At 51.8% G+C, this 138,121-nt stretch overlaps 2 protein-coding genes and 1 pseudogene across 4 annotated transcripts in view; 1 reads left to right on the top strand and 2 right to left on the bottom strand.

Annotated features, from left to right (window-relative positions):
• Window positions 1–16,690: 16,690 nt before the first annotated feature.
• LOC119955531 lies at window positions 16,691–17,562 on the bottom strand (annotated as a pseudogene).
• Window positions 17,563–27,317: 9,755 nt separating this feature from the next.
• fibcd1 (fibrinogen C domain containing 1) lies at window positions 27,318–80,762 on the bottom strand. Of its 3 annotated transcripts, none has more exons than XM_038782542.1 (7): window positions 79,997–80,762; window positions 61,823–62,296; window positions 57,919–58,081; window positions 48,146–48,282; window positions 40,931–41,027; window positions 32,995–33,174; window positions 27,318–27,766 (listed from the first exon to the last, which is right to left on the bottom strand). In XM_038782542.1, exons 1-7 carry the CDS (start codon window positions 80,060–80,062, stop codon window positions 27,495–27,497), a joined length of 1,389 nt encoding a protein of 462 aa, XP_038638470.1. In that variant the 5' UTR covers window positions 80,063–80,762; the 3' UTR covers window positions 27,318–27,494. The 3 variants fall into 3 exon arrangements, with proteins under 3 accessions (XP_038638470.1, XP_038638472.1, XP_038638473.1); XM_038782545.1 differs by having other exon boundaries at window positions 27,594–27,766; window positions 32,958–33,174; XM_038782544.1 differs by lacking the exon at window positions 32,995–33,174.
• Window positions 80,763–117,567: 36,805 nt separating this feature from the next.
• Window positions 117,568–138,121, top strand: part of LOC119955530 (laminin subunit gamma-3-like) — a 123,578-nt gene continuing 103,024 nt past the window's right edge. Inside the window, exon 1 of the mRNA XM_038781803.1 lies at window positions 117,568–118,049. Within this exon, the coding sequence (XP_038637731.1) occupies window positions 117,671–118,049 (379 nt within the window). The 5' untranslated portion in view covers window positions 117,568–117,670. The remainder of the gene's footprint in view (window positions 118,050–138,121) is intronic.

Raw genomic sequence — 138,121 nt, 5'->3', positions numbered from 1 at the left:
ATTTTAGAGTACCCAATTATTTTTTTTTCCAATTAAGGGGCAATTTAGCATGGCCAATCCACCTACCCTGCACATCTTTGGGTTGTGGGGGTGAAACCCACGCAGACACGGGGAGAATGTGCAAACTCCACACGGACAGTGACCCATGGCCGGGATTCGAACCCGGGTCCTCAGCGCTGTAGGCAGCAATGCTAACCCACTGCGCCACCCGAGAGGAACAGAGTTAACGTTTCAAGTCATAGAATCACAGAAATTTACAGATCGGAAAGAAGTAATGCGTATCTATGCCAGCCAACAAGGAACCATCCAACTTTGTCCCAGTTTCCAGGTCTCGGTCCAATGCCTTGTTGGTTCTGGCATGTCAGGAGCAGATCCAGGCACTTTTCAAGGGTGTCTGTCTTTACCACTCAAGCAAGCAGGTGTGTTCCAAATTGCCAGCTCTCTCTGGGCTCGTGAAATGAAATTAAATGAAAATCGCTTATTGTCACGAGTAGGCTTCGAATGAAGTTACTGAGAAAAGCCCCTAGTCGCCACATTCCGGCACCTGTTCGGGGAGGCTGTTACGGGAATTGAACCGTGCTGCTGGCCTGCCTTGGTCTGCTTTCAAAGCCAGCGATTTAGCCCTGTGCTATACAGCCCCTCGTGTGTGTCTGTGTGTGTGTGGGGGGGGGGGGGGGGTGTCCCACACAAGGCTGGGTCCGGGTGTTTAATTAGTCGCTCTGTAGTTAGAGGCGATTATTATTCTTTCTATCTCTTTCAGAGCAACCGCTAGGGTAAAGCTGATGGAACCATCCAAAGTCAGCGATTTCAATCGCTTCTGTAAGCTGGTTCCCAGCCCAGCACGATTGTCCAGGGGAAGTTAGCGCTTCTGGACAATTGCCGGGTGAACCCTTATGTCGGAACCTACGAGAGATGTTCCCAAGCGCATCATCGGGGTGCCGCCCGAAACACGAGACTGGGGAACCAGGAAGCTGAGGGCCACTATCTATGCTGGGTTCATAGAATCAGAATTTACAGCGCTGAAGGAGGCCATTCGGCCCATCGAGTCTGCACCGGCCCTTGGAAAGGGAACCCTACTCAAGCCCACGCCTCCACCTTCTCCCAGTAACCCCACCTAACCTTTTCTTTGGACACTGAGGGCAATTTATCATGGCCAATCCACCTAACCCGCACATCTTTGGACTGTGGGAGGAAACCGGAGCGCCCGGAGGAAACCCACGCAGACACGGGGAGGACGTGCAGACTCCGCACAGACAGTGACCCAGCCGGGAGTCGAACCTGGGACCCTGGAGCTGTGAAGCAATGTGCTAACCACTGTGCTACCGTGCTGCCCCAAATGTTGATGACTTCCACATCATGTTAAGCTGCTGCTTCATGTTGAATCTCTGATGGCACATTCAGGGTCACCAGCCTAAGCTTCAGACCTGCTTCCACTTGGATGAGTGGCTGTGTAGCGTCCCATCTATGATCTGAAACTCCAGATGGTCCTTCTTGCCATTGGTTTGTGCTCTCAGACAAATTGGCCCTCTGAGTATGAGGCTCGTGACATAATATAGTCTCAACTTTACTTTCAGGGGCTCCATTTTTGGAGTGTCATGCTGTGCCCCTTCGCACAGGTCATTATGCTGCATGATTCTTGTTCACTTGATGGTCTCTTGCTGCAGTCATCATTGTAACAGTCACAAATCATTCATCCCCCATAAATGTTTTATAAAATTTGAACATAGAACATTACAGCGCAGTACAGGCCCTTCGGCCCTCGATGTTGCGCCGTCCTGTGAAACCCCTCTAAAGTCCCTCTACACTATTCCCTTAGCATCCATATGTTTATCCAATGACCAGGGGCTGGTTTAGCTCACCAGGCTAAATCGCTGGCTTTTAAAGCAGACCAAGGCAGGCCAGCAGCACGGTTCGATTCCTGGAACAGGTGCCGGAATGTGGCGACTAGGGGCTTTTCACAGTAACTTCATTGAAGCCTACTCGTGACAATAAGTGATTTTCATTTCATTTAAATGCCCTTAATGTTGGCGAGTTCACTACTGTTGCAGGCAGGGCATTCCACGCCCTTACTACTCTCTGAGTAAAGAACCTACCTCTGACATCTTCCCTATATCTATCTCCCCTCAATTTAAAGCTATGTCCCCTCGTGCTGGACATCACCATCCAAGGAAAAAGACTCTCACTGTCCACCCTATCTAATCCTCTGATCATCTTGTATTCCTCAATTAAGTCACCTCTTAACCTTCTTCTCTCTAACGAAAACAGCCTCAAGTCCTTCAGCCTTTCCTCATAAGATCTTCCCTCCATAACCAGGCAACATCCTTGTAAATCTCCTCTGTACCCTTTCCAATGCTTCCACATCCTTTCTATAATGTGGCGACCAGAACTGCACGCAGTACTCCAAATGCGGCCGCACCAGAGTTTTATACAACTGCAACATGACCTCATGGCTCCGAAACTCAATTCCTCTACCAATAACAGCTAACACACCGTACACCTTCTTAACAACCCTCTCAACCTTGGTGGCAACTTTCAGGGATCTATGGACATGGACACCGAGATCTCTCTGCTCGTCCACACTACCAAGAATCTTACCATTAGCCCAGTACTCTGCCTTTCTGTTATTCCTTCCAAAATGAATCACCTCACACTTTTCTGCATTAAACTCCATTTGCCACCTGTCGGCCCAGCTCTGCAGCTTATCTATGTCCCTCTGTAACTTGTAACATCCTTCTGCACTGTCCACAACTCCACCTACTTTAGTGTCATCTGCAAATTTACTCACCCATCCTTCTACGCCCGCCTCCAGGTCATTTATAAAAATGACAAACAGCAGCGGCCCCAAAACAGATCCTTGTGGTACACCACTAGAAACTGGACACCAGTCAGAACATTTCCCATCAACCACCACCCTTTGTCTTCTATCAGCTAGCCAATTTCTGATCCAAACTGCTAAATCACCCTGAATCCCAAGCCCCTGTATTTTCTGCAATAGCCTACCGTGGGGAACCTTATCAAATGCTTTATTGAAATCCATATACACCACATCAACTACTTTACCCTCATCCACCTGTTTGGTCACCTTCTCAAAGAACTCAATAAGGTTTGTGAGGCACGACCTACCCTTCACAAAATCATGTTGACTATCTCTAATCAAATTATTCCTTTCCAGATGATTATACATCCTATCTCTTATAAACCTTTCCAAGACTTTTCCCACAACAGAAGTAAGGCTCACTGGTCTATAGTGCCCAATGATTCTTTTTTCCAATTAAGGGGCAATTTAGCGTGGCCAATCCACCTACCCTGCACATCTTTGGGTTGTGGGGGTGAAACCCACACAGACATAGAACATAGAACATAGAACAGTACAGCACAGAACAGGCCCTTCGGCCCTCGATGTTGTGCCGAGCCATGATCACCCTTCACAAACCCACGTATCCACCCTATACCCGTAACCCAACAACCCCACCCCCCCCCCCCTTAACCTTACTTTTTTAGGACACTATGGGCAATTTAGCATGGCCAATCCACTTAACCCGCACATCTTTGGACTGTGGGAGGAAACCGGAGAACCCGGAGGAAACCCACGCACACACGGGGAGAATGTGGCAAATTCCACACAGACAGTGACCCGGGGCCGGGATCCTCGGCGCCGCGAAGCAGCAGTGCTAACCACTGTGCCACCGTGCCGCCTATGTAACAGGCGTTAAGCAGCCACAGAAGCAAGTAACGGGAGCTGAGGGGAAGGTCAAAAAGAGAGAAGCCCTCGGGTGAGGATCGGGAGTGATTCTCAATCTGCCCACATTTCTTGCTAAGAACATTTCAACCAGATTGAAAGCAAATGCCTGCATTTGGAGCTTTTCATCCACTACAGGTTTACTTATAATAAGTAAGTAATGCCACAGAATTACTCAAAATATACAGAGACAGGCTCAACTGGTGTAAATTGGTGTTTATGCTCCGCACAATCCTCATCCAATTTAACTTCATCTTGTCCCACTAACATATCCTTCTACTCTTTTAGGGCAGCATGGTGGCACAGTGGTTAGCACTGCTGCTTCACAGTTCCAGGGCCCCGGGTTCGATTCCCGGCTTGGGTCACTGTCTGTGCGGACAGTCTGCACGTTCTCCCCGTGTCTGCGTGGGTTTCCTCCGGGTGCTCCGGTTTCCTCCCACAAGTCCCGAAAGACGTGCTGTTAGGTGAATTGAACATTCTGAATCCTTCCTCTGTGTACCCCAACAGGAGCCGGAATGTGGCGACGAGGGGATTTTCACAGTAACCTCATTGCAGTGTTAATGTTAGCCTACTTGTGACAATAATAAAGATTATTATTATGTGTTTTTGCAGTTTATCTTTAAATAATCTGCGCTCTCTACCCCGACCACCCCCTGTGGCAGTAAGTTCCACATTTTTGCCACTCTCTGGTGAAAGATGTTTCAACTGATTTCCCAATTGGATTTGTCAGTGAGAATCTTCTATTTATGGCCCCCTAGTTTTGGACTTTCTCATACATGGAAACATCTTATTGAACCTTTTACAATTTTAAAGATCTTCATTAAGTCACCCCCTCGGCCTTGTCCTTTCCAGAGATAAAGAGGGATAAAGAGACCTGATGTCAAATTCAGCGTTCCCACTGAGAGAGAGGTTGTGAGTGTCAGCAATTGCTCACATTAACCTGACGAATGTGCCTTGACCCCCAAACCTAGAATGCTGAATGCCTTCTTTACCATCCTGTCCACCTGCCACTCCACCTTCAAGGAGCTACGAAGCTGTACTCCTCCGTCTCTTTGTTCTGGTGTCTGTAACTAATCCTAATGCAATGAAAGAACCAGGAAGTTTTCTTTCCCCCCCCCCCCCCCCCCCCCTTCCCCCCACGCTGATTCCAGTCACTCCACCCCGGGTATGTGGATAAGCCAAGGTCACCTCCATGAAAGTCACTCTCAGCTTGGGGAGACAGGGCAAATTCTGGGGGTAGAGGTGGTGACTCAGTGAGTTAAACCCCTTCCTCAGCATCCTCATCAATGACTGCCCTTAGGTATTGTGTGTGTGTGTCTGGGGGAGGGGGGCCAGGGTGGTCACAATCAAGTAGCTGTTTCTCAGGCTGGCTGTGCACAAATTGTCTGCTGCCTTTTCCACGTTGCAACACTTTCAAAAAGCACTTAATTGGCTGAATGTGATGTTCTCTGTTGTGTCTATCAGGATGCCTTGAGTACGTTGAACAAAGAACATCAAGCTAAGTAAATGAACAAAGCTGATTTATTTGCACTACGTAAATAAGATTCAAACAAGTTCCAAGGTAAAAGTTATCAAATTAAACTATACGATATCTCTAACTGCAGATCTCTCAACTATGCAGCTAATCTCTCTCACGCCTAAACAGTTTCTCCCAGGAGTCACATGATATTTATATGACTGCTCCTGATCTCCATCTGGTGGTGAGAAGTATTAACATCAAATTTTTAACCCTTTGCCTTCTTTACAATATACATATTGTTACAAAATGTTTTGAGACATCTTAAGGCTGAATGACCCTACCCCTGTTACTACAGAAAACTGATAAACTGCAGTCTAGTCAATGAGAGGGGAGCTGTGACAGATTGTAAAATTTAGGCTGTAGCTCAATAGTCTTTCCACATCATCCCGGGGAACACGGATGGGGGATTCAGGGGGTGGCAAAGGGCGGGCATCAGCAAATTGAGGGACCTGTTTATTGGCGGGATGTTTGCGGGCCTGGGGGAACTGGAAGATAAATTTGGCCTTCGCCAAGGGAACATGTTCAGATACCTGCAGGTAAAGGCGTTTGCTAGGCGACAGGTAGAGGGATTCCCTATGCTGCCCTCGCAGCGGACGATGGACAGAGTGCTTTCGGGGGCGTGGGTCGGGGAGGGGAAGGTGTCTGACATCTATAAGGTAATGCAGGAGGTGGAGGAGTCGTCAGTGGAGGAGCTGAAGGCTAAATGGGAGGAGGAACTCGGGGAGCAGATAGAGGACGGGACTTGGGCGGATGCCTTGGAGAGAGTCAACTCTTCCTCTTCATGTGCGAGGCTTAGTCTCATCCAATTTAAGGTGCTGCACCGGGCCCACATGTCCGGGACCAGGATGAGTAGGTTCTTTGGGGGTGAGGACAGGTGCACCAGATGTTCGGGGAGTCCAGCGAACCACGCCCATATGTTCTGGGCATGCCCAGCACTGGAAGAATTCTGGAAGGGGGTGGCGGGGACGGTGTCGAGGCTGGTTGGATCCAGGGTCAAACCAGGGTGGGGACTCGCGATCTTTGGAGTTGCGGTAGAGCCAGGAGTGCAGGAGGCGAAAGAGGCCGGTGTCCTGGCCTTTGCGTCCCTAGTAGCCCGCCGAAGGATTCTGTTACAGTGGAAGGATGCAAGGCCCCCAAGCGTGGAGACCTGGATCAGTGACATGGCGGGATTTATAAAATTGGAAAGGGTCAAATTTGCCCTGAGAGGATCAATACAAGGGTTCTATAAACGATGGCAGCCTTTTCTGGACTTCCTGGCTCAGAGATAGGTAACTTGGTCAATAGCAGCAGCAACCCGGGGTGGGTGGGTGGGGGGGGGGGGGGGGGGGGGGTGCATTATTGTTGTGTTTATTCTGTAACTTTATAGTGTGTTAATTTGCGTTGTTGTTAAAATGCTGTGTTGTTCATGGAGATGGGGTGAATGTATATGATTGTTAATATTATTGTTATTTTCGGTATTTTACTAAGGTTCGTTGTTGTTGTATAAAATCAAAATTTTTCAATAAAAATTATTTCAAAAAAAGTAGCCTTTCCACATTATTTTACATGGTTTTGCCACCAGGTCAGTTAGAATTGCTGCTCCAGATGTGATGTGTTTTCACAACATGGTGGATTCTGAGCTACATTGATGCTCAGGATAGTATATGAAAAATAATAATGGGCAAAAAAGTGAGAGGATACTCTCTTTTGGGAGTGGCGACGGAGGGGCATATTTGGTGGTGGAGCGAGGCTCAGGTGGTGGACCATGGCTGCCTCAGTGGGAACCCCTGATCGGCCTGAATGATGGTGATCGGCCCGCATAAGTAAGGCTGCAGTGCCACCTGCTGGTTGTGCTGATGCATTGACTCTGTGACAGCCTCAATACAGCACGAGGTGATGGATTTAGATTTAGCTATACTGTATTGTCACGCGTACCGAGGTACTGTGAAAAGTATTGTTCTGTGCACAGTTCAGGGAGATCAATCCATACATGAAAAAGTATAGGATCAATACACAACGTAAATACATAGGCACAGATATCGAGTGAAGCACACAGGAGTGTAGTACTACTCAGTAGAGAAGTTGGGTAGAGATATCAGGTCAGTCCATCAGAGGGTTGTTCAGGAGTCTGGTAACAGCGGGGAAGAAGCAGTTTTTTTTTCAAATTTAGAGTTCCCAATTATTTTTCCAATTAAGGGGCAATTTTAGTGCGTGTTATCAGACTTTTGTATCTCCTTCATCAGTGTTCATCTGATGCTCAATAAATTGCATTCCTGAGTGAGAATATTGTGGGCGACTTCAGCACAAAACTGATGCTGGCATGCCCAGTGGAGTATGAAAGAAATACTGCACTGCCAGAGAGGCAGTAGTGAAAGTGTGCTACACTATTGGAGGAGCAGATTTGAGGGAGTGCTGCACTGTCAGAGGGTCAGTACTGAGGGAGTGCTGCACTATCAGAGGGTCAGTACTGAGGGAGTGCTGCACTGTCAGAGGGTCAGTACTGAGGGAGTGCTGCACTGTCAGAGGGTCAGTACTGAGGGGGTGCCGCACAGTCAGAGGGTCAGTACTGAGGGAGTGCCGCACTGTCAGAGGGTCAGTACTGAGGGAGTACCGCACTGTTAGATAGTCAGTACTGTGGGAGTGCTGCCCTGTCAGAGGGTCAGTACTGAGGGAGTGCTGCACTGTCAGAGGGTCAGTACTGAGGGAGTGCCGCACTGTCAGAGGGTCAGTACTGAGGGAGTGCTGCACTGTCAGAGGGTCAGTACTGAGGGAGTGCCGCACTGTCAGAGGGTCAGTACAGAGGGAGTGCCGCACTGTCAGAGGGTCAGTACTGAGGGAGTGCCGCACTGTCAGAGTGTCAGTACTGAGGGTGTGCTGCACTGTCAGAGGGTCAGTACTGTGGGAGTGCTGCACTGTCAGAGGGTCAGTACTGTGGGAGTGCTGCACTGTCAGAGGGTCAGTACTGAGGAGTGCTGCACTGTCAGAGGGTCAGTACTGAGGGAGTACCGCACTGTTGGATAGTCAGTACTGAGGGAGCGCTGCACTGTCAGAGGGACAGTACTGAGGGAGTGCTGCACTGTCAGAGGGACAGTACTGAGGGAGTGCTGCACTGTCAGAGGGTCAGTACTGAGGGAGGGCTGCACTGTCAGAGGGTCAGTACTGAGGGAGTTCCACACTGTCAGAGGGTCAGTACTGAGGGAGTGCCGCACTGTCAGAGGGTCAGTACTGAGGGAGTGCTGCACTGTCAGAGGGTCAGTATTGAGGGAGTGCAGCACCTTCAGAGGGTCAGTACTGAGGGAGTGCTGCACTGTCAGTGGGTCAGTACTGAGTCAGTGCCGCACTGGCAGAGGGTCAGTACTGAGGGAGTGCTGCACTGTCAGAGGGTCAGTACTGAGGGAGTGCTGCACTGTCAGAGGGTCAGTACTGAGGGAGTGCTGCACTACCATTTTTCCTATGAGACATCAATCTTATTCCCCCATCTAGTTTCAATCGAGGCCAAAGCAACTTCTCAGTGGGCGGAGCTGCCAGCCATAACCTCGAGCGTGACACAGATTCCATTGTTTTCTTCAAAGAATAACTGGAGAATCGTGAATCGTGGGATAGGATCCCTAAATAGACAGGGTAGCTGAATTAGCTGAGTGGGCTAGACAGCTGGTTTGAGATGCAGAACAAGACCAGCAGCGTGGGTTCAGTTCCTGTACCTAGCTGAACTGAACAGGTGCTGGAATATGGCGACTATGGGCTTTTCACAGTAACTTCGTACTAGTGACAATAAAAGGTTATTATTGTTAAAAAACACCAGTGGAAATCCCGGAATCCCAGCTAATATTGCCCAGGAATTTCCCCATTTGGCTAGAACCTTGTGTACCCATTTGTAAACGAATAACGTTCTGAAAGGGAGTCTGAAAGGGTTAAATATTGAGGACAACTTGCAGCAACGTGGCTTCTGTTCCCTTGAATTTGGAAGTTTGAGGAGAGATCGGGCCGAGGTGACTCAGATTTGGTGCAGGGATTATGGAGGAGTGATTAACCCATGTGAATGGGTCCGAGGTACAGGTGAGACTTTTTTGTTTTGGAAAGCCATGCTCTTTTTTTTTAAAAATAATTTTTATTGAACCATACTAAAATACCAAAAATAACAATAATATTAGCAATCATAAATATTCGCCCCATCTCCATGAACAACACAGCATTTTAACAACAACGCAAATTAACACAATATTAAGTTAAATAATTGAAACTACAATAAGGAACACCCCTCACCCCCCCCCCCCCCCCCCCCCCCCCGGGGGTTGCTGCTGCTATTGACCAAGGTACCTATCTTTGAGCCAGGAAGTCCAGAAAAAGCTGCCATCATTTATAGAACTCTTGTATTGATCCTCTCAGGGCAAATTAGACCCTTTCCAATTTTATAAATCCCGCCATGTCACTGATCCAGGTCTCCACGCTTGGGGGCCTTGCATCCTTCCACTGTAGCAGAATCCTTTGGCGGGCTACTAGGGACGCAAAGGCCAGGACACCGGCCTCTTTCGCCTCCTGCACTCCCGGCTCTACCGCAACTCCAAAAATCGCGAGTCCCCACCCTGGTTTGACCCTGGATCCAACCACCCTCGACACCGTCCCCGCCACCCCCTTCCAGAATTCTTCCAGTGCTGGGCATGCCCAGAACATATGGGAGTGGTTCGCTGGACTCCCCGAACATCTGGTGCACCTGTCCTCACCCCCAAAGAACCTACTCATCCTGGTCCCGGACATGTGGGCCCGGTGCAGCACCTTAAATTGGATGAGGCTAAGCCTCGCACATGAAGAGGAAGATTTGACTCTCTCCAAGGCATCCGCCCAAGTCCCGTCCTCTATCTGCTCCCCGAGTTCCTCCTCCCATTTAGCCTTCAGCTCCTCCACTGACGCATCCTCCACCTCCTGCATTACCTTATAGATGTCAGACACCTTCCCCTCTCCGACCCACACCCCCGAAAGCACTCTGTCCATCGCCCCCGGCGAGGGCAGCAAAGGGAATCCCTCTACCTGTCGCCTAGCAAATGTCTTTACCTGCAGGTATCTGAACATGTTCCCCTGGGGAAGGCCAAATTTATCTTCCAGTTCCCCCAGGCCCGCAAACCTCCCGCCAATAAACAGGTCCCTCAATTTGCTGATGCCCGCCCTTTGCCACCCCCTAAATCCCCCATCCGTGTTCCCGGGATGAACCGATGATTTCCACCCAATGGAGCCTCCATCGAGCCCCCTGTTTCCCCCCGATGCCGTCTCCACTGTCCCCAGATTCTTAGGGTCGCCGCCACCACCGGGCTCGTGGTAAACCTCTTAGGGGAGAGCGGCAACGGCGCCGTTACCATGGCACCCAGGCTCGTACCTCTACATGACGCCATCTCCATTCTTTTCCACGCCGCCCCTCCCCCCTCCATCACCCATTTACGCACCATTGACACATTGGCCGCCTAATAGTACCCCAGAAGGTTGGGCAGCGCCAGCCCGCCTCTATCCCTCCCTCGCTCCAGGAACACCCTCCTCACTCTCGGAGTCCCATGTGCCCACACAAAGCTCAAAATACTGCTAGTCACTCTCCTAAAGAAGGCCCTGGGGATAAAGATGGGCAGGCACTGAAAGAGGAACAAGAACCTCGGAAGCACCGTCATTTTGACGGATTGCACCCTCCCCGCCAACGACAATGGCAGCAAGTCCCACCTCTTTTTTAAAAAATAATTTTTATTGAAATTTTTACAAAATATAAACATCTTGACTCTATTAGCAAACAACGGCCTATTTCCCTACCGTTCCGCCAGGAAGTCCAGGAAAGGCTGCCATCGCCTGAAAAACCCTTGAACTGATCCCCTCAGGGCAAATTTCACCCTCTCCAATTTAATGAACCCCGCCATATCATTGATCCAGGCCTCCACACTTGGGGGCCTCGCATCCTTCCATTGGAGCAAGATCCTCCGCCGGGCTACTAGGGACGCAAAGGACAGGACCCCGGCCTCTATCGCCTCCTGCACTCCCGGCTCCACCCCAACCCCAAATATCGCGAGCCCCCAGCCTGGCTCGACCCTGGATCCCACCACCCTCGACACCGTCCTTGCTACCCCCTTCCAAAACTCCCCCAACGCTGGGCACGCCCAAAACATATGGGCATGGTTCGCTGGGCTCCCCGAGCACCTAGCACACCTGTCCTCACCCTCGAAAAACCTACTCATCCTCGTCCCAGTCATGTGGGCCCTATGCAGCACCTTGAACTGTATGAGGCTAAGCCTCGCACAGGAAGAGGAGGAATTCACTCTTTCCAGGGCATCTGCCCACGTCCCCTCCTCAATCTCCTCACCCAGCTCCTCTTCCCATTTACCCTTCAGTTCCTCCACCGAGGCCTCGTCTACCTCCTGCATCACCCGGTATATGTCCGAAATCCTCCCTCCTCCAACCCACACCCCCGAGAGCACCCTGTCCCGTACCCCACGTGGGGGCAACAAGGGGAACCCCTCCATCTGCCGCCTGGCAAACGCCCTAACCTGCATGTACCGAAACATGTTCCCCGGGGGGAGCCCAAACTTCCCCTCTAACTCCCCCAAGCTCGCGAACCTCCCCTCCACAAACAGGTCTCTCAACCTCCTAACCCCTGCCCTGTGCCAGCCCAGAAATCCGCCATCAATGCTCCCTGGGACAAACGATGGTTCCCCCGTATCGGGGCCTCCATCGAGCCCCCCATTTCTCCACTGTGCCGTCTCCATTGCCCCCAAATTTTGAGGGTAGCCGCCACCACCGGGCTCGTGGTATACCTCGTTGGAAGGAGCGGCAACGGCGCCGTTACTAGCGCCTCCAAGCTCGTGCCCACACAAGACGCCGCCTCCATCCTCTTCCATGCTGCCCCTTCCTCGTCCATTACCCACTTACGCACCATCGCTGCGTTGGCAGCCCAGTAGTACCCACAGAGGTTGGGCAATGCCAGCCCCCCCCTATCCCTGCCCCGTTCCAGGAACACTCTTCTCACCCTCGGAGTCCCATGCGCCCACACAAATCCCGTGATACTCCTGTTGACCCTCCTAAAAAAGGCCTTCGGGATAAGGATGGGGAGGCACTGGAACAGGAACAAAAACCTCGGGAGCACCGTCATCTTAACGGACTGCACCCTCCCCGCCAGTGACAGCGGTAACATATCCCACCTCTTGAACTCCTCCTCCATCTGATCTACAAGTCTGGTGAAGTTATGCTTGTGAAGAGTCCCCCAGTCCCTGGCCACCTGCACCCCCAGGTACCTAAAGCTCCCCCCTGCCCTCCTAAGCGGGAGCTTACCAATTCCTTCCTCCTGGTCTCCAGGGTGCACCACAAACACCTCACTCTTGCCTAAATTTAGTTTATAGCCTGAAAAGGTCCCAAACTCAGATAGCAGCTCCATCACCCCCGGCATCCCTCCCACCGGGTCCGCCACATACGGTAACAGGTCATCGGCAAACAACGACACCCTATGTTCCTCCCCACCTCGCACCAAACCCCTCCACCTCTCTGAATCCCTCAATGCCATCGCCAACGGTTCAATTGCAAATGCAAACAACAAGGGGGACAGGGGGCAACCCTGCCTGGTCTCTCGGTAAAGCCGGAAGCACTCCGACCTCCTCCCATTCGTGGCCACACACGCCATCGGGGCCTCATATAGCAGCCTCACCCATCTAATGAACCCGTCACCAAATCCAAACCTCCCCAACACCTCCCATAGGTACCCCCACTCCACTCTATCGAAGGCCTTCTCCGCATCCAGCGCCACCACTATCTCTGCCTCCCCCTCAATCGCCGGCATCATGATGACATTCAACAATCTCCGCACATTCGTGTTCAGCTGCCTTCCCTTCACAAAACCTGTCTGGTCCTCGTGTACAACCCCTGGCACACAGTCCTCTATCCTGGTGGCCAGGATTTTTGCCAGCACCTTGGCATCTACGTTGAGGAGAGATATGGGCCTGTATGAACCACACTGCTGGGGGTCCTTGTCCCTCTTTAAAATTAACGAGATCAGCGCCCGCGACATCGTCGGGGGCAAAGTCCCCCCCTCCCACGCCTCATTAAGTGTCCACACCAGCAAGGGGCCCACTAGGTCCACAAACGTTTTATAAAATTCCACCGGGAACCCATCCGGCCCCGGTGCCTTCCCTGACTGCATCTGCCCGATCCCCTTAACTAGCTCCTCCAGCTCAATCGGCGCACCCAGCCCCTCCACCTTCTCCTCCTGCACCTTCGGGAAAGAAAGCCTGTCAAGGAACCTCTCCATTCCCCCCCTCTCCCCCGTTGGCTCCGACCGGTACAGTTCCCCGTAAAAGTCCTTGAAGACCTCATTCACCTCTACCCACTTCCGCACCACATTCCCACTCTTGTCTCTCACTCCAGCAATTTCCTTAGCCGCATCCCGCTTGCGGAGCTGATGAGCCGGCATCCTACTCGCCTTTTCACCATATTCGTACACTGCCCCTTGTGCCTTCCTCCACTGTGCCTCCGCCTTTCTAGTGGTCAGCAAATCAAATTTAGCCTGTAGGCTGCGCCTCTCCCCCAACAGTCCCTCCTCTGGTGCCTCTGCATACCTCCTGTCCACCTCCAGCATCTTTCCCACCAGTCTATCCCTCTCACTCCTCTCGCTCCTCTCCCTGTGTGCCCGGATGGATATCAGCTCCCCACGAATCACTGCCTTCAGGGCTTCCCAGACCACCCCCACCTGGACCTCCCCCGTATCATTCACCTCGAGGTACCCCTCAATACTTGCCCGGACCCTCCTACACACCTCCTCCTCCGCCAACAACCCCACATCCAACCGCCACAACGGGCGCTGGTCCCGCACCTCCCCCATCTCCAACTCTATCCAATGCGGAGCGTGGTCGGAGATTGCAATGGCCGAATACTCGGCCTCCTCCACTCTCGGAATCAGTCCCCTACTCACCACGAAGAAGTCTATCCGAGAGTAGACCCTATGTACGTCGGAGAAGAAAGAGTACTCGCGTGCCCTCGGCCTCACAAACCTCCATGGATCCACCCCACCCATCTGATCCATAAACCCTCTCAGTACCTTGGCCGCCGCCGGCCTCCTACCCGTCCTAGAGCTGGACCGATCCAGTGAAGGATCCAACACCGTATTAAAGTCCCCCACCCCCCTATGATCAGACCTCCCGCCTCCAGATCCGGGATCCGTCCCAACATACGCCTCATAAAGCCCGCATCGTCCCAATTTGGGGCATACACACTAGCCAGTACCACCTTCTCTCCTTGTAGCCTGCCCCTAACCATAACATACCTACCCCCCTTATCCGCCACCACCTCCGATGCCTCAAACAACACATTTTTCCCCACCAGAATCGCCAGTCCCCGGTTCTTCACATCCAACCCAGAGTGGAAATCCTGCCCCACCCACCCCTTCCTCAGACGGACCTGGTCCGCCACCTTCAGATGGGTCTCCTGAAGCATTGCCACATCTGCCTTTAGCCCCTACAGATGAGCAAGTACCCTCGACCGCTTCACCGGCCCATTCAACCCTCTCGCATTCCAAGTGACCAACCGGATCAGAGGGCGTCCCGCCCCCCTCCCCCCCCCCCCCCCCCCCCCCCGTCGACTAGCCATAGCCGTCGACTGCCCGCCCCAGGCCAGCACCCCCTGCCTGACCCAGTCCCCACAGCGACAGCACCTCACCTCTGTCCCCCCAGCCCCTTCTTGACCCTACCAGCAGCAACCCGGTATTCCCCTTTCCCCCCCTCCCCCCCCCCCCCCCCCCAGGCTAGGAACCCTCCCAGCCGCGAACCATCCTCCATTGTACTTCCGTGGGTCAGCTAACTTCTGCTGACCCCGGAAACTCCCGTCAATAGCCCGACCCCTCCCAAAGTGGGATCATCCCCCAATCTATCCCTCCTCCAGGCACCGCTCCAGCGTGGGGAAGAACCAGTTAAGGCCCCGCCCTCCCCGTCATCGTCTCCACCCCCCAGCCCCGCAGCACGGGAAACCAGAGGAAAGCCCGCGCTTTCGCACTGCCCCACCACACCCTTCTGACGCAGCTCCCAAATATCAGCCCCACTCCATACCCCCAACCCGATATAGAATACAACATACCCCCCCAACCATCCCCACAAGATACACAGCCCAAACAATGCCCCACAGCACAAAAACAGAACAACCCCCCAATAAATAACCATATCAAAATTGCAAAAGTACAAAAAAAAGAGAACACAGCAACAGCAGAATCCAGCACTAAGATATTACAACCGACCCCGCAACCCCCAACCCCTAGTTCGAGTCCAGTTTCTCCGTCCGCACGAAGGCCCACGCCTCCTCCGGGGAATCGAAATAATAATGCCGGTCCGAATAAGTTACCCACAGGCGCGTGGGCTGCAACATTCCGAACTTTATCTTTTTCCTGTAAAGCACCTCTTTCGTCCGATTAAACCCGGACCGCCGCTTAGCCACCTCCGCACTCCAATCCTGGTAGATCCGTACTACCCCATTCTCCCAATTGCTGCTCTTCACCTTCTTGGCCCAGCGCAGCACGCACTCCCGATCACTGAACCGGTGGAACCTCACCAGCACCGCACGCGGGGGTTCATTCTCCTTAGGCCTCCTGGCCAGTACTCTGTGTGCTCCCTCCAGCTCCAGGGGCAGATGGAAAGAACCTGCCCCCACTAGCGAGTTCAGCATTGTAGCCGCGTAGGTTGTCAGATCCGACCCCTCCAGCCCCTCCGCAAGGCCCAAGATCCGCAGATTTTTCCGCCTCATGCGGTGATCAAGCTCCTCGAAGCGTTCCTGCCACTTCTTGTGGAGTGCCTCGTGCCCCTCCACCTTACTCACGAGGATCCCGGCCTCCTCCTCTCGTTCAGTGGCCTGCGTCTGCAACTCCTTGATGGCAGCACCCTGGGTCGTCTGAATCTCCGACAGCCTTCTGTTTGTTTCCTGCAGAGAGCTCAGTACCTCAGCCTTGAAGTCTGTGAAGCAGTGCAGGAGAGCAGCTTGCTGCTCCTGGGCCCACTGCTTCCACTCCTCTGGTGCTCCACCGGCCGCCATCTTGGATTCCTTCCCCCGTTTTTTCTTGGGAGCTGCTGCCGTTTTTTCCCCCTTTCCACTCCGAGTTCGAGTCATGGACTGCGGGGAAAGTTGATCAGCACACCTTCTCCCACCGGGAGACGTCGAAAAATTTCCGTTTTGGGTTCTAAAAAGAGCCGAAAAGTCCGTTCAAAACGGGAGCTCCCAAATGTGCGGCTTCCTACGTCATCGCCGCCACCAGAAGTCGAAAGCAATGTTCTTAATACTTTATTCTTTCGAAGAGATTGAATAAGGCAAAACATGCTTCACACAGTCATCTTATTCCTTCTGAGACAACAGGGAAGTTAGAACTCGTCCTTTCAGACCAACAATCTCGAGAGTCTTTGACTGAGACCCACACTATTTGATAATGATGTTCAGAAATCCAAAATTCTATCAACCAAGGTTTTAGTTGGTGTTCCTCTGACGCAAGTTCTTATCCTTATGTTTATTTGTGGAATTGGTTTTCAATGGTCCTGAAACTGGTTCATCATCATCAGGGAGCTCGTCTGCTCTCTCGCTTCTCATATACGACAATGATGATAACCAGGATTAAAATTTCTGCCACGACCCCCAGGAAGGGCCAGGGAGGTGCCAGGTAGCTACGGACAAGCAGGACAGTGGTAGCACGATGGTATCCAATGCCATTTGAAGCGTTGCACAAGTAATGGCCTGGATCATCTTTGATGTGCAGGTTCTCAATAATCAATTCTGTGTAGTTGTCTTTGTTTGTGATGAAGTGGCGACCAGTAGCATTATTGAGTTCCCTCAATTCATCGTTCTCCTCCTTGTACCAGGTCCAAACAGAATAAGGGTAACCTACAGACCTGCAGTACATGAGAGCGCTTTGGCCCTCATTCTGATTCTCACTCCTCTTGTGACCAATGATTTAAGGAGATGCTTTGACATAAATGAAGGCATTGACTGGAGGGGAATTTTCAAACGTGAAGACACATTGACACTCTCCAGAATTGTCAGTTTTTGGTTTGTTAATCTTCAACTCTGTGCTGTTTGCAGGCAAAGAACACCTGCTTCCAGGAACCACTTTGTCATCTTTCATCCAGTAACTGCCAGTGGCCGAGGTCAGGTTACAAATTAGGGAGATGGGTGGATTCGGCTGTTTTAAAACAATGTCTTCAGATGAAGTGATCTTCGGCTCGTTCTGTCCGCGGGCCGGTGCCGGGCTGAGGCAGAGCAGGGCGGACACGGCAGCGCCCTGGTACAGGTGAGACTTAACCAAATTGAACAACAGAACATATTCAGGGTGGGATGGCCACATGGTGAGTAGGAGTTGGAGGCTCTTGGGCCAATAATTGTCCCTCAATCAAATGTCCCTGAGTCACTTAAATCACAGAATTATTACGGCACAGGAAGAGGCCATTTGGCCCATCCTGTATACGCCGGCTCCCCAAACAAGCACCTCGACATTGTGCCATTCCCCTGCCATTTCCACGTCTATTCAAATAATCAGCCAATACCCTCTTTTTTAAAAACTTTTTTTTATTCTCCTTTTTCACATTTTCTCCCAAATTTACACCCAACAATAAACAATAATCAGTAAGGAATGTAATGTCCATCCCCATATCAATAACAACGATCCCATCCTCCCACCAAACCCCAGACATTAGCCCGCATGTTGACATAAACAAATGACAAAGAGGAATCAGGAATCACCCATAGTCTCCATTAACACATACGGTCCCCCTCCGCCCAACCCTCCCAGCCCCCAACCCCCTAATGTTCGATGTGACCCAATTCTGGAAAGTGCATAATGAATAACGCCCATGAACTGTAGAACCCCTCCATCCTTCCCCTCAGTTCAAATTTGACCTTTTCAGACATCAAGAATTCCAGCAGGTCCCCCCGCCACGCCAGGGCACAGGGTGGAGAGGTTGATCTCTACCATAACAGGATCCACCTTCGGGCGATCAACGAGGCGAAGGCTACAACATCTGCCTCCGCGCCCGTTTCTAACCCTGGCTGGTCCGACACCCCGAATATGGCCTCCCGGGGGCCCGGGTTCAGTTTCACGTGCACCATAGAACATAGAACAGTACAGCACAGAACAGGCCCTTCGGCCCTCGATGTTGTGCCGAGCAATGATCACCCTACTTAAATCCACGTAACCCGTATACCCGTAATCCAACAATCCCCCCATTAACCTTACACTACGGGCAATTTAGCATGGCCAATCCACCTAACCCGCACATCTTTGGACTGTGGGAGGAAACCGGAGCACCCGGAGGAAACCCACGCACACACGGGGAGGACGTGCAGACTCCACACAGACAGTGACCCAGCCGGGAATCGAACCTGGGACCTTGGAGCTGTGAAGCATTGATGCTAACCACCGTGCTACCGTGAGGCCCCAATACCACTTTAGAGATTACCCTAAACACCTCCTTCCAGTAATCCTCCAGCTTTGGGCAGGACCAAAACATTTGAATGTGATTAACACCCCACCCTCCGCAACGTTATCAAACATCTATCCAATGCTGCCTCGATTGGACCTGCCTCCATCATGCTTCCAGGCCGAGCAGCCCAGACCCCGACCACTCGCTGTGTGACAAAGATTTTTCTCCCGTAATATTTGCTCCGACGAGCAGCTCTGATGATCTGACTGTTGCAAATTCCAATGGTGTCTGTGCTTCCTGGGTGGCAGAGCGTTTTGATGCATTATCAATTACAACGAGACGAGAGTAGAATGTAATGGAGGCTTTATTACACAGAGATGCGTGGCCTCCCACAGCAGCTGACGAAATGGCTGCTGTACGGAGAGCACACATATTTATACTCGGCCTACTGGGCGGAGCCAGCAGGCAGGGATCTACCCCGGCACCTGTAGTACAGGGGCCTTACCGTAATACCCATATATACAGTTTAATACATCAGTGGTCACTACCACATGTTTTTAGGACTTTGTGAAAGTCTCTTTGTTTATAAAGCTGGAGGAAATGGTTTGGAATGTTTGGGATTGACAGGCGGTGCGTGCGAACTGAAGTACAGGAGATGTTTTTCTAAACCCCCCTCTCTCTCTCCCATTCCAATGCTGTAATCTGCCAGCTGGGAGCTGTATCAATAGAGGGTCTTCCCTGCGAGTTGGTGGCTTTGCCAACATTCCGAGCAAACCCTCTTAAATGCAGCTAAACCAACACTTGTTTATGGGGTATCAAAACAGAGGATAGATCATCCTTGAGTCATCGACCTGGGACACTGGCATCTGGACACTGAACACTTTCACAGAACGCTGCAGCACAGTCACAACAAGTGTTGTCCAGTCTACATTCTTTTTAAAATATCATGGACACTTGAAAGTTGGACAAGAACCCCCCCACTGAAGAGGTCTGAGGTCAGACGATGAGCTTCAAATGGATTTAAGAGTTAAGTCGTGTGACATTATAATAAATGTAGAGAACTGTAAGGGTTGATGTAATGTCTAAATCAACCACTAGAGGGAGCTAGATGTACAACTATATGAGGCATCGATGCTAAGCCTTGTGGGGAGAAATTGAGGAGAAAGCTGGAGGACATACTGAAGGAACCATAGTGTGAGTGAGAGCAGATCATAGTTAATGTAATCGTGTACAGATTAGTTGTAGGTGAGTGTGTAGATTATATGTTTAGTATCATCTGTGTATTTATATAGAAGTGTGAATTCCAATTAAGTAATGTTAATAAATTTATAGCTTTGTTCAAGTTAAAAGCTATTTCTGGTCTTTGTGAACACTACACCACCTATCCTAAAATTAGCAATGCAAAGAAACCACAAGTCATTTTGATTTGACTCCAGTCTGTACAGCAGGTGTTTGGTGATCTTGGTTTACTGAAACTTGGCTTCTATCTCAGATCTTATTGATTGGCAGAACAGGCTTGATGGGCCAAACGGTCTGCTCCTGCTCCTTGTAACCTTGCAGGCCAATTGCGTCTGAGGTGGGCAAGATTGGTGAAAGGGCCTTTGCTGCTGGTGTGAGTGGGCATATGCGGCGTGTGGTCTATTACTGTGTCAGTTGACACTCAATCTGTCAATGCTTAGTTGGGGCTAAAACCAACAAGGTCTTGGCCAACACTATATCACTACCCAGTGATCCCAAGGGAAATTTTGTGTGTCTGTCTGTGTGTTCAGCTCTAGGTGTGTGTGTGTTCAGCTCCAGGCGTATATGTCTGTCTATGGAGATGGACAGGATCTGGTTTGATGCCCTCACAGTCGAATAGCTGCCAACTCCTCAATGTGGAACAGTCGTTTTTGCCATGAAGTTCTGGTGTCCGATGAACAGTGAGTCTATGTTGTGGGATTGAGCCGCTTCTCCAGTTCCTCCGGTTGTTGATGAATACAACTCACTCAAAACATCGCCAACCTCAGGCGACACAGAACTCCCTGACAACAGAATCATACATTTGGGGATCAGCGCGTACTGGTCGTGAACAGAAAATCCCACAGGGCGCACAATTCCGACTGTACGTTCAATTATTATTAATGCTGAGTTGAAGTTTCGTATTTTTATTGAAGTTTAAAAACAATATCGCCTAATCAAATCAAATAATAACTTGCAGAATAAAAATTCCCACAATCGTGTGAATATTTAATGGAATGTTTTAATGAAAAATCTATACGTGAGGATTTCATTTGAAGCTGACATCCAGCTGTACACGGGGAGACAGTGTAATGCAGGCTAATTCTCTGGGGATGCGGGTTGCAATGACACCACCGCCCCCAGTGGAATTGAAGTAAAATTAATAAATCTGGAATGTAAAGCTAGTGTCGGCAATGATGACTGTGACAATCGTTGTGAAAACTCATCTGGGTCGCTAATGACCCTTTAGGGAAGGAAATCTGCCGTCCTTACCCTGTCTGGCCTACATGTGACCCCCAGACCCCCAGCAATGTGGGTGACTCTTAACTGCCCCCCTCTGAAATGGCCGAGCGAGACTCTCAGTTCAAGGGCAATTAGGGATGGGCAACAAATGATGGGCCTGCCCAGCGGCGCCCACATTCCCATGAACGAATAAAGAAAAAAACACACACAGGAGGCAATATTGATAAATATCCTTTGTTGGTCATCAAATGAAAAGTTTCCCATTGCCCTTGAGCATAGTCTGTTTTTGGATAATCTGCTTCATCGACATATCGAACAGTTGAACAAGAGGATTAACTGTGGGATGGTCAGCTAGGAGTACGATCTGAGGGGGTTAGAGCCCCTTTCGTTTTACAAACCTTGCCCCGGTCACATCATTGCTCGTGTTTCCAGCTGATTACCCCACCCTCTCAGTTGACTACAGCTTTCTGTGACGTATCTCTGATTCTGCAGATTGCGGGCAGGAAATCCGGGTCAGAAGGAGGCCAGTCACCTCTCCCATGTGCCCATTCTGTTAAATCATAACTGATCGTTACATCTTCTGCATTCGAGGGATGTGAACTCCAGTATCTACTGCCCATCTTTAATTGTCCCTTGAGAAGGTGGCGGGAAGGGCAGCGCGGTGGCGCAGTGGGTTAGCCCTGTTGCCTCACGGCGCCGAGGTCCCAGGTTCGAATCCCGGCCCTGGGTCACTGTCCGTGTGGAGTTTGCACATTCTCCCTGTGTTTGCGTGGGTTTCACCCCCACAACCCAAAGATGTGCAGGGTAGGTGGATTGGCCACGCTAAATTGCCCCTTAATTGGAAAAAATGAATTAGCTACTCTAAATTAATTTTAAAAAAGAGAAGGTGGAGCTGCAGTCCGTGTGGTGTAGGTACACCCACAGTGCTGTTAGGAAGGGAGTTTCTGGATTTTTTAATTTTTATTTTATTTTATAAATTTAGTGGACCCAATTAATTTTTCCAATTAAGGGGCGATTTAACATGGCCAATCCGCCTACTCTGCACGTCTTTGGGTTGTGGGGGTGAAACCCACGCAAACACGGGGAGGATGTGCAAACTCCACACGGTCAGTGACCCAGAGCTGGGACCGAACCTGGGACCTCAGCGCCGTGAGAGTTTCTGGATTTTGATTCCACAACGGGGAAGGAACGGCCGATACATTTCCAAGTCAGGGTGGTGAGTGGTTTGGAGGGGAACTTGCAGGTGACGGTGTTTGCATTTGCTGCCCTTGTCCTTTGAGTTGGTGGACGTCGCAGGTTTGCGAGGTGCTGGATGGGAGCCTTGGCTGAGTTGCAGCAGTGCATCTTGTAGATGGTACACACAGTGCGTCGATGTTGGAGGTGTTGAATGTTTGAGCTGATGGATAGGGTGTTAATCAATGATACGGATGTCGAGCCTCTTGAGTGTTGTTGGAGCTGCACTTCTCCAGGCAAGGGGGGAGTATTCCACCACACTGAACTTTGCCTTGTAGATGGTGGACAGACTTTGGGGAGTCAGGAGGTGAGTTGCACAGCGGAGGATTCCCAATCTCTGACCTGCCCTGGTAGCCACAGTATTTAGATGGCTGGCCCAGTTCAGTTTCTGGTCAACAATAACCCCCGAGGATTTTGATGGTGGGGGAATTTGCCGATAGTAATACCATTGAATGTCAAGCTGATTAGATTCTCCCTTGCTGGAGATTGCCTGGCACTTGTGTGGCGTAAACGTAACTTGCCAATTAACAATGCAAGTCTGAATGTTGTCCAGCTCGTGTTGCATTTGGACATTGACTGCTTCAGCATCTGAGGATTTGCAAATGGTGCTGAACACTGTGCAAATCATCAGTGACAACCCCTACGTCTGACCCAATGAAGATGGTTGGGCCGAGGACCTCAATTTAATCTTCGCCCTTGCTCCAGATCTCTACAACCCCATTCTATCCACCTCAGTCTTGCAAGCTGCAATTAATGCCCAGCATTCAGCGGCTTTTGGGAAAGTGAATTCCAGATTTTCACCAACGTTTGTATGAAAATGCCCTTCCTGATTTCCCTCCTAAATTTCCTGGCTCTCATCGACAGATTAAACCTCCTCATTCTTGACTTTCCCCATCAGTGGAAATGGTCTCTCTGTATCTACTCCGTATCTATCGATTCTTTTAACGTTTAACATGTGACTGAAGACATTTCTCTATATCTCCTAATCGTGAAACCGTGCCCCCCCCCCCCCCAGCTCTAGACTAACCAGCTGAGGGTAACAGCCTCAGCACCTGTCCCGTCAAACCCGCGTAAGAATTTTATTAACTTTAACGAGATCGCCTCTCATGAAAAAAAGAAAATCGCTTATTATCACGAGTAGGCTTCATTGAAGTTACTGTGAAAAGCCCCTAGTCGCCACATTCCGGCGCCTGTCCGGGGAGGCTGGTACGGGAATCGAACCGTGCTGCTGGCCTGCCTTGGTATGTTTTAAAAGCCAGCGATTTAGCCGAGTGAGCTAAACCAGGCCCTGTTCTGACTCCATTCTTCGGACTCCAGAGAATACAGCTCCATACTGCTCAATCTCTCCACTTAGGATTGCCCTGTACAACCTATCCTCATAACTGAGTCCCCTAAACACTGGTATCACCCTCCGCCTGAACAGATACACATCCTAATGCACATCACACAATCCCAACACTGTCAGTATGAACAGGAATCTGAACATGTTTGATATAATTCGATGTGGGAGGTCATCAAACTTAAGATGAAAACAGTAAAAATGAATTAGAAGTAATCAGAATCATAGAATCCCTACAGGGAAAAAGGAGGCCATTCAGCCCATCAGGTCTGCAACGACCCTCTGAAAGAGCACTCCCCCCCCCCCCAAGCCCACTCCCAATAAGCCCTTTACCTAACCTACATCTTTGGACACTAAAGGGGCAATTTAGCACGGTCAATACACCCGCACATTAAAACATTTTTTTTTTAACAGTACAGCACAGAACAGGCCCTTCGGCCCTCGATGTTGTGCCGAGCAATGATCACACTACTCAAACCCACATATCCACGTAACCCAACAACCACCCCCCTTAACCTTACCTTTTGGGACACTACGAGCAATTTAGCATGGCCAATCCACCTAACCCGCACATCTTTGGACTGTGGGAGGAAACCGGAGCACCCGGAGGAAACCCACGCACACACGGGGAGGACGTGCAGACTCCGCACAGACAGTGACCCAGCCGGGAATCGAACCTGGGACCCTGGAGCTGTGAAGCATTTATGCTAACCACCATGCTACATCTTTGGACTGTGGGAGGAAACCCACACAAACATGGGGGAGAATGTGCAGACTCCACATAGTCACCTGAGGCTAGATTTGAACATGGGACCTTGACACTGTGAGGCAGCAGTGCTAACCACTGTGCCACCTCAAAGATAAATATTAACAGTGAAGTAGACCATGGAATTCCTACAGTGCAGAAGGAGGCCATTTGGCCCATTGTGTCTGTACCGACCCTCTGAAACAGCACCCTACCCCGGTAACTCCCCAACCCTATCCCTGTAACCCAATTTAATCTGCTTCTCTCTGGACACTGTGGGAAATTTTAACAGCCAATCCACCTAACCTGCACATCTTTTTAAAAATAAATTTAGAGTGTCCAATTCATATTTTCCAATTAAGGGGCAATTTAGCGTAGCCAATCCACCTAACCTACACATCTTTGGGTTGTGGGGGTGAGACCCACGCAGACACGGGGAGAATGTGCAAACTCCACACGGACAGTGTCCCAGAGCCGGGATCGAACCTGGGACCTCGGCGCCGTGAGGCAGCAGTGCTAACCACTGCGCCACCGTGCTGCCCTCCCCTGTGCATCTTTTGACTGTGGGAGGAAACCGGAGCACCCGGAGGAAATCCACACAGGCACGGGGGCGAATGTGCAAATGGCACAGAGTCTCCTGAGGTCGGAATAGAATCCGGGTCCCTGGTGCTGTGAGGCAACAGTGCTAATCACTGTGCTACCCTGCCACCCATGAATACATTTTCAACGAGAACGAGCACTTTCACAATGAAGAAAGTTTGGTAGTAAATCCGTGCTCCCAATGAAAGATGTTCAACCTGGAGGGTTACAGTGGGAGACTTGCAAACAGGAGGAGGCCATGCAGTTCCTCAAGCCCAGACTGCCATTCAGTGTGACCGTGGCAGATCGGGGATCAAATTCCAGAAATTAGCCTTTGCTCCACATTGTTAAAATACGTCAATTTCAAATTTGAAATTAGCGCCTCAGCGAATCAGAGTCGACTAGCCAACCAATCAACATCCTTTTCTCCCCAAGAATAGATTGTTGTGATGGTTTCAAATTTGGCATTCGTTCTGATGAGTGGAAGATGAAAAACTTCCACAACAGGGTCTCTCTTTTGAGCAATATTCAAGCTCTGTACCAGCAAACGATGGTTAAAATGAACAACTGATCCGCTTTCAGTGCCAATTGCGGAAGAGAGTTTCAAACTTCTCCCAGCCTTTGGGCGCTTACAAGTTTCCTAATTTCACTCCTGAAAGAACTGGCTCTAATTTTTATGGTCCCCAGTCTGGAATTCCCCAACCAGCAGAAATAGCTTCTCTCCATCTATCTCACCTGTTCCATCTTGCATTTCAAAAATTCAGTTGACCCCCATCCCGGGACCTGTCCCCACAAGGGATCTCCCATTCCACCCAAGATCCATGTTCATTTCCTGCTCTTTATCTCCGCTGGATTCCAGAAATGGGAACGAGGCACGGCCCAACAGCACAATGTAGGAAGTATTACATTAGAAGGAATCAGAACCATTAAAACGACGTGGATGCTTTGAGTTATCATCAGTGCAGCCCCTTGCAACAGATAAAAAGGAGGCACGCAAGACATCTAGATATTGATACAGGACCATTGAACCAGGAGGCCACGAAGCCTGTCCCATTGCCATTCCTCGAGATCATAGCTGGTCTGTGTCCCAACTCTATTCACCAGCCCTGACTCCATATCCCCCCATTCCCTCGCCGGCAAAATCCCAATCCATCTCAGATTTAAAGTTATTAATTGAGTGCGCATCTAATGTTTTGTTATGGGACGGTGTTCCACCCTTGCATCACCCTGTGAAGAAGTATTCCCTGAATGGCTTGGCTCTGATTTTAAACCTGTGTCTCCTGTTCCAGACCCCACCCGACCACGAGTGGAGCATGTTTCTCTCTCTCTACCACAATTCCTTTCAAATTCCTAAAAGCCCCAATCAGATCATCCATTAACCATCTGTATTTTGTGTAATCTCTCCTCGTAATGTATATGTGCACATGTTTGTGTCTCGCATATGGATGTGTGAGGGAAGGTTTGTGTGGAAATGCGTGTGTACATGTGGTGAGAGTTTGTCTCTGTGTGTGTGTGCATGCAGGCTGTGAGTTTGAGTGTGCGAATATGTGTGAGTGAGAGTGTGGGTGTTGGTTTGGTGTATGTGTGAGTTTATGTGTGTGAATGAGAGTGTGTGTGCAAGCGTATGAGAGTGAACGTGTCTGTGAGTGTGTGTGAGAATGTGGTTGTGAGTGTGTGTGAGAGCGTGAGTCCGTGTGTGTGTGTATGGGGGTGAGTGTGTGTGTGTGTGTCAGTGAGTGTCTATGTGTGTGCTCGTATTGTGAGTGCGTTTGTATTGAGTGTGTAGTTGTGTGTTTGTATTGAGTATGTAGTTGTGTGTTTGTATTGAGTATGTAGTTGTGTGTTTGTATTGAGTGTGTGGTTGTGTGTTTGTGTTGAGTGTGTGTGTTTGTATTGAGTGTGTGTGTGTTTGTATTGAGTGTGTGTGTGTTTGTATTGAGTGTGTGTGTGTTTGTATTGAGTGTGTGTGTGTTTGTGTTGAGTGTGTGTGTGTTTGTATTGAGTGTGTGTGTGTTTGTATTGAGTGTGTGTGTTTGTATTGAGTGTGTGTGTGTTTGTGTTGAGTGTGTGTGTGTTTGTATTGAGTGTGTGTGTGTTTGTATTGAGTGTGTGTGTGTTTGTGTTGAGTGTGTGTGTGTTTGTATTGAGTGTGTGTGTGTTTGTGTTGAGTGTGTATGTGTTTGTGTTGAGTGTGTGTGTGTTTGTATTGAGTGTGTGTGTGTTTGTGTTGAGTGTGTGTGTGTTTGTGTTGAGTGTGTGGTTGTGTGTTTGTATTGAGTGTGTGTGTGCGTGTGTGAGGTTGTGTGTTTGTAGTGAGTGTGTGGTTGTGTGTTTGTGTTGAGTGTGTGGTTGTGTGTTTGTATTGAGTGTGTGTGTGTTTGTGTTGAGTGTGTGTGTGCGAGGTTGTGTCTGTGTGTACTTAACATTTTGCTCGAGTCGTGTGTTAACGTTTTTCATGGACTCACAACTTTGTAACAATCGAGGGTTAAACGATCACACGGCTAAACGTCTCGTCGTTGGCCACCGTTCCGCGGTCTGATCTTCATTTCAACAAATTTGAGGGAATACTGCCAGCCAGTCCAGGAGGACCACTCAATGCCGTCTGCGTATGAGGAGTGATGGCCCTTCAGATACTGCCCATTGAGGTTGGAGGTGTGGCAATTATGGTACCACCAGGCCCCACGGTAGAAGGTGGCACAGTTATTCTCTGAGCGATCGTTGTCCCGGTCCTTGGTGGTGAATCTCATCCCGTTATGCTTCAGAAGTGAGTCCCCTGAGGAAAGAAACTGGTGGTTACAGCAATTCACCGAATGATGCTGATGGTCTGCACTGTACCTACCATCTGGAAAGCAGGTGCAGTTCAGAGGTTTGTTGTCAGCCCTGGCTCAGTTGGTAACACTCTGACCTACATCCAGACGGTCATGGGTTCAAATCCTATCCCGGAGACTTCAAAATTTAACAGTCGCAGCGAGTGTTGCTCTGTCAGAGGGTCAGTACTGAGGGAGTGCCACACTGTCAGAGGGTGAGTACTGAGGGAGTGCTGCACTGTCAGAGGGTCAGTACTGAGGGAGTGCCGCACTGTCAGAGGGTCAGTGCTGAGGGAGTGCTGCACTGTCAGAGGGTCAGTACTGAGGGAGTGCTGCACTGTCAGAGGGTCAGTACTGAGGGAGCGCCGCACTGTCAGAGGGTCAGTACTGAGGGAGTGCTGCACTGTCAGAGGGTCAGTACTGAGGGAGTGCTGCACTGTCAGAGGGTCAGTACTGAGGGAGTGCCGCACTGTCAGAGGGTCAGTACTGAGGGAGTGCTGCACTGTCAGAGGGTCAGTACTGAGGGAGTGCTGCACTGTCAGAGGGTCAGTACTGAGGGAGCGCCGCACTGTCAGAGGGTCAGTACTGAGGGAGTGCTGCACTGTCAGAGGGTCAGTACTGAGGGAGTGCCGCACTGTCAGAGAGTCAGTACTGAGGGAGTGCTGCACTGTCAGAGGGTCGGTACTGAGGGAGTGCTGCACTGTCAGAGGGTCAGTACTGAGGGAGTGCTGCACTGTCAGAGGGTCAGCACTGAGGGAGTGCCGCACTGTCAGAGGGTCAGTACTGAGGGAGTGCTGCACTGTCAGAGGGTCAGTACTGAGGGAGTGCTGCACTGTCAGAGGGTCAGTACTGAGGGAGTGCTGCATTGTTGGAACTGCTTTCTTTTGAATGCAACAGTAAACCAAGATGGGCAGCTCGGTGGCGCAGTGGGTTAGCACTGCTGCCTCACGGCGCTGAGGTCCCAGGTTCGATCCCGGCTCTGGGTCACTGTCCGTGTGGAGTTTGCACATTCTCCCCGTGTTTGTGTGGGTTTCGCCCCCATAGCCCAAAGATGTGCAGGATGGGTGGATTAGCCATGCTAAATTGCCCCTTAATTGGTAAAAAAAAATTCGGTATTGTAAATTTATTAAAAAAACAATAAAGCAGGACCTTGTCTGGGCGCAAAGATCCCAAATCAGTGTGTGACGGAGAGCAGGGGAATTCTCCCCGGGGTCCTGGGGAGATGTCCGACTCAGCGAGGCCGGTGAAAGCCAGGAGACCCCGCTCCCAGGACCAACACGGCAAGCAACGCAATCTCGCGGGGCTGAGCGCAATCTCGCGGGTCTGAGCGCAATCTCGCGAGGCTCAGCGCAATCTCGCAGGGCTGAGCGCAATCTCGCGGGGCTCAACGCAATCTCGCGGGTCTCAGCGCAATCTCACGAGTCTCAGCGCAATCTCGCGGGGCTGAGCGCAATCTCGCGGGGCTGAGCGCAATCTCGCGGGGCTCAACGCAATCTCGCGGGGCTGAGCGCAATCTCGCGAGGCTCAGCGCAATCTCGCGGGGCTGAGCGCAATCTCGCGAGGCTCTGCGCAATCTTGCGGGGTTGAACGCAATCTCGCGAGGCTGTGCGCAATCTCGCGGGGCTGTGCGCAATCTCGCGGGGCTGAACGCAATCTCGCAGGGCTGAGCGCAATCTCGCGGGGCTGAGCGCAATCTCGCGGGTCTCAGCGCGATCTCGCGGGTCTCAGCGCAATCTCGCGAGTCTCAGCGCAATCTCGCGGGGCTCAGCACAATCTCGGCTCAACGCAATCACGCGAGGCTGAACGCAATCTCGCGGGGCTCAGCGCAATCTCGGCTCAACGCAATCTCGTGGGGCTGAGCGCAATCTCGCGGGGCTCAGCGCAATCTCGGCTCAACGCAATCTTGCGGGGCTGAGCGCAATCTCGCGGGGCTGAGCGCAATCTCACGGGTCTCAGCGTAATCTCGGCTCAGCGCAATCTCGCGGGGCTCAGCGCAATCTCGGCTCAGCGCAATCTCGCGGGGCTGAGCGCAATCTCACGGGGCTGAGCGCAATCTCGCGGGGCTCAGCACAATCTCGGCTCAACGCAATCACGCGAGGCTGAACGCAATCTCGCGGGGCTCAGCGCAATCTCGGCTCAACGCAATCTCGCGGGGCTGAGCGCAATCTCGCGGGGCTGAGCGCAATCTCGCGGGGCTCAGCGCAATCTCGGCTCAACGCAATCTCGCGGGGCTGAGCGCAATCTCGCGGGGCTGAGCGCAATCTCGCGGGGCTGAGCGCAATCTCGCGGGGCTCAGCGCAATCTTGCGGGGCTGAGCGCAATCTTGCGGGGCTGAGCGCAATCTCGCGGGGCTGAACGCAATCTTGCGGGGCTGAGCGCAATCTCGCGAGGCTCAGCGCAATCTCGCAGGGCTGAGCGCAATCTCGCGGGGCTGAACGCAATCTCGCGGGTCTCAGCGTAATCTCGGCTCAGCGCATTCTCGCGGGGCTCAGCGCAATCCCGCGAGGATCAGCGCAATCTCGCGGGGCTGAGCGCAATCTCGCGGGGCTCAGCGCAATCTCGCGGGGCTGAGCGCAATCTCGCGGGGCTGAGCGCAATCTCGCGGGGCTCAGCGCAATCTCGGCTCAGCGCAATCTCGCAGGGCTCAGCGCAATCTCGCGGGGCTCAGCGCAATCTCGCGGGGCTGAACGCAATCTCGCAGGGCTCAGCGCAATCTCGCGGGGCTGAGCGCAATCTCGCGGGGCTGAGCGCAGTCTCGCGGGGCTCAGCGCAATCTCGCGGGACACAGCACAATCTCGCGGGGCTGAACGCAATCTCCCGATGCTCAGCGCAATCTCGCGGGGCTCGGCGCAATCTCGCGGGGCTCAGCGCAATCTCACGGGGCTCAGCGCAATCTCGCGAGGCTGAGCGCAATCTCGCGGGGCTGAGCGCAATCTCGCGGGGCTGAACGCAATCTCACGGGGCTGAGCACAATCTCGCGAGGCTCAGCGCAATCTCGCGGGGCTCAGTGCAATCTCGCAGGGCTGAGCGCAATCTCGCGGGGCTGAATGCAATCTCGCGCGGCTCAGCACAATCTCGCGAGTCTCAGCGCAATCTCGCGGGGCTGAGCGCAATCTCGCGGGGCTCAGCGCAATCTCGCGAGACTCAGCGCAATCTCGCCGGGCTCAGCGCAATCTCGCGAGACTCAGCGCAATCTCGCGGGGCTGAACGCAATCTCGCTGGGCTGAGCGCAATCTTGCGGGGCTCAGTGCAATCTCGCGGGGCTGAGCGCAATCTCGCTAGGCTGAGCGCAATCCCAAGGGGCTCAGCGCAATCTCCGAGGCTCAGTGCAATCTCGCGGGGCTGAACGCAATCTCGCGGGGCTCAGCGCAATCTCGCGGGGCTGAGCGCAATCTCGCGGGGCTGAACGCAATCTCGCGAGGCTCAGTGCAATCTCGCGGGGCTGAGCGAAATCTCGCGGGGCTGAACGCAATCTCGCGAGGCTCAGCGCAATCTCGCGAGGCTCAGCGCAATCTCGCGGGGCTCAGCGCAATCTCGCGGGGCTGAACGCAATCTCGCGGGGCTCAGCGCAATCTCGCGGGGCTGAACGCAATCTCGCGGGGCTCAGCGCAATCTCGCGGGGCTGAACGCAATCTCCCGATGCTCAGCGCAATCTCGCGGGGCTCGGCGCAATCTCGGCTGAGCGCAATCTCGCGGGGCTGAGCGCAATCTCACGGGGCTGAGCACAATCTCGCGAGGCTGAGCACAATCTCGCGAGGCTCAGCGCAATCTCGCGGGGCTCAGCGCAATCTCGCGAGGCTGAACACAGTCTCGCGGGGCACAGCGCAATCTCGCAGGGCTGAGCGCAATCTCGCGGGGCTGAATGCAATCTCGCGCGGCTCAGTGCAATCTCGCCGGGCTCAGCGCAATCTCGCGGGGCTAAACGCAATCTCACCGGGCTCAGCGCAATCTCGCGAGTCTCAGCGCAATCTCGCGGGGCTGAGCGCAATCTCGCGGGGCTCAGCGCAATCTCGCGAGACTCAGCGCAATCTCGCGGGGCTGAGCGCAATCTCGCGGGGCTGAGCGCAATCTCGCAGGGCTCAGCGCAATCTCGCGGGGCTGAGCGCAATCTCGCGGGGCTGAGCGCAATCTCGCAGGGCTCAGCGCAATCTCGCGGGGCTGAGCGCAATCTTGCGGGGCTCAGCGCAATCTCACGGGGCTGAGCGCAATCTCGCGGGGCTCAGCGCAATCTCGCGGGGCACAGCACAATCTCGCGGGGCTGAACGCAATCTCGCGGGGCTGAATGCAATCTCACGAGGCTCAGCGCAATCTCGCGGGGCTCAGCGCAATCTCGCGGGGCTGAACGCAATCTCGCGGGGCTGAACGCAATCTCACGAGGCTCAGCGCATTCTCGGCTCAGCGCAATCTCGCGGGGCTCAGCGCAATCTCGCGGGGCTCAGCGCAATCTCGCGGGGCTCAGCGCAATCTCGCGGGGCTCAGCGCAATCTCGCGAGGCTGAGCGCAATCTCACGGGGCTGAGCGCAATCTCGCGGGGCTCAACGCAATCTCGCGGGGCTGAGCGCAATCTCGCGGGGCTCAACGCAATGTCGCGGGGCTCAGCACAATCTCGTGGGGCTGAGCGCAATCTCGCAGGGCTGAGCGCAATCTCGCGGGGCTCAGCGCAATCTCACGAGGCTCAGCGCAATCTCGCTGTTGCCACCGGCAAACCGGCATTTTTTGTACGGGGGGGCGATCGGGGGGTTGTCGGGCGTGGGTGTTGGGGGTTGTGTGGTTGGAGGGGGGGGTCACAGGAAGCGAGAGTCCCTTGGGTCCCTCCCATGTTGTGTTGGGGCTGGATGGAGGTCAGGGATTTATTTGTGGTCCTCGGAGATTGGGGTGCCATTTAAAAATGACGCCCCACTCTGTTGCCACAGAAGGGAGTTCCAGCGAGGAGAGCTCCCCACTGTGAGAGACGGGGCTCTCCCTGGCCTTGGCCGCACATCCCCATTCTGGCCCCTTATTCAAAGCGAGTCACGTTGAATAGCCGCGTGTATGTCGGCACTGCCGGGAAAAGCGGCTAAACTCGCTCGCTCGGGAACTTGTGTTCCTTGTTGGGAAGATCGTGCCCATAATCTCATAACCCCGCCCTCATGTTCCCCTGACCCAGGAAGGTCTCACCGGGTCTGAGTCCTTGAGTCAGAAAGGGTGTTAAGACCTGCAGTTCCGGAGTATTCGGCCACAGTCAATGGATAACCATCCGTCTCTGGATCGACAGCGTACAGGCCAATCCCGAATGTCTCGTACTGGGCGTAGGCGGTGCTGTTTTCAAAGTCTTCCATCTCGATCCGGAGCTCGTAGTGTGACTGAATAGTGAGAGCGTGGATCCTCTTCAAACCTGAGGAGGGAGAGAAGATTGATTCTCAGCAAACAAGGTGCATCATGAAGCTGGCGGTATGGAGGATTGACCGTCGCCAAGGTGACGGGAGGTTATTATCGGTGTCAGTGGGAGGTTATCAGGAGAAGAGGACCATTCCAGATATTGGGAAATCCTCGGATCTGCTCCTCCTCTCGCTGGTGTGACCTTGCCGAATGTGCAACTGGAGCTGGGTGTGAGCCGGCTGAGGGATGTGGGTTTGAGGGAGGAATTTCAATCCCAGAATCACGATGGGAATCCGGGAATGGAGTTTCCCTGTGGCGTGGGGATGGCTTCAATGGGAAATCCCATTGGCAAGTGGTGGGATTAGGGAATCCCGCCGCCAGTGAATGGTGCGTTGCCGTGAATCCCGCCGCCAGTGAATGGTGCGTTGCCGTGAATCCCGCCGCCAGTGAATGGTGCGTTGCCGTGAAGCACGCAGCTGAATCCAGCCCCATACCCCACCCTCAATATGTGCAATGGAGCCCTCAGCCACTAATGGAAGAACAGCAGCAAAGTTATTCCAGATCTCTTGACCAATATTAAACCTCAATCAAAAGGTTTGAAATAAGAACAGTTAGGGCAGCACGGTGGCCTAGTGGTTAGCACAGCTGCCTCACGGCGCTGAGGTCCCAGGTTCGATCCCAGCTCTGGATCACTGTCCGTGTGGAGTTTGCACATTCTCCCCGTGTCTGCGTGGGTTTCACCCCCACAACCCAAAAATGTGCAGAGTAGGTGGATTGGCCACGCTAAATTGCCCCTTAATTGGAAAAAATAATTGGGTACTCTAAATTTTTTTTTAAAAAGAAGAGATTATCTGGTGATTATCACGTTACTGTTTGTGGGATCTTGCTGTGCGCAAATTGGCTCCTGACAGTGACTACACTTCAAAAGTCATAATTGACTCTTTTAATTTATTTACGGGATGTGGGCGTCGCTGACTAGGCCAGCATTTATTACCCATCGCTAGTTGCCCTTCAGAAGGTGGTGGTGAGCTGCCTTTTTGAACCGCTGCAGTCCCTGAGGTGTAGGTACACCCACTGTGCTGTTAGGGAGGAAATTCCAAGACTTTGGCCCTGGTACAGTGAAGCAACAGCCAATATATTTCCAAGTCAGGGTAGTGAGTGACTTGGAGGGGAACCTCCAGGTGGCGATGTTCCCAGGTATCTGCTGCTCTTGTCCTTCTAGATGTCAGTGGTTGTGGGTTTGGAAGGTGCTGCCTAAGGAACCTCAATGAGTTCCTGCAGTGCACCTTGTAGATGGTACACACGGCTGCTGCTGTTCGCCGGTGGCGATGGGAGTGAATGTTTGTGGATGGAGTGTCAATCAAGCAAGGCTGCTTTGTCCTGGATGGTGTCGAGCCTCTCTGAGTGTTGTTGGAGCTGCGCTCATCCAGGCAAGTGGAGAGGATTCCATCACACTCCTGACTTGTGCCTTGTAGATGGTGGACAGGCTTTGGGGAGTCAGGAGGTGAGTTATTTGCCACAGGATTCCCAGCGTCTGACCTGCTCTGGTAGCCACAGTAATTATAGTTAGTCCAGTTCAGTTTCTGTTCAATAGTCCAACTGCAAACTGTAGAGGGATTGAGTTCCGGAGCCATGAGGTCATGTTGCAGTTGTACAAAACTCTAGTACGGCCGCATTTGGAGTATTGCGTACAGTTCTGGTCGCCTCATTATAGGAAGGACGTGGAAGCTTTGGAACGGGTGCAGAGGAGATTACCAGGATGTTGCCTGGTATGGAGGGAAAATCTTATGAGGAAAGGCTGATGGACTTGAGGTTGTTTTCGTTAGAGAGAAGAAGGTTAAGAGGTGACTTAATAGAGGCATACAAAATGATCAGAGGGTTAGATAGGGTGGACAGCGAGAGCCTTCTCCCGCGGATGGAGGTGGCTAGCACGAGGGGACATAGCCTTAAATTGAGGGGTAATAGATATAGGACAGAGGTCAGAGGTGGGTTTTTTACGCAAAGAGTGGTGAGGCCGTGGAATGCCCTACCTGCAACAGTAGTGAACTCGCCAACATTAAGGGCATTTAAAAGTTTATTGGATAAGCATATGGATGATAAGGGCATAGTGTAGGTTAGATGGCCTTTAGTTTTTTTCCATGTCGGTGCAACATCGAGGGCCGAAGGGCCTGTACTGCGCTGTATCGTTCTATGTTCTATGTTCTATGCTTTAGGATGGTCTGAGGCCGAGAACGGTGCTATTGAAATGCAACTGTTTCTTTACATGATAAATAAAACAAATGAGTTCCCTGCCTGGACGAAATAGTGCACAGTAAAAACTTGGGAGGATAGTGCAATTGGGAGAAATACTCCATACTACTGAGTGTTAAATGGGAATGAACGGGATTAGATTGGGGGACTATTTTGTTTGGCACAGACACAATGGGCTAGAATGGCCACAATCTTCCGTAACTTTTCTGTGCTTCGAGTGATGCCGAATGTCTCACCCTCAGCGGAAACCTTCAGAGACAGAATTGAGATTATCTCCCGAGTTAAAATCACCGGTTGGATATGAATATTTATTTGAACTCAATACTGAGCGTTGGGAAGAGGGAGACAGATTGACTCAAACAGCTTGGCATTAATTACAAAAAAACAGCATCCTTTACCTGGCTGTGATGTTTATTTAGAGCAAGTGGATTGAGTTATAAACCCCTCAGGTGATTCAGGGATTGGTGTCTATGACAACACGCATCACTTCTCAATGTCTGATCAAACAGGCGATTGGGTTCAGACTCTTTGCTGAGCTGGAATCAGCGGAGTCAGATCACGCTCAGCCTGACAGTTTCAGGTGCCCCTGTGGACCAGGGCAATATGGTGTTGATATAATAATCAACTACCAGCCCGGCTTATTCACCAAGTGGGACTGGTGCGAAAGGAATCCAATCGATTGGAATAAGACAGGGGCTGAACTATTTAGGGGCATTTCAATGCAATTTTCCACGGCACGTCAATCACCTTTGACGTGCAACTGTTGCCTTTATGTGGAGCTGTCCGTTATCGTTATTCACCCCATTACTGTGGCTCAGCGAATGCCTTTCTCACCCCTGAGTCTCATAGTCGTGTGTTCAAGACTCACTCCAGAAACTTGAGTGCGTATTGGGCAGGCAGTGTAAATGTCATTAAACTACGAATCCAGACAGCCAGGGTAAACCAGGGGAGGGGTGTGTGTGTGTGTGTGTGTGTTTGTGTGTGTGAGACCCACGCAGACACGGGAGAACTACAAACCCCACACGGACGGTGACCCATGACGGGATTGAACCCAGGTCCTCGGCGCTATGAGGCAGCAGTGCTAACCACTGCGCCACCGCGCTGCCCTTATTCCAGTTCAATTAATAAAAGCTGGAATTGAGAGCTATTATCAGTAATGGTGACTGTAGGGCGGCCCGGTGGCACAGTGGTTAGCACTGCTGCCTCACGGCGCTGAGGTCCTGGGTTCGATCCCGGCTCTGGGTCACTGTCCGTGTGGAGTTTGCACATTCTCCCCGTGTTTGCGTGGGTTTCGCCCCCACAACCCAAAGATGTGCAGGGTAGGTGGATTGGCCACGCTAAATTGTCCCTTAATTGGAAAAAAAGAATTGGGTACTTTAAATTTAAAAAAAGTAATGGTGACTGTGAAACCCTTGTATTAAAAACCCGTCTGGTTCCCTAATGTCCTTTAGGGAAGGAAATCTGCTGCTCCTTACCCGGTCTGGCCTACACGTGACTCCAGATCCACAATAATGAGGTTGATTCTTAAGTGCCCAACAAATGCTGACCTTGCCAACAATGCCCACATCACATGAAAGAATAAAAAATAAATAGTGCCGGCTGAACCTCCTTGTGCGGTGCTGAGGGAATGCTGCACTGCACCAGCTGCTGTCTTTTGGATGAAATGTTAAGCAAAACAGCCAATGAGAATATTTCTAATAAGTACATGTCTCCTGGGCCAAACCACGTGGGCAGATTTGGGGAGCTTGGCTCTGTCTCCCTGGAGAGGAGAAGGTTGAGGGGAGATTTGATCAAGATATGCAAAGCCTTGAAGGGTCTGAGCAGAGTAGAGAGGAAGAAACGAGGGCAGCACGGTGGCGGAGTGGTTAGCACTGCTGCCTCACAGCGCCGAGGGCCCGGGTTCGATCCGGCTCTGGGTCACTGTCCGTGGGGAGTTTGCACATTCTCCCTGTGTTTTTTGCGTGGGTTTCACCCCCACAACCCAAAGATGTGCAGGGTAGGTGGATTGACCGCGCTAAATTGCCCCTTAATTGGAAAAAAGTAAAATTTAGTTAAAAAAAGATAGAAACTGTTCCCAATGCCTAAAAGATCAATGATGCAGAACACACCAATTTATGGTGATTGGCAACAAAACCAACAATGATATGAGGGAAAACCATCTGATGCAGTGACTCAGATCTGGAAATCGCTGCCTGAGAGTTTATTGTGGCTTTGACACGGGAATTGTATAAACACCTGGACACCTTCATTGAAGGGTGATGGGGTAAGGCAGGGCAGTGGGGCTAACTAAATGACTGCAGGAGAGATCCGGAATGGGGTTGGTGGACTTACTGGCCTCTTTCTGTGCTGGAACCAGCTGATGATTCTGTTATTTACCCCTTTAAGGAATATCACAAAATTAAATGACCAGGTTATTTGGTGTGGTGAATGTAACTCCGTAATTCACACTGTATTGTATATACATGAGACCATTCATTTGTAAGCGCAGTTGCGTTGCCCGACCACTAGGGGGAGTAGCGCTGGGAATGCTTAGGAGTTTGTACAGGGCTCCACCCTTGGCTCCGCCCACAACTCCTCCCCCTGGACTGCTGTATAAATACCAATGCTCAGAGCCAGTCGTTCAGTTCATCGAGAGTTCAACACGGAACAGGCTGGCTCTGTTGTAAGTAGATTAAAACCACTGTTCATATCTTAAAGCACGTGTCTAGTGAATTGATGGTTCCATCATTTGGTACCATTGTTGTTTTGGGAGCTTGCTGTGCGCCAATTGACTGCCACATTCCCTACATTACAAAAGTGCCAGCACTTCAAAAAGTACTTGATTGGTTGTAAAGTGCTCAGTGACATCCTGATGTCTGTTTTTTATGATTTTGGTGAAAGGGATTAATATTGACGATCAGGAAGAACCTCTGCTCTTCTGTGTTCAGGGCGGCGTGGTAGCGTGGCTTCACAGCTCCAGGGTCCCAGGTTCGATACCCGGCTTGGGTCACTGACTGTGCGGAGTCTGCACGTTCTCCCCGTGTCTGCGTGGGTTTCCTCCGGGTGCTCCGGTTTCCTCCCACAAGTCCCGAAAGACGTGCTGTTAGGTGAATTGGACATTCTGAATTCTCCCTCTGTGTACCTGAACAGGCGCCGGAATGTGGTGACTAGGGGCTTTTCACAGTAACTTCATTGCAGTGTTAATGTAAGCCTACTTGTGACAACAATAAAGATTATTATTGTTCTCTTTTATGCCTCTGAAAGAGGAGATGGGGCCTTGGTCTAACATCGCTTATAGAAGTCAGAGACAACCCTCTAACTTAGTGACAAATGTGTTACCAGTTGAACCAAGTTGACACAAGCACAACAGAGCAAACCATTGGTACAAGATATGAACAAACAAATGAGGGTCAGGAGTAGGCCACTCAGCCCCTCAAGTCAGTTCCGACATTCAATGGCTGATCTGATTGTAACCTGAACCCCACATTCCCACCGAGCCCCCGATAACCTTTCACCTTTCACCCCCTTGCTCATCAAGATCCCTGAGCAGGATTCTCCAATCCCGCGGCAGAGTGTCCAGGGCGTCGTAAACGCCGTCGCGGGGCGAACGGGCCGCTCCCACGACTAATTCTGGCTCCTACAGAGGGCCAGCACGGCGCTGGAGGGGTTCGCACTGCTCCAGCTGCAGACCCTGGCGCGAGCTGCGCGCCGCGGTATCCGCGCATGCGCAGCTGCCCCGGCGCCAACGAGGACATGCGCCCGTGGCGCCAACACGCGGATGCGCAGTGGCCTCCTTCAGCGTGCTGGCCCCAACGCAACATGGCGCAGGATTACAGGGGCCGGTGCGTAGGAAAGGATGCTCCCAGCCACAGGGGCCGGCCAGGCCACATTGGAGGCCCCCCCTGGGGTCAGACCCCCCCCCCGCCCCCACAGCTGCCACCCGACCCTTACACACCGAGTTCCCGCTGGCACAGAGCAGGTTAGAACGCCGCCGGCAGGACTCAGCTCATTTCCTACGGCCGTTTGGCCCATCCGGGCCGGAGAGTCGGCGGGCCGGCGCCAATGACGCCGATTCTCCGCACTGCGGGGAATCACGTGCCGGGGACGGGGCTGCGTGGCCCATTCGCGGGGATTCTCCGTCGTGGTCCAAGGCTGGGAGAATCCCGCCCCCTATCTATCTCTGCTTTAAAAATATTGAAGCGCTTAAAAGTATTGAAGGATTTTGCCTCCACTGCCATTTGAGGCAGAGAGTTCCAGAGACTCGCCACCCTCTGAGAGAAAATATTTATCCTCACCTGTCTTAAATGGGTGGCACCATGGGCTGGATACTCCGATTCTGCGGCTAAGTTCTGATGCTGGCATGGGAACTGTGGCGTTTTACCATGCCAAAATTGGCGCTGAACCCCCATCGATCCTGGGACCGGTGAGGAGCGAGCAGCCAATCCGGCTACAACTCCCGGCTCCCATGCCAAAAACGGGCAGAGAATGGCCAGGTCCGTGGCTGCACATGCGCACGGCAACACCAGCCCTCGCGGAAGCCCCCCCCCCCCTCCCGGCCTGTAGCACGGCTTCCGGCCGCCAAGCTGGCTGCCTCACTGCTCAGACCACACGTCCCCCACGCGGGCGGGAACTGTGCCCATCAGGGGCAGGGTATCGGGGGAGGGCCTTCTGAAGACACGCCAACGCCGTTCCAACGCAATGGCGCAATGACGCCATTTCGCAGGGGGGCGGAGAATGGAAAACTGGCATCAAACTGGCACTGCCCCCCGATCTGGGCGGCCAAAGGGATTCTCCACCCGATCAGCGATTACGATATCGGTGTTGGGCAACGCAGAATCCCTCCCTTATTCTTAAACCGTGATCCCGGCTAGATTCTCTCACAAGAGGAAACATCCTCTCCACGTCCACCCTGTCAAAACCCCTCAGACTCCTATATGTTATAATCAAGTTGTCTCTTAATCTTCTAAACCTCAGGAAATACAAGTCGAGCCCGTCAGAGAAACAGCCCATCCTCAGAGCATTGTGGGAAAAGTTGGATCTTTCCAAGATTGAGATTTTTCATAGAACTCCGACAAGGCAGAAAGAGGCCATTTGGCCCATCGCGTCTGCACTAATCCTCTGAAAGAGCATCCAAACTAGACCCACTACCCAACCCTATCCCTCTAACCCCATAACCCTACCTAACCTTTGGACACTAAGGGCAATTTAGCGTGACCAATCCACCTAACCTGCACATCTTTGGACTGTGGTTGGAAACCGGAGCACCCGGAGGAAACCCACGCAGACGCGGGGAGAATGTGCAAACTCCACAGAGACAGTCAACCGAGGCGGGAATTGAACCCTGGTGCTGTGCGGCAGCAGTGCTAACCACTGTGCCACTGTGACCCCCAAATGCCCACAGCCCACGAAACAATGACATTTTTTATTGGGCGTTAAGGGCAATGGAGTGAATGTAGTTGAATGGAGTTGGGATGTAGATCAGCTGTGGTCTAACTGAAGGTCAGAACCAACCTGAGAGGCTGACCGGCCTTCGGAACACTTACCCAACCAGTGCTCTCCCGTAATCTTCCCAAATCCGTTCTTGTAGGCATCCCATCCTTGGAAAAAATTCACTGATCCATCCTTCCGCCGTTGAAACACCTGCAATAAACACAGCCAGATGTGAGCCGTACTGTGAATATCGAGCAGTGTCAACAAACACTCAAAGTTCAATCAGAAAGATCGCCACAGTGAGGTCACCTCCTCTCCCCACTCCCTCGCCTGGCTACTCAAATGGGAGACTGACAGAGGGTGTGGACACAGAGCGAAGAAGGCACCTCAACATTGTGACCCTCCCTCAGTACTGGCCCTCTGACAGTGCAGCTCTCCCTCAGTACTGACCCTCTGACAGTGCGGCACTCCCTCAGTACTGACCCTCTGACAGTGCAGCACTCCCTCAGTACTGACCCTCTGACAGTGCAGCTCTCCCTCAGTACTGACCCTCTGACAGTGCGGCACTCCCTCAGTACTGACCCTCTGACAGTGCAGCACTCCCTCAGTACTGACCCTCTGACAGTACGGCACTCCCTCAGTACTGACCCTCTGACAGTGCAGCACTCCCTCAGTACTGACCCTCTGACAGTGCAGCACTCCCTCAGTACTGACCCTCTGACAGTGCAGCACTCCCTCAGTACTGACCCACTGACAGTGCAGCACTCCCTCAGTACTGACCCTCTGACAGTGCAGCACTCCCTCAGTACTGACCCTCTGACAGTGCAGCACTTCCTCAGCACTGACCCTCTGACAGTGTGCGACTCCCTCAGTACTGACCCTCTGACAGTGCAGCGCTCCCTCAGTACTGACCCTCTGACAGTGCAGCACTCCCTCGGTACTGACCCTCTGACAGTGCAGCACTCCCTCAGTACTGACCCTCTGACAGTGCGGCACTCCCTCAGTACTGACCCTCTGACAGTGCAGCACTTCCTCAGCACTGACCCTCTGACAGTGTGGGACTCCCTCAGTACTGACCCTCTGACAGTGCAGCGCTCCCTCAGTACTGACCCTCTGACAGTGCCGTACTCCCTCAGTACTGACCCTCTGACAGTGCAGCACTTCCTCAGCACTGACCCTCTGACAGTGTGGGACTCCCTCAGTACTGACCCTCTGACAGTGCAGCACTCCCTCAGTACTGACCCTCTGACAGTGCAGCGCTCCCTCAGTACTGACCCTCTGACAGTGCAGCACTCCCTCAGTACTGACCCTCTGACAGTGCAGAACTCCCTCAGTACTGACCCTCTGACAGTGCAGCACTCCCTCAGTACTGACCCTCTGACAGTGCAGCACTCCCTCAGTACTGACCCTCTGACAGTGCAGCTCTCCCTCAGTACTGACCCTCTGACAGTGCGGCACTCCCTCAGTACTGACCCTCTGACAGTGCAGCACTTCCTCAGCACTGACCCTCTGACAGTGTGGGACTCCCTCAGTACTGACCCTCTGACAGTGCAGCGCTCCCTCAGTACTGACCCTCTGACAGTGCCGTACTCCCTCAGTACTGACCCTCTGACAGTGCAGCACTTCCTCAGCACTGACCCTCTGACAGTGTGGGACTCCCTCAGTACTGACCCTCTGACAGTGCAGCACTCCCTCAGTACTGACCCTCTGACAGTGCAGCGCTCCCTCAGTACTGACCCTCTGACAGTGCAGCACTCCCTCAGTACTGACCCTCTGACAGTGCAGAACTCCCTCAGTACTGACCCTCTGACAGTGCAGCACTCCCTCAGTACTGACCCTCTGACAGTGCAGCACTCCCTCAGTACTGACCCTCTGACAGTGCAGCACTCCCTCAGTACTGACCCTTGTTCAAAGAGGGAAGGAGGTAAAATGGAGAAAACCACTGTTCGTCTAACTCCGACTATTGGAAATATATGTGAATCAATTATCAAGCAGAAAATAGCAGTGTATTTGGAAAGTCACAATCTGATCCAGCAGAGTCAGCACGGTTTCATGAAGGAGAAGTCATGTCAGAGAAATTTACTCGGGTTCTTTGATGAGATATCGGCCAGAGTAGATAGAGGTGAATCAGTTGTATATTTGGATTTTCAAAGGCATAAGTTAGATTCTGGCCTGGATAGAAGATTGGCTAACTGACAAAAAGGAGCAAGTGGCAATAAAGAGGTCTGTCTCAGGTTGTTGAGCAGTAACCAATAGTGTGTCACAGGGATTTGCAGAGAGGATCAGAGTGGACTGTGACCAAATCAATACAAATTTGTTGAGTTGTGGTGAATGTAACGTAGTAATTCACACTGTATTTACCAATACCATTGTAAGCGTAGTAGCGTTATCCGACCACTAGGGGGAGTAGCTCTGGGAATGCTCAGGAGTTTGTACAGGGCTCCACCCTTGGCTCCGCCCACGACTCTTCCCTCTTGACTGCTGTATAAATACCCTTGTCCAGAGCCAGCCTGCAGTTCATCGAGAGTTCAATGGGTAACAGGCTGGCTCTGTAGTAAGTAGATTAAAACCACTGTTCATATCTTAAAACACGTGTTTCGTGAATTGATGGTTCCATCATGAGTCAATAAAAATTAATTTTTACAATAGTATTTACACAGCACCAGTAGTTCACTACTGGGTCTTCTCTATAGCTGGTACCTTACTGGCCAGCTCTATTTATACAAAGAAACGGTTAACAATTCCCCCGGCCCCTTATCGGAGTGCCCATATTCCCAGATTTCCATGGGGAAGCTAATTATCCCCGTGCAGTGGGATTTTCTGCCATTCCGCTGCATGTTTTCCAGCGACAGACACAGCTCATCATTTCCTGTCGGGGGATCTGCTCGCCCCGTTGAAGTCTACGCCAATTTCTTTGTCTCACCTTCTCTGTGGCCATGAAACCTGCCTAGCGGGGTTGCCTTCTGTGGGTCTGAACGATCCCCCAGCGGAAGGGCTAGAAATCCCAGCCAGAATGAACGAACAGTGGAGGAAACAATATATCCATTGATTCAAGAAGCAGTCAGGCGCTGTGACCGTGGATGGGGCAGGTGGGTCTGCCAGTTTGTGTGGATGGAAGTGCTAAAGGGGCTGAATGGCCTCTGTCAGCTCTAGCCCAGATAGATATAAAGATGGGGACTGCTGCAAAGACATTTGATGCTGCAAAGAGCAATATTACAGGAGTCAGAATGTGTCAAGGAAGCGATTCTCTCTCTGCAAACTTTCTTCCCGCGTCCATCAAAAAACCTTGGATATATTAATCCTGCTTCTCTGCCTTTAGGCTACTTCCCCTTTGAAGTGGAAGGAGAGTTGTGGAAGTGCAGGATTTGCTCATTCGACGCGTGGAGGCCTCTTGAGCCATCTCTATAATTCAGAGCTTTCTTCGTGTCGAGGCCTGATGCTGCTGTGAGGTGATTAAAGCTGGGAATCCTGACACAAGATAAAGCCAGAAACAGAAAAGGCAGCCGCCACTAAAATGGTTTCCTTATTGCGGACAGAATTCAACCCAAACATTTCTACGGCTGTGATTCTCCAGACAAATTCCTAAGTTAATTTGTGGCGGGCTTTTTAGGGAGCTTCCCGCCAGCACACTTGCACTGGCATCCGGGCAGCGCTCCAGACAGCTTGGCAGTGTCATGGTGGCAGTGCCAAGGTGTCAGTGCCAGAGTGCCCATGCTCCAAGGGGAGGGCCAGGGGGCTACCCTGCACCTACCCTGACCATCCAAGGGTCTCGAATGGCCTGGTAGACACCCCGCCGGACAGCGTTCCGCCTGGTTCACGTTTGTGTGGAACCAGCACTGATCGGCGCCCGCCTGCAGCCTCCCTGAAGGGGGCCGGAGAATCGACGGAGGCCGGTGGTTGTGGTTGAATGGGTCGTAAGGTTTTTGACCTACTTCCGAGAGCGGCGTTTGGTCATGCCCATTTGGGACGAAGTTCCAACTTCATTGAGTTGCAGGACTTGGGTGAATCCGGCGAGGTGCGGAGCCTGTCGGGAGAGCTATCCCGGGATTCTCCGGCCATGTTGTGCTCTCGCTGCCCACTGTAAAAAACGGGCTGTGTGCAGCCTGGGCCTGTGTTCCCTGTTCAGGCCCCTTATTCAACGTGAGTCGCGAGACGCGTTAAATAGCCAGGTATTTCTCGGCACTGCGTATTCCGGGAAACACGCGGCTAAAGGCGCTCGCGAGGGATGTTTATTCCCTTTTGGGAAATTCACGCCCTCTAAGTGTGGGCTAAACCGGTGAAAAACTCCGCAGGGCTGCATTCGTCCGGCCCGTCCGCCACGAGAACGCCACGGGCAAGACACGGACAATGGAGAAATCCACTGACCTCCTCGAGTGGGATTCACCGGTCGCCAGGCGAACAGGGCCAGAGATTCCCTCCATAAGTGTCATTGGATAGCGATGGGGAATTCCCTGTAAAACCCCCACAAATGAACTTAAGAGATTTTTGGGGAGAATTGTGCCCTTAGTCAAATAATAATAATAATCTTTATTGTCACAAGTAGGCTGACATTAACACTGCAATGAAGTTACTGTGAAAAGCCCCTAGTCGCCACACTTCGGCACCTGTTCGGGTACACTGAGCGAGAATTCAGAATGTCCAATTCACCCAACAGCACGTCTTGCGGGACTTGTGGGAGGAAACCGGAGCACCCGGAGGAAACCCACGCGGACACGGGGAGAATGTGCAGACTCCGCACAGACAGTGACCCAAGCTGGGAATCGAACCCGGGTCCGTGACGCTGTGAAGCAATAGTGCTAACCACTGTGCTACCGTTTTGGGCCATGGGGAGTTTCTCCCCAGTCTAGCCCAAACTTCGAAATGTTGGGCTGGACTCTCCGATTCTGGGGCAATGACCCCTCGCTGGCGTGGCAAGGGTGGCATTTTACACCAGACAAAACGGCCTAAAACGGTCGCCGATTTCTTGTTTTGCTGGGGCCAGCAGGAAGGCAGCATGGAGCACCCGACTCTAGCTGCCGATGTGTCCCGGAGAATTGCGGGGTCCGTGGATGGTGGATGGAGCACCCGACTAGCTGCCGATGCGTCCCGGAGAATTGCGGGGTCCGTGGATGCGCCTGTGCCCGGCAGCGGCCGCACTGTGCAACACGGCGGCGGACGCTCCACGGACCCGGCCCGCGAAACAGTCCGCCCCCTTCGGCCGGCTCGCACGCCGTGGACCACCCCCCCCCCCCCCCCCATAGTGCCCCCAGCCCTATTAAAGTCCCCCCCCCGCCCGCGGATCGGCCCGCCCCCGACTGTGTCGGCGCTGGACTGAGTCCGCAGCCACCGCGTTCCCGCACGGCTGAGACCACCCGTGTCCCGCGCCGTCGGGGACACGGCCGGCCGGGGGCGGAGCATCGGGAGTGGGCCTCAGCCAATGGCTTGAGGCCGTTGATATGTAACGCGGCGCTTTGGAGGAGGCGGAGCAACGCGAAAGCGGCGCCGCCCCCAATTCGGTCGGGAACTTTGATTATCCGGCTGATTGCCGAACACGATTTCGCCGTCAGCGGCCGAAGAACCCAACTGGTTTTAATCACTGGGGAACTGAACTCATGACAGAGTGTCAGCGGCTCCTCAGCGATTGGGCTGCCATTTTGAAAGGGTACCCTGATCTATAAATGAGTTTGAGTGTCCCCCACACTGCCCACCCATGGCAGTGTCACCCTCCTCAAATACGGGCATTACCCCCCTTCCCCCTCCAAGTTAATATACTCTATTATGGGGTGGCTGAGGGCTCTTGTTTTCAGGTCTCCCCACCCCCCCTTTTGCTCCCCCCCCCATTCGGGACCCCCACCCTTAATCCCCCCAATCTTTATGAGAACCTCCCCATACCCCCTTTCTCGCCCCCCCCCCCCCAAAGCCCCTTCATCCTGCCTTATACGGGCATGGCTCCCATCAGGCCCAGACCCAAACGTCGCAAATCTCGCGAGAGGCCTCTCCGGAGATTCATCGGCCTCGTCCTGTCACCAAGTCGGCCACAATGAGGCCGGTAAATCGCGCCCTGTGCGTGTATTCACAAGGTGTAAACAAATTGAAAAGGCACAACCTTTGTCAATGGCCCAGTGATTTGTTTTCTCCTCTGCTTTGCTTGCTGCAGCGCTGGGGAGATTTACCTTCAATACCTGGAGACTCTCCAGGGCAATCGTGGAGGGTTGGCAACCTGGGGTTGGAGATGGAACTCATTCAACAACTGCAACTTGCATTCGTATAGCCCCTGGAAGGTAGCCAAACATCCTGGGCGATTTCAAGCAGTGATTATCGAGTAACGTCTGACACTGAGGAACACAAAGCGGGGCGGCACACAGGCACAGTGGCTAGCACTGCTGCTTCACAGCGCCAGGGGCCCGGGTTCAATTCTGGCCTCGGGTCACTGTCTGTGCGGAGTCTGCACGTTCTCCCTGTGTCTGCGTGGGTTTCCTCCGGATGCTCCGGTTTCCTCCCACAGTCCAAAGATGCGCAGGTTAGGTGGATTGGCCATGATAAATTGCCCCTTGGCATCCCAAAGGTTAGTTTGGGGGTTACGGGGTTGCCAGGGAGTGGGCCCAGGTACAGGGTCGGTGCAGACTTAATGAGCCAAATGGCGTCCTTCTGCACTGTCGGAATTCTGCGATTCTGGAACAGGTAGCTAAAGGTTTGGTCAAAAGTAGATTTAAAGGTAGCACAGTGGTTAACACTATGGCTTTACAGAGCCAGGGTCCCAGGTTCGATTCCCAGCTTGGGTCACTGTCTGTGCGGAGTCTGCACGTTCTCCCCGTGTCTGCATGGGTTTCCTCCGGGTGCTCCGGATTCCTCCCACAAGTCCCGAAAGACGTGCTGTGAGGTGAATTGGGACATTCTGAATTCTCCCTCTGTGTACCCGAACAGCGCCGGAATGTGGCGACTAGGGGCTTTTCACAGTAACTTCATTGCCGTATTAATGTAAGCTTACTTGTGACACTAATAAAGCTTATTATTATATTATGATAGGGAGCGAGACAATGATTGACGGAGGGTTTTTTCCTTTTAGTTGTTCACCAGAAGGTGGGGTGGACTGCTGCCGTCCATATGGTGTACGGACAGTTACAGAGCTGTTAGAGAGGGGGGGGGGGGGGCGGTGTTGCAGAGGGCAGGAGGCCGTAACGTAGCTTGGGGGGGGGGGGGGGGGGTAGCTGGAGACACGTCTGCCACGTTGTGGGAGGCCAGGACTGGAGGAACACAGAGATCCTGCGAGAGGGAATGGAATGGAATTTGGGAGGATGGAATTTCATTAAAGAGATAAGACTTCCAGCAAACTTGGATCCAATACTCACAGTCCAACCTCCCCCAGCCATCGTCATGTCACAGGAGACCTGAAATCCGGCAGGATAGTGGGTTGGAAATATTGAATAGATTCCATCCTCCCTCTGTCCAGACATGTAGATATCGTAGCAATCTCTCGGCCGAGGATCTGCAAGGATTTCCGAAGAGGAAAGAGAGGGTTTAATGAACTAATTGTTAATGTTCATCAGAGCATTTGGGATGACAAAGATATTAAAAGTTAGAAAGTGAAGGGCTAAAAGATAAACATACATTTATATAGCGCCTTTCATGACCTGAAGGTGCCCCTACAGAGCAACAAAGTGCCTTTAAAGTACAGTCATTGTTGTAATGTGGGTAACGCAGCAACCAATCTGCCCACAGCAACCTCCCACAAACAGCAATGGGATAATGACCAGATAATCTGTCTTTGCAAAGTTGATTGAGAAATAAGTATTGGTCACCAGGGAGTAGTCCTCTGCTGTTCTTCAAAATAGTTGCCATGGGATCTGTACTTCCACATAAGAGAGCTGACAGGCTCTCAGTTTAATGTTTCATCCAAAAGACAGAACGCTGACTCTGTGGCACTCTCTCAGTACTTACTCCCTGACTGTGTGGTACATAAGAACATAAGAACTAGGAGCAGGAGTAGGCCACCTGGCCCCTCGAGCCTGCTCCGCCATTCAATGAGATCATGGCTGATCTTTTGTGGACTCAGCTCCACTTTCCGGCCCGAACACCATAACCCTTAATCCCTTTATTCTTCAAAAAACTATCTATCTTTACCTGAAAAACATTTAAAGAAGGAGCCTCAACTGCTTCACTGGGCAAGGAATTCCATAGATTCACAACCCTTTGGGTGAAGAAGTTCCTCCTAAACTCAGTCCTAAATCTACTTCCCCTTATTTTGAGGCTATGCCCCCTAGTTCTGCTTTCACCCGCCAGTGGAAACAACCTGCCCGCTTCTATCCTATCTATTCCCTTCATAATTTTATATGTTTCTATAAGATCCCCCTCATCCTTCTAAATTCCAACAAGTACAGTCCCAGTCTACTCAACCTCTCCTCATACTCCAACCCCTTCAGCTCTGGGATTAACCTAGTGAATCTCCTCTGCACACCCTCCAGCGCCAGTACGTCCTTTCTCAAGTAAGGAGACCAAAACTGAACACAATATGAATGGCGGAGCAGGCTCGAGGGGCCAGGTGGCCTACTCCTGCTCCTAGCTCTTATGTTCTTATGTACCACACAGTTAGGGAGTAAGTACTGAGAGAGTGCCACAGAGTCAGCGTTCCGTCTTTTGGATGAAACATTAAACTGGGGCAGCAGGGTAGCATGGTGGTTAGCATACATGCTTCACAGCTCCAGGGTCCCAGGTTCGATTCCCGGCTGGGTCACTGTCTGTGTGGAGTCTGCACGTCCTCCCCCTGTGTGCGTGGGTTTCCTCCGGGTGCTCCGGTTTCCTCCCACAGTCCAAAGATGTGCGGGTTAGGTGGATTGGCCATGCTAAATTGCCCGTAGTGTCCTAATAAAAGTAAGGTTAAGGGGGGCGTTGTTGGGTTACGGGTATAGGGTAGATACGTGGGTTTGAGTAGGGTGATCATGGCTCGGCACAACATTGAGGGCCGAAGGGCCTGTTCTGTGCTGTACTGTTCTATGTTCTAATATTCCAGGTGTGGCCTCACTAACAACTTATACAGTTGCAGCATAACATCCCTAGTCTTAAACTCTATCCCTCTAGCAATGAAGGACAAAATTCCATTTGCCTTCTCAATCACCTGTTGCACCTGTAAACCAACTTTTTGCGACTCATGCACTAGCACACCCAGGTCTCTCTGCACAGCAGCATGTTTTAATATTTTATCATTTAAATAATAATCCCTTTTGCCGTTATTCCTACCAAAATGGATAACCTCACATTTGTCAACATTGTATTCCATCTGCCAGACCCGAGCCCATTCACTTAACCTATCTAAATCCCTCTGCAGACTTCTGTATCCTCTGCACTATTTGCTTTACCACTCATCTTAGTGTCATCTGCAAACTTGGACACATTGCACTTGGTCCCCAAATCATCTATGTAAATTGTGAACAATTGTGGGCCCAACACTGATCCCTGAGGGACACCACTAGCTACTGATTGCCAACCAGAGAAACACCCATTTATCCCAACTCTTTGCTTTCTATTAATTAACCAATCCTCTATCGATGCTACTACTTTACCCTTAATGCCATGCATCTTTATCTTATGCAGCAACGTTTTGTGTGGCACCTTGTCAAAGGCTTTCTGGAAATCCAGAAATACCACATCCATTGGTTCCCCGTTATCTACTGCACTGGTAATGTCCTCAAAAAATTCCACTAAATTAGTTAGGCACGACCTGCCCTTTATGAATGCTGCGTCTGCCCAATGGGACAATTTCCATCCAGATGCCTCGCTATTTCTTCCTTGATGATAGATTCCAGCATCTTCCCTACTACCGAAGTTAAGCTAACTGGCCTATAATTACCCGCTCTCTGCCTATCTCCTTTTTTAAACAGTGGTGTCACGTTTGCTAATTTCCAATCCACCGGGACCACCCCAGAGTCTAGTGAATTTTGGTAAATTATCACTAGTGCATCTGCAATTTCCCTAGCCATCTCTTTTAGCATTCTGGGATGCATTCCATCAAGGCCAGGAGACTTGTCTACCTTTAGCCCCATTAGCTTGCCCATCACTACCTCCTTAGTGATAACAATCCTCTCAAGGTCCTCACCTGTCATAGCCTCATTTTTATCAGTCACTGGCATGTTATTTGTGTCTTCCACTGTGAAGACCGACCCAAAAAACCTGTTCAGTTCCTCAGCCATTTCCTCATCTCTCATTATTAAATCTCCCTTCTCATCCTCTAAAGGACCAATATTTACCTGAGCCACTGTTTTTTGTTTTATATATTTGTAGAAACTTTTACTGTCTGTTTTTATATTCTGAGCAAGTTTACTCTCATAATCTATCTTACTCTTTATAGCTTTTTAGTAGCTTTCTGTTGCCCGCTAAAGATTTCCCAGTCCTCTAGTCTCCCATTAATCTTTGCCACTTTGTATGCTTTTCCCTTCAATTTGATACTCTCCCTTATTTCCTTAGATATCCACAGTCGATTTTCCCTCTTTCTACCGTCCTTCCCTTTTGTTGGTATAAACCTTTGCTGAGCACTGTGAAAAATCACTTGGAAGGTTCTCCACTGTTCCTCAACTATTTCACCATAAAGTCTTTGCTCCCAATCTACCTTAGCTAGCTCCTCTCATCCCATTGTAATCTCCTTTGTTTATGCACAAAACACTAATGTTTGATTTTACCTTCTCACCCTCCATCTGTATTTTAAATTCCACCATATTGTGATCGCTTCTTCCAAGAGGATCCCTAACTATGAGATCATTAATCAATCCTGTCTCATTAACAGGACCAGATCTAGGACTGCTTGTTCCCTCGTAGATTCCATTACATACTGTTCTAGGAAACTATCGCAGATGCATTCTGTAAACTCCTCCTCAACGCTGCCTTGACCGACCTGGTTAAACCAATCGACATGTAGATTAAAATCCCCCATGATAACTGCTGTACCATTTCTCCATGCATCAGTTATTTCTTTGTTTATTGCCTGCCCCACCATAACGTTACTATTTGGTGGCCTATAGACTACTCCTATCAGTGACTTTTCCGCCTTACTATTCCTGATTTCCACCCAAATGGATTCAATCTTATCCTCCATAGCACTGATGTCATCCCTTACTATTGCCCGGATGTCATCCTTAAATAACAGAGCAACACCACCTCCCTTACCATCCACTCTGTCCTTCCGAATAGTTTGATAGCCTCGGATATTTAACTCCCAGTCGTGACCATCCTTTGACCATGTTTCAGTAATGGCCACTAAATCATAGTCATTTACGATGATTTGCGCCATCACCTCATTTACCTTATTCCGATTACTACGAGCATTCAGGTAAAGTACACTTATGTTGGCTTTTTTACCTCTGTTTTGAATCATAACACCTCGATCAGTAACCTCTCCTGAGTTATATTTCCTCCTAACTTTTCTCCTAATTTTCTTTGTCGTGGAACCCATATCTTCATGTAACAGCCTGCCACATCGCGAACCATTTACGTTTTTACTTCCCGTTTTATTCCTTTTAGTATTACTGGGCCTATTCACTGAGCTCCCCTCAGTCACTGTGCCTTGTGCTGTCGCCCCTTTTGATTTTTGACTATGTCTTCTCTGCCTTACACGTTCCCCCTTCCTGCCTTTTGTTTCTGTCCCTGTTTTACTACCTTCCGACTTCCTCCATTGGTTCCCATCCCCCTGCCACATTAGTTCAAACCCTCCCCAACAGCTCTAGCAAACACCCCCCCCCCTAGGACATCGGTTCCAGTCCTGCCCAGGTGCAGACCGTCCGGTTTGTACTGGTCTCACCTCCCCCAGAACCGGTTCCAATGCCTCAGGAATTTGAATCCCTCCCTCTTGCAGCATCTCTCGAGCCACGCATTCATAGAACATAGAACAGTACAGCACAGAACAGGCCCTTCGGCCCTCGATGTTGTGCCGAGCAATGATCACCCTACTCAAACCCACGTATCCACCCTATACCTGTAACCCAACAACCCCCCCCCCCCCAACCTTACTTTTAGGACACTACGGGCAACGGGGCTGATTTAGCTCACCAGGCTAAATCGCTGGCTTTTAAAGCAGACCAAGCAGGCCAGCAGCACGGTTCAATTCCCGTATCAGCCTGACCCGGACAGGCGCCGGAATGTGGCGACTAGGGGCTTTTCACAGTAACTTCATTGAAGCCTACTCGTGACAATAAGCAATTTTCATTTCATTTCATTTAGCATGGCCAATCCACCTAACCCGCACATCTTTGGACTGTGGGAGGAAACCGGAGCACCCGGAGGAAACCCACGCACACACTGGGAGGACGTGCAGACTCCACACAGACAGTGACCCAGCCGGGAACTGAACCTGGGACCCTGGAGCTGTGAAGCATTCATGCTAACCACCATGCTACCGTGCTGCCCTATCTGACTAGCTCGTGGCACAGGGAGCAATCCTGAGATTACTATCTCTGAGGCCCTATTTTTTAGTTTAACTCCTAACTCCCTGAATTCAGCTTGTAGGACCTTGTCCCGTTTTTTACCCATATCGTTGGTGACTATGTGCACCACGACAGCTGGCTGTTCACCCTCCCCGCCCAGAATATCCTGCAGCCGGCCGAGACACCCTTGACCCTTGCACCAGGGAGGCAACATACCATCCTGGAGTCTCAATTGCGTCCGCAGAACCGCCTGTCTATTTCCCTTACGATTGAGTCCCCTATCACCATAGCCCTGCCATTTTTCTTCCTGCCCTGCTGCGCAGCAGTGCCAGCCAAAGTGCCATGAACCTGGCTGCTGCTGCCTTCCCCTGGCGAGCCATATCATCGATACGACGTCCTCAGTATCGCGAATGTTCCAAAGTGAGTCCATCCGCAGCTCCAGAGCCGTCAAGCGGTCTAACAAGAGCTGCAACTGGACACACTTCTTGCACGTGAAGGAGCCAGGGACAGTGGACGTGTCCCTGAGCTCCCACATCGCACATGAGGAGCATGACACGGGTCTGGGTTCTCCTGCCATGTCTTAAACCATTGGTTAACTTATACAACAACAATTCGAGAAAAAAAACAAAGATAAAAATAAATATACCAATGAAAAGAAAAAGAAAAAAGAAAAACTACGTACTAGTCACTTACCAGGGATAAAAAGCACCTCCTCCCCACCAATCTTCGAATTCCCACCGAGCTTCAAATTCCTAACTTACTCATAGCTGTGTCTCATTCTGGCTGTGTCTTCTCTGGGTCATTGGGAGAACTCACTGGGAGTAGGTTCTCAATTTTGTCCCTCCGACAGTTCAGCACACACACAGGACTGAGCCATGCCAGTGCAGCACTCCCTCAGTACTGACCCTCTGACAGTGCGGCTCCCTCAGTACTGACCCTCTGACAGTGCGGCTCCCTCAGTACTGACCCTCTGACAGTGCGGCTCCCTCAGTACTGACCCTCTGACGGTGCGGTACTCCCTCAGTACTGACCCTCTGACAGTGCAGCACTCCCTCAGTATTGACCCTCTGACAGTGCGGCACTCCCTCAGTACTGACCCTCTGACAGTGCGGCACTCCCTCAGTACTGACCCTCTGACAGTGCGGCACTCCCTCAGTACTGACCCTCTGACAGTGCAGCACTCCCTCAGTACTGACCCTCTGACAGTGCAGCACTCCCTCAGTACTGACCCTCTGACAGTGCGGCACTCCCTCAGTGCTGACCCTCTGACAGTGCAGCACTCCCTCAGTACTGACCCTCTGACAGTGCGGCACTCCCTCAGTACTGACCCTCTGACAGTGCAGCACTCCCTCAGTACTGACCCTCTGACAGTGCGGCACTCCCTCAGTACTGACCCTCTGACAGTGCGGCACTCCCTCAGTACTGACCCTCTGACAGTGTAGCACTCCCTCAGTACTGACCCTCTGACAGTGCAGGGCTCCCTCAGTACTGACCCTCTGACAGTGCAGCACTCCCTCAGTACTGACCCTCTGAGAGTGCAGCACTCCCTCAGTACTGACCCTCTGACAGTGCGGCACTCCCCCAATACTGACCCTCTGACAGTGCAGCACTCCCTCAGTACTGACCCTCTGAAAGAGCGGCACTCCCTCAGTACTGACCCTCTGACAGTGCAGCACTCCCTCAGTACTGACCCTCTGACAGTGCGGCACTCCCTCAGTACTGACCCTCTGACAGTGCAGCACTCCCTCAGTACTGACCCTCTGACAGTGCAGCATTCCCTCAGTACTGACCCTCTGACAGTGCGGCACTTCCTCAGTACTGACCCTCTGACAGTGCGGCACTCCCTCAGTACTGACCCTCTGACAGTGCGGCACTCCCTCAGCACTGACCCTCTGACAGTGCGGCACTCCCTCAGTACTGACCTTCTGACAGTGCAGCACTCCCTCAGTACTGACCCTCTGACAGTGCAGCACTCCCTCAGTACTGACCCTCTGACAGTGCAGCACTCCCTCAGTACTGACCCTCTGACAGTGCAGCACTCCCTCAGTACTGACCCTCTGACAGTGCGGCACTCCCTCAGTACTGACCCTCTGACAGTGCGGTACTCCCTCAGTACTGACCCTCTGACAGTGCAGCACTCCCTCAGCACTGACCCTGTGACAGTGCGGCACTCCCTCAGTACTGACCCTCTGACAGTGCAGCGCTCCCTCAGTACTGACCCTCTGACAGTGCGGCACTCCCTCAGTACTGACCCTCTGACAGTGCAGCGCTCCCTCAGTACTGACCCTCTGACAGTGCGGCACTCCCTCAGTACTGACCCTCTGACAGTGCAGCACTCCCTCAGTACTGACCCTCTGACAGTGCGGCACTCCCTCAGTACTGACCCTCTGACAGTGCGGCACTCCCTCAGTACTGACCCTCTGACAGTGCGGCACTCCCTCAGTACTGACCCTCTGACAGTGCGGCACTCCCTCAGTACTGACCCTCTGACAGTGCAGCGCTCCCTCAGTACTGACCCTCTGACAGTGCGGCACTCCCTCAGTACTGACCCTCTGACAGTGCAGCACTCCCTCAGTACTGACCCTCTGACAGTGCGGCACTCCCTCAGTACTGACCCTCTGACAGTGCGGCACTCCCTCAGTACTGACCCTCTGACAGTGCGGCACTCCCTCAGTACTGACCCTCTGACAGTGCAGCACTCCTTCAGTACTGACCCTGACAGTGCAGCACTCCCTCAGTACTGACCCTGACAGTGCAGCACTCCCTCAGTACTGACCCTCTGACAGGGTCATTTAAATTTAAATGTCATTTTAAATTTAGAGTACCCAAATCTTTTTTTCCATTTAAGGAACAATTTAACGTGGCCAATCCACCTACCCTGCACATCCTTGGGTTGTGGGGGTGAGACCCACGGGGAGAATGTGCAAACTCCACACGGACAGTGACTCCGGGGGAATGGAGTTCTTCCCTCATGTAGAACGGTTGAACAGGTCGGGCCTACATCCATTTGAAGTTTGGAAAAAGGGAAGGTGTTCCTTACAGGGAACAAATCAGTCCGAGGGGGGGGAGTAGTGGAGGAGTCTTGTAGCTGTGGGGAAGAAGCTAATTCCTATGTCTGGATGTGCAGTTCTTCAGACGTCTGTACCTTCTTACTGATGGGAGGGTGTGGAAGAAGGCAAAGCCTGGGTGGGAGGGAGTGCGGAAATCTCGGAGGTTTGTGAGCGGGAGAAGGTGGATGGTTGATCCCTCTTACTGAATGGTGATACAGGCTCGAAGGACCGCTAGGCCTACACCCTCGCTCCTGAGGCCTATGTTGCTATGTTCCTATGTACCGGTGAAGCTCTCACTGCACTGGATTGTCAACCTGGATGATGCGCTGAAGCACCTCGAACGGGGACTTGAACCCTGAAACTCTTCGCCCATCAGCCGGAGCATGACAGACTGAGCCTCAACTGAAGCCGGTTGAAGAATTCTGCCTCAAGTGACAATGGTGAGGTTTATGCACCAATTGATTATAAATGAGAACAGATGGGCAGACAGGCTCCAGATTTATGCATTAAACAGATCTGCAGAGATTTTCTGCTTGAAATATTTTGTGTAATTATCACCTTTAAAGATGGGACTGCAAGGCAGGAAGTGTCCAGTTACTTACCAATGTGACACCCACGCTACACTGCATGAATCTAAGTCTAAGGGGAGATAATTGATGTAGACCACCTAAGAACTGATAGAAATATTCCCTCATTCTCAATTACAGACTTAATTATTCCAACAGTCACGGGATCAGTCTCCCATTTTCTACTCACCGTAAACTTCAGCTCACCCGAAAATACGGCAATATCCTATCTCGCACTGAGCCCCGTTTCAGACGCAACATGACCTGTAGATCCTGCCCAATATTTTATATTTGTGGCAGTTATGTTATTAAAAAATCCTGGTTTAAAAAACATACAGGTAGTGTGTCTGCTAAAGCTGTAATTATGGTGTCATAAAAGGAAAGGTGACCATGGTTTCTAACCAGTTACTTGTTAACCTATAGATGGCTCACGGGATATTGTCTTGATTGCTGGAGGTTCCCTAGATAATATGAGGGACTGTGTTTAGTCCGCGTTAAGCAAGTCATGGGACAACTCAGTGGATACAGAGGATGTAATTAATTGGAGGAGCCAGGTCTGTCTGTAGTCTGCTGTGAGGTTGAGCAGAAGGTTCTAACAAGACAGAAGTGTACTGGATCTGCCCTTGAAAGGGTCTCTCTTGAGCAGCACGGTGATGCAGTGGTTAGCACTGCTGTCTACGGCGCTGAGGACCCGGATTTGATCCCGGCCCTGGGTCACTGTCCGTGTGGAGTTTGCACTCCCAGTGTGTGCGTGGGTTTCACCTCCACAACCCAAAGATGTACTGGGTGGTTGAATCGGTCATGCTAAATTACCCCTTAATTGAAAAAAAATAATTGGGCACTCTAAATTTAAAAGCAAACAGTGACTAAAACAATGATTAAAACAAGAACTATAAAGTGCTTTAAAGTCCCGAGGTCATGAAAGGTGCTTTAAAGATAGTTTGTTAATTTATGCTTTCTCAGTCACACATGGGTAAAAGGTTCACTCCTTCAGCCTCCCATGGTAAGGAAAAGCTGGGAGGACAGACTGACGGGTGAGAAGGATGAAGGATATAATGGGGAAAAGAAAGGGGGGGGGGGGGATTTCTAATGGACTCACCGTTCGGGCAGCTCCTGGGACGGGCTCTGGCAGGTCCTTTCATCAGGTCAGCCTTCCCATGGGACCTTGCGGTTCCTCCCTGATGTTCTCTCTGGAGAGAGTCCAGTGCATCGCTGACTGAACCCACGACCTTAACCAGGTTAACCTGACTCTCCGAGAGTAACTGTGTAGGAAAGAGAATTGGATCGTGTCAGAGTTGCCGATTCAGACTGGACATATTTGCAGAGATGTCACGACGTGACTTCCAGCCTCTGACCCCTCACCTTCCCACCCGTCCATCCCTGCACCCTTCCCCCTGGTTCCCATCTGCCTCGTATTCTAAGAGTCAGAAAGCAAACAGACTCTCCAATTGGTAACTTTTGCTGTCATAACAGAAGTGACTTTATGGCAGGGTCGGGTCCGTACACGGCCGGCGCCATGTTTTACGGCAAACCGCTGCAGGTCGCCGCCGTGTGCATGCGTGACCACGGACCCGGCTATTCTCCAGGCGTTTATATCGTGGGAGCCGTGAGCGTTACCCGGCGCGGCTGCTCGCCCCTCACCCGTCGCAGGATCGCAAAACGTCACAGTTCCCACGCTGGCATGGGAATTCATCCCATGGCGCTTCAAGTCAACAGGAAACACTCCCTTGTTCCACCCGCTGCTCCATTCTAATTGCTTGGTCATTGTTAGCTCGTGCCGCTCTGAAACGCGAGGTGGAATTTTCTGGAATCACGGCAGGCAAGGACACAGTATCAGGCGTGAAACAAAAGCCAGCTCCCTGCCTGTGGGAAACTAGTTTGGAATTTTGTTGTCTGCGCTTTGCTGGCATGTATCTGTGCTGGCGCGGGGTGAACGAGTGACGGATCTGCAGCCGATGGATCTTCAACATCCTCATCGGAGGTGGTCTGGGGTTGAGATATCTGCTGGAGGGATTCCTTCATCTCTTCTTGCTGGTGGCCGGAATAGAGAAAAGAGATCATTAGTGATTCACTGGAAAGGCTCCTCCATGATAGGCCACTCACTGTCATTGTCCACACGTTGTTGATGTATTCTGGAGGGACCCTCACTGCATTGTTGGGGGAGGCTGTTCTGGCCTTCGGCTCAGGAATGATCTCTGTCCTCGCCAGGTATCTCTGCAGCCTGTTTTCCATGGCACGTTAGTGCTCTCACCTCCGGGGTAACCGCCCAGTCTTGCCTCTCTCACGCCAATTGTGGGTGAGCTTGCCCTATGTACAGACGGGTGGATTGACTGCGAGCGCTATGGATAAAAGGGCAATTCAGAAGGATGCATGCCTGCTGTGTGTGTGTTGAACCCTCCCCAGTCAGGGATAAAGATGCTGTTTGTGCAGGATCTAACACAATATGGTGACCTTAAAGTGGCTGGCAGACGTCCCATCTGCTAGTCGCGTGTGGCAGCCCTGTGGACTCTAACCCTGAGAATGCCAAATGCCCTGAAGAGAGTGTGAGATTGGAGTTTAAAGGCTCACTTATACTGATGGAGTAGGAGATCATTCATCCTTTTCCTGCACTGCAGAGCTCTCCTTCATTGTTGACCACCGGCTCTGACCTCCCTCGCGACCTCCTCCCAGGCCAGTACAGCCAGGTGTGTAGACCCCCTGCACCTGTCCCTCGGAAAGGTATCCTCCTGCCTTTCCTGTACGGCCTGGAGGTGAATCCCTCAGGAAAACTCGCTGAGTCATGGTGCGGAGAATCTGGGTTTTTTTTGGGTCCGCTGCCTCACTCGCCACCATAACACCTGGGTGAAGGTGGATGTGGGGTGCCGTTTGAACAGATTGGCAGATCTCACAGCCTAAAAAAGGAGGCCATTCTTTCCATCGTCCCTGTGCTTGCTCGTTGGCAGAACTAGCCAATTAGTCCCACTCCCCTGCTATTTCCCCGGAGCCCCGAACTGATTTTCTTTGCGATTTATTGAATTCCCTTTTTAAAGTTACGGTAGGATCTGAATCCAGCTCCATTTTAGGCAGCCCGTTCCAGATCACAACATCTTGCTGTGTAAAAAAAACGAAACTCTCCTCCTCTGGTTCTTTAGCCGACCTTCTTCAACCTGTGTCCCTCCGATTATTGTTCCCCCGGCGACTGGAATCAGTTATTTGCTGAATCAAAATGATTGGTTACGCTGAAAAGTTCTGTTAAATCTTCCCTTCCTCCTTCCCTTCCCTGGGGCAGCACGGTAGCATGGTGGTTAGCATAAATGCTTCACAGCTCCAGGGTCCCAGGTTCGATTCCCGGCTGGGTCACTCTCTGTGCGGAGTCTGCACGTCCTCCCCGTGTCTGCGTGGGTTTCCTCCGGGTGCTCCGGTTTCCTCCCACAGTCCAAAGATTTGCGGGTTAGGTGGATTGGCCACGCTAAATTGCCCGTAGTGTCCTTAAAAGTAAGGTTGGGGGGGGGGGTTGTTGGGTTACGGGTATAGGCTGGATACGTGGGTTTGAGTAGGGTGATCATTGCTCGGCACAACATGAAGGGCCTATTCTGTGCTGTACTGTTCTATGTTCTATGTTCTCTGGCCTAAGGAGAACAGTCCCAGATTTTAGAAGCTTTTATAAACCCCGCCACGATTTCAATGAGCTCTGGGATTTAGTTAAGGGCTATCCCTTCCTGTGATCCAGGGCAACACGGTGGCTCAGCGGTTAGCACTACTGCCTCATGGCGCCGAGGACCCGGGTTCGATCCCGGCTCTGGGTCACTGTCCGTGTGGAGTTTACACATTCTCCCCGTGTCTGCGTGGGTTTCGCCCCCACAACCCAAAGATGTGCAGGTTAGGTGAATTGGACACGCTAAATTATCCCCTAATCGGGGAAAAGAACTGGGTACTCTAAATTTTTTTTTTAATCCCTCACTGTGATATAGCAGGGAGCAGCTGCCATGGAACTGGGAAAATGAGTAGTAATGACAATGTGTTAAATATGTAATTTTAAAATAAAATTTGGGCCAGCATTTGTTGCCCATCCCTAATTGCCCTTGAACTGAGCGGCTTGTGAAGCCATTCCACCGGGGGGTCAGTAAAGAGTCAACCACATCACTGTGTGGGTCTGGAGTCACATGTAGGCCAGACCAGGTAAGGACGGCAGATTTCCTTCCCTAAACGACATTAATGAACCAGATGGGTTTTGACGACTATTGGCAATGGTTTCACAGTCACCATTAGACTTTTTAAAAAATAATTTTGAGTACCCAAATAGTTTTTTTCCCCCCAATTAAGGGGCAATTTAACGTGGTCACCCACCTACCCAACGCATCTTTGGGTTGTGGGGGCGAAACCCACGCAAACACAGGGAGAATGTGCAAACTCCACACGGACAGTGACCCAGGGCTGGGATCGAACCCAGGTCCTCGGCGCCGTGGGCACTGCGTCACCGTGCCACTTGTCATAGAATTTACAGTGCAGAAGGAGGCCATTCGGCCCATCGAGTCTGCACCAGCTCTTGGAAAGAGCACCCTACCCAAGTTTAACACCTCCACCCTATCCCCATAACCCACCCAACACTAAGGGCAATTTTGGACACTAAGGGCAATTTATCACGGCCAATCCACCTAACCTGCACATCTTTGGACTGTGGGAGGAAACCGGAGCACCCGGAGCAAACCAACGCGCACACGGGGAGAATGTGCAGACTCTGCACAGACAGTGACCCAAGCCGTATTCGAACCTGGGACCCGTGAAGCATTTGTGCTATCCACAATGCTACCGTGCTGCCCATAAATCTGCACTTAATTCCAGATTTTGTTTATTGAGCTCAAAGTTCACCACCTGCCGTGGTGGGATTTGAACCCGGGACCTGAGACCATGGATTACTAATCCAGTGACAATACCACTAGGCCATCACCTCCCCTACCTAGCAGGCCTTAAGGTGAACTCTGAGTCCTGGTTCCCTCTCATTGGTGTGGATTCCACTGCCTTACCTCGATCAGCCTGCCTTGCTCAGACTGAAGCAAGCTCAGTTCTTGGCTCAAGCCGCCCTGACCCCGTTTCAAGGTCTCGCAATCCTGCCTCAGCTGTGCCGTGCGGGTTGTGAGCCGGGAGACCTGGTCCGCCACGGTGACCAGGAGCGCCCGGTCCTGCTCCTCGGATGCCTTCACCTCGTCACCGCGGCTGAACACGGCGGCGAGAAGCGATGATTGGAGGCCCTCCAGGCGGGCCAGGTTGCCTTGGTAATCTGGGCAGTTGGGGTCGATGAAGATGTTGATCTTGGAGCTGTCGGCCCGGTCGATGGTAACCAGGGCCTGCGTCTTGTCCTGGTTGGTGCTGATGGCAGGAGGAGTGTCTGGGGCGTGGTGATACTGGTTGAGGAAGAGGAGGGCTCCAGTCACTGCCATAGCGAGTAACACTGCCAGGAACAGCAGCACCAAACACACCATGTAACCGCAGCTCAGCTTCTGTAAACGAGAAGAGTATCTGATAAATTAGGATTTCAGCGCTTAACAGCAATTATGCAGCACCTTTAATGTCATTACCGAACAGAATTTGACAACAAGCCATATAATGAGGTATTAGGATGGGAGACCTAGGGCGAGATTCTCCACAAATGCGGAGAATCGTAAAGGCTGCCGTGGGACAGGCCGTGACCCACGGCAGCGTTCACGCCCACTTCCAGGGCCGATTCTACCCCCCGGGCGGAGCGAGGAGCGCGGCCCCGTGCGGCGCGGCCTTGACGACCGTCGTCAAGGCCGCACGTCAAGCGTCACGCCGGCTGACGCGGCCGATGACGTCAGCCGCGCATGCGCAGGTTGGACAATGCCAACCCGCGCATGCGCAGTTGCCGTCTTTTCCCTCAGCCGCCCCGCAAGATGTGGCGGCTTGATCTTGCAGGGCGGCAGAGGGAAAAGAGTGCATCTGTTACGGAGCATGGCCCCCTTGGCATGTCCGTGGTACTGCCGTGCCAATCGGGCCCCCAGATGCCCCAAACAGGCATCTGGCACCCGTTTCACGACGGCAGCGAGCAGGTGTGTTTGCTGCCGTGTTGAAACGGGCGTGAAGGCCCGGCCGCTCGGGCCATCGGCGAGCGGCGTTTCGGTGCGTGGGTCGGGTGTGGGGGGGAGAGAATAGCGGGAGGGCGTGAAAAATGTCGGGAGACCCTCCCGCTATTCTCCCACCCGGCGTGGGGGGCGGGGAATCGCGCCCCTAATGTTTGGTCAAAGAGAAACGTTTTAAAGGGGTGTATTGAAGGAGGAGAGGTGTAGAGAGGCAGAGAGGTTTAAGGATTGTGATGGCGTTGACCCTCTCAGGGGCAATCCTTCGTGCGCCATGTGACCCACCCTGAAACCTATGGGGATAGAGCACGCAAACCTGAGCCTATTGGGGGTTAGGACGGGGACTCGGTTGGGGAGGGATACTGTCATTCTAAGCCCTTTAGTCAATGAGAAAAGTCCAGAATCGGTGTTATTCTTATCTGTATATATAGTTTGCCAGTTTGTTAATAAATCTCTGTTGTGATTTAACTTGGCCTCGTAGGATAGAATCCCTACAATGCAGGGGGAGGCCATTCAGCCCATCGAGTCTGCACAGACTGAAAGAGAGCCCACTTCCCCACCCCAACTGCGTAACCCCACCTAACCTTTTGGACACTAAGGGACAATTTATCACGGCCAATCCACCTCACCTGCACCTTTGGACTGTGGGAGGAAACCAGAGGAAACCCACGCAGACACGGGGAGGACGTACAGACTCCACAGTCACCCAACACCAGAATTGAACCCAAGGTCCCTGGCTCTGTGAGGCAGCAGTGCTAACAACTGTGCCACCCTGCTGTCCCTGGGGACCAGGCAGCTGAAGGAACAGCTGCCAGTGATGGAGCGATTCAAATCAGGGATGTTCAGGAGGACAAAGGGTTCTAGAGCTGTTTCATGGTGGAGGACATTAGAACCATTCCTATAGGAGCGGGCAATTCAGAGGTAATAGAAAGGGTGGAATTTGGAACAATCAGCATCAATAGGGAAACGGTATTCAACAAACTCTTGGGATTGAGGACAAGTCCCCAGGGCCTGATGGACGACATCCTCGGGTGTGGCAGTGGATCCATTGGTTATGATATTCCAAAATTCTATGGACACGGGAAAGGGTCCAGTGGATTGGAAACTGCTAATGTAATGCCCTTATTCAAAAAGGGAGGGAGGCAAAATGTGGGAAACTACAGACCAGTTAGTTTAACATCTATTGTTGGAAAATTGTTATTATCAATTATCAAGGACGTAATATCAGGAAATTTAGAAAGCCAAAGCGCTATTCATCAGAGTCAGCATGGATTTATGAAGGGCAAATCATGTTTGACTAATAGAACATAGAACATAGAACGATACAGCGCAGTACAGGCCCTTCGGCCCTCGATGTTGCACCGACATGGAAAAAAACTAAAGGCCATCTAACCTACACCATGCCCTTATCATCCATATGCTTATCCAATAAACTTTTAAATGCCCTCAATGTTGGCGAGTTCACTACTGTTGCAGGTAGGGCATTCCACAGCCTCACCACTCTTTGCGTAAAAAACCCACCTCTGACCTCTGTCCTATATCTATTACCCCTCAATTTAAGGCTATGTCCCCTCGTGCTAGCCACCTCCATCCGCGGGAGAAGGCTCTCGCTGTCCACCCTATCTAACCCTCTGATCATTTTGTATGCCTCTATTAAGTCACCTCTTAACCTTCTTCTCTCTAACGAAAACAACCTCAAGTCCATCAGCCTTTCCTCATAAGGTTTTCCCTCCATACCAGGCAACATCCTGGTAAATCTCCTCTGCACCCATTCCAAAGCTTCCACGTCCTTCCTATAATGAGGCGACCAGAACTGTACGCAATACTCCAAATGCGGCCGTACTAGAGTTTTGTACAACTGCAACATGACCTCATGGCTCCGGAACTCAATCCCTCTACCAATAAAGGCCAATACACCATAGGCCTTCTTCACAACCCTATCAACCTGGGTGGCAACTTTCAGGGATCTATGTACATGGACACCGAGATCCCTCTGCTCATCCACACTACCAAGAATTTTACCATTAGCCAAATATTCCGCATTCCTGTTATTCTTTCCAAAGTGAATCACCTCACACTTCTCCACATTGAACTCCATTTGCCACCTCTCAGCCCAGCTCTGCAGCTTATCTATGTCCCTCTGTAACCTGCAACATCCTTCCGCGCTGTCTACAACTCCACCGACTTTAGTGTCGTCTGCAAATTTACTCACCCAAACTAGACTAATTTGCTCGAGTTCTTTGAAGATGTAACAAACAAAGTGGATAATGGGGATCCTGTAGATGTAGTGTATCTGGACTTTGATAAGATGCATTTTGGTTGAAAAAATGGAACGGCAACGTATTATCTAAATGGGGGGAGAGTTCGGGGAGCTCCGGTGCAGAGGGATCTGGGTGTCCTTGTGCATGAGTCGCAGAAAACTAACATGCAGGTACAGCAGGTAATAAAGAAAGTGAATGGAATGTTGGCATTTATAGCTAAAGGAATTGATTCTAAAGGTAAGGAAATGTTGTTGCAACTAAACAAGACATTGGTAAGACCTGGAGTATTGTGTACAGTTTTGGGCCCCTTATTTGAAGTAAGATGTAGCGGCATTGGAGGCAGCTCAGAGAAGGTTCACTAGACTGATTCCAGAGATGAGGGGTTTGTCGTATGAAGAGAGATTGAACAGTTTAGGCCGATATTCTCTCTAGAGTTTAGAACAGGGGTGGGCAAACTTTTCCGTGCAAGGGCCACATTCAGAAATTCACAATTTTAAAGGGCCGCATAGTATATTAAGTAAAATAATTACTTCACCCGGTTATGATTCTGGGCGCCTCAAATAGAACATAGAACAGTACAGCACAGAACAGGCCCTTCGGCCCTCTATGTTGTGCCGAGCAATGATCACCCTACTCAATTCAACGTATCCACCCTATACCAGTAACCCAACAGCCCCACCCATTAACCTTAAAAAAAAAAGTTTTTATTTTTTTTTAATGACTTGACCTTGGCGGGCCGTAGTTTGTCCACCCCTGGTTTAGAAGAATAAGGGGAGATCTAATTGAGGTATAGAAGATGCTAACAGGTACGCTAAAGTGACGAGGAGCGGATGCTTCTTGTGGGGCATTCTAAAACCAGAGGTCATAATCTTAGAATAAGAAGTAGCAAACTTAAAACAGATTTGAGGAGAAACTACTTCTCCCAAAGGGTTGTGAATCTGTGGAATTCGCTACCCCAGAGTGCGGTGGATGCTGGGACAGTGAGTAAATTTAAGGAGGAGTTGGACAGATTTTTAATTGGTGATGGTGTGGTGAATTATAAACCTACTAATTCACACTGTGTTCTATTATATGTATTGTGTCCTTGTGGGCTCTGTATACGAGCCGTTGCGCGGCTCTGCCCATAGGGGGAGATGAGGAGTTTGTACTGGGCTCCACCCTTGGCTCTGCCCATGGCTCCGCCCATGGCTCCTCCCACTAACCGAAAGTATAAAACTCTGCAGTCGTGAGCCTGCTGCCAGTTCATCTTGTCGCAGGCAGGCTCTGTTGTAAGATCATTAAAACCACTGTTCACTTCCAATCACGTGTCTTGTGAATTGATGGTCACATCAAATGGGTCGAAGGGTGATGGAGAACGGGCAGGATGGTGGAGTTGAGGCCAGGATGGGATCGGCCATGATCACATTGAGGGTGTTAGGCTCGGGAAGCTAAATCACCGACTCCTGCTGCTAGGCCATGTGTTCTAGGGAGGAGATGCTCTGGCTGATTTCATAATCCAGCTCTTGGTCTGTAACATTGTAGGTAGCAGATGACGAACATATCAGCCATGATAGAATGGCGGAGCAGGCCCGATGGGTTGAATGGCCCAATTCTGCTCCTATATCTTATACCTGCTAGCAGAGGTGACAGGGCTGTGGGATTTTGCGTGTGTTGCGATAGACTCTGTGGCTTGTGTATAAATTGGTGAGTGGGGGCGGGGGGGGGGGGGGGGGGGGGGGGGGGGGGGCGGAAGGGAAGGATTTGAAAGGCAAGTTCAAACATTAAGAGCTTGTTCTTGGAAACCAATGTCCCCAGTGGACTGACTGAACTAATCTGATTTTACTGCGCAAACCAGTTATTGGCTGAAGGTACTTGAAAGTGTTTAATGCAAATTAAAATTGACACTGTGCTTAATGAGTCAAAATGTAAATGTGTCATAAATGAAACAGTGAGAGGAATGTGTGCTGTGGATTTTTTGCATCTCGGGCTTACAGCTGAATTTAATGAGACAGAATCCTTGTCAGGATTTACAGAGTCGTTTCTGAAGGCCGGTTGCAAACATCAGCTCCAAAGAAACAAACCTATTTCTTCCTCATTAACACTGCGTGGCGAAAGAAGGACGTACGTTTATATAGCACCTTTCACAACCTCAGGAAGTCCCAAAATGTTTAACCATCAATGAAACTGTTTAGAAGAGTGGTTAGAAGAGAGGAATGAAACACAGTAACCAAACATCGCACAGCAGGATCCCATAAACAGCAATGTGGCAATGAACCAGATAATCTGCTTTAGAGGTGCTGGTTGAAGGGGAAATTATTAATCATCAAATTGGGGAGAAATCCTCAATAAGTGCCCCTGGGATGTTTGATGTCCATCTGAGAGGAGAGACGGGGTGAAATTGTCTGTTGCCCGCTGCTGATAGCGGGGCCCTCGATGTGGCGTGAATCAGGCGTGGGGTAAAAACGGGATTGATGCCTTTGCGATGCCCGGGTCTGTCACTGGTGGCTGGATCAGGGTTTTCCCCCGCGTGCCAGGAACATGGATGCAAATGTGGCAAACGGGTCTTATTGACCAGTGTTCTTCAAAGTCGGGGGCGCGACCTGCGGGTGGGTCGCGGGCGGGTGTCGGGAGGGTCACGAAGCCGCTGTCCGCGGCGCTCCCGATCGCGTAAATCCCCGCGGCTCTTCATAACGCCTGCTGCAAGCGGCCAGGAACATGGTAAAAAAAATTCGGCAGCATTGCGCATGCGCGCACAATGATCGGTGCACATGCGCAAATCGTGCACGCATGCGCAGTGCGACCGCCATTTTTTTAAAACAGTTGCAGCTTTTTGTTTTACAAGTTCTGTAGTGGTTTTTATTCATTTATTTTATTTTTTTTACAAGTTTGGAGGGGGGGTTTATTTGATAAAACTTTACAGGAAAAAAATTCAGAACAACTGGTCAGATGGAGACTCCACACTTCCCGACACCGGAAGGCTTCACCTTCATCCAACAGGTTCCATTGGAGGAGCGTGTACGAGGGCCAAAGGGACCCAAAACCATTTCCTCTATCAGCAGCAAACAAGGTCAGAGAAAATGGTGGGTCGCGAAGGTCGGCCTGCGTGGGTCGCGAAGGTCGGCCGGCATGGGTCACGAAGGTCGGCCGGCGTGGGTCACGAAGGTCGACCGGCGTGGGTCACGAAGGTCGGCCGGCGTGGGTCGCGAAGGTCGGCCGGCGTGGGTCGTGCAGGTCGGCCGGCTTGGGTCCCGAAGGTCGGCCGGCGTGGGTCACGAAGGTCGGCCAGTTGGTAAAAATGGGTCCCCGGAAAAAAAGTTTGAAGAACACTGCTATTGACCCATTTGCATCACCTAACGGACTTGGTCACCATATTCTCCAGGCGCTCTCAATTCTCCGGTCCTCTAGGCCGAGAATCACGTGGGTGCAGATTACAACTGGTATTGCTGAGCGTGCCCCTGACATGGTGGACCTTTCGGTGGGTCAAGGGGTAATCCTTTAAGGCCTTCACAGAGACCTCCCAAATAGGGGACTCCCCTCAGAACCGCCTTAAATAGGGGGACCCCCACTCATTCCCCCAGGAAATGCACCCTGGGCGGGATTCTCAACCCAGTCCGGGCCGGAGAATCGCCGCAATGGGCGCGAATCTCGCGACGCTGCCTCAACGTCAGTCCGCCGATTCTCCGGAGAGGGGAGAATCGGTGCCATTGGCGACAGCGCGGCGCCAGTTGGGGGCCCCCCCCCGGCGATTCTCGGCCCAAAAAAGCCCGAGTCCCACCGGCGCCATTCACACCTGGTTTTACCCGGGACCTCAGCGTTAATGGATCTGGGGGGCAGCCTGGTGGGAGTGAGAGGGTGTCCGACCCCGGGGGGGGGCTCCGCTGTGGCCTGGCCCGCGATCGGCGCTTACCGATCGGCGAATGGCCTCTCGGGTTGGTGCCTCTTTGGTTCCGCGCCGGCCCCTGTCGCCCTCCGCCATGTTGCATCAGGGCCTGCGTGGAGCAGGGAGCCACCGCGCATGTGCGGCAATCCCGCCGATCCCACTGCGCGTTGCCACCAGCCCGACTGCGTATGCGCAGACCCGCGACGCCCACCTGACGCCTGTAGGGGTCAGAATCACTGCTCCTGAGGCCACGTTGACGCCGTGGGGAAACGCGACGGTGTTTACGACGGCGTCAACGCTGAGCTTCAGGATCAGAGAATCCCGCCCCCTGTCAGGAAGCCCCCCCCCCCCAGAAAGGAGACCCTTTTCGGGAAGTTTCCCAGAAAATAGGCTCCTGTCTGGAAGCCAGAGAACAGTCCAGATAGAGGCAGTGAAAAAAATTACTGTTCACTTGAGCTTACACCATCTGGCTCAAACAGAGCGAGCACCGCCTGTCAATTCCTGGAAAGAGAAAACAGTGACCTGTATTTAAACCCCTCAGATCCTTGGGATGCAAGTAACTCATTCATTTCCCTTAATGGGATGTGATTGACACCTTCCATACACACAGCTGTGTGCCTTGCTTTATTCATCTTATTCATGGTTCAGTAACCACAATATTTGCAAATATTAACCACTTCAAAGAGAGTTGAGTGCTGTCAATTTCCAGCTGAGCACTTCAAAACAACTCAAGCGTGAAGGGGGTGATTGGAATGCACTTAACTCTCTTTGAAGTGATTGATGTTTGTAAACATTGTGGTGACAGCACTTTAGAGTTACAGGGGTTTTTTTTAAATGAAGGGAGGGCTTCCTGACAGGCTTCTCTTTGCTGGAGGTGGGGGGGGGGGGGGGGGGGTAGCTAGGTCACCCCAGTATGGGGAAAAGAGGCAGAAGCCTAGAAAATCCACGGGTAGCGGGCTAATTTGTGATGGAGTGGGGGTGTAGCCAGTTGCAGGACCTCGCTATTCGGTGGTTAGCACTGTTGCTTCACAGCTTCAGGGTCCCAGGTTCGATTCCCGGCTTGGGTCACTGTCTGTGCGGAGTCTGCACGTTCTCCCCGTGTCTGCGTGGGTTTCCTCCGGATGCTCCGGTTTCCTCCCACAAGTCCTGAAAGACGTGCGGGTTAGGTGAATTGGACATTCTGAATTCTCCCTCTGTGTACCCGAACAGGCGCCGGAATGTGGCGACTAGGGGCTTTTCATAGTAACTTCATTGCAGTGTTAATGTAAGCCTGCTTGTGACACTAATAAAGATTAATATTATTAATGGACCGTCATTAATGAAAATGATGACCCGACAGTGGTTAGCACTGCTGCCTCACGGCGCCGAGGTCCCAGGTTCGATCCCGGCTCTGCATCACTGTCCGTGTGGAGTTTGCACATTCTCCCCGTGCCTGCGTGGGTTTCGCCCCCACAACCCAAAGATGTGCAGGGTAGGTGGATTGGCCACGCTAAATTGTCCCTAATTGGGGAAAAAATGAATTGGGTACTCTAAATTTATATGTTAAAAAAAAGAAAATGGGGATCCGAAAGAGGGATTCCCTCGGGAATCAACCATAATCCTCGCCATGCTTAAATTTGCAGGGTGAGGGACAGTGAAATGCTGTGCATAAATCAGCAGCAATTCAACTCCAGCGGGAGAACGTATCTTCCGAAGAGGATTTCTCCCCGGGTCTCAGTTCAGCTTCTCAATGAAAATGCGGCACCTCTGACCATGCAGGACTCCCCCAGTACTGCACTCGACTTGTGAGCCTGGAGTTTGTGCTCAAGTCTCCAGCGAGGGGCTTGAACCCACGGCATCCTGACGCTGAGATGAGACATAGCAACACCCCCCCCCCCCCACCCTGCCAACGACACACTTTGGAACATGTGTTGATCTGATCTGTTCTCATTTTCTCTCTGCAGGAAGTTCTCGTCTCCACTCGGTGTTAGTGTTCCTGGCTGGCGGTTTCTCGGATTAACGTTCGGCAAGACAGGTGGTTAATTAGTGAGACAATCCCTGTGACTTTCCACATAAAATGTGTGGAATGCGTTGCGCTTCTTGAATACTGAGGATTTGCATTAAAAAAATGCTAAAGCTGGTGGTTTCTGAATTTGGCTAATTCATTTGCAGGATGTGGATATCGCGGGCAAGGTTGGCACTTATTGTCCATCTCTAATTGCCCCTTGGAAAAAAATAATTGGGTACCCTAAATTTATTTTTAAAAACTTGTCCATAATCGCTCTAAAGGATCTCTACATCCTTCTGAGTGCTCATCCAGGTTGGTGAATGTCTTGGGTCTTCTTGAGATTGAGGTTGAGACCCATTCTTTTTTAAAATAAATTTAGTGTACCCCAATTAACTTTTTTCCAATTGAGGGGCAATTTAGCGTGGCCAATCCACCTACTCTGCACATCTTTGGGTTGTGGGGGCGAAACCCACGCAGACACGGGGAGAATGTGCAAACTCCACACGGACAGTGACCCAGAGCCGGGATCGAACCTGGGACCTCGGCGCCGAGAGGCAGCAGTTCTAAGCCACTGCACCACCGTGCTGTCCTGAAACCCAGTCAGTGTTGCTTCCTCCTTGGATTTCAACCGGTTGAAGTTGAAAAGTTTTCTGTCCATCTTGTAGACGATGTCCACTCCACTAGGGAGCTTGTTCTTGACAAGGTGAAGGATGATAGCGATGAATATGGAGAAAAGGGTGGGGGCGATGACACATTCTTGGTTGACTCCAGTCTTGACCTCCAAAGTTTCTGTCTTTTTTCCGTTGGTTAGGACTGCCACCGACATCTTGTCGGGGAGGAGGAAGTTGATGAATTTCTTTGGACAGTCGGCCTTTGACAGGGTCTTCCATCGCACTTCCCTTGTGACTGAGCCGAAATCCTTGATGCGATCGATGAAGGCCATGGAGAGAGGCTGATGTTGCTCCTGACATTTCTATTGAAGTTGTCGAGCAAAGAAAATCACGCCTGCTGTTCCACAGTTTGGTCGGAAGCAACCATGGCTTTCCGGAAGGATTTCAGAGACTTCGAGAAGGCAGCCAGCGAGGATTCAGGCACTGATCTTCCCGGTGATGGAGAGGAGGAAATTCCTCGGTCGTTTCCACAGTCCACTTTGTCTCCTTTCTTGAAGATGGTGGGGCTCACGGCATCCTCGAGCTCAGCAGGAATTTCCCTCTGTCCCAGATTTTCAGCAACAGCTGATGGAGATCACAGAAGATCTCCTCCTCCAAGTTTAAAAATCTCCGCTGGAACCCTGTCCACTCCTGCGGCCGTTCCAATCTTCACGTGTTTGATGGTGGCTTCGGCTTTGTCCACACTTGGTGGGAGTCCCAGATCATCTTTGATGGGGAGTTGGGGGAATCTCCAGGCAAAGGGGAACATTTTCACAGCATCTACTGTCTCAAAAATCTCTAAGAATGTTTCAGTGAAACCGTTGCCCGCTCGTTGAAGCTCCAGAGACTGGGCGGGATTCTCCCTTCGAAGCAGAATGCGACCCACGCCGCTCCAGCTGCCGATACCGGCATCAAATAGGTGCCGCGGGTCTGCGCATGTGCGCTGCGACTGGCGCATGTTCGGTACCTTCTTTCTCCGCGCCGGCCCCGACGCAACATGGCGTTGCGCTACAGGGGCCGTTACCGAGCAAACGAGGCCCCCACCAGGAGAGGCCGGCCCACCGATCGGTAGACCCCGATCGCAGGCCAGGCCACAGTGGAGTTCCCGCCCGATGTCGGACCCTCCGCTCCCCTCCACCAGGCCGCCGCTGGCAGGACGGACGCCGAAGTCGCGCCAGGTAAGACCAGGGGCGGGATTCTCCTCTACCAGCGCGGAGGAGTGGCGTGAATCACTCTGGCGCGGGCCGCCCGGAAGGTGCGGAACCCTCCGCACCTTCAGGGGCTAGGCCGGCGCCGGCGTGAGTTGGCGCATGCGCGGGATCGCCAGCGTGTGCTGGCGTCATCCCAGCGCATTCACAGGGGGTGTTCTTCTCTGCGGCGGCCATGTGGAGGTTGACAGCAGCCGGTGCGGAGGGAAAGAGTGCCCCCACGGCACAGGCCCACCCGCGGATCGGTGGGCCCCAATCGCAGGCCAGGCCACCGTGGGGGCCCAGATCCCCCTGTGCCCCCGAGGACTCCGCAGGCCGCTCATAGAGCCAGCTCCCGCCGGTGCGGACCTGGTTTGACTTACGCCGGTAGGACCGGCCGCAAACGGGCAGCCGCTCGGCCCATTGCGGGGCGGAGAATCGCCGGGGGGGGGGGGGGTGCTGCCAGCGGCTGCTGACCGCCGCGATTCCCGCCCCCGCCAAAACACCGGCGGCAGAGAATTCGGCAGCCGGCGTCGAGGCGGGATTCACGCCGCCCCCGGCGATTCTTTGATCCAGCGGGAGGGGTCGGAGAATCCCGCCCCAGATGTGAACGGCACCGGCCTTTTTTGGGTGGCCACTCGGCCCTTCCCGGGCGGAGAATCGCTGGGGGGGGGGGGGCGCGTAGAGATGACCGGAGAATCGGCGGACCGGCGCCGGAGTGGCATCCCGCGAATCGTGCCCGGCCCGGCGATTCTCCGAGCCGGCGTAGGCTGAGAGAATCCTGCCCCTCGATACACGTTAATCCCCATGTCTCCTCATAGGAAAACCCCTCCTCCCGGGAATATGATTGAAAGCATTACTTGTTTACAAAAGCTGCATGACTGTGCTCCCAGGAGTTGTTTGCAGAATTGCAACAGCAATGGAATTTTCACACCTGGGAGACGCCAGGACATTCCCGGAGAGCTGGCCACCAAATTCACGTTGCGCAGTCCCTGGCACAGGTCAGCGGCTTTTGAAAAGAGCCGGCGAGGAAAATCTATCCAGTCCGGCTGAAATTATCTTTGTTTTTTCCCTTCGCTCCTCGGCTGAGTGTAAGGCGATTAATATCTGGGTGTTCCCCAGACAACATTAATTCCAGGCTGAAGTGATCTTGCAGCTCTGTTTGTGCGTTTCGGGATTTGACTGATGGAATTTCATATCAATATTTTACTGCTGTTGTTGTCATTGATGATGTCCCCGCGGGATTGCAAAGATGGAAAATGTTATCGATTGATTTCATAAGCAGAGAAGAAGCAAGCAAGATTAGAAAGCTGTAGGCGAGGTGAAAATCTTTGGCCATTTGATTAGATTAATTGTTGTTAACTGGTGCCAGCAATGGGTTCTGCCCCGCTTCCATTTCAAGCAGATTAGTCTGAACACTGCGAGGGGGCGGGGGGGGGGGGGGCAACAAGAGAGGGGGAATTTGGAGAAATAAAAGGGTTAGATTCTGAGGGCAGGTCACACAGATGAGGATGTGATTCCCTTGAACACGGAGAATTAATGAGTGATCTAATTATATTGTTTAAGATGATTAAAAGATTTATAATAATAATCGCTTGCAAGTCGGCTTCAATGGGGTAACTGTGAAAAGCCCCTAGTCGCCACATTCCGGCGCCTGTTCGGGGAGGCCGGTACGGGAATTGAGCCCGCGCTGCTGGCCTTGTTCTGCATTACAAGCCAGCTGTTTAGCCCACTGTGCTAAACCATCCCCTATTTGGATGAGATTAAGAGAAGCTCTTTTCCCCCCCCTCTTGCGGATGTGTTCAGGAACATCTTCACGCAAAGGCAGTGGGAATCTGGAACTTTCTTCCCACAACAGGCTGTCAAGGTTGGAGATACATCGATAATTTCGAAACTGGCGTTGGTAGATTTTGGTTAGAAACGGACATCAAAAGGTTACAGATGGAGTTAAAATCCAGATCATGCATGACCTAAATCATTGGTGGAACACGTTCGAGGGACTGAATGGCCTCGTTCTGCCCCTCCGAATGGTGTGGGATAATATGGAAGTGAGTGAAATGGTGGGGTATAGTGTGGATTCATACGGTTAAGGAAAGAGCAAAAAACTGAAATTGCACGCAAGTTTTGGAATAGCTTGGAATTGTGCAAAGTAGCATGAAATACAGAATATCAGAGTTGAATAGTTTAGGCCTATACCCTCTGGAGTTTAGAAGAATGAGGGGAGATCTAATTGAGGTATACAAGATGCTGAAAGGTCTGGATGAAGTAGACGTGGAGCGGATGCTTCCTCTTGTGGAGCATTCTAAACCGAGAGGTCATAACCCTAGAACGAGAGGTCGTAACCTTAGAACGAGAGGTCATAACCTTAGAATAAGAGGTGGCAAATTTAAAACATATTTGAGGAAAAACTACTTCTCCCAAAGGGTTATGAATCTGTGGAATTCGCTACCCCGGAGTGCAGAGGATGCTGGGCCAGTGAGTACATTTAAGGAAGAGTTGGACAGATTTCTAATTGGTAATGGGTTGAAGGGTTATGGAGAACGGGCAGGACGGTGGAGTTGAGGCCATGATGGGATCGGCCATGATCACATTGAGGGTGTTAGGCTCAGGAGGCTAACTTGCCGACTCCCACTCCTAGGTCATGTGTTCTAGGGAGGAGAGGCTCTGGCTGATTTCACAATCCAGCTCTTGGTCTGTAACATTGTAGGTAGCAGATGAGGAACATATCATCCCTGATAGAATGGCGGAGCAGACTCGATGGGCCGAATAGCCTAATTCTGCTCCTATATCTTATGAACTTATAATAGTGTGAAACAGGAAGTACCTCCTGGGCAACAGGGGTGTGCAGGAAGTGTGAGGTCCTGGAGCAGCTCGGGCTCCGGGTTTTGGAACTGACTCCGCTGCATCCGGGAGACTGAAAGTTTTGGGGACAGCACATTTCTGGATGTGCTCACTCCGCAGTTAAAGGTGTGCAAGCAGCTAAGGAACGGGTGACTGCCAGACACTCAAGGTGTTGCTGATGTTCCTTGCGAGCGTCTGACTGTCCAACCAGGGAAGACAGATGAAAGTGACGGGACTGGAACTTCCATTGGCGCTGGGGGCAGGAGAAAATTTGAAGATGATACAAATCTTGGAAGTATTGTGAGCTGTGAGGAGGTTAGGGACAAACATCAAGAGGACAACATAGAGAGATTGGGAGAATGGGTGGACACGTGGCAGACGGGATTTTCAGAATGTGAAGTGATACATTTTGGTAGGAAAAACGAGGAATAACATTAAACAGTCAGGAATACAATTGCAGGGCAGCACGGTGACGCAGTGGTTAAGCACGGCAGTCTCACGGCGCCGAGGTCCCAGGTTCGATCCCGGCTCTCGATCACTGTCCGTGCGCACATTCTCCCCGTGTCTGCGTGGGTTTCACCCCCACAACACAAAGATGTGCAGGCTAGGTGGATTGGCCACGCTAAATTGACCCTTAATTGGAAAAAATGAATTGCGTACTCTAAATTTATTTTAAAAAGGACTAAAATTCCAAAGTGGGTCCAGGACCGAGGGGTTTGTGCGCACAGATCAGTGAATTTGGCTGGGAAAGTTAAGGAAGCCGTTAATCAGACAGATGGGATTCTGGACTATATAAATGGAAGCACTGAGTACAAGAGGAAGTTACGGTAAACCTTTATCAACACTGGTTCAGCCTCAGCTGGAGTCACGTGTCCAATTGGCGCACCGCTTTGGAAAAGATGTGAAGGGATTGGAGAGAGTGCGGCGAATGGTTCCGGGATTTCAATCGTGAGGATAGAACGGAGAAGCTGGGGCTGTGCTCGGAGCAGAGAGGTTAGAGAGGAGATTTGATAGAGACACTCAAAATCACACAGGTCTAGACAGAGAGAAACTGTTCCCATTGGTGGAAGGATTGAGTACAAGAGCCCCCTGATTGAAGGTGATTGGCGGAAGAACCAGAGGTGACTTGAAGAAAAACGTTGTTACCCAACGACTGATTAGGACCTGGAATAAACTGTCTGAGAGTGGCATGGGTACTGATTCAATTGTGACTTTCAAAAGGGGATTGGATTGTTACCTGGCAAGGGGACAAATTGCAGGGCTATGGGGAGTGGGGAGTCGGGGGCTGGGGGGGGGGGGGGGGGGAGAAGAGTTTGACTGGCTAAATTGTTCTTGTAGAGAACTGGCACAGACATGACGGCCAAATGGTCACCTTGTGTGTTGTAATCACTCTGTGATTCGATGATTAGTGTTTTATAATGTGAAATGGGGAGTAGTAGAGTATAATAGATCATAGATCATAGAATTTACAGTGCAGAAGGAGGCCATTCGGCCCATCGCGTCTGCACCGGCTCTTGGAAAGCACCCTACCCAAGTTCAACACCTCCACCCTATCCCAATAACCCAGGAACCCCACCCAACACTAAGGGCAATTTTGGACACTAAGGGCAATTGATCATGGCCAATCCATCTAACCTGCACATCTTTGGACTGTGGGAGGAAACCGGAGCACCCGGAGGAAACCCAAGCACACACGGGGAGGACGTGCAGACTCCGCACAGACGGTGACCCAAGCCGGAATCGAACCTGGGACCCTGGAGCTGTGAAGCCATTGTGCTATCCACAATGCTACCGTGCTGCCTAATAGTGTGGATTAGTGAATATTAAACACCTTCGCTGTCTCCGACGTATCCTTGATATCGTTTGGCAAGACAAAGTCACAAACGCAGAGGTCCAGGAGCCCACTGGCTCCATCAGCAAAACGATTGTTACTCAGCCAATGATGTCTGCATTTGCTCCGCCATATTCATCAGATGGATGATGGCTGTGTAGTCAAAGAGCTTTTGTGCAGTGAACTGCCCCCTGGGTCACGGCCTAGCATACCTCCGCGACGGGGAGACCTGGCAAGCGAAATATGGAGACGGAAAACATCGACACTGAAAATGAAGAGACTGTTGCTAAAGGCCGTGACCTCTGGAGGCGGACTGTTTGGGATGGGCACCGGAAGAGGCACAGAAACAAAATGGTCAACTGGTCAGGAAGAAGGTTCAGAGGCAACAGAGGCCAGTGGATTGTGCTCCTTCCCACTCCACTACCTTCCTCTGTAGCAAATGGGGCAGGGACTGCCATGCTAGAGTGCCGCTTCCGAGACACACCAAGTGAAGCTTAACACAGAGTTGACCACCACAGTGCAATCCATCAACATCACCATTCAGTGAATATTGATGTTGAATAGTGTGACTTGTTTTTTAAAGACATTGTACATGCAGGTAAAAATAAACAAGGTGAACGTTAGTGACACCTCAATAAAGTCAGGGAATATATGCTTGAATATATATGAAATAATATATTTTCTTATAAATTTAGAGTACCCAATTAATTTTTTCCAATTAAGGGGCAATTTAGCGTGGCCAATCCACCTACCCTGCACATCTCTGGGTTGTGGGGGCGAAACCCACGCAGACACAGGGAGAATGTGCAAACTCCGCACGGACAGTGACCCAGAGCCGGGGTGGAACCTGGGACCTCGGCACCATGAGGCAGCAGTGCCAACCACTGTGCCACCGTGCCGCCCTGAAATGAAATAATATAATGTTATGTTAAAAGGAAACATTTGCAGGGCAATGGGAGAGGAGAAGAGGTAGCTCGACTAATCAACCAGCTCTCTCAAAGAGCTAGCACAGACACAATGAGCTGAATGGCCTGCTTTGTGCAGTGTTATTGTCTAATAAACCGGATGTTGGTGCATCCCGAAGCAGCAGTTAAACTCTTCCTTAGCTGCTCTACAGCCCTGAGGCTAACTTCCTTTTTCTTCCTCGAAATGCTTCCAGCGTTTTCCAAATTATGTTTCTGATCTTTACAGTTTTTTTTTTATATCACCCCTCTGCTTCTGGTGTAATGAACACCTTCAGTCACCTGTGAGTTTTGTCAGGTCTTTTAAAAACAAAAAGTCTTGCAGAAGCTGCCAAAGAACATTGCCCAGTCAGCCCACTCGCCACCCCAGGCTGCTGTGCCAGCTGTGACTCTGTGGGCAGCACTCTCGCCTCTGAGTCAGAACATTACGTTCAAGCCCCACTTCAGGCACTTGGAACACACAATCAAAGCTGACACTTCCAGTGCAGCGTTAAGGAAGTGCTGCACCGTTCGACACGCCGTCTTTCAGATTAAACTTCAAACAGAGACCCTGTCTGATCCAACAGGTGGACATTAAAAATCCCACGGGGCTATTTTGAAGAAGGGCAGGGACTTTGCCCAGTGGCCAATATTTGCCCCGCAATTAACATCAGAGATGATCTGATTAACATCACTTTGCTGTTCGTGGGATCTTGCTGTGTGCAAATTGCCCGATGCATTTCCTGCATTCAGCAGTGACTACAATTCAAAAAAATACGTCATTGGCGGCAAAGCGCTTTGGCACGTCCTCAGCTGCTGAGAACACTCAGATCACATAGTTTATTTTATTTTTTATTTTTCCAGTTAAGGAGCAATTTAGCCGATCCACCTAGCCTGCACATCTTCGGGTTGTGGGGGGGGGGGGGGGGCGAGACCCACACAGACACGGGGAGAATGTGCAAACTCCACACGGACAGTGACCCGGAGCCGGGATTGAACCTGGGTCCTCAGCGCCGTGAGGCAGCAGTGCTAACCCACTGCGCCACCGTGCTGCCCCACTTACACATTTCAAACCCTGTTTTCTAATATCTGAATAGTAACAGCCTTGTGCAAGTGGAGAAAATTCAGCACCCTCTTCCCCCCCTTCACACCTCCCTGTCCTGTACATCAAGAGTCCAACATTATCCATTCACTCTAACGCCATGTACGAAATAGCTGAGAAAGCACCAGCAAAGGGCAATTTCTCACAACAAACTGGCCACCATCTCACAGTTCCATTCTCCCGTGCAAGCTAATTTTGTCGCCTTTTAATAAACACCAGAAGATTGACTCTGGTGTTAGAGACACTTCAACATCTCCACTGCTGAGAATTTATTGCCACACTCCCCCCCCCCCCCCCCCCACAGGTTTAAAATAAGCAATAACAAATTTGAAAACCCAACAAATAGGTTTGAATCGTTATTTTAATCTTTGCCACAGGAGCCAGAATCGAGACTTGCACTTTATTACTTTCTTATGACTTGTAAAAGAAAGGAGAGGCTGTGGTTACCTGGACCGTTTCCTTTGGGCTACCCGGCTGATCTCCATCCATACTCTTCCACCTGTCATTCACCATATTCAGAATCAACAGGGATTAATCCTTCACCAGCCTCCCATCCGTCCTCAATGCAGCTTTACTGCTGGGAAGGGAGGGAGGGAGGCAGAGAGAGAAGGAGAGAGAGAGAGAGAGAGAGAATGAGAGAGGAATAGGGAAAGAGATTAGGACAGAGAGAGACAGATAGAGCAAAAGATAGAGAGAGAGTTAGAGATGAGATAGTCGAGAGATAGAGGGAGGGACAGACACAGATAGACAGATCGAGTTTTAAAACATCGAGAGTGAGCAGCTGACTTGTACTCTGCCTTCTTGTTCAGAGTAAATGCCTCGTTGAAGAGGTTTCCTTTCCTGTGAGGGCATTTTCTCGATGTCAGGAAGCAATTTAAAATTCCCACTTTACTGCCTTTCAAAGCAGTTTGAGCTGTTGGAAGATTTCGGAGTCCTGTTCTTAATCTCACAGCGTTCTGCACAAGACACAACCCTCGTCCGCCCCTCAGCAGCTCAGCAGGTAGTAAACCAGGCTGAGGGGGGGGGGGGGTGAAGCTGAGAGCCAGTATGATCAGCACAGACTCCAAAGCATCAATCGTTTCAGCTCCTGTCACACGCCCCTTTCTGCTTAATGTCTGCAGGCATCAAACTGCTAGTTCTCGGCCATTCCCATCACTAAACGGTCCAGTTCGAAACAGGTCATTATGGCATAATGCAGGAGCAGGGAGAAGCTGATGGAGTACCAGGCAGGCAAGCTCTCTATTGTGTCTAATGGAAGCAGACAGTGAGATCTCTTGGTGCAGTAGGGGCTGTGCAGGAGAGCAAAGCTTTATTTCCTAGTTACCATGCTGCTAGTTGGGAATATTTAACCAGGGTAAATTCCTTCAAATCCTGCCTTGACAGAATGTGGCACTGTGACAGAGACGGGACACAATGCATCGTGTTCACACACACACCACTCAGCAAAGATACATGTTGTGTACAGATCTGAGTAATGGTGATGCTGGGATAAGAGACGAATCGAGTTGTTCGATCGCTCCGAGACTAAAATCATTAATCAATCTTGGGATCATAGAATCCCTACAGTGCAGAAGGAGGCCATTCGGCCCATCGAGTCCGCCCCGGCCCTCTGAAAGAGCACCCCCACACTATCCCCATAACCTCACCAAGGGCCAATTTAGCACGGCCAATCCCACCCAGCCTGCACCTCTTTGGACTGTGGGAGGAAACCGGAGCACCCGGAGGAAACCCACGCACACACGGGGAGAAAGTGCAGACTCCGCACAGACAGTCACCCCAGAACAGAATCGAACCGATGTCCCTGGTGCTGTGAGGCCACAGTGCTAACCATTGTGCCAGGGCAGTGAACGCCTTTGGCAAGGCCCAGCATTTGTTGCTGACCCAGCGATGCCCAGAGACGAGGCTGTTTCTGTAACAGGTTTGATACCGCAGAATGGCTTGTTAAGAGGAGCAGTTAAGACCAGTCACGTTGCTGTGGATCTGATATCACGGGTAAGCCAAACCGACTAGGAACTGCCGATTTCCTTCCCTAAAGGACATTAGTGAACTTGTTGGGTTTCAGTTAGTTTCATGGTCATTTTTACTGCTCCCCTTTTTATTTATTTCCAGTCTGATTTGGTGTGTTTTAGAAATTTTGATGGAAATGTCCCCCATCTCAAATTTGCATTTATACAGGACCTTTGGATTTATACAGGACCTTTGGATTTATACAGGACCTTTGGATGTATACAGGACCTTTGGATGTATACAGGACCTTTGGATGTATACAGGACCTTTGACGTAGCATGCTTGGCCAGAATCTTTTTTTTTTTTAATTTAGATTACCCAATTATTTTTTCCAATTAAGGGGCAATTTAGCGTGGCCAATCCACCTACTCTGCACATTTTTGGGTTGTGGGGGGCGAAACCCACGCAGACACGGGGAGAATGTGCAAACTCCTCACGGACAGTGACCCAGAGCCGGGATCGAACCTGGGACCTCAGCGCCGTGAGGCAGCTGTGCTAACCCACTGCGCCATCGTGCTGCCCTTGGCCAGAATCTTAACCGGAATGGGCGCATCAATACTGTGGCTACAAGAATAGAGGCTGGAAACTCACCTCTCGACTCCCCAAAGCCTATCCACCATCCCCAAAGCAAACATTAGGAGTGTGATGGAATATTCTGCACTTTTCTGGATGAGCGCAGCTCCAGCAACATTGAAAAGGTTCGACAACATCCAGGACAAAAGAGCCCACTTGACCGGCACCCCGTCTGCCACCTTAAACATTCACTCACACCACCGCAAACCCACGGTGGTAGTCGGGTGTACCATCTAAAACAAGATGCACTGTAGCAAGTTGATGTACCATAAATTGGACTCGAGACACGATGAAGATCCAAACTGTGGCTTTAATCAGCTAGTTGTTAGCTCGGTGGTCGACTACAGAGAAAGGCCAACCGCCGGGAAACCTGGGTACTTATACCCCGCCTCGGAGGCGGTGTCTACTTGCCTCTCGACCAATTGGTGAGCAGTCACATGACTAGCCCCAGCCAATCGGGCGAGAGGCACATGACCAGCCAGAGCCAATGGGGAACCAATGCTCTGCACCAATGGCAGTGCTCACATTCATACCACCACACAAGTCACCAAGGCTCCTTCAACAGCACCGTTCAAACCCACAAGCTTTGCCATGTAGAAGGGCAAGGGCAGCAGACCCATGGGAACATCACCAACTGCACGAACCCTCCAAGCCACACGCCATCCTGACGTGGAAATAGATCACTGTTCCTTCACTGTTGCTGGGTCAAAATCCCAGAACACCCTCCCTAACAGCACTGGGGGTGTATCTACACCACATGGACTACGGCGGTTCAAGAAGGTGGCTAACCATCATCTTCCCAAAGGCATTTAGGGATGGGCAATAAATACCAGCCTTACCAGCAACGCCCACTTTCCATGAATAAATAATAAAAAAAGAACATCCCAAGGCACTTCATATGAGAGTTATCAAGTCGAATTTAACACTGAGGCACAAAAGGAGAGGTTCGGACAGGCGGGCAAAAGCTTGCTCAGAGATGTAGCTTAAGTAAAGAGTAGCTTAAAAGAGGAGAGAGCAGGGCAGCACGGTGGCACAGTGGTTAGCACTGCGGCCTCACGGCGCCGAGGTCCCAGGTTCGATCCCGGCTCTGGGTCACTGTCCGTGTGGAGTTTGCACATTCTCCCCGTGTCTGCGTGGGTTTCACCCCCCACAACCCAAAGATGTGCAGGTCAGGTGCATTGGCTACTCTAAAATTGGGTACTCTAAAATTTAAAAAGATGAGAGGGAGAGACAGGGAGGTTTGTGGAGGGAATTCCCTCTGGGCCCCAGGCAGCAGAAGACAAGGTTATCAATGCTGGAGCAATAGAAATCAGGCATGTGCTAGAGGCCAGAATCAGAGATCTCAGAGAACCAGCTTAGGGGCCAGTTTAGCACACTGGGCTAAATCGCTGGCTTTTAAGGCAGGCCAGCAGCACAGTTCAATTCCCGTACCAGCCTCCCCAAACAGGCGCCGGAATGTGGCGACTAGGGGCTTTCCACAGTAACTTCATTGAAGCCTACTCGTGACAATAAGCGATTTTCATTTCATTTTTTTTTCAGGGGGTTATTGGGCAGGAGGATGTTGTGGGAAAAGGGTGGGGAGAGAGTGCGGAGGGAATCGGAAGCAAGGATGAGAATTTTAAAATCAAAGTGCCGCCAGTTCCGGCCCCTGTTGGGAGGACAAGACAAGGTGGGGTGAGGGATGTTCCCCCCCCCCCCACCCCAGGCTCAGACACAAATAAATATAATTGGGCAGCGATCCATCCCCAGGAAATCTTCCCAACTGCTGGCCTCGAACCAGCCCCTGGGTCACGTCTGCCAGAACCGTACATCCAAAGGGCTCGAGAGTGAAGGTGGATTTTGGGACAAGCCTACAGGATGAACCAAGTTAACTTTGAAAGAAACGATCCACTGACAGAATTATAGACCAGAAAGAAACGGGCCATTCGGCCGATTGGTCCAGCCAGGTATTATTGCCTGAAAATGAGCCTTTTCCTCACCCTCTTCATCTCTAGTTATCCATATATCTTCCTTTCTCTTTCTCCCTTGAGTGCTGATCTAGCCTCCTTTCAAATGCATCTGGACTATTATGTTATTTATGTGCAAGGACTGTGAGTTGAGTATTCAGAGGGTTCAGTGTAGCATACGTTCTTTGAAAATATTCCGACTGCTTTCAGGACTCTGGCTGCATCCTCCCGGGATATATTTACAGATTTAATTCTGAGGATAGGAAAGTATTGACTAATGTCAAAATTATACGCATAAATATAGAGATGAAAGTCAAATGTTCAGTTTGCTGTCTGATTTATTATACCTGGAGGGCTTGTGGTGTGTGGAGCGTTGGAATCTGTCTAAAATATGAAAATGGAAAGGCAGCAATTCTTCTCACTGGAGAAAGAATCAGTAAATATGTTTTCAGGCGCGATGTCTCAGCTGTTGCTTTATTAGTCATTCTGCTCCAGTATGTACAATGGTAGAATATATTTAAATATATCCTGCTGCCTTCTGTCTCTGCACTGCCTCCGTCTCCCCCTTGTTTAAAACTTACCTTAACCAGCCTTTTGTTCATCCATCCTAAAATCTCGTATTTTGGCCCTGATTTATGTTTCTCTGAAGTGCCTTTGGGTGCTTTCTATGCTGAAGCCACTAGACGGATGCACCCCTGAGGGAAAGGGGAACCGAGAAATACAGGAGAATTGAGAGAAGTGGTAATTAGATTAGAATGAGGCACAAGTGGACTATAAGCACTAGTATTAGCTGGTTGGGTTGAATGGCCTATTTCTACAATATTGTTTTTATCTAATTGTCTAAGACGTGAGCACGCATGGGGTGGCACGGTGTCGCAGTGGTTAGCATTGCTTCCTCACGGTGCCGAGGGCCCGGCTTTGATCCCGGCCCTGGGTCACTGTCCGTGTGGAGTTTGCACGTTGTCCCCGTGTCTGCGTGGATCTCGCCCCCCCAACTCAAAGATGTGCAGGATAGGTGGATTGACCACGCTAAATTGCCATTTAATTGGATAAAATTATTGGGTGCTCTGAATTTATAAAAAATGAAAAATAAATAAAAGAATTTGTTACCTCCATCGTCAAGGCAAATGGAGTTTTGATGTCACCTTACGGAGCAGCACTCCCTGAGCACTGCACTGGGAGTCTCAGTGTGGATTACGGCCTTAAATCAACAAGGTGGCGATTGAAGCGACAACTTTCTGCCTTAGAGGTGGGAGTCACATCAGACCCATTGTATACAGCACTGGATCGTCAGACTGGGGCAATGCCACAAAATTATTCAATAATAATGATGCGACCTGTTGTTAATAACCTTCATTTCTGTGATTGCCTTTTTGATCAATTAACCCTATCAATTGAGTATATTACATTAACGTGCAGTTCCGAATGTGGGTCAAGTTGTATCCATTTGAGGCTGAATACAATTTAAATCAATGAATTTTGTTATAAATCTTGACCCCGGCCAATTTAAACGTTACTCGAAACAAGAACGATGTTAAATACAATCGGCACATAAAATATTTACTGAACATCTGCCACCACTCAACATTGTACCTGGCTCCTAATTAGCTGTGTCCTTGGGTTGTGTTAGTGCCTGGGAAAGATGAACGTGTTGGATCACACTGTTCAGTGAAAGGATCACACCCGTTCTCACGCTGCGTTAAGGGCCAGGAGCTGTTGGTGTGAGGCTCTGTTGTATGGAGATATTTCACCTCTCTCTGTGGGAGAAAATCATTCAAGCTGCTTGAATGTTTCATTTCTGAGAGAGGAAGAACTTGTTCAGAGCACAGGGTCAACTGTTCATTAGGCACCTACCTCCCCAGAATTCTTGTCACACCCAAAACACCCTGAACATCACAACCTCAACACGTCACCTGGAAGCTCACCCTCCTTTGTGACCCTGTCCGATATCCATTGCTCAGCCAACATCATGAACAAATGCAGAAGGTGGGATCGTCCGTTAGCCGACGCCGAAATCGGGGCATGCTATCGGGCTGAGAATTGCTCCCGACACCGAAATCGCAGCAGGCACCGCGGTGATTTACGCTGAAACGCGATACCCCGCCTCCTCAAAAACGTCGTCAGTGCACCGCATGCAGCGCGCAGTTTAAACACAGTTTGCATATCATTAGTGGGCACCACTCGCGATTCTCTGCCTCCGATGGGCCGAATTCCCGACGGCGCGGCCCACATGTGTTCTCACAAATCGTGAACCTGGCGTTGTGGTTGCTGAGAGAGAGAGAGAGAGACAGAGAGAGAGAGAGAGAGAGAGACAGAGAGAGAGAGAGAGACAGACAGAGAGACAGAGAGAAGAGAGAGAGAGAGAGACAGAGAGAGAGAGAGAGAGAGACAGAGACAGAGAGACAGAGAGAAAGAGAGAGAGACAGAGACAGAGAGAGAGAGAGAGAGAGAGAGACAGAGAGAGAGAGAGAGAGAGACAGAGAGAGACAGAGACAGAGAGACAGAGAGAAAGAGAGAGAGAGAGAGACAGAGAGAGAGAGAGAGACAGAGAGAGAGACAGAGTGAGAGAGAGAGAGACAGAGACAGAGACAGAGAGAGACAGAGACAGAGAGAGAGAGACAGAGACAGAGAGAGAGAGAGAGAGAGAGAGAGACAGAGAGAGAGAGAGACAGAGAGAGAGACAGAGAGTGAGAGAGAGAGAGACAGAGACAGAGAGAGAGAGAGACAGAGACAGAGAGAGAGAGACAGAGAGAGAGAGAGAGAGAGAGACAGAGAGAGACAGAGAGAGAGACAGAGAGAGAGAGAGAGAGAGACAGAGAGACAGAGAGACAGAGACACAGAGGGAGAGAGAGAGAGACAGAGAGAGAGAGAGAGAGAGAGAGACAGAGAGACACAGAGAGAGAGACAGAGAGAGAGAGAGAGAGAGAGACACAGAGGGAGAGAGAGAGAGAGACAGAGACAGAGAGAGAGACAGAGAGAGAGAGAGAGAAAGAGAGACAGAGACAGAGAGACAGAGAGAGAGACGGAGAGAGAGAGAGACAGAGACAGAGACAGAGAGAGAGACAGAGAGAGAGAGAGAGAGAGAGAGAGACAGAGACAGAGAGAGAGAGAGAGAGACAGAGAGAGAGAGAGAGCGAGAGAGAGGGCGTAGGGACCGTGTCCAGCACCACCATACTTCACCGACAGCCGTGCCGTTGGCTGGGGTGGCGCTTCTGCCAGGGCCGGTGGGGGGGTGGGGGGTGATGGCCAGGAGGTGGGCTGTGGGGTTGAGGTGGACAAATCTGCAGCACCATTACCGCAGCCGGCAAGGCAGCTATACAGCTGCACACGCCGCTGACTTACCCGCTTTAAACCTGGTGCCCTGGGTCATATAGGTGACCCCCCCCCCCCTCCCCCCTCCTCCCGGGCACCTCCATGCGCACCCTCTGGCCCCAGCCGACCCATCAGCTGTATGGACTCTCCAGCACAACCTGTCCCTTCTATTCGGCGCGGTCGGTGTGTGTGTGTGGGGGGGGGGGGGGGGGGGTATAGTGTGAGCGCGGCTGCAGCTTGCCAGCCGTGTGAGTGTCCATTACGGACCCGGCGAGTCCTGCACACGTTTTCCATGGGATTCGATGGTGTTCCACCTGGCACTGGTGCTAGACCCTCACCGGTGGCGGAATCGGAGCTGGTGCGGCGCCGACGTTCCTGCCGTGGAAGTTTACGGATCCCCCGTTGGCGTCGACACTTGGTCGCAGAAATGGAGAATCGCGCCCAGGTTACCTGTTCACTATTTCATTACTGTTTGTGGAATCTTGCTGTGCACAAATTGGCTGCCACGGTCCTTACATCACCACAGTGACTACACTTCAAAAAGAACATCATTTTCCGTATCCGTCTTTGAGGTTGGGGAAGGTGCTGTGGCCTGAGATTGACAACATAGTGCTTTAGAAATGACCGACGTTCCCATTCTGCAGCATCTCTGTCCGACAGCAATCTTCAAAGAAAGACCCACCAGTAAATTAATCAGATTATTTGACACATTCCAAAGGCAACAGCTTCTCTGCAAAGTACAAACCGCTGAGGAATTTTGTACGGAGCAGACAACTGCTTCAGGGATATTTTTTGGAGATTAATCGGGAACAGGTCTAATTCTTAATTCTCGATTAGAGTTCAGTTAGATGCCAGATGTGCGATTGGGTCTGGGAGCTTCCTAGCCCAATAATCAGTTTAAGTCACCTCAGTTTGCACTCTGATGCAGGTGTGGGGACTGGGTCGCCTCCCTCCTGTGCTGCCAGGCAGCCCAACTCTGCTGAGTGTAAAACCCAGGGAGGACACGGAGATATTTCCTCCAGCAGTAATCCCCCCCAGACAGTGACGTTTTATTCCCGTTGCACTGCTGCTAAGTGGCGTTAGTGCTGTGCTTTGTGTCATTAAATGCCGGACAACAGGCTTCAGGTTTCATTTTGGGCCTCACCCATTAGCAGTGAGCCGATTTTATTAAGGCACCTCCTGTGGGACAGGGTAGGACTGTAATTGTTTCGGTGTAGTGGCCGCAATCTGATGTTGCTGTCAGATGGTTAACGAGGGAACTTTCCGGAAGGTGACCTCAGAGACTGAAAGTTCAGAGACAGGCTCCCCAGTGACCAGACCCTGGGCTGGATTCTCCGATTTGGCGGCTAAGTGCCGACACCGGCGTGGAAACTGTGGCGTTTTACGATGCCAAAATCAGCACCGATCCCTCACCAATACTGGGTTGTGGCTGAGCTGTGCAACATGGCACCGGCCGTGTGCGGACCTGACCTGCTAAATACTGCCCCACAGGGCAACCCCTGGCCACCCACTGGTTATCCCCCCACCAGTCCCTTCGCAGAACCCCCCACCCCCAGCCAGCAGAGCAGCTCCCGGCCGTCTGTGGCGACGCTGGACACAGTCCGCAGCCGCCACGCCAGGTTCCCGGCCGCTCAGACCGCACGTCAACCGCAAGGTCGGGAACTCGGCCTATCGGGGGAGGGCCTTCCGAAGACGGGCCAACGACGTTCCAACAGCGTGCGGCGCGCAATGTGATGACGCACTTTGGAAGGAGTGGTGAATCGAAAACCGGCATCAAACCGGAACCGCCTCCCGATACGGGCCTTGGAAGGTATTCTCCGGCCGATCGTCGACCACAATATCGGCGTCGGGCAACTGAAAATCCCGCCCCCGACCGCCCAATATCACGACCTGTATGTGTGACCACTTTCAGCGGGATTTCCGGAAACGTCTCTATTTTAAAATTCTCATCTTTGGTTTCAAATCCCTTCTTTGGCCTTGACGTCCCAATGTCTGAATCTTTAGCCAATTGAGGAAAAGAATGTTTGAAGACCAGGATCTCAAACCCAAGGCCATGGTTTACAGGGCCGCAGTAATCCCTCCATTCAATATGTTTCAGAGACTTGGCCGACCTACAGTCACCTCAAAGCACGAGGGGAGAGCGGCGCCATAGCAACAACACCCAAATCTGAGAGTAAGAAATGAGGCACAACAGCAGCGTCCTCTCCCAAGTCAACTTGCTGAACATAGGGGAGCCAATCTCGGGAAACCAGCTCTGCTGGGCGGCACATGCCGTTTGTATACATGCACTGACCCTCCAAAAGTGTACCCTCCGTCAATCCCTGTGACACCACTTAACTTGCACATCTTTGGATACTAAGGGGCAATTTAGCATAGCCAATCCACCTAACCTGCACATCTTTAGACTGTGGGAGGAAACCGGAGCACCCGGAGGAAACCCACACACACATGGGGGGAACGTGCAGACTCCGCACAGTCACCCGAAGTCAGAATCGAACCAGGGACCCTGGTGCTGTGAGGCACATGGGCTAACCACTGTGTCACCCTGCCGCCCTAAATTACTTTGCAACGTGAGTTGTTTGCACAGGTCTGTCATGATCTAATTGAAGGGTGTAACAGGTCCGAGGGGCGGAACGGCCTCCTCCTATTCTTGTTTCAATCACTGACAGAAATGCTCCGTCTCTCCACTTATACACGGACAGATGAGCTAATGAATAGTTTATAGTTAAAAACGAATGATTTTCAGAGAAACATAAAAAGGGTTTTAAGCCTTAATGCAACTGAAATTGTGGGTCCATTAGGTAAAGAAGGTTCTGTCCCAGAGAACTGTAGGGAATTGTAAAACAGTACTTGCCGTGAATCAGTGAAGGTCATGAGCACGTATCGCACTGCCAAAGACTCCTGGTCTTGCACACATCCTTGCCTCTCGTTTACTCCCTTCTCCCCACATTTTCTAACGCACCTTCCCCCTCTATGTGAGTGCGTGTGCAAGCGTAGATTAAATGTGAATGCCAGACATGGTCAAGATCCTTTACTGGGTGGGGTTGGAGCAGAGTAAATGGAGTTATTCACTGGGATTGGGCTGTTTGGACACAGACACCTCAATTCGGGAATATTCTCTACCCAGAACTCATATTCACTTCAGGGGAGATGATGATGTAGGGGGAATGTCATTGAACTAGGAAGTAAGTAAAGTCACTGTCACGTTCTGTCGACGGGCTGAAGTGAATGATAATCTACAGAGCATGTAGTTTAAAATAATTTGTTTGAGAACAAATTGCGTGGTAAGATTGGGCAGCACGGTAGCATAGTGGTTAGCACAAATGCTTCACAGCTCCAGGGTCCCAGGTTCGATTCCCGGCTTGGGTCACTGTCTGTGCGGAGTCTGCACATTCTCCCCGTGTCTGCGTGGGTTTCCTCCGGGTACTCCGGTTTCCTCCCACAGTCCAAAGATGTGCAGGTTAGGTGGATTGGCCATGATAAATTGCCCTTAGTGTCCAAAATTGCCCTTAGTGTTGGGTGGGATTGATGGGTTATGGGGATAGGGTGGAGGTGTTGACCTCGGGTAGGGTGCTCATTCCAAGAGCCGGTGCAGTCTCGATGGGCCGAATGGCCTCCTTCTGCACTGTAAATTCTATGATAAATTAACTAACAAACAACTAACACTAACCAACTCTCGTGGAACTACTGCAAATACGTCCATCTCCCAGCACAGCCAACTCCCAACTCCCAGATCACATGATGACGAGATGGGTTTGCAATGCCATCTACTGGTCGGAGATCGTGCATGACATTATGTACAAACTTACATTATGCATATCATCAAAGTGGCCATAGTCCCAGATGACTATAGGCTGCTTTCCCCTTTGAGGGGGAGGGCTGACTGGCGGTGGTTTAACCTGAGGGTCACCACACCTCAGGCGAGGGGCAAGGTTGAGAAGGTGGGGCCTTCATGGATAACCTCAGCCGGTACGGGAATTGAACCCTCGTTGCTGGCCGCGCTCCGCTCCATGAAACAGCCGACTGAGCTAAACCAGCCCGCTCTGGGCTAGTAACCTTGAGGCTAATGCTCGGGGGGGCATGGGTTCAAACTTAAACTAAATTAATAAAATCCGGAATTGAAATCTATTCTCAGTGTTGGTGAAAACTGCCGTGGTTTATAATAACTGTTTAGCTCACAGGGCTAATCGCTGGCTTTGAAAGCAGACCAAGGCAAGCCAGCAGCACGGTTCGATTCCCGTAACAGCCTCCCCGAACAGGCGCCGGAATGTGGCGACTAGGGGCTTTTCACAGTAACTTCATTTGAAGCCTACTCGTGACAATAAGCAATTTTCATTTTCATAAACCCCCATCTGCTTCACTAATGCCCTTTAGGAAAGAAGGTCTGCCAATCTTATCTGGTCTACATGTGACTCCAAACCCACACAATGGGCAGGATTTTAGTGTCCTGCCAGCCCCGAGATTGGAAATTCCCGCCTGAGTTCAACGGACCTTTAAATGATCCGCCAAATTCTCCATTTGGCCCGGGATGATTTCCGTGGTGGACGGGAGCGGAAGATTCACCCCAATGTGATTGAATCCAAGCTGCCCTCTGAAATGGCCCAACAAGCCACTCAGTTCAAGGGCAATTAGGGGTGGGCAAAATACGCTGCCCTTTCTGCAAATGCCAAAATCCCATGAAAGAATAAATAACATACGTACAATTTCACAAAGTCTTCGAATTCAGAACATTTTTCACTTCATGATCTCCTGATGATCTACCTTCGCCGTGTTGAGATTGGTGATGGAGTGATTGACCTCAGGACATGAGGTTGTCCATGTGGAGTTTCTACTGGGGAGCACAGGATAGGCCGGAGCAGATGGGGTGCCAGTCATTCAGGGGTCAAAGACAAAAGGTCAAAGGTACGAGAGTTGGAGGAGGGCAGGAGAATCTCCATTTATGTTTACAGATGTGAGGCTTTGGGATTCATTCCCAGGGTTTTACAGTCAAGGTAGAAATTGGACCAATTCTTGAGGTGAGGTTTGAGAAGACAATTGAAGGAACAAGGGTTGAAGAGACATGGAAACGGGGTGGACAAGTGATGAAAAATAATTAACTGACACTGTGGGTAAACAGCAACACAGTCTAGCAAGGCTGAATGGTTTGTGTTGCTCTCCTGTTTATTGTTAGTGAATCTCTGGAGTCTCAGTGAAAACTAACAACAACATTTATCCAATTACCTCGCAGTCTAATAGAGACCAGGTTTACAAGCAGTTATGAAGAATTCACACAGTCCCACGCTACACTTTGGTTTGAAGGTCTTGACCGAATCAATCCATCGCCTCTCGTGCCTTGCCAGCCTGGAAATGAGGTGTTCCCAAAGCAGAACTGCTCCATTATCAAAGCATCACACAGGGCAGCACGGTGGCCTAGTGGTTAGCACAACCGCCTCACGGCACTGAGGTCCCAGGTTCGATCCCGGCTCTGGGTCACTGTCTGTGTGGAGTTTGCACATTCTCCCCGTGTCTGCGTGGGTTTCGCCCCCACAACCCAAAAATGCGCAGAGTAGGTGGATTGGCCACGCTAAATTGCCCCTAAATTAGAAAAAATTATTGGCTAATCTAAATTTATAAAAAAAAATCAAAGCATCACACAGAGGAGGCCATTCAGCCCATCATAACCTACGCTGTTTCTTTTTATAAATGTTTTTTGTTGGGTTTTTCGAATATAGTTTATTTATAGATGTACTCAAAGAAGAGAGTTACACAGTTTGCTCAGTTCTCTGTGAGTTTGACTCTCTGCTAAGCTAAGTGTGATTACTCTAGACTGAACCAGACTAGCTCTTAGCCACGTGCTGGAGGTGTTATGTGATATATACACCCTGACTCACTCTGATGTCCCCAGTGGAAAGAGGCGGAGTGTGAGTGCCTCGTGCCTTTTACAGTGGGAAACCACCCCCAAGTGTTCTGCCTGCTGATTGGTTATGTCCTGTCCTCTGTGTTCATTAGCTGCCTGTCTGTATCTCAGTCTGTGCATGTCTGCACATCATGACAGGTTTCACCCCCAGAACCCAAAGATGCGCAGGGTAGGTGGACTAGCCACGGTAAATTGCTCCACGGTAAATTGCTCCTAATTTGGGGAAAAAAATGGAGTACTCTGAATTTATATTTTTAAAAAGTAGCTCTCTTGTCTCAAAATCAGACATTTATAGATTGCAGTCCGACACTGGTGACTTCCGCCCAAATAATACAAGTGGACCTGTATTCGGAGTGATGCTGAGGGGGTGCGGCCCGAGTGGGGAGTCTGACCTCTGGAGGAGGCATCAAGTCGAGAGCCCATCCGCTCAAGAGATCCCACGGCCATTATCGAAAGAAGAGCGGAGGGGAGATCTAATATTCCTCAACCAACTTCAGAGAAAAAGACAGATTATCTGATATTTGCCACATCGCTGTTTATGGGATCTTGTAATTACATTTCCTAAATTACAACAGTGACATCTCTTCAAAAGCAATCCATTGACTCGGAAGTGTTGCGCAACGTCCTGAGGTCACGAAAGGCACAATATAATTGCAAGTATTTCCTGTTCGAAAACTCAATGCTCTCGTCTTCCGAAACGCAAGCTGGTGTTAATGCTGCCTCACAGCAATTAACATACATTGCAGTTAAACAGAGAGACTGATCGTACATGAAACGCAAAGATTTATTTAAGCACACTTCCAACCAATTTCAGCTTTACTGGTCTATACCGGACGTTTGTTACTGCATACTTAACGTTGCCATTTGCAGTGTTGCCAGGTTTAATAAGTCTCTTTCAATCTGGGGCTGTTAGAAAATGGCCTCTTGGAGCCACACCGCCCGCTCCCCGCTGCCTGAACCCCAACCAACCCAGAAATTGGCCAGATTGTGTCCTTTGAAACCCGACACAATGAAAGTAAGAAAGAATTTGCATTTCTATAACAGGAAACACTCTTTTTAGAGTCGTTACACACAAACAAATACACAAAGACACGCATGTGCATATAAATACATGCCGGCATCTACAAGATGCACTGCAGTAACTCATCAAAGTTCCTTATACATCACCTTCTAAACCCACGACCACTACCATCTAGATGGACAAGAGCAGCAGATACCTGGGAACCCCACCACCTGGAGGTTCCCCTCCAAGTCACTCACTACCCTGATTTGGAAATATATCGGCCGTTCCTTCTCTGTCGCTGGGTCAAAATCCTGGAACTCCTCCCTAACAGCACAGTGGGTGTACCTACACCGGAAGGGCCTGAAGGACTGCAGAGGTTCAGGAAGGCAGCTCACCACCACCTTCAGAAGGGCAACTAGGGATGGGCAATAAATGCTGGTCGAGCCAGTGATGGCCACACCTCGTAAATGAATAAAACATATATAGAAACATGTAGACACATATGCACACACGCGTGCAAGCAGCCATGTACACACATGCAAAATATACGAACAAACGCACACGTTAGGTGAATTGGACATTCTGAATTCTCCCTCTGTGTACCTGAACAGGCGACGGAGTGTGACAACTAGGGGATTTTCACAGTAACTTCATTGCAGTGTTAATGTAAGCCTACTTGTGGCACTAAGAAAGATCATTATTACACGCACAGACATGTGATGCACACAGCATTGGACATGCATACACGTGAACAAACACACGTGGAAAGTCTCAATCTCATGTGGTTCAGCGGTCATTTGTTGTCCCTTTGTGCAATCCATTACCTGTGCGGAGAATTTAAATGAACCGTTGAACTTGATGCTAATTGTACTTTTTGGCTTTACAGCAGATCAGTCAGTTACAATTTCCCTGTTACAATCGATAAGCTGTTGTAACCATACAGACTGATGGGGCTGCAAGATCTTGTCACTCTCTGGTTCAATGAGACATTTAGTCTGATGTGAGTTAGTTTTTACTGAAACTGATTCCCCAGAAGCTTTTGTTTGTGTTAACTTTCAAAGGTCAACACACTACTGCTTCTCTGAGCAGTTCAACCCAGTTTGACTCAGTTCACATCATCTGCTCCACTCAAAGCAGATTTTGCATCCAACAATTCTTTTGAAATTTGTAATTTTCTACCCCAGGGAGCTGTTTCTCCTCAGTCGCCAAAGAAATTCAAGAATGACGTTGTCATTTTGTTAAGACACCGGACAAGAATTCCAAACGCTTTTTAAAAATTTATAAAACTCTGAGAAAAATATACTTCGCTCCTGGAGTGATTGCACTGACAAATAGGGATATAGTACATTGAAACAAACTTTCTTATTAACACAGGATTAAACACATTAACATCACAGAAAAGAGCTTTTCAATTAACGGTTAAACAATTAAAATAAAAAGGAACTCTTTTCACTCCTAACTTATACCTTTTCCATCTCAAATTAACCTCAGCCCATCGCCGGACAAAAAACACTTATAAATAAAGCTGGGGCAGCACGGTGGCGCAGTGGGTTAGCCCTGCTGCCTCACGGCACCCAGGTCACATGTTCGATCCCAGCTCTGGGTGTTGTTCGGTGTGCTTTTACTTAATTGCTCTGTTTAATAACCTTTGCTCTAGAGTCGCCAGGTATCTTTCTGATACCACCACGAGGTTCAAAGCCAAGTGCTGATCAATAACTCAATACACCAGTTAGTAAGTTTCAAATCAAAACACATTTATTATACACAGTCAATCACTACTCATGCATAAAACTCTACTTACTAGACTATCACGATAACTATAGGCCTATACTTAGCTTTCAAATGGCCCACCAGGTCAGAGCAATAATGGCCGTTGTCCGGTTCTGAGTCTGCAGGCTCCAAGCTGGTATGGAATAGTAGCTAGGAGCGCCTATCTCGTAGCGTGCGTTGACTGGAGACTTACTTGGTTGGTGCAGCTGCTAGGCAGGTCTCTCCTTGCTGAGAGTCACAGTCAAGAGTTCTTTGAGAGCTGCCCAGAGATCCTGCCAAGAGAGCGAACTGAACTTGGGGACTCTATTTTATAGTCCCCAGGGGTTTCGCGCCCTTGTGGGCGGACCCCGGACCTGGTCCCAATTAATTGGACTATGTCCCAATCGGTTCTATCGATTTCTCCAATACTGGAGCTGTTCCCTGATCGCTGGGCGGTTCCTATGTGTCCGTTGGCCTTCCTTTGTCCTGGCTCCCGCTGGCGCCGGGGAGTCTGCCTTGGTCCCGATCGCTTCAATGTTTCTAATTGTTTCTGGGGATTGCTCATTAATATGTAGATGGCTATTGGTTTCGGTTCTGTCTGTGTTCTGCAAGTCTTAATACACAGGAAACCTTGCACCTGCTTGTTTCCTGTGCCTGGCCGATTTTCCCTGGATTCTTTGTGGGCATCCATTTTGGAATCGGGAAGTGGCCACTCCAGATGGCTACATGGGTCACTGTCCGTGTGGAGTTTGCACATTCTCCCCATTTTTACTTGGGTTTCGCCCCCACAACCCGAAGATGTGCAAGGTAGGTGGATTGGCCACGCTAAATTGGAAAAAATGAATTGGGTACTCTAGAAAATTTTAAAAATAAATAAATAAAGTTAGCAGGCATAGGGTTACTTGCTCAACACTTGAATCAAGATTTTTGGAAAAACTACTTGAAGGGAAAGACAGATCCTTTCAGGAAACAGCGTGAAGATCCTCAGTCTGTGTCACACTACTGCTTAACCTGACAGCCTTTGGCAAAAGATGCCGCTCAGCTTAAAGCTCCAAGCAAAACTAAAAGTTAAACTGTCTGCTGCAGACCTGGCTCCTCCCATTAATTACATCATGTTTATCTCACTCATATCCCCTGACCTGCTTACCTAATAATGTCTCAAATTATTTACTCTCCAGGGAATCCCCAGAAATCATAACAAACTTCCATTAGACCGTATATATGTAAACAATTACATGGTTGTAATGAATGATGATCTCACTTTTACAACATCTTAATTGCACCTTTTGCAGACACGAAGCCTGTCTGTATGTTAAACCAGGATTTCTAAAAATATTATTGCAACAGTAATAATACTGTTATTATTACTGGCTATTAGCATAGGCACGGTAGCATAGTGGTTAACACAGTGGTTACTATCTATACAAAGGCTGGGCGGGATTCTCCGACCCCACCGCCGGATCGGAGAATCGCCGGGGGGCAGCATGAATCCCGCCCCCGCCGGCTGCCGAATTCTCCGGCGCCAGAGATTTGGCGGGGGTGGGAATTGCTCCATGCCGGTTGGCGGGCTCCCCCCCGGCGATTCTCTGGCCCGCAATGGGCTGAAGTCCCGCCCATTCTATGCAGCTCCCGCCCGCATAAATTGGAGTTGGTCCCTTGCCAGCGGGACCTGGCGGCATGAGCGTGCTCCGGGGTCCTTAGGGGGGGGCGGGGCGATCTGGCCCCGGGGAGTTGCCCCCACGGTGGCCTGGCCCGCGATCGGGGCCCACCGATCTGGGGACAGGGCCTGTGCCGAGGGGGCACTATATTCCTACGCGTCGGCCGTGTAAGCCTCTGCGATGGCCGGCGCGAAGGTGAACCCCCCAGCGCATGCGCGGGGGCGATGTCAGCAGCCTCTGACCCTCCCGTGCATGCGCAGACCCGTGACGGCCGGCGGAGTCCCTTTGGCCCCGGCTGGCGTGGTTCCAAAGGCCTTCCACGCTGGTGGGCGGGGCGCAAACCACTCCGGCGCCAGCCTAGCCCCTGAAGGTGCGGAGGATTCCACACCTTTGGGGCGGGCCGACACCGGAATGGTTCCCGCCTCTTACTGCGCCGTTTCTGCCCGCCCCGCCGATTCCCGGAGAATCCCGTCCGCTATTTTTGATGGAACTATAAAAGTTTGAAAATTAATGCAGTAAATCACAATATCTGGCTGGAGCTTCACAATTCCAGGGTCCCAGGTTCGATTCCCGGCTTGGGTCACTGTCTGTGCAGAGGCTGCACCTTCTCCCCGTGTCTGCGTGGGTTTCCTCCGGGTGCTCCAGTTTCCTCCCAGAAGTCCCGAAAGACCTGTTGTTAGGTAATTTGGACATTCTGAATTCTCCTCTGTGTGCCCGACGACATAGACACATAGAGAGATAGACAGATAGACAGATGGTGAGATAGAGAGATAGAGAGATAGCGAGATATAGAGAGAGATAGCGAGATATAGAATGAGATAGAGAGAGATAGCGAGATAGCAAGATAGCAAGATAGAGAGATATATACACACTACAGTCTGTATAAAAATCTCCCACATTCATCACACTCTGATTACTGATCGTCCTGCCATTGAAAACAGTTTCTCCTTATTTACTCGATATTTACTCCTTATCACAAAAACCTTTTGTGATTTTGAACATTAAATCTCCCCTTAATGCTCCCTGCTGTGAGGAGAATAATCGCAGCTTCTCCTGTCTCCACACATAATTGAAGTCCCTCATCACTGTTCACTGGGGTGGGGTGTCTGAGTTGCTGTGCTGTCTGGAGCTATGGATAATGACCCATGGCAGGACTGACCAGGAATCTCTCCCACACTTATCGCCTGCCATTGGGGTATGTTGGAAGGACTTTACAGGTCGACGCTCACCCTGTCAATTGTTCAAAGTTCCGGTACTGGACTCGAAACGTTAACTCTGTTTTTCTCTCTCTCTGCAGATGCTGCCTGACCGACTGATTTTTTTTTTCAGCATTTCCTGTTTTTATTTCAAATCTCCACATGTGCATTTCATGTTTGGAAAGGATATTACCAAAACCAAGACGTGAATGTATTTAAGCCACAGATCAGTCATATTCAAATTGGCAGCACGGTAGCACAGTGGTTAGCACAGTTGCTCCACAGCGCCAGGGACCCGGGTTCGATTCCCGCTTGGGTCACTGTCTGTGCGGAGTCTGCACGTTCTCCCCCGTGTCTGCGTGGGTTTCCTCCCACAAGTCCCGAAAGATGGGCAGTTCGGTGAGTTGGACATTCTGAATTCTCCCTCTGTGTACCTGAACAGGCGCCGGAATGTGGCGACTAGGAGATTTTCACAGTAACTTCATCGCAGTGTTAATGTAAGCCTACTTGTGACAATAATAAAGATTCTAAGATTATTATTGAATAATAGAACAACTTTGAGGGGCTGAATGGCCTCCTCCTGTTCCTGTGTTTCCTCCTTCCAATGGTGCACTGGAATGATACCAATGCAACCTTTCGCAAACTCTCAGAACATGTTACAAAATGAAAAAGCAATGCAACGTTTCTGTGAAATTTTTTTACATATTTTTAAAAATGTACTTATTCACAGGATGTTGGCACCGCTGGCTGGGTCAGCATTTATTGTCCATCCCTAATTGCCCTTGAGAAGGTGGTGCTGAACTGTCTTCTTGAGCCACTGCAGGCCCTGTGGTGTAGGTACACCCACTGTGCTGTTAGGGAGGGAGCTCCAGGATGTTGCCCCGGCGACAGTGAAGGAACCGGCTGATATATTTCCAAGTCAGGGTGCTGAGTGACTTTGAGGAGAACGTCCAGGTGGTGGGGTTCCCCAGGTATCTGCTGCCCTTGTTCTAGGTGGTGGGAAGTTGCAGGTTAGGAAGGTGCTGCCTAAGGAATCTTGGTGAGTTGCTGCGATGCATCTTGACGATGGTACACACGGCTGCCACTGTGCGTCGGTGGTGGAGGGAGTGAATGTTGAAATTGGTGAATAGTATTTGAATCAAGGATGCTGGATGAACTGCTGACACTAAGTGAAAGATATCCAGATGACATTCCTCTGCCAGCTGTTTAGCCACGATATTAGCTTGTTAAACATAACGATTGTGAATTAAAAAGAATGTCACTGAATGTTTGTTCATCCACTAAATCAGGCATTGTCAAACTCGGGGGGGCGACCCGCGGGTGGGTCACGGGCGGGTGCCGGGAGGGTCACAGAGCCGTCCATCGCAGCGATCCCGATCGCGCAACAGCCGCAGCAGCCGGCTGTTACTAACGGCGGCTGCAAGCGACCTTCAAAATGGCCGCGAACATGTTAAAAAAAAAAGCTACGCACGCGTGCCTGATCATCGGTGCGCATGCGCAAAACTATGCACAGCAGCCGGTGATGAGGCACGCATGCGCAATGCGCCCGCTTTTTTAAAAAACGGTTGCAGCTTTTTGTTTTACAAGTTCGAGGTGGTTGAATCATTTCATTCATTTAATTTTTTTTTTATTTGATAACATTTTACAGGAAGAAAATACAAAACTTTGGACAGATGGAGACTTTCCGACACCGGAAGGCTTCACCTTCATCCAACAGGTTCCATTGGAGGAGCGTCTACGAGGGCCAAAGGGACCCAAAACCATTGCCTCCATTTTTGTCAGCAGCAAACAAGGTAAGAGAAAATGGTGGGTCGCGAAGGTCGGCCGGCATGGGTCGCGAAGGTCGGCCAGCGTGGGTTGCAAAGGTCGGCCAGCGTGGGTTGCAAAGGTCGGCCAGCGTGGGTTGCAAAGGTGGGCCGGCGTGGGTCGAGAAGGTCGGCCGGTTGGTAAAAATGGATCCCCGGGAAAAAAAGTTTGAAGAACAGTGCACTAAATCACCAACAGCCATTTCCCTTTCAGTGTCACTCTTGTACCAGCAGCAGAGGGGCACAGCCTTTGAGAACCTGTATCAGAAATTTGAATGTTGAGTTTTTCTTTTACTTGCAGGATTAGATCTCCATCGCGGAGTAGGACGAGTGCAGTGGACACAGGGGAACCCCACCACCTGGAGGTTCCCTGCCAAGTCATTCACCATCCTGACCTGGAAATATATCGGCTGTACCTTCACTGTCGCTGGGTCAAAATCCTGGAACTCCTCCCTAACAGCACTGTGGGTGTACCTACACCACACGGACTGCAGCGGTTCAAGAAGCCAGCTCATCGCCACCTTCTCAAGGGCAATTAGGGATGGGCAATAAATGCTGGTCCCGCAGCCCATGAAGGAATAAATAAAGACATCCCCTACCCCCAGGGAAATGTCGCACGAAGAGTTTAGAGATGAATAATCACTCCCTCATGTACTCCCCAGGCAGCTCTCTGGCTCAATGCTCTTCCATGTCTTGTCTCAGAATGACATTAATGCAGAGTTAACATTCAGACCTACTGGGTGAGAAAAGATATTTGCAGGAATTACTAATTAGATCCAATTGCAAATCACCAATATAAAGGAACTGTTTATTTTCCCTTAAAGCAGGAAGGTGTTTGACATTCTTAATGTTTAACAAGCGTTTAATCGCTGTTCCTGTCTTCTCATCTCTCCTGATCTGGCCCTTGAGTCAGTTTATCACCAAATACTGTGTCAGCGTCAATCAGCCTCAGGGTCAATAATTCTCCCCCCCCCCCCCAGGACCTAATTAACGTTGCTTTCAATCTGACTGGGTTAATGACCATTTCACTCTTAATTATGATGCTAATGAAATGAGCAAGAGGCAGTTTCTCACAGGCGCAGCCCGGTCCTTCACGGTTTGTATAATCACAGATGAGAAAGGATTACATTTATACAGCACCGATCATGGCCTCGGGATGCCTGAAGGCACTTTGCAGTTAGCGAGGTACATTTTGAAGCGCAGGCTGATGTTGCAGTGAAGGAGATGCGGCGGATTGGATGCAAGAGCCCACAGCGTGATTCCTGATCAAATGATGATGGGCGTGGGATAAGTATTGGCCAGGAGACTAGAGTTATCCCTCGACTGACATATTTGGTGGCTGATTTCATATTGGCTAACGTGTAAATGATTCTCAGGGTCTCGCCCAGGGATGTTGGCATTTTCCTGGCTGCTTTAACTGGGCTATTAAATAACATCCCGGGCGTACCCGGCCTTTGGTTAGACAGTAGAGTGGTTATTATGCCGGATCTTGTGATCAGTGAGGGAGGTGTAAGTTTCCACTCGACCCCTAATGGGCTGACCACGTCACAAATGTCAAAGAAAATACTTCTCTACGAAAGGAGGTCCAATATTCATTCTCAGAATAGCCTCAGGCAACATTACAAATGCAGAAACAAGAGGACTGCATGAGTGAAAGAATAAGCCAATGTTTACCAATAGCCTCCGGGAAAGAAGAAATCAATGTCCAAGGCAGCGAACCGCTGAGCTGCAGGGAGTTACGCAGCGTGTACAGCACAGAAACAGGCCATTCGGCCCAATTCTGCTATTCATGCTCCACACCAATTTGATCCCACCGTCTGTCCTCTGACCCAATCAGCAGATCTTTATTCCTTTCTCTCTCACAGGTTTTACGAGCTGCCCATTAAGTACATCTATACGTGAGTATTGCTGAAAGAAGAGACATACTGTTCAAACTTTTCAACTTGCAGTCAACAGGACAGATACAAGAACGCCAAATTTCAAACGGAGCCACAGTTTATATTGCTTGAGAACAGAATGTTGCTGTTTGGGACAATCAATTCTGATTGGTCAAGGTTTTGCCATGGAGAATGCAGGAAGGAACTTTACCTAATTTCAAAAAAGAAGCAATGCCTGATCATGTTCCTTTTGCTTGCAGGGGACAGGTCTCTGTGTATCAATATATATCACTCCAAGCATGCATATGTGAGCCACATTGCAAAACCGACAGATAATCTTCAATTGATTGTTAATGCAATTCTTAACGCAATCAGGATTGTTCAGCAAATGCTGTCCAATCACAGAGTCACATCTAAAGTTACACATTGTGTTCTGAGTTTTGCAAGCAAGGGCTGGTTGAGCACGGTCAGTACTCTGTCTAATGTGAACAACCATAGGGACGTACTGTTCGATACATTCTGACAGCTGTTGGGACCTGTGGCTACATACCTGGCATCGCACCAACATTGAAATTCACGTACCACATTAATGTAGGAAGCAGATCACCTTTCTTTAAAATACATTTAGAGTACCCAATTCTTTTTTTCCAATTCAGGGGCAATTTAGCACGGCCAATCCACACCCTGCACACCTTTGGGTTGTGGGGGCGAGACCCACGCAGACAAGGGGAGAACGTGCAAATTCCACACGGACAGTGACCTGGGGCCAGGATCGAACCCGGGTTCCCAGCGCAAAGGGAGATCATCTTCTCGGCTTGAGGGCAGAATCCTGTTCGTGGAAACTACCAAATAAAAACGGAAAATGTTGGAATAACTCAGTCGGCCTGGCAGCATTGGTGAATCTAACTCTGTTTCTCTCTCCACCTGCTGACCTTTTCCAGCATTTTCAGATTTTGTTTCAGATTTCCACATTTTTGAGATACCTTACTCTATCACCTGAGCTATCCTGATCATTTTCTTCCAAAGTAATGGTTGTCTCAGCCGGAGTTTCTTTTGGATGTTGAGATTATGGATTCCACAAACAAAACGATTGCGCAGCATGTCGCTAAGCGCAGTCCCGAACTCTCAGTGCTCAGTGAGCTGGAGAAGCCCGGATATGAAGGCTGAGATGGACTCTTCAGTGTTCCTGACAGCGGAATTGAATTTCTACCACTGGAGAATGATTGAGGGCGTGGTGTTAAAATGTTCCTTGACCAACTTGACTATCCGGTCAAAAGTCTTTGAGTCAGGTGCTTCTGGGTGGTGGGATTCCTTATCAAATTATAAGTTCTGGGTCCACATACTATCAGAAGTATCAGCTTTTGCTTGTCTTGCCCTATGATCTTGTTCATGGTGAAGAAATAGCAGAGTCATTCAAGGCACTGGCTCCAATCTTCAGGCTCTTTCTCAAATGGGTCTAATTCACTTACATTTTCATGCAGGTTTCGATGGTTCCTGACTTGAGTTGGTCTTTTTTTGCCAATTGTTTCCCCCTCAAGTCACAAAGTACAGCCAACAGCGATCGAACCTTTTACCTCATCGCCAGTGTGGTGACTCGAGAAACATTCTGGAAGCTTCCTGTGGTAACAAAGGGGTTTATTGATGAAAGGCAGAGGCTGGTAACGATATAGCACAGAACACGATAGGATGGTTCTTATCTATTCATCTCCGGGGTCCAAGTTGCCCGGGCCTCTGCTCCCAGGGCCCCGCACGAACTCGCTATTGACTGGGGTTCGCGCGCTCTTGCGGGATTGGCCCTGAGCCAGTCACATGGGCTTCCGGACACCCCCCCCCCCCCCCCCCCCCCCCCAGTACCCCATTTTGGCATCAAGTTGGCGCGGTGAGAAAACGGTTCAGGCTCACCTCAGCCTTTGTTAGTGAGTTCCATACTCTCATCACTCTCTGAGTAAAGTGGGGCGCAATTCTCCCCCCCCCCACACACACCAGGTGGGAGAATCGCTGGGGCAGCGGGCGAGTCCCGCCACGCCGCACCGGCACCGGCACGCGATTCTCCCACCCCCCCCCCTCAAACCGGCACGGCAAGATTTACGGCTGACCGCTGGGAGAATCGCCGCTCGCCGTTTGTAATGGGCGAGCGGCTATTCTCTGGCCTGGATGGGCCGAGCAGCCTGCCCAATACAACGGGTTCCCGCCGGCGCCGTCCACACCTGGTCGCTGCCGGTGGGAACGCTGGGGGGGGGGGGCCTGTGGGGGGGGGAGGGGGGAACCAGCACCGGGGATGGGCTCAAAAGGGGTCTGGCCCGCGATCGGTGCCCAACGATCAGCGGGCCGGCCTCTCTGAAGGAGGACCTCCTTTCCTCCGCCGCCCCGCAAGATCCATCCGACATATCTTGGGGGGCGGCCGCGGGGAGGACGGCAACCGCGCATGCGCGGGTTGGCGCCGGCCAATCTGCGCATGCGCAGGTGATGTCATTTACGCAGCACCGGCCGCGTAATTTACGCAGTGCCGCTTTTACACAGCACCAAGGCCCGGCGCGTGTAAATGACGCGGTGCCGCTCCTAGCCCCCCGGGGGTGGGAGAATAGGGAGCTGGGAGCGGCCTCCGATGCCGGAGTGAAACACTCCGGTTTTCACTCCGGTGTCGGGACTTAGTCTCCCGATGGGAGAATCTCTCCCGTGATTTCTCATGGATTCCCAATTGCTTCTTTGACCATCTTATCTTTATGGCTCCAAGTTCTGGTTCCCACCCACAAGTGGGAAAAACATCTCTGAGTCTCTCACTCCTTCACTGTCAGTCAAACAATCCTTTGTCTCTACCTCCACTATCTTCTTTCTTTAATTATAAATTTGGAGTACCCAATTATTTATTTCCAATTAAGGGGCAATTTAATGTGGCCAATGCAACCTATGGGTTGTGGGGGTGAAACCCACGCAGACATGGGGAGAATGTGCAAACTCCACACGGACAGTGACCCGGAGCCGGGATCGAACCTGGGACCTCAGCGCCATGAGGCAGCAGTGCTAACCACTGTGCCGCCCTCTCTTTATTTAAGCTGTCAAAACCCTTGATGATTTTAAACACTTGTATGAAATCTCCTCTTCGCCTTCCCTTCTCCAAGGAGAATAGCCGTAGCCTCTCCAGTCTCCCCACGTTACTGTAATCACTCATCCCTGGGAAGGTGGGCAACTGCGTTTGAAAGGCACCCGTCTGCTTTCTCTCCTGGGTGTGCCCAGGAGATCAATCTTTAATTCCTGGAGCTGCCAGGGAAAGACTGAAGGATTGATGACCTTCAGCGACTGCAGGAGCAGAGAGGGCACAAGGCAGTGACAAGAAGGGGGAGGAATGCAGGGGGTTGTTGCCGGTGAATGTTGCCTGGGTGGGATTGGGGGGGGTCAGTGAGGCAGCAATGATTTAAAGTAACGATCTATCCCCTTGGGCATGAGGGTGGGGAGTGAGGCACTGACAGGGGTGACTGGGAGGATAGGGCAGGAATAACAGCAATTGGTAAAAATAAGTCACCAAAAGAGATGACACAGTGGTTAGCGCTGCTGCCTCACAGCGCCAGGGACCCGGGTTCAATTCCGGCCTTGAGTGACTGTCTGTGTGGAGTTTGCGTGGGTTTCCTCCGGGTGCTCCGGTTTCCTCCCACAATTCAAAGATGTGCAGGTTAGGTGGATTGGCCGTGATAAAAATTGCCCTTAGTGTTGAGGGATGTGTGAAGCAGGGTTAACACATCCTCATCATGTGCCAGGCTTAGCCTGATACAATTCAAGGTCGTCCATCGGGCACACGTGGCGGTGGCTGGCACGGATGAGCAAGTTTTTCGGGGTTGAGGACAGGTGTGTGAGGTGCACGGGAAGCCGAGTAAATCATGTCCATATGTTTTGGGCATGCCCGAAGCTTAGAGGGTTGTGGCAGGGTTTCGCTAAGGCAATGTCCACGGTACTCAAAACACGGATGGTGCCGAGTCCGGAGATAGCGATCTTTGGAGTGTCGGAAGATCCGGGAGTTCAGGGGGCAAAAGAGGCTGACGTCCTGGCCTTTGCCTCCCTGGTAGCCCGGAGTCGGATCTTATTAATGTGGAGGGACTCAAAGCCCCCGAGTGTAGAGACCTGGGTTAGTGACATGGCTGGGTTTCTCAGTCTCGAGAAAATAAAGTTTGCCTTAAAGGGGTCAATGTTAGGGTTCACCCAGAGGTGGCAGCCGTTCGTCGACTTTCTTGGGGAAAATTAAAATGTCAGCAGAAGCAGAATTCTAAAAGGGGGGGGGAGGGGCAGACTGGTGTTTTTATTGTTGGGGGGGTGAAGATTGTGATGGGTTGGAAATGTTTATTGTACCATGTTAATGTCGCTGTTATTGTTATTATTATAACATTTGCAAATACCCTAATAAAAATATTTTTAAATAAAAGTGTTGAGGGATGTGCAGGTTAGGTGGGGTTTCAGTGTTACAGGGATGGGATAGGGGAGCCCGGTAGCGTGTTCTTTCAGAGGAGCGGTGCAGATTCGATGGGCCGAATGGCCTCCGTCTGTAGGGATTCTATGAAAACACTGCCACTGATTGGTTACATTGGGGGAGCAAAGTGGCAGACTGAATAACTCACCAAAAACATGTGAAATGGAGAAAAGTGATTGAAGAGTAGAATGACACGGACAAGGGAGATGTTGTGCGGTGATTTTCTTTCTGGCCATTCACTTGACTTTGCACGTGAAGGAGATTAACATCTATCCAGCACTGCTAAATATTCAACGGACAAAATAGAGTGAGAGAAATAGTAATGACCGTTCTGACAGACTTTCATCAAAAAATTGTGAAGCAGATTCATTGCTGGGAGGATTGAACAGGAACATTGACACACCTCAGCTTAAATAGAAGCAGAGTTTGCCCAAACGGATCGGTGCAACACACAACAGGCATGAGAGAAAGTCAAAGGACAATTGGGTGAAAAATTCAAGGGAGGCTGAGGGCGAGGTGGCCCAGGGATCTCCTTGTTGGCTTTTCTTGAGTCCCCTGCAACGACAGAGAAAGGAAGAATGCAAGTCTGACTTGCATTCATATAGCGCCTTTCATTTAAAAAAAAATTTTCATTCAAGTTTTTAAATAACAATAACAAATTTTCTCCCCGCAATTTAAAACAAACGAGGCGTGTTTCCACACCAAAACAAGAAAAGAACTCTCCCCCCCAAAATAAATAATAACAAATAGCAATACAAGAAAGAAGAAAATAACATAACAAACCCACCGCCGTAAAAACCCCCCCCCCAACCATCACCAAATCCCCCCCTCCCCCCCGTTGCTGCAGAGACCGACCACTCTACCCCTTCGCCAGCAAATCGAGAAAGGGCTGCCACCGCCGAAAGAACCCCTGTACCGACCCCCTCAGGGCAAATTTCATCCTCTCCAACTTGATGAACCCGGCCATGTCGTTGGCCCAGGTCTCCGAACTCGGGGGCCGGGTATCCCTCCACTGTAACAGAATCCTGCGCCGGGCTACTAGAGACGCAAAGGCCAGAATGCCGGCCTCTCTCGCCTCCTGCACTCCCGGCTCCGAAGCGACCCCAAAGATGGCGAGCCCCCAGCCCGGCCTGACCCTGGACCCGACCACTTCCGACAAAATCCCCGCCGCCCCCTTCCAAAACCCCTCCAGGGCCGGACATGCCCAAAACATATGGGTGTGGTTTGCCGGGCCACCTGAACACCTCCCACATCTGTCTTCCCCTCATATAGCGCCTTCCATGACCACAGGATGTCCCACAGCTTTTGAAGTGGAGTCACTGTTGTAATGTTGGAAACATGGTGGACAGTAACAATAATATTATTGTGAACAACAGGATTCCACAAACAGCAATTTGAAAATGACCTGATAACCTGCTTGGTTGGTTTTGATTGAGGGATAAATAATGATTAGGACATTGGGGAGCACTCCCCCGCTCTTCTTCAAAGAACGGCATGAAATCTTTGACGACCACCCTGGTTTTAATATCTCTGTGAAAAGCGGTATCTTGACAGTATAGCACTCCCTCAGTTTTCTACCAGCATTATTAAGATGGGTTTCGTGCTCAAGTAGGAGAGTTCTCAGCGTGTCGAGCTCTATCCTTCAACGAACATCAGATTTACAAAGAAAGGAACACGTGGTCAATACCACAGTGTCCTCACGGTGGCACAGTGGTTAGCATTGCTGCCTCACGGCGCTGAGGACCCGGGTTCGAAACCCGGCCCCGGGTCACTGTCCGTGTGGAGTTTGCACATTCTCCCCGTGTCTGCGTGGGTTTCGCCCCCACAACCCAAAGATGTGCAGGGTAGGTGGATTGGCCACGCTAAATTGCCCCTTAATTGGAAAAAATAATTGGGTACTCTAAATTTATTTTAAAAAAGAAAAAAAAACCCCGCAGTGTCCTCTGTGGGATCTTGCTGTGCGCAGATCGGCTGCCACGGTTCCTACATCACAACAGCAGCCACACTTCAAAAGCACTTAAATAAAAACAGAAAATGCTGCAAATAGCAAGTTGTTACGATCTGGAATGCGCTGCCTGAAAGGGGGGTGGAAGGAGATAGAACAGTTGGAAAATTGGAATTAGATTTGTTCTTGGAGGGGAGAATTTTCAGAGCTATGGGGGAAATGAGCAGAGGAATGGGATTAATTGGTTGGCCCGACCAAGGAGCCAGCACTGGCATGATGGGCTGAACGGCCTCCTTCTAGGCTCTGTCATTCTCTGACTCTATGCAGTAAGCTCACGAAGTAGCACGGTGGTTAGCACTGGTTCGATTCCCGGCTTGGGTCACTGTCTGTGCGGAGTCTGCACGTTCTCCCCGTGTCTGCGTGGGTTTCCTCCGGGTGCTCCGGTTTCCTCCCACAGTCCAAAGACGTGCTTGTTCGGAGAATTGGACATTCTGAATTCTCCCTCTGTGACCCGAACAGAACGTGGCGACTAGGGGCTTTTCACAGTAACTCCATTGCGGTGTTAATGTAAGCCTACTTGTGACAATAATAAAGATTGTTAATATAATTTTTGCACTGATTGAGAACATTAGTGTGGGACAATAAGAACACGTTATCATTTGAAGAGCCCAGTATCACCATTGTATTATTCACACTCACACTCAGAACTGAGCACAGATGGTTAAAACTATTGTATCGCGTGTGATGTTAGCTTGGGAGCAATCTGTGAACATTTTTTTCTCAACATTTTACTGGGTTTTTCAACAAAGTATATTTACCGTTATGTACACAGAATAAGATATATATAAATATAGAAGAGAAGGGCACACACAAACATACCAAAAAAAACGTAATAATAAATAAAAAATAAAACAAAGTAACTGGTAAGGTATTATGCACCAGCTCAACAGCAACAACTCTGCACAATTGGCAAAATTATTTACAACACATAAGTATGCATCTGCTTGTTCGGGGGGGGGGGGGGGGGGAGGGGGGGGGGGAGGAGACTGGGTAGATGTACATTTGGGTGCCGGAGAAACAATTACAGAGGGCAATACTTGACTGGGTCTGGTGTTGGTATTGCCGCAACCTGTGAACATGGCTGGCAACAATAAAACTGTTAACGTTAACATCAATAAACACGTTGGCGAAATCAAAGAACAAAGAACAAAGAAAAGTACAGCACAGGAACAGGCCCTTTGGCCCTCCAAGCCCGTGCCGACCATGCTGCCTGACTAAACTACAATCTTCTACACTTCCTGGGTCCGTATCCCTCTATTCCCATCCTATTCATGTATTTATCAAGATGCCCCTTAAATGTCACTATTGTCCCTGCTTCCACCACCTCCTCCGGCAGCGAGTTCCAGGCACCCACTACCCTCTGTGTAAAAAACTTGCCTCGTACAGCTCCTCCAAACCTTGCCCCTCACACCTTACACCTATGCCCCCTAGTAATTGACCCCTCTAACCTGGGGAAAAGCCTCTGACGATCCACTCTGTCTATGCCCCTCATAGTTTTGTTGACGTCTATCAGGTCGCCCCTCAACCTCCGTCGTTCCAGTGAGAACAAACCGAGTTTATTCAACCGCTCCTCACAGCTAATGCCCTCCATACCAGGCAACATCCTGGTAAATCTCTTCTGCACCCTCTCTAAAGCCTCCACATCCTTCTGATAGTGTGGCGACCAGAATTGAACACTATACTCCAAGTGTGGCCTAACTAAGGTTCTATACAGCTGCAACATGACTTGCCAATTCTTATACTCAATGCCCCGGCCAATGAAGGCAAGCATGCCGTATGCCTTCTTGACTACCTTCTCCATCTGTGTGCTGACTTTCAATACTCTTTAGAGCTCTACCATTCACTGTATATTCCCTACCTGCATTAGACATTCCAAAATGCATTACCTCACATTTGTCCGGATTAAACTCCATCTGCCATCTCTCCGCCCAAGTCTCCAAATGATCTCAATCCTGCTGTATCCTCTGACAGTCCACATCGCTATCCGTAATTCCACCAACCTTGTGTCGTCTGCAAACTTACTAATCAGACCAGTTACATTTTACTCCAAATAATTTACATATACTACCAACAGCAAAGGTCCCAGCACTGATCCCTGCGGAACACCACTAGTCACAGCCCTCCAATTAGAAAAGCACCCTTCCATTGCTACTCTCTGCCTTCTATGACCTAGCCAGTTCTGTATCCACCTTTCCAGCTCACCCTTGATCCCGTGTGACTTCACCTTTTGTACCAGTCTACCATGAGAGACCTTGTCAAAGGACTTACTGACGTCCATATAAACAACATCCACTGCCCTACCTGCATCAATCATCTTTGTGACTGCTTCGAAAAACTCTCTCAAGTTAGTGAGACGCGACCTCCCTTTCACAAAACTGTGCTGCCTCTCGCTAATACGTCCATTTGCTTCCAAATGGGAGTAGATCCTGACTTGAAGAATTCTCTCCAGTAATTTCCCTACCACTGATGTAAGGCTCACCGGCCTGTAGTTCCCTGGATTATCATTGCTACCCTTCTTAAACAAAGGAACAACATTGGCTATTCTCCAGTCCTCCGGGACATCACCTGAAGACAGTGAGGATCCAAAGATTTCTGTCAAGGCCTCAGCAATTTCCTCTCTAGCCTCCTTCAGTATTCTGGGGTAGATCCCATCAGGCCCTGGTGTCTTATCTACCTTAATATTTTTCAAGATGCCCAATATCTTGTCTTTTTGGATCTCAATGTGACCTAGGCTATGTACACACCCTTCTCCAGACTCAACATCCACCAATTCCGTCTCTTTGGTGAATACTGATGCAAAGTATTCATTTAGTACCTCGCCCATATCCTCTGGCTCCACACATAGATTCCCTTGCCTATCCTTCAGTGGGCCAACCCTTTCCCTGGCTACCCTCTTGCTTTTTATGTACGTGTAAAAAGCCTTGGGATTTTCCTTAACCCTATTTGCCAATTACTTTTCGTGACCCCTTCTAGCCCTCCTGACTCCTTGCTTAAGTTCCTTCCTACTTTCCTTATATTCCACACAGGCTTCGTCTGTTCCCAGCCTTCTAGCCCTGACAAATGCCTCCTTTTTTCTTTTTGACGAGGCCTACAATATCCCTTGTTATCCAAGGTTCCTGAAATTTGCCGTATTTATCCTTCTTCCTCACAGGAACATGCCGGTCCTGAATTCCTTTCAACTGACATTTGAAAGCCTCCCACATGTCAGATGTTGATTTACCCTCAAACATCTGCCCCCAATCTATGTTCTTCAGTTCCCGCCTAATATTGTTATAATTAGCCTTCCCCCAATTTAGCACATTCACCCTAGGGCCACTCTTATCCTTGTCCACCAGCACTTTAAAACTTACTGAATTGTGGTCACTGTTCCCGAAATGCTCCCCTACTGAAACTTCTACCACCTGGCCGGGCTCATTCCCCAATACCAGGTCCAGTACAGCCCCTTCCCTAGTTGGACAATCCCTCGCACTAAGTGAGTCCCAGTCAATATTGGGGAAGTTGAAGTCTCCCATCACAACAACCCTGTTGTTTTTACTCTTTTCCAAAATCTGTCTACCTATCTGCTCCTCTATCTCCCGCTGGCTGTTGGGAGGCCTATAGTAAACCCCCAACATAGTGACTGCACCCTTCTTATTCCTGATCTCTACCCATAAAGCCTCACTGCCCTCTGAGATGTCCTCCTGCAGTACAGCTGTGATATTCTCCCTAACCAGTAGCGCAACTCCGCCACCCCTTTTACATCCTCCTCTATCCCACCTGAAACATCTAAATCCTGGAACGTTTAGCTGCCAATCCTGTCCTTCCCTCAACCAGGTCTCTGTAATGGCAACAACATCATAGTTCCAAGTACTAATCCAAGCTCTACGTTCATCTGCCTTACCCGTAATGCTTCTTGCATTAAAATATATGCACTTCAGGCCACCAGACCCGCTGTGTTCAGCAACATCTCCCTGTCTGCTCTGCCTCAGAGCCATACTGGCCCTATTCCCTAGTTCTCCCTCAATGCTTTCACCTTCTGACCTATCCCCCTGCCATACTAGTTTAAACCCTCCCGTGTGACACTAGCAAACCTCGCGGCCAGGATATTTATGCCTCTCCAGTTTAGATGCAACCCGTCCTTTTTATACAGGTCACACCTGCCCCGGAAGAGCTCCCAGTGGTCCAGATAACGGAAACCCTCCCTCCTACACCAGCTGTTTAACCACATGTTTACCTGCTCTATCTTCCTATTTCTAGCCTCATTGGCATGTGGCACAGTGAGTAATCCCGAGATTACAACCCTAGAGGTCCTGTCTTTTAACTTTCTGCCTAGCTCCCTGAACTCCTGCTGCAGGACCTCATCCCCCTTCCTGCCTATGTCATTAGTACCAATATGCACCACAACCTCTGCCTGTTTGCCCTCCCCCTTCAGGATGCCCGCTACCCGTTCTGAGACATCCTGGACCCTGGCACCAGGGAGGCAACATACCATCCTGGAGTCTCTTTCACGTCCTGACTATGGAGTCCCCTATGACTATTTCTCTTCTGCGCTTTGACCCTCCCTGAACATCAGAGCCAGCTGTGGTGCCACTGCTCTGGCTGCTGCTGTTTTCCCAGATAGGCTATTCCCCCCCGACAGTATCCAAAGGGATATACCTGTTCGAGAGGGGATTCCTGCACTGACTGCCCGCCCTTTCTGGTGGTCACCCATTTCTCTGCCTGCACCTTGGGTGTGACCACATTTACATAACTGCTATCTGTGACGCTTTCCGCCACCTGCATGCTGCTAAGTGCATCCAACTGCTGCTCCAGCCGAACCATGCGGTCTGTGAGGAGCCGCAGTTGGGTGCACTTTCTGCAGATGAAGCCACCCGGGAAGCTGGAAGCCTCCTGGACCTACCACATCTCACAGTCAGAGCACTGCACCCCTCTAATTGACATTGTGTCAATTAATTAGTAAATTGAATTTAAAAGTTAAAAAAAAGTTGCTGGTAACTCTATGTTTCCAAGCACTAGATTTCTACTATTAGGGGCAGCATGGTAGCATTGTGGATAGCAGCTTCACAGCTCCAGGGTCCCGGGTTCGATTCCGGCTTGGGACACTGTCTGTGCGGAGTCTGCACATCCTCCCAGTGTGTGCGTGGGTTTCCTCCGGGTGCTCCGGTTTCCTCCCACAGTCCAAAGATGTGCAGGTTAGGTGGATTGGCCATGATAAATTGCCCTTAGCGTCCAAAATTGCCCTTAGTGTTGGGTGGGGTTACTGGGTTATGGGGATAGGGTGGAGGTGTTGACCTTGGGTAGGGTGCTCTTTCCAAGAGCCAGTGCAGACTCGATGGGCCGAATGGCCTCCTTCTGCACTGTAAATTCTATGAAAATGTGAAAGCTAAATACAGTACTCTCCAATCTCTGGCTTAGATACCCCTCTAACTTATAATTAAGTAATAAGTAATTATGTTAATTAGTTTAACAATGCTTAATTTTTAAATTTAGTGTAGTTTCCCAACCAGCCAACCAGTGAGCTTTACTGTGATGTCACTTCAGTCCCCCCCCCCCCCCCCCCCCCCACACAATTTGAAAAGGTAATAAAAATAAATAAAAATCACTTACCTTCCCAGGTTCTCAGATGCTCTCTGATTCTCTCCCTTTCCTGATTACCTCACTGCACCAAATTACCAAGTTCCCAAACCTTGCTGGAAAAGTACCGGTGTGTTAATGTCACACACAGTGTTATTAATACACAAGTCAGCCAGTATACGCAGGGGATGATAAGAAATACATAGTGGGTGGTGAATCTCCAGAACTTCCTGATCAATTTACAACATTCCATCAATTGCTTTCACACAAACAACATCTAACCCTCAATCTCCAGTATTTTACAGAACTCACGGCATTTGCATATTAATTATCATTACACCCAGCAGAAAGTTAGGGCTGACTAACTTTGAGTTAATTAACAGCGTAAGTACTCTGTCAATGAAGCGATAATTATTAATGCAACACCAATCAATCTCTCCGACCCCGAAAGCGAACAAATTATACCGTTGAGTGTCATTCCTGTTGGTTTAGTTAATTATATAATAAATAAACTTTTTTTTAGATTTTAATGGCACCAAGGGGCGTGAGGAGAAAGCGGGAATGTCGTACTGAGATCGAGGATCAGTCATGATCATATTGAATGTTGGTTAGGTTTGAAGGGCTGAATGGCCTGCTCCTAGTTTCATGTTTAAAAAATGTCAAATTTTACATTGGTTTCTTAATTTTCCTTTTTTTCCCCTTTTCTCCCATGTAATCCAATCTTTCTGCCCCTCTATTTATCTGCATTTCTGTACCTGTGTTGCCTCGACTTCACCTTGTTTATTTCTCAATCATTGGAGAAGGAAACAGACTTTTTTTGCTCACTGTGGTTTTCCCAGGACTCTTGGCGTTCTCATTGCCCCATTATCAGCTCACACTGCAAGTGCCCAGGAAATTTCGAATAGGTTGACACATTGCGAGGTGCTCCACTTCAGCAATGATCTGGGCTAAGGATTTAGATAGAAAAATAAATATTGAAATTGATAGGCAGCTGGTTCTGATTATATACACCCCAATGTTTAAACTTTTAAAAGGTGCAAAACCTGTAAATATTACTGTTCACGGGGCAGCACGGTGGCACAGTGGTTAGCATTGTTGCCTACGGCGCTGAGGACCCGGGTTCGAATCCCGGCTCTGGGTCACTGTCTGTGTGGAGTTTGCACATTCTCCCCGTGACTGCGTGGGTTTCACCCCCACAACCCAAAAGATGTGCAGGATAGGTGGATATGCCACGCTAAATTGCCCCTTAATTGGAAAAAATTATTGGGTACTCTAAATTTATTTTTTAAAAATTACTGTTCACAGGGACTTGAGTGCATTTACTACGAACGTAGAAAGTTAGCGCTAAAATAAAATATACTGCGGATGCTAGAAATCTTTTTCAATATAAATGTAGAGTACCCAATTGTCTTTTTCCAATTAAAGGGCAATTTAGCGCAGCCAATTCACCTAACCTGCACATCTTTGGCCTGTGGGGTGAGACCCACGCAGACACGGGGACAGTGTGCAAACTCCACATGAGACTGTGACCCTGGGCCGGGATCGAACCCGGGTCCTCAGCGCCGTGAGGCGGCAGAGCTAACCACTGCGTCACCATGTCGTTCATGGATGCTGGAAATCTGAAATAGAAACTGAAAACTGCCGGAAAATCCAGCAAGTCTGGCAGCACCTGCGGAGTTAACGTTTGATCCGATACGACTTCTTCAGAACTGGAGAGAGATGGGGGCGTGATGGGTTTTATGCTGTTAAAAAGGGATGGGGACAGGTGGGGTAAAATGAAAGGCCATGGATAGGTTAAAGGATGGGGGAAATGGAGTGATAAAAGATGTCATGGAACAGAAGAGAAAGGAAATGGTAATGATAATATTAAAGACTAATGCTTTGGCCCGGAGTACGTGTGAATAGCAGAATAAAGGTCAGCACTGTCTGAAAGCAAAAACACGGGAGCAATACATTGGACCTTGCCCACCCAAGAAAAAAACATTTAAAGAAGACAAGCAGCTGTCAGGAATCAGTCCAAACTCCAGGACAGTCGATGCTCTACTGCAGGTCGCAACCCCACTGGGTCCACAGCCCACAGTTTGAGAAACCCTGCTTTAAACTGATGCCCCATCTGTCCACTTGGGTGGATGCTACTATTCTGCAGAAGAGCGGGGGACTTCTCCCTGGTGCATTGACCAACATTTATATCTTAGTCAACACTGCAAAAAAAGAGGGCAGCACAGTGGCACAGTGGGTAGCACTGCTGCCTCACGGCGCTGAGGTCCCAGGTTCGATCCCAGCTCTGGGTCACTGTCCGTGTGGAGTTTGCACATTCTCCCCGTGTCTGCGTGGGTTTCGCTCCCACAACCCAAAGATGTGCAGGCTAGGTGGATTGGCCACGCTAAATTGCCCCTTAATTGGAAAAATGAATTGGGTACTCTAAATTTCAAAAAAAGAGCAAAAAACACAGCAAAAAAAGGACAGCACAGTGGCGCAGTGGTTAGCACTGCTGTCTCATGGCGCCAAGGACCTGAGTTCGATCCCGGCTCTGGGTCACTGCGGTCGTATGGAGTTTGCACATTCTCCCCGTGTCTGCGTGGGTCTCACCCCCAGAACCCAAAGATGTGCAGGTTAGGTGGATTGGCCACGCTAAATTACCCCTAAATTGGAAAAAAAAATAATTGAGTACTCTAAATTAATTTTTTTTTAAACATTGCAAAAAAAAAATCCCCAGGTCATCCGGCTAGTATAACATTGCTGTTTGTGGGAGCTTGCTGTGCCTACATTGGCTGCTATAATTCCTACATTATAACCGTGACCACTTCAAAAGGTACTTCAAAGGGCAGTAAAGCGCTTTGGGAGGTCGGGAAGGAATCTATCTATATAACTGTTTTAGATTCCAGCATCTGCAGTAATTTGCTGTTTTTCTATAAATGCAAATCTTGCAGAGATCCACCAGAGGGCAGATCCCAGGAATATGACAAACAGAAGTTTCCCCCCCAAAAAAAGGTTCCTGTCGTCATGGGCTAAAGCTGATTTGATGTTGAGGGTCCGCAGTGCTTTGTGGAAGAGAGGGACAGAGGGAGCAGGGTGAGGGATTGTGATGGCTCAGCTACTGTCTCTCCTCACTGCACTCTGTCTGCACCTCTGTCATGCTCTGGCTGGGATGGATTCCTGTTACGAGCAGGAGTCAGGGAGGGCACAGAGGTGCATGCCTGAATTCTGCAACGCTGCTTTCGGCCGGACGGTGCTGGCCAGCCATGTGTGCGGTTCCCCTCTCCCCGAGGAGTTCTGCTTGCAAACCGGGGTGACCGGAGTCACCCAGTCCTGCCATGTGTGCGATGCCCACGATGCCCAGCGGAGCCACAATGCCAGCTCCCTGAACGACTTCCACAGTGAGGAGGAGCCGAGCTGGTGGCAGAGCCCGTCCATGCTGCAGGGAATCCAGTTCCCCAACTCTGTCAACCTAACTCTGCATCTGGGTGAGTGCCATGACCCAGGCTGGGTCCACTCTGAGCTAGAACCCTTCACCGGCAGATTGTTAGAATCCTACCTCACTTGTTACAATCCCTGGATGAATTGTAAACTTTAGAACCGATCAGCCATTTGCCACAATCCTGTGCCACTTGTTAAATAGTTAAACTTAGTGGATAACTAGTTAAACTTATTCCCATCACTGTGGGGGGAATGAATTGTAAGCTTTGCAATCAGTGGGTGGTTTGTTACAATCCTGGGTCACTTGTTAAATAGTTAAACTTGTCAGTGGGCAACTTGTTAAACTTATTCCCATCACTGTGGGGGGAATGAATTGTGAGCTTTGCAACAAAGTGGGTGGTTTGTTACAATCCTGGTTCACCCAATAAACTTGTTGCAATTCATTGAGACATTTCTTTTTGTTACAGCCATTGTTAAGAATAATAAACTTTATTATTGATACCGTCACTTGTTAAACTTGCAGCAGTGAGTGGGCTGAATTTTACCCCCCCTTCCTGGACGATCAGCAGCAGGAGGAAGAGATTTACTTCGCGTGGGTTCAGGGAGATGTTTCACATGAAATGTTCTTTCCCAGGCTCTGTCCCAGACCCCCGGAAGATCAAGGGGTTCTCTCTCTCTCTCTCTAGGATAATATGGGGAAGGAGTTTATGGACTGTTTTTTCTGCAGGGTTGGTTCAACATGAAACAGGAGTTTTTCTCCCTCCCAATGGATCACTCCTGACTGACAACTCAAATATTCTTGTCGTTTCTCAGATTAAAAAGAGTTGCTTCCAAGTTTTCAACCATCCATCAAATATTAAAAGTTGACGTGAAACGGGAAAAATAATATTCTGTTGAAAAAAAACTTTGGGAATATTATTTGGTTGGAAAGGTTGTTATTTCTATTGCATTTTAAAACTCCGAGATCCAGACTCCCCGAACTCACCCACAGACATTTATTACAATTAGTTCGAGATGGCAAGCGCTAGGACCGCGCGGAATATCCCGGACTCGTCACAATGGAGGGGGCGTGTTTTAGAATATAGCCTGACCTATCACGGCAGAATATGTAAATTTAAATGTATCTTTCCTTGCCCTGAACCAATAGCTTTCAGGTATGTACATTAGGGGGCGGGGCTACCACAGCCACGTGGTTTAAAGCCAGGGGATTGACACCAGGTCATAGCAACATCAACATAGAAAATAGGACAGTAAGAAGTCTTACACCAGGTTAAAGTCCTACAGGTTTGTTTCAAACACGAGCTTTCGGAGCACTGCTCCTTCCTCAGGCGAATGAAGAGGTATGGGAGGAAGGAGCAGTGCTCCGAAAGCTCGTGTTTGAAACAAACCTGTAGGACTTTGACCTGGTGTTGTAAGACTTCTTACTGTGCTCGCCCCAGTCCAACACAGGCATCTCCACATCAGAGAAAATTGGAGCAGGAGGAGGTCATTCGGCCCTTCGAACCTGTTCCACCATTCATTGTGATCACGGCTGACCATCCGACAACAGCCTAATCCCGCTTTCCCCTCATATCCTTTGATCCCCTTTGTGAGAGACATCAAAACAGCTTCTTCCTTGGTGTTACCAGACTCCTAAATGACCTTCTTATGGATTACCTCATTAACACTACACCCTGTATGCTTCATCCGATGCCGGTGCTTATGTAGTTACATTGTATACCTTGTGTTGCCCTATTATGTCTTTCCTTTTCTTCCCTTTCCTTCCCATGTACTTCATGATCTGTTTTTTTTTTGTTTCTTTTTTTTAAATTTTAGATTAGCCAATTATTTTTTCCAATTAAGGGGCAATTTAGTGTGACCAATCCACCTACTCTGCACATCTTTGGGTTGTGGGGGCGAAACCCACGCAGACACGGGGAGAACGTGCAAACTCCACACGGACAGTGACCCAGAGCCGGGATCGAACCTGGGACCTCAGCGCCGTGAGGCGGTTGTGCTAACCACTAGGCCACCGTGCTGCCCTTACTTCATGATCTGTTGAGCTGCTCACAGAAAAATACTTTTCACTGTGCCTCGGTACACGTGACAATAAACAAATCCAATCCAACCAAGAATAAAGCATGGCTTGTAGTCAAACAGAAAATAACTTTATTTAAACAATATGTACACATGGCCAGCCGTTCCCTCTCTAGCCAGTACCACACTGGCCAGCTCTATTCATACAGCTGCACTGCTAACGATTGCCCCTTCCCCCCTTCATTGTCGAGTTCATATTCCCCAAGGAACATGTGGTAAGCAATTGCTCCCAGCCAATAGGATCCTGGAAGGTTATAACAATCCACTTTGCCCTAAGCGCTATATCTAACTGCTTCTTGGAAACATGCAATATTTGGATCAACTACTTCCTGTGTAGCAAATTCCACAGGGTCATCATCTCTGTCCTAAATGGTCTAGTCTGGATCCTCAGACTGTGGACCCCTGGTTCTGGACACACCCACCATTGAGAACATCCTTCCTGCATCTACCCTGTATCCTATTCGAATTTTATAGGTTTCTGTGAGATTCCCCCCTCATTTTCCTGAACTCCAGTGAATACAATCCTAACCGACTCACTCTCTCCTCAGACATCAATCCCGCCATCCCAGGAATCAGTCTGGTAAATCTTTGCTTCACTCCCTCGAGGGCAAGAACATCCTTCCTCAGATCAGGAGACCAAAACTGCGCACAATATTCCAGGTGTGGTCTCACCAAGGCCCTGTATAATTGCAGCAACACATTCCTGCTCCTATACTCTAATCCTCTCGCAATGAAGGCCAACATGCCATTTCCCTGCTTTACCGTCTGCTTCACCGGCATGTTTACCATCAGCGACTGGTGTAAGAGGACACCCAGGTCTCATTGCACATTCCCCTCTCCTAATTTATGGCCATTCAGATAACAATCTGCCTTCTCATTTTTGCTACCAAACATTTCTCCAAATTAGACTGCGTCTGCCTTTCATTTGCCCACTCACAACTTGTCCAAATCACACTGAAGGATCTCTGCATCCTCCCCACAGCTCACCCTCCCACCCAACTTGGTGTCATCTGCAAATTTGGAGATATTACATTTTGTTCCTTCATCTAAATTATGAATATATATAGTGAATAGCTGGGGTCCTGGCGGTAAGGTGCTAGTCGCTGCCTGCCAATTTGAAAAAGACTCATTAATTCCTACTCTGTCTGTCCAATCCTGCCACTGTTTTCTAAGTACTCAGCTATAAAATCTTTGATAATAGATTCTAGAATTTTCCCCAAAACTGACGTCTGGTCACTCTATTTCCCTTTTTAAATAGCGGAGATACATTAGCTACCTTCCAAACTGCAGGAACTGTTCCAGAGTCTATAGAATCCTGGAATATGGCCATCCACTGTTTCTATAGTCACTTCCTTAAGTACGCTAGGATGGAGATTATCAAGCCCTGGGGATTTATCAGCCTTGAATCCCATCAATTTTCGCAAAACCATTTCTCTGCTAATATTAATCTCCTTCAGCCCCTCCCTCTCACTAAACCCTGCATTCCCTTGATTTGTGTCCTCATTTATGAACTATTAAAATTTTTTTTTAAGAGCACCCAATTATTTTTTTTCCCAATTAAGGGGCAATTTAGCGTGGCCAATCCACCTAGCCTGCACATCTTTGGGTTGTGGGGATCAAACCCACCCAGATACGGGGAGAATGTGCAAACTCCACACGGACTGAGGCCCAGGGTGGGGATTTGAACCCGGGTCCTCAGCACCGCAGTCCCAGTGCTAACCACTGCGCCACGTGTCACCCCAAGTATGTGTTTAGTTGCTCAGCCATTTCTTTGTCCCCTATTATACATTCCACTGTTTCTTTCTAAAGGACCTACATTTGTTTTCATCAATCTTTTCCTCTTCACATACCTATAGAAACTTTTACAATCAGTTGATATGTTCCCTGCAAGCCTACTCTCGTAGTCTATTTTCCCCTTCTTAGTCAGTCCCTTGCTCCTTCTTTGCTGAATTCCAAACTGCGCCCAATCCTCAGACCTGTTGTTTTTCTTGGCCAATCTGTATGCTTCTTCTTTGGTTCGAATACTATCTGTACTTTCCCTTGCAAGCAATGAATTGACCACCTTTCTCATTTTACTTTTTGCTGAACAGGAATCATTGCAGTTCCCCCATTAATGCGCTCCTTGAATGTTTGTCATGTCATTGTGTATCCACTTCCATTCCTTTAAGTAACTTTTGTGAGGTTCATGAAGAATACAGCACGAGTTGAGTACTAAGGTGGTGCTGCACTGTCAGAGGGTCAGTACTGAGGGAGTGCCGCACTGTCAGAGGATCAGTACTGAGGGAGTGCCGCACTGTCAGAGGGTCAGTACTGAGGGACTGCTGCACTGTCAGAGGGTCAGTACTGAGGGAGTGCTGCACTGTCAGAGGGTCAGTACTGAGGGAGTGCCGCACTGTCAGAGGGTCAGTACTGAGGGAGTGCCGCACTGTCAGAGGGTCAGTACTGAGGGAGTGCCGCACTGTCAGAGGGTCAGTACTGAGGGAGTGCTGCACTGTCAGAGGGTCAGTATTGAGGGAGCACCGCACTGTCAGAGGGTCAGTACTGAGGGAGCGCTGCACTGTCAGAGGGTCAGTACTGAGGGAGTGCCGCACTGTCAGAGGGTCAGTACTGAGGGAGTGCTGCACTGTCAGAGGGTCAGTACTGAGGGAGTGCCGCACTGTCAGAGGGTCAGTACTGAGGGAGTGCTGCACTGTCAGAAGGTCAGTACTGAGGGAGTGCCGCACTGTCAGAGGGTCAGTACTGAGGGAGCGCCGCACTGTCAGAGGGTCAGTACTGAGGCTGCACTGTCAGGGGGTCAGTACTGAGGGAGCGCTGCACTGTCAGAGGGTCAGTACTGAGGGAGTGCTGCACTGTCAGAGGGTCAGTACTGAGGCTGCACTGTCGGAGGGTCAGTACTGAGGGAGTGCTGCACTGTCAGAGGGTCAGTGCTGAGGGAGTGCCGCACTGTCAGAGGGTCAGTACTGAGGGAGCGCTGCACTGTCAGAGGGTCAGTACTGAGGGAGTGCCGCACTGTCAGAGGGTCAGTACTGAGGGAGTGCCGCACTGTCAGAGGGTCAGTACTGAGGGAGTGCTGCACTGTCAGAGGGTCAGTACTGAGGGAGAGCTGCACTGTCAGGGGGTCAGTACTGAGGCTGCACTGTCAGAGCATCGGTACTGAGGGAATGCCGCACTGTCAGAGGGTCAGTACTGAGGGAGTGCTGCACTGTCAGAGGGTCAGTACTGAGGGAGTGCCGCACTGTCAGAGGGTCAGTACTGAGGGAGCGCTGCACTGTCAGAGGGCCAGTACTGAGGGAGTGCTGCACTGTCAGTGGGTCAGTGTTGAGGGAGTGCTGCACTGTCAGAGGGTCAGTACTGAGGGAGTGCTGCACTGTCAGAGGGTCAGTACTGAGGGAGTGCCGCACTGTCAGAGGGTCAGTACTGAGGGAGTGCCGCACTGTTAGAGGGTCAGTACTGAGGGAGTGCTGCACTGTCAGAGGGTCAGTACTGAGGGAGTGCTGCACTGTCAGAGGGTCAGTACTGAGGGAGTGCTGCACTGTGAGAGGGTCAGTACTGAGGGAGTGCCGCACTGTCAGAGGGTCAGTACTGAGGGGGTGCTGCACTGTCAGAGGCTCAGTACTGAGGGAGTGCTGCACCTTCAGAGGCTCAGTACTGAGGGGGTGCTGCACTGTTAGAGGGTCAGTACTGAGGGAGTGTTGCACAGTCAGAGGGTCAGTACTGAGGGAGTGCTGCACTGTCAGAGGGTCAGTACTGAGGGAGTGCCGCACTGTCAGAGGGTCAGCACTGAGGCTGCACTGTCAGAGGGTCAGTACTGAGGCTGCACTGTCAGAGGGTCAGTACTGAGGTAGTGCTGCACTGTCAAAGGGTCAGAACTGAGGGAGTGCCGCACTGTCAGATGGTCAGTACTGAGTGAGTGCCGCACTGTCAGAGGGTCAGTACTGAGGGAGTGCTGCACTGTCAGAGGATCAGTGTTGAGGGAGTGCTGCACTGTCAGAGGGTCAGTACTGAGTGAGTGCTGCACTGTTAGAGGGTCAGTACTGAGGGAGTGCTGCACTGTCAGAGGGTCAGTACTGAGGGAGTGCCGCACTGTCAGTACTGAGGGAGTGCTGCACTGTCAGAGGGTCAGTACTGAGGGAGTGCCGCACTGTCAGAGGGTCAGTACTGAGGGAGTGCTGCACTGTCAGAGGGTCAGTACTGTCAATAAAACAGCTTATCTGCTGATTATCGGAGTGTGGTTTATGGGAACTTGCTGAGTGCTGTTGGTTGACATGTTCCTTATATAATTCCTAGTAATTAAACTTGAAAAAGCATTTAATGGCTGTAACTCACTTTGTGATGCCTGGTAGTTGTGAAAGGTTCCACTGAAATATTGACAATTTTTTCCCTACTATTTTAAACTATTGCTGGTTTTTAAAAAAAGAAGCATTTTTGTAGCTCCCGTCACAACCTCAGGACCTTCCAAAGAATTCTGAGATCTTCAATGGTTGTTTTTACGCAGTATCTTCATTGCAGTGTTGATGTAAGCCTACTTGTGACACTGATAAAGATTATTATTATAAAGCATTTCAGGATCCTGAGTTTGTGACTGGTGCTATAGAAATGCAAGTTTTCTTTCTTCAATGAACCTTCTTTCCCACCCCACCCCTCCCTCCCTCGTGCCTTGGACCCCTCATTTTGTGTTCTGCGCCTTGCTCAGTTATTGGCCACTCACATTCTCTCTCTGTACCTGCTCTGCATGAATACAATGTGTTTGATCATAGATCGTGTAACTTGCAGTTCAGAAGGAGGCCATTCGGCCCATCGAGTCTGCACCTGCTCTTGGAAAGAGCACCCTACATATGCCCACACCTCCACCCTATTCCCGTATCCCAGTAACCCCACCTATCCTTTTGGTCACTAAGGGCAATTTAGCATGGCCAAGCCACCTAACCTGCACATCTTCCGGACTTGTGGGAGGAAACCGGAGCACCCGGAGGAAACCCACGCAGACACGGAGAGAACGTGCAGACTCCCCACAGACACGCCGGGAATCGAACCTGGGACCCTGGAGCTGTGAAGCAACAGTGCTAACCACTGGGCTACCGAGCCCCCCTTAATCGATCAGTGGTGAACGTTCTGTGTGCTGGTGGTTGAGTTGACCCACTTCACAACATGGCTGTGTTGGGAATGAAGAAATCGCCAGGGTGACTGACCGTGCAAATCGGCCTCGGAATTTACATGTTCAGCCGCTGAAGTGGGAACTGTCTGCCGTGTAATTGATGGATGTGTCTGGTTCAGACTAAGATGCTGCATTTTATTTGGTGATGTTTTCTTTCGGAAGCGTAAACACTAAGTTGGAGTGAAGCCGAGTTGAGGCAATGGACGTGGGTTTGCTCCTCTGAGCTAATGTGTTGTTTAGACTATCGATGTGGAACTGACATCCTTAAATGTCTGAACTTGATTCCTATCTGTGTGCGATCGTCACAAAATCAAATTAGACTTGGAGACTCTTCCTTGTTACAGTTTGGCTCAGCTGAGCGATCCAGTATTCTGCAATGTAAAGGGAAAGCTCCTGGAGCTCAATGCATGGCTTTCTTAATAATAATCTTTATTAGTGTCACAAGTAGGCTTACATTAACACTGCAATGAGGTTACTGTGAAAAGCCCCTCGTCGCCTGTTCGGGTACACTGAGGGAGAATTCAGAATGTCCAAATTACCTAACAGTGTATCTTTCTGGACTTGTGGGAGGAAACCGGAGCACCCGGTGGAAACCCAGGTAGACACGCGGAGAACATGCAGACTCCGCACAGACAGTGACCCAAACCGGGAATCGAACCTGGGACCGTGGTGCTGTGAAGCAACAGAGCTTGTCTCTGATTGAGAAAGTTGTGGGTTTAAATTCAATTCTACGGAGGCTATGATTCAGACTGATGCTCCCTGTGCAGCAGCGAGGATGTGCTGCAGTGAGGGAGGTGCTGAGGGTGAGGTTGTGCCGCGGTGAGGGAGGTGCGGTGCCGCGGTGAGGGAGGTGCTGAGGGTGAGGGAGGTGCGGTGCCGCGGTGAGGGAGGTGCTGAGGGTGAGGTTGTGCCGCGGTGAGGGTGTGCCGCGGTGAGGGAGGTGCGGTGCCGCGGTGAGGGAGGTACGGTGCCGCGGTGAGGGAGGTGCGGTGCCGCGGTGAGGGAGGTGCTGAGGGTGAGGGAGGTGCAGTGCCGCAGTGAGGGAGGTGCTGAGGGTGAGGGTGTGCCGCGGTGAGGGAGGTGCGGTGCCGCGGTGAGGGAGGTGCTGAGGGTGAGGGTGTGCCACGGTGAGGGAGGTGCGGTGCCGCGGTGAGGGAGGTGCTGAGGGTGAGGGAGGTGCGGTGCCGCGGTGAGGGAGGTGCTGAGGGTGAGGGAGGTGCTGAGGGTGAGGGAGGTGCGGTGCCGCAGTGAGGGAGGTGCGGTGCCGCAGTGAGGGAGGTGCGGTGCCGCGGTGAGGGAGGTGCGGTGCCGCGGTGAGGGAGGTGCGGTGCCGCGGTGAGGGAGGTGCGGTGCCGCAGTGAGGGAGGTGCGGTGCCGCGGTGAGGGAGGTGCTGAGGGTGAGGGAGGTGCGGTGCCGCAGTGAGGGAGGTGCGGTGCCGCGGTGAGGGAGGTGCTGAGGGTGAGGGTGTGCCGCGGTGAGGGAGGTGTGGTGCCGCGGTGAGGGAGGTGCTGAGGGTGAGGGAGGTGCGGTGCCGCAGTGAGGGAGGTGCGGTGCCGTAGTGAGGGAGGTGCGGTGCCGCAGTGAGGGAGGTGCGGTGCCGCGGTGAGGGAGGTGCGGTGCCGCGGTGAGGGAGGTGCGGTGCCGCGGTGAGGGAGGTGCGGTGCCGCAGTGAGGGAGGTGCGGTGCCGCGGTGAGGGAGGTGCCGCGGTGAGGGAGGTGCGGTGCCGCAGTGAGGGAGGTGCTGAGGGTGAGGGAGGTGCGGTGCCGCGGTGAGGGAGGTGCAGTGCCGCGGTGAGGGAGGTGCTGAGGGTGAGGGAGGTGCGGTGCCGCAGTGAGGGAGGTGCGGTGCCGCGGTGAGGGAGGTGCTGAGGGTGAGGGAGGTGCGGTGCCGGAGTGAGGGAGGTGCGGTGCCGCGGTGAGGGAGGTGCGGTGCCGCGGTGAGGGAGGTGCGGTGCCGCGGTGAGGGAGGTGCGGTGCCGCGGTGAGGGAGGTGCAGTGCCGCGGTGAGGGAGGTGCGGTGCCGCGGTGAGGGAGGTGCGGTGCCGCGGTGAGGGAGGTGCGGTGCCGCGGTGAGGGAGGTGCGGTGCCGCAGTGAGGGAGGTGCGGTGCCGCGGTGAGGGAGGTGCGGTGCCGCGGTGAGGGAGGTGCGGTGCCGCGGTGAGGGAGGTGCGGTGCCGCGGTGAGGGAGGTGCGGTGCCGCGGTGAGGGAGGTGCGGTGCCGCGGTGAGGGAGGTGCGGTGCCGCGGTGAGGGAGGTGCGGTGCCGCGGTGAGGGAGGTGCGGTGCCGCAGTGAGGGAGGTGCAGTGCCGCGGTGAGGGAGGTGCAGTGCCGCAGTGAGGGAGGTGCGGTGCTGCGGTGAGGGAGGTGCTGAGGGTGAGGGAGGTGCGGTGCCGCAGTGAGGGAGGTGCGGTGCCGCGGTGAGGGAGGTGCTGAGGGTGAGGGAGGTGCAGTGCCGCAGTGAGGGAGGTGCGGTGCCGCGGTGAGGGAGGTGCTGAGGGTGAGGGAGGTGCAGTGCCGCAGTGAGGGAGGTGCAGAGGGTGAGGGAGGTGCTGAGGGTGAGGGAGGTGCGGTGCCGCGGTGAGGGAGGTGCGGTGCCGCAGTGAGGGAGGTGCAGTGCCGCGGTGAGGGAGGTGCTGAGGGTGAGGGTGTGCCGCGGTGAGGGAGGTGCAGTGCCGCGGTGAGGGAGGTGCTGAGGGTGAGGGTGTGCCGCAGTGAGGGAGGTGCTGAGGGTGAGGATGTGCCGTAGTGAGGGAGGTGCGGTGCCGCGGTGAGGGAGGTGCGGTGCCGCGGTGAGGGAGGTGCGGTGCCGCGGTGAGGGAGGTGCTGAGGGTGAGGGAGGTGCGGTGCCGCGGTGAGGGAGGTGCGGTGCCGCAGTGAGGGAGGTGCGGTGCCGCAGTGAGGGAGGTGCTGAGGGTGAGGTTGTGCCGCAGTGAGGGAGGTGCGGTGCCGCGGTGAGGGAGGTGCTGAGGGTGAGGTTGTGCCGCAGTGAGGGAGGTGCGGTGCCGCGGTGAGGGAGGTGCAGTGCCGCGGTGAGGGAGGTGCGGTGCCGCGGTGAGGGAGGTGCTGAGGGTGAGGGAGGTGCGGTGCCGCGGTGAGGGAGGTGCAGTGCCGCAGTGAGGGAGGTGCGGTGCCGCAGTGAGGGAGGTGCTGAGGGTGAGGGAGGTGCGGTGCCGCAGTGAGGGAGGTGCAGTGCCGCGGTGAGGGAGGTGCTGAGGGTGAGGGAGGTGCGGTGCCGCAGTGAGGGAGGTGCTGAGGGTGAGGGAGGTGCGGTGCCGCGGTGAGGGAGGTGCGGTGCCGCGGTGAGGGAGGTGCTGAGGGTGAGGGTGTGCCGCAGTGAGGGAGGTGCGGTGCCGCAGTGAGGGAGGTGCTGAGGGTGAGGGTGTGCCGCGGTGAGGGAGGTGCTGCAGTGAGGGAGGTGCGGTGCCGCGGTGAGGGAGGTGCTGAGGGTGAGGTTGTGCCGCAGTGAGGGAGGTGCGGTGCCGCGGTGAGGGAGGTGCTGAGGGTGAGGGAGGTGCGGTGCCGCGGTGAGGGAGGTGCTGAGGGTGAGGGAGGTGCTGAGGGTGAGGGAGGTGCGGTGCCGCGGTGAGGGAGGTGCAGTGCCGCGGTGAGGGAGGTGCGGTGCCGCGGTGAGGGAGGTGCTGAGGGTGAGGGAGGTGCAGTGCCGCAGTGAGGGAGGTGCTGAGGGTGAGGTTGTGCCGCGGTGAGGGAGGTGCGGTGCCGCAGTGAGGGAGGTGCGGTGCCGCGGTGAGGGAGGTGCTGAGGGTGAGGGTGTGCCGCGGTGAGGGAGGTGCAGTGCCGCGGTGAGGGAGGTGCTGAGGGTGAGGGTGTGCCGCAGTGAGGGAGGTGCTGAGGGTGAGGATGTGCCGTAGTGAGGGAGGTGCGGTGCCGCGGTGAGGGAGGTGCGGTGCCGCGGTGAGGGAGGTGCGGTGCCGCGGTGAGGGAGGTGCTGAGGGTGAGGGTGTGCCGCAGTGAGGGAGGTGCGGTGCCGCAGTGAGGGAGGTGCTGAGGGTGAGGGTGTGCCGCGGTGAGGGAGGTGCGGTGCCGCGGTGAGGGAGGTGCTGAGGGTGAGGTTGTGCCGCAGTGAGGGAGGTGCGGTGCCGCGGTGAGGGAGGTGCAGTGCCGCGGTGAGGGAGGTGCGGTGCCGCGGTGAGGGAGGTGCTGAGGGTGAGGGAGGTGCGGTGCCGCGGTGAGGGAGGTGCGGTGCCGCGGTGAGGGAGGTGCAGTGCCGCGGTGAGGGAGGTGCGGTGCCGCGGTGAGGGAGGTGCTGAGGGTGAGGGAGGTGCGGTGCCGCGGTGAGGGAGGTGCTGAGGGTGAGGGAGGTGCGGTGCCGCAGTGAGGGAGGTGCTGAGGGTGAGGGAGGTGTGGTGCCGCGGTGAGGGAGGTGCGGTGCCGTGGTGAGGGAGGTGCAGTGCCGCGGTGAGGGAGGTGCTGAGGGTGAGGGAGGTGCGGTGCCGCGGTGAGGGAGGTGCTGAGGGTGAGGGTGTGCCGCGGTGAGGGAGGTGCGGTGCTGCAGTGAGGGAGGTGCTGAGGGTGAGGGAGGTGCGGTGCCGCGGTGAGGGAGGTGCTGAGGGTGAGGGAGGTGCGGTGCCGCAGTGAGGGAGGTGCTGAGGGTGAGGGAGGTGCGGTGCCGCGGTGAGGGAGGTGCGGTGCCGCGGTGAGGGAGGTGCGGTGCCGCGGTGAGGGAGGTGCGGTGCCGCGGTGAGGGAGGTGCTGAGGGTGAGGGAGGTGCTGAGGGTGAGGGTGTGCCGCGGTGAGGGAGGTGCGGTGCCGCGGTGAGGGAGGTGCGGTGCCGTGGTGAGGGAGGTGCTGAGGGTGAGGGAGGTGCGGTGCCGCAGTGAGGGAGGTGCTGAGGGTGAGGGAGGTGCGGTGCCGCAGTGAGGGAGGTGCGGTGCCGCAGTGAGGGAGGTGCTGAGGGTGAGGGAGGTGCGGTGCCGCAGTGAGGGAGGTGCTGAGGGTGAGGGAGGTGCAGTGCCGCGGTGAGGGAGGTGCGGTGCCGCGGTGAGGGAGGTGCGGTGCCGCAGTGAGGGAGGTGCTGAGGGTGAGGGAGGTGCGGTGCCGCGGGTGAGGGAGGTGCGGTGCCGCAGTGAGGGAGGTGCGGTGCCGCAGTGAGGGAGGTGCTGAGGGTGAGGGAGGTGCGGTGCCGCGGTGAGGGAGGTGCGGTGCCGCAGTGAGGGAGGTGCTGAGGGTGAGGGAGGTGCGGTGCCGCAGTGAGGGAGGTGCGGTGCCGCGGTGAGGGAGGTGCTGAGGGTGAGGGTGTGCCGCGGTGAGGGAGGTGTGGTGCCGCGGTGAGGGAGGTGCTGAGGGTGAGGGAGGTGCAGTGCCGCGGTGAGGGAGGTGCGGTGCCGCGGTGAGGGAGGTGCGGTGCCGCAGTGAGGGAGGTGCTGAGGGTGAGGGAGGTGCGGTGCCGCGGGTGAGGGAGGTGCGGTGCCGCGGTGAGGGAGGTGCGGTGCCGCGGTGAGGGAGGTGCTGAGGGTGAGGGAGGTGCGGTGCCGCAGTGAGGGAGGTGCGGTGCCGCGGTGAGGGAGGTGCTGAGGGTGAGGGTGTGCCGCGGTGAGGGAGGTGTGGTGCCGCGGTGAGGGAGGTGCTGAGGGTGAGGGAGGTGCGGTGCCGCAGTGAGGGAGGTGCGGTGCCGTAGTGAGGGAGGTGCGGTGCCGCAGTGAGGGAGGTGCGGTGCCGCGGTGAGGGAGGTGCGGTGCCGCGGTGAGGGAGGTGCGGTGCCGCGGTGAGGGAGGTGCGGTGCCGCAGTGAGGGAGGTGCCGCGGTGAGGGAGGTGCGGTGCCGCAGTGAGGGAGGTGCTGAGGGTGAGGGAGGTGCGGTGCCGCGGTGAGGGAGGTGCGGTGCCGCGGTGAGGGAGGTGCGGTGCCGCGGTGAGGGAGGTGCGGTGCCGCGGTGAGGGAGGTGCAGTGCCGCGGTGAGGGAGGTGCGGTGCCGCAGTGAGGGAGGTGCGGTGCCGCGGTGAGGGAGGTGCGGTGCCGCGGTGAGGGAGGTGCGGTGCCGCAGTGAGGGAGGTGCGGTGCCGCGGTGAGGGAGGTGCGGTGCCGCGGTGAGGGAGGTGCTGAGGGTGAGGGAGGTGCGGTGCCGCGGTGAGGGAGGTGCGGTGCCGCGGTGAGGGAGGTGCGGTGCCGCAGTGAGGGAGGTGCAGTGCCGCGGTGAGGGAGGTGCAGTGCCGCAGTGAGGGAGGTGCGGTGCTGCGGTGAGGGAGATGCGGTGCCGCGGTGAGGGAGGTGCTGAGGGTGAGGGAGGTGCAGTGCCGCAGTGAGGGAGGTGCGGTGCCGCGGTGAGGGAGGTGCTGAGGGTGAGGGAGGTGCTGAGGGTGAGGGAGGTGCAGTGCCGCGGTGAGGGAGGTGCTGAGGGTGAGGGAGGTGCAGTGCCGCAGTGAGGGAGGTGCAGAGGGTGAGGTTGTGCCGCGGTGAGGGAGGTGCGGTGCCGCAGTGAGGGAGGTGCGGTGCCGCGGTGAGGGAGGTGCTGAGGGTGAGGGTGTGCCGCGGTGAGGGAGGTGCAGTGCCGCGGTGAGGGAGGTGCTGAGGGTGAGGGTGTGCCGCAGTGAGGGAGGTGCTGAGGGTGAGGATGTGCCGTAGTGAGGGAGGTGCGGTGCCGCGGTGAGGGAGGTGCGGTGCCGCGGTGAGGGAGGTGCGGTGCCGCGGTGAGGGAGGTGCTGAGGGTGAGGGAGGTGCGGTGCCGCGGTGAGGGAGGTGCGGTGCCGCAGTGAGGGAGGTGCTGAGGGTGAGGTTGTGCCGCAGTGAGGGAGGTGCGGTGCCGCGGTGAGGGAGGTGCGGTGCCGCGGTGAGGGAGGTGCTGAGGGTGAGGGAGGTGCGGTGCCGCGGTGAGGGAGGTGCGGTGCCGCAGTGAGGGAGGTGCTGAGGGTGAGGTTGTGCCGCAGTGAGGGAGGTGCGGTGCCGCGGTGAGGGAGGTGCGGTGCCGCGGTGAGGGAGGTGCTGAGGGTGAGGGAGGTGCGGTGCCGCGGTGAGGGAGGTGCAGTGCCGCAGTGAGGGAGGTGCGGTGCCGCAGTGAGGGAGGTGCTGAGGGTGAGGGAGGTGCAGTGCCGCGGTGAGGGAGGTGCTGAGGGTGAGGGAGGTGCGGTGCCGCAGTGAGGGAGGTGCTGAGGGTGAGGGAGGTGCGGTGCCGCGGTGAGGGAGGTGCTGAGGGTGAGGGTGTGCCGCAGTGAGGGAGGTGCGGTGCCGCAGTGAGGGAGGTGCTGAGGGTGAGGGTGTGCCGCGGTGAGGGAGGTGCGGTGCCGCGGTGAGGGAGGTGCTGAGGGTGAGGTTGTGCCGCAGTGAGGGAGGTGCGGTGCCGCGGTGAGGGAGGTGCTGAGGGTGAGGGAGGTGCGGTGCCGCGGTGAGGGAGGTGCTGAGGGTGAGGGAGGTGCTGAGGGTGAGGGAGGTGCGGTGCCGCGGTGAGGGAGGTGCAGTGCCGCGGTGAGGGAGGTGCGGTGCCGCGGTGAGGGAGGTGCTGAGGGTGAGGGAGGTGCAGTGCCGCAGTGAGGGAGGTGCTGAGGGTGAGGTTGTGCCGCGGTGAGGGAGGTGCGGTGCCGCAGTGAGGGAGGTGCGGTGCCGCGGTGAGGGAGGTGCTGAGGGTGAGGGTGTGCCGCGGTGAGGGAGGTGCAGTGCCGCGGTGAGGGAGGTGCTGAGGGTGAGGGTGTGCCGCAGTGAGGGAGGTGCTGAGGGTGAGGATGTGCCGTAGTGAGGGAGGTGCGGTGCCGCGGTGAGGGAGGTGCGGTGCCGCGGTGAGGGAGGTGCGGTGCCGCGGTGAGGGAGGTGCTGAGGGTGAGGGTGTGCCGCAGTGAGGGAGGTGCGGTGCCGCAGTGAGGGAGGTGCTGAGGGTGAGGGTGTGCCGCGGTGAGGGAGGTGCGGTGCCGCGGTGAGGGAGGTGCTGAGGGTGAGGTTGTGCCGCAGTGAGGGAGGTGCGGTGCCGCGGTGAGGGAGGTGCAGTGCCGCGGTGAGGGAGGTGCGGTGCCGCAGTGAGGGAGGTGCTGAGGGTGAGGGTGTGCCGCGGTGAGGGAGGTGCGGTGCTGCAGTGAGGGAGGTGCTGAGGGTGAGGGAGGTGCTGAGGGTGAGGGAGGTGCGGTGCCGCGGTGAGGGAGGTGCAGTGCCGCGGTGAGGGAGGTGCGGTGCCGCGGTGAGGGAGGTGCTGAGGGTGAGGGAGGTGCTGAGGGTGAGGGTGTGCCGCGGTGAGGGAGGTGCGGTGCCGCGGTGAGGGAGGTGCGGTGCCGCAGTGAGGGAGGTGCTGAGGGTGAGGGAGGTGCGGTGCCGCAGTGAGGGAGGTGCGGTGCCGCAGTGAGGGAGGTGCGGTGCCGCAGTGAGGGAGGTGCTGAGGGTGAGGGAGGTGCAGTGCCGCGGTGAGGGAGGTGCGGTGCCGCAGTGAGGGAGGTGCTGAGGGTGAGGGAGGTGCGGTGCCGCGGTGAGGGAGGTGCGGTGCCGCGGTGAGGGAGGTGCAGTGCCGCGGTGAGGGAGGTGCGGTGCCGCGGTGAGGGAGGTGCGGTGCCGCGGTGAGGGAGGTGCAGTGCCGCGGTGAGGGAGGTGCGGTGCCGCGGTGAGGGAGGTGCGGTGCCGCGGTGAGGGAGGTGCGGTGCCGCGGTGAGGGAGGTGCAGTGCCGCAGTGAGGGAGGTGCGGTGCCGCGGTGAGGGAGGTGCTGAGGGTGAGGGAGGTGCAGTGCCGCGGTGAGGGAGGTGCGGTGCCGCGGTGAGGGAGGTGCGGTGCCGCGGTGAGGGAGGTGCAGTGCCGCAGTGAGGGAGGTGCGGTGCCGCGGTGAGGGAGGTGCTGAGGGTGAGGGAGGTGCGGTGCTGCGGTGAGGGAGGTGCTGAGGGTGAGGGAGGTGCGGGTGCCGCGGTGAGGGAGGTGCGGTGCCGCGGTGAGGGAGGTGCTGAGGGTGAGGGAGGTGCAGTGCCGCGGTGAGGGAGGTGCGGTGCCGCGGTGAGGGAGGTGCTGAGGGTGAGGGAGGTGCGGTGCCGCGGTGAGGGAGGGTGCGGTGCCGCGGTGAGGGAGGTGCGGTGCCGCGGTGAGGGAGGTGCTGAGGGTGAGGGAGGTGCGGTGCCGCGGTGAGGGAGGTGCGGTGCCGCGGTGAGGGAGGTGCTGAGGGTGAGGGAGGTGCGGTGCCGCGGTGAGGGAGGTGCTGAGGGTGAGGGAGGTGCGGTGCCGCGGTGAGGGAGGTGCGGTGCCGCGGTGAGGGAGGTGCTGAGGGTGAGGGTGTGCCGCGGTGAGGGAGGTGCTGAGGGTGAGGGAGGTGCTGTGCCGCGGTGGGGGAGGTGCGGTGCCGCGGTGAGGGAGGTGCTGCGGTGAGGGAGGTGCGGTGCCGCGGTGAGGGAGGTGCCGCGGTGAGGGAGGTGCAGTGCCGCGGTGAGGGAGGTGCAGTGCCGCGGTGAGGGAGGTGCGGTGCCGCGGTGAGGGAGGTGCTGAGGGTGAGGGTGTGCCGCAGTGAGGGAGGTGCTGAGGGTGAGGGTGTGCCGCAGTGAGGGAGGTGCTGAGGGTGAGGGAGGTGCGGTGCCGGAGTGAGGGAGGTGCGGTGCCGCGGTGAGGGAGGTGCTGAGGGTGAGGGTGTGCCGCAGTGAGGGAGTTGCTGTCTCTCAGGCAGATGGAAAAGGTCCACGCGACTATTTCAAAACTGAAACCACTCCTCCCACAGGGTTATGAATCTGTGGAATTCGCCATCGGAGTGCGGTGGATGCTGGGACAGTGAGTAAATTTATGGAGGAGTTAGACAGATTTTTCATTGGTCATGGGTTGAAGGGTTCTGGAGAACGGGCAGGACGGTGGTTAAAGCCTGGATGAGATCAGCCATGATCAAATGGTGAAGCAAATTGAATGGCTCAAATGACCTAATACTGCCGGTATATCTGATGGTTATGCACGGGGAGTCCATCTCCCTGAGTCAACACCTGAGTAACCTTCACCTGAGAGTATTGAGCAGTTCAGGGAAGTGACTCGCTGCCACTCTCTGTAAGGCCAATGGAGATGGGCAACGATTGCTTTGGCAAAGAGTCTTCCAGCCTCGAAACTTTAGCTCCCTTCTCTCTCCATAGATCTGTCGGGCGTGTTGAGATTGTCCAGCATTTTCTGTTTTTGTTTCAGATTCCAGCAGCCGTAGTAATTTGCTTTTCACAATCGCTGACGTTGCCAGCAACACTTCCATCCCATGAACGAATAGGAAAAGTACAACGTTGTGTGTTGTGGGAGCTGTCTGTGGGCAATGTGGCTGCCAACTGTCCCACAGTGACTACACGCTGGAAAGCACTGTGCAACATCAGGATGGGTGCCACATAAATGTAAATCGTCCTGTTTCCCAAGCGAGACTGTGAAGCAATGATTATCCTCCTACCACCTTTAAATGTTCCGCTTCTCATCGAACTTCCCCCCCGCAACCTACAGTTTTGTTGAGTTTTGAACTCTGTAAATGCGGGAAGTCAACTTGTGTGGACAGGGTCGGAGGTCGGCGTTTCAGTATCCTGAGGCCAATCTTCCTGACTCGGAGCTGGATGATTGAGAGATCGCTGGACCGCGTTCGCCTGATGGTCATTGAGTGATCGAGCAGAGAAAGAGGCCGTTCCGCTTATCATGCCTGTTGGAGATTCACGGGGTGATTTTTTAGCCCCAAACACACCCAGCATAAACCCGGCCACTAAAATCCTCCCAGCGTTGGGCGGCACGGCGGCGCAGCGGTTAGCATTGCTGCCACACGGCGCCGAGGTCCCAGGTTCGATCCCGGCCCTGGGTCACTGTCCGTGTGGAGTTTGCACATTCTCCCCGTGTCTGCGTGGGTTTCACCCCCACAACCCAAAGATGTGCAGGATGGGCGGATTGGCCACGCTAAATTGCCCCTTAATTGGAAAATATGATCTAAATTTTTATAACTCCTCTCCGTGTATTTATACAGCAGCTTTGATACGGTGAAATGTCCAAAGGAGCTTCATGGTTGTTAACAAATAAAATTTGCTGATGAACCGCAGGGGGAGATATCAGTGCAGGTGGGGCCAGTTTTTAAAAATTAAATTTAGAGTACCCAATTATTTTTTTCCAATTAAGCGGCAATTTGGTGTGGCCAATCCAACTGTGACCTTGGCGCCGTAGGGTGGGGCTAGTTTTAAGGAGCATCTTAAAAGTGGAGAGAGAGAGAGCGAGGCGCGAAAGTTTAGGGAGTGAATTTCGGATCTTGCACTTCCGGCATCTGAAAGCGTGAGCACAATTGGAGGAGAATTTGAGATGCGCGAAAGGCAAGATTTCCTTGAAGATCGGTGAGATCCCAAAGAGTATAATAATAATAATCTTTATTGGCACAAGTAGGCTTACTGACACTGCAATGAAGTTACTGTGAAAAGCCCCTAGTCTCCACATTCCGGCGCCTGTTCGGGTACACAGAGGGAGAATTCAGAATGTCCAATTCTCCTAACAAGCACGTCTTTCAGGACTTGTGGGAGGAAACCGGAGCACCCGGAGGAAACCCACGCAGACACGGGGGGGGATCGTGCAGACTCCACACAGACAGTGACCCAAGCCGGGAATCGAACCTGGGACCCTGGCGCTGTGAAACAACAGTGCTAACCACTGTGCTACCGTGCGGGTAGTCGGGCTGGATGGGGATACAGAGATAGAGAAGAGGCGAGGCCAGGGAGAGTTTGGAGACCAGGATGAAAATGTTAATTTTGGGGCATTGCTGGGTGAGGATACAGGTCCGTAGGTCTGTGAGCACCCGGGAGTGATGGTGAACGATGCTTGATGCGAGTTAGGATGTGGACAGCAGAGTTTTTGATGAGCTGAAGTTCACAGCGAATTGTGCAGCGTTTTATCAATTCCCTGAGACACCTTCACGCGCTCTGCACTCACTGGCTCACCTCTGAAGCATGTTGACTGTGGCCACATTGAGATGTACTGTCACTTTAAACTGTGCTCGGCCATGAGAACCCCCGGCTCCCCCTGTGGAGCTGCCGTTCCGCTCTCAGACCACTCAAGTCTGAGTAAACATGAAGTTTGAAACCTAAACCTTGTACAGCCAACAAGCAATCATTGTTTAAATCCACATTATTTTATGCTGTCTGGTGAATAGATTAATGGTCCATGTGAGTCCAGATTTCTCTTTCCTTGAAAATAATGTGAATTACTGCAGCAGACTGAGTGATAAACAGGAACTGTGGTAGTTGGCTAGCTTGCTGTACAATCGTGGGAATGGACACGCAGAGGCGAGAGACAAAATTCTCCTTAATCTGCTCTTCTGTTGCAATCCATTGAATGAAAGAGGAATCTGGAGCCAGTCTTTCCTTAACATCGGTTTATTCACAAAACCCAGAGACACAGGCACAGGTGTGGAAACCAGTTCCTGTACAACTTGAGAATAATGCCCAAACTTTAGCCATTAGTAACATCTCCTCTAACTTATATCTGGAGCATGCACTCCATTGTGACACCATTCAACATCCACACCTTCCACCTTGCCCCCTGAGGATGGCCTGTGCAGGCCACCACCCACCCACTTACACAGCACACGCGAGGCCATTCAGCCCGTCATATCCCTGCCGGCTCTCTGAAAGGGGAACTATGCTGCCCCCACTCCCCTGCCCTTTCCTCAGCTCTTTCGCCCCACTCTCTCCCAAGTTAAAATGCTATTGGGGTGGCATCAGCTGACCACCATTAGCAAATTCAAAGAAGGACCCCACCAATTATAGGTGCATCCCCCTCCCCCCCCCCCCCCTCACCCAACCCCTGCCGCCTGCTCAGGTTAAAATTGGGTGAGATGTTTTAGCTGGTTTAGCTCACAAGGCTAATCGCTGGCTTTTAAAGCAGACCAAGCAGGCCAGCAGCACGGTTCGATTCCCGTATCAGCCTCCCCGGACAGGCGCCGGAATGTGGCGACTAGGGGCTTTTCACAGTAACTTCATTGAAGCCTACTCGTGACAATAAGC

The sequence above is a fragment of the Scyliorhinus canicula genome, chromosome 21 (genome assembly GCF_902713615.1).
Source record: "Scyliorhinus canicula chromosome 21, sScyCan1.1, whole genome shotgun sequence".
NCBI classification, from domain to species: Eukaryota; Metazoa; Chordata; class Chondrichthyes; order Carcharhiniformes; family Scyliorhinidae; genus Scyliorhinus; species Scyliorhinus canicula.
The sequence above is the reverse complement of the archived record's forward strand: the minus strand, read 5'-3'. Positions and strand labels throughout refer to the sequence as shown.

Excerpts from the sequence above, each read along its gene's own strand:
- fibcd1 (XM_038782542.1), bottom strand. The coding sequence starts at position 80,062 with ATGGTGAATGACAGGTGGAAGAGTATGGATGGAGATCAGCCGGGTAGC. Across the intron at positions 41,028-48,145 it reads TGGCTGGGGGAGGTTGGACT|GTGTTTCAACGGCGGAAGGA; the intron begins GTGAGTATTGGA and ends TGTTTATTGCAG. Across the intron at positions 33,175-40,930 it reads TACGGGAGAGCACTGGTTGG|GTTTGAAGAGGATCCACGCT; the intron begins GTAAGTGTTCCG and ends CTCCCTCCTCAG.